The sequence below is a fragment of the Gracilinanus agilis genome, chromosome 2, assembly GCF_016433145.1.
Source record: "Gracilinanus agilis isolate LMUSP501 chromosome 2, AgileGrace, whole genome shotgun sequence".
Lineage (NCBI taxonomy): Eukaryota > Metazoa > Chordata > Mammalia > Didelphimorphia > Didelphidae > Gracilinanus > Gracilinanus agilis.
The window spans coordinates 317,757,398-317,901,576 of record NC_058131.1 but is presented as its reverse complement, the minus strand read 5'-3'; the positions used below and the strand labels follow the sequence as shown (position 1 = coordinate 317,901,576).

The following is a 144,179-nucleotide window of genomic DNA, read 5'->3' as shown; positions in this document are numbered from 1 at the left end:
GAAACAGAACCAGTAATAAATAAATATGTGTCTTAGATGTCTTTATCATACTGTAATTAACAGTGGAAATAAATCCATTAACCCACCACAGTTCTCTCTATTTCCTATACACTTACCATGTTTAGTTCTTCAAACTTGGCCCGAGTAAGTGTCTCAGAGAAGTCTTCACCTTCAAAGAAAGATTCAATTTCAATTCTAGCCTGATGTTGAGAGGACAATGCTCGCTTAGCCTTCTCAACCTCCCGTCGAAGTTTCTGCACAGCTCTGTTGTCTTTCCTCACATCTTTTCCAGTTTTCTTTTTGTACAACTTGATAAAGTGCTCCATGACTCGTTGATCAAAATCTTCTCCACCCAGATGAGTATCACCATTTGTGGCCACCACTTCAAACACTCCATTGTCAATAGTGAGCAAGGACACATCAAAAGTGCCTCCACCCAGATCAAACACAAGGATGTTCTTTTCTCCCTCCCTCTTGTCTAGACCGTAGGCAATGGCAGCTGCCGTACTGAAGGGAAAAGAACAGCGCTAAGTCAGATCAGGATTCCCCCAATTTCCAAAACATTTTACATCTCCCAGGTTATTAATACTTACGGTTCATTGATGATCCTCATAACATTAAGGCCAGCAATAGTCCCGGCATCTTTGGTTGCCTGACGCTGAGCATCATTGAAATAAGCAGGAACAGTAACAACTGCATGGGTAACCTAGAATGCAAAGTTGTCTCTTTTTAAATATTTTCTACATAACTCCACTGTAATTTTACCTATTCATAATTTAGTTACTAATAGGAATAAACATGAAGTCTCAACTTAGTCTAACCTATTTTGGTTCAGAAAGAAAATCATTCATTAAGATAGTAAGTCAATTGCCACTGCAGAATCATAGATTTTTAGAGATGAAAGGATTTTACAGACCTATTCTATTTTCTCATTTTACAGGTGAAATAATGCCAAGGAAACTGCCATTTTTCCAAAAGTCATGTTAATAAGTGATACACCTGAGATGTGTATTATGTCTCTCACCTTGCCTACACAGATTTCTATTACCAATCATACCAGTTTTAAGGTGTTACACCTTATAGGGATAGGGCCTATAATTTCATTGGCAAAGGAAACTCTTCCCCCTGCCCCATGTAAGTAAGCACCTGTTCTAGAGCTCAAGTCTGACAGAGTTGCTCAGAACACTGAGAGGTTAAGTTACTTGCCCTCAGGTTACATAGCCCATGTATATCAGAAACATCACAACATTCAGGCCTAGCCTTTTATGATGATGCTATTCTATGTTTCTTCATTGGGAATGTCAAATGTTAACACCAAGTCCTACATTTTCCCAATGGACTATCAGTTTTCTATAGTTATTACCTTTTTGCCTAGATATGCCTCAGCTGTTTCCTTCATCTTAGTCAGGACCATGGCAGAAATTTCTTCTGGGGCAAATGTCTTTGTCTGTCCACCACCAACATCCACCTGAATGTATGGTTTGGTCTTCTTTTCAACCACCTATTTTAAAAGAATAAGAAGTTCCAATTACTTATTTACCTACAAATTAATTGCATTAAATATTGATACAGATCTCTTTTGTTACTCAGGAACCTAACCCATTTGAAGACATTAAGCCTTAAATTTTCTTCCAAAAAGTTATTTCTGTATTTGTGTCTTTAAAATGCCTACTGGATACCATGGACTATCTTAACTTGCTTCTTAGTACTATGCTGTCCAAAGTAGTCATATGGATTTTTGTTGAGTTAAATATGCTTTCTAAGTTTTGGTTATTTTACTCAAGCAAAGTCATTATCAATCACATTCTAAAAAGAGCTCCTTTGTAGTATGGTTAGAATATTTTTGCCTCACAAAGAACTTGTGTTCTTTCCAGGGTTAATTTTATAAGATGATTATTTGTTCAAGTACCCTTATAAAAGTGTTCCACTAGTTAATAAGTTAGAAGCTATTTTAAAGATCTTAGTGAAAAAAAAAGACACCAAAAATTTTGAGATCTTTAAAATAAGAGGCTCACATCAAACAAAAATCAAGTGATGTTCAGAAAAAAGCCACTTGCTTAAATCATTTTCAAAAAGTCAAAGTTAAGTAACAGAGCTGGGGTTCAAAACTACATCCTAGGGTGCAGCTGGGTAGCTCAGTGGATTGAGAGTCAGGCCTAGAAATGGGAGGTCCTAGGTTCAAATCTGGCCTCAGACACTTCCCAGCTGTGTGACCCTGGGCAAGTTACTTGACCCCCATTGCCCACCCTTACCACTCTTCCACCTAGGAGCCAATACACAGAAGTTAAGGGTTTTAAAAAAAAAAAAAGAAAAAAACTACATCCTAGTTTTCCTAATCAGACGAGGTTTAGCCTCATTCTATCAATATATTATTAACTTGAAGTAGAGAAAAACAAACCTTGAAAGGCAAGTATTTAATATCCTGCTGCACTGATGGGTCATTCCATGTTCGGCCAATTAGCCGCTTAGCATCAAAGACTGTATTCTCAGGGTTTGAAGTAAGCTGGTTTTTGGCAGCATCACCAATAAGTCGCTCTCCCTCTGGGGTGAAGGCCACATAAGAAGGTGTAATTCGATTGCCCTGGTCATTGGCAATAATCTCCACACGGCCATTCTTGAATACTCCAACACTGGAGAAGAGAACAGGTCAGAGAAAACAAATAAGCCTGGATAACAATTGTTGATAAAGAGGGCACTACTAGAGTGAAAAGGAAAAAAAGCTAAAAAAACTTCCTTCCCATTGACCCTCCTCCTGCCCGACCTTGATAAATCAGGTTTCTGCATAGAGACCTGGCCCGATCTAATGAATACTTCCATCTCAACTCTGGAAGGAGACCTAGGATGGGCCTGGGACCCCTAACGGCTGCCTCTCCCAAGGCTTTACCGCCCCACATCCTCAGTCCCGAGTAAAAGAATCTTCCAAGACAGAAAAAAGCCCTAACAAAGGCTCGCGGGAAATTATCCACCCAACCCCAAGCTCTAGGCCTAGACATGGCTGTCAGATGCCGGGCTGGACCAGAGATGATCTTCTCCCACCCCACAAACTCCAAAAACTCAGGGAAGATTTCGATAGGGACGGCTGCTGCTCTTACCACGAATAGGTGGTGCCCAGATCGATGCCCACCACAGTGCCCACGTCCTCCTTCTTGTCGTCCTCTTCGGCCCGCGCCCCCGCGGCTGCCAGGAGCAGCAGAGCGGCCGCCACCGCCACGAGCGAGCGCCTCATCCTGTCCGTAGGTCCGCCCGCCCGCCTCTCTGCACGTCTGTCCGTCTGTCCCTCTGCTCACCCGAGATTATTCTCTCAATGGAAAATGCTGGGAGGTGAAGTGTGGGCAACCTGCGGGAACATGGGCCGCGTTAGCTGAGGGGACTTCGGAGACGACCGGGGCCCATCGCGACAGCCTATGGGCGGAAGCTCCCCCAGGGCCGATTAGGCCGAGAAAAGGCGGTGGCGGCGGGTCTAGATAAGGCCTACTTGGTTTAGTATACTTTTCCTACTTCCTTTCCCCAGCTTAGGAATTAAGGTCGCGGAGCTTACCTCGAACGGCAGGTTTGGAAACGATATCGGGGGTCTCGCTGGTTCACACTAGGTCCGTTGGTCAAGTCTGGGCCCGAGCCGGCGCCGACTTCTCTTATATATCCACCCCCCAGCCCCGTCGTGGAGGCCTTCGATTGGTGGAGCCTCCGCGCGTTGGACGCTGCTCATTGGCTTCAAACACCAAGCTGGCCACCGCCGATTCGAGGCGGCCGCAGCCGCAGCTAACGTCACCTCCTCGACCCACCCCCCAGAGCCTAATTGGTCCCGTTTTGCGTCCAGGAAGACCAATAGGAGAGGCATTTGGGCCCTGCGGAAGCATTCCATTGGTCGAGCCACTGTCAATCGTTTGAGTGTGGCGCGCACCGGCTTCTCTATCCTCCGGCAGTTTCCGCTGGTTGCCGCCCTGGTCCCACCTTCTCTCTGGAGTTTCAGAGCAACCAGTGTGGGTGTCGACTGGGATCTCGGTTACCTGTGTGGGATGAGGGAAGCTCGGGGCCCCGCCCCTTCAGGCATTCCCTATCTTCCGTCCCTCACTTCTGTGTGATTAATTTCTCGTTACTCTAGCTGCCTATTGGTGCTGCAGTCCCAGAACATTAATACTCTTGCCCCGAAGTATTAATCCGCCTAGTGTCCCCCTACTACGGCGAGTATCAATACCCAGCATCTATAGAAAAATCATGTCATGTTTAGAGCTGGAAATCACCGTAGAGGACTTTTAGCCCTTCATTTTACAGATGGGGAAACTGAGTCCCAGGACGGGCAAGGATCTGGTATTGACACGTTAAATTATGTTATATCAGGGGAGTAGAATTCAGGTGTCCCGAGTGTTAAATCACTCACCAGCTGTGGAATTAAGGACAAATTTTGCCTCTCTGGCCTACTGTTTCCTCTTCTGTGAAATGGGCTCCATTTCAACTATGAATCTAAATCCTGTGATCTTTCCACTTGCACCCTGTTTCCTAAAATCTCACAATTAGGAAGTACTATAAAGGACAGTCCAATACCCACCTGAACAGGAATCCTCTTTGCACATTGCTGACAAGTGATGAGACAACTTTTACTCTAGTAACATAGAACCTAAATCTGAAGCTGCCAAATTCCAGTTAGCAGCACTAATTATTAGGAATTTGTCTACCTTTGAAATCTTATCTACTCTAATTTCTACCTAGTCTCTGCACTGGGGTCAATTCTTCCAAATGAGAATCCTTCAAATATTTGAAGACAGCAATACTATAAAAGCAGGGATCTTAGAGAACATCTTGTTCAACCTTCTTATTTTATAGGGGAGTACATAGAGCCAGAGAAGCAAAGTTACTTCCTTAAGGTGACATGGTTGGTACCAATGTTAGGTCTTAAACCTTATTATTTTTGCTATACCACAGAACTTCCTCTCTTCTCAAAGCAAAAACACCACTTCCTTACCCCTTTCCTTCAAATGACAGTATTTTTATTCTTATTTTCTCTCTAGGCAAGGTAAGTTTCTCAGGATTCTCCCTCTTCTAATATTCTCTGTCTGTGCTATGCTCCTACCCAACAGCTGTCTTTCTTTATAATGGGTCTTACCCATTGCCCCAATAGTAAGTCATCATTTCACCTGTCTCTTGTAGCTGCAACTTGGCCCTTGCTGCTTTTATCACTGTAGCCCTTTTTTTAACTGCCACTGTAATGATTTGAATTTCCAAAGAAAGCTGTTCTGACTTGGAAATGGGTCTTTTATCTTCCCACATATTTCTTCCACCATAACATAAATATTGTGTTTATATTATGGTACTCTAGGAATATCAGTTATTCAATACCTTTATTTGTGTTTCTTGCCCTTTCCTCCATGACCCACATTAAAAAAAAAATCTCATTTCTACTGTACATTAAGATTTACAAAGCTCTTTTCTTCCAACAATTCTCTGAGGTAGTTAGTGAGAGATCTCTATAAAATATCCATTTTAAAGATGAGGCTATGAGTTAGTTTTCTGCTTTAAAGATTGAGAGGCTTTAGATTGGCTGCTCTTTAACATCCCTTTAAGTTCTAAAATGCTATTCTTTATCTACTGTCACCCTGTTCATAAATGTCAGATCCAGGATTTGATCCTAGTATTCCAATTACAGTTCATCCCATCCCACTACCCTTTTACACTTTTAGGTTTTGTTTATTATTCATATACATTTCAGCATATTTGTCTTAGCACTCATGAGAAGAATGCACTTTTAGTAAACCCATTTCACAGATTAGAAAAACAGTTTTAATTGGATATGCAAACTTTAATGACCAATGCACCAGGTTACAGAGGATAGTATGATGTGGTGTACTTGCAGTTGAACTAAAGTTTAGACACATGGTTTTGAATCCTAGTTCTTCCCCTTGTTAGCTTTTGGGCAAGTAATTTCACTTCCTTTGACCTCAGTTTTCTCCTGTGACTCAAAAGGGTTGGACTAACAATCTCTAAGATCTTTTTCAACTTTAAGAGTCTTTGGTTCTCTACATAGGCTGATCACATTACACTTAAAACCTTTCCTACAGTGTTCTTTTTGAGATCTTGATCTGGTCATATGTCGGCATAAAAATTATTTCTCCTATAAAGTTCCCCGAAATCATACTCCCTTCCCCTCTCCAGGTTTGACTCCTAAATTATTTTGGTGATTGCATCATCTAGCTTCTTCATTATGCTGGTCCTGCAATACTTCTGCAACACTGACCCCTCTTCATGATGCATCAGGGGACTTTAGAATGACAGAGCTGGAAAGCATTTTATAATCAGGAATATTAAGGCTATAAAATTGGAAGCCTGGATGAGACTATGGAATGTTAGGACAAAGAACAACAACAAAAGTTAAAGTTAAAAGTTAAAACTCTAGAGATTATCTAGCCCAATTCTCTCATTTCAGTTGTAGATACTTAAATCAATATTACCAATTGGTGGCATGACTTGATAAAATTTATAAGAAAATTTCATTCGAAAATCTCAGATGACTTTCTCATATTAAATAAGGGCAAAAATGAAAAGAGAAAGCTGGTAGTCCCAGACTTTCTTTTGAATAATGTATTGGTTTTTAATGACTCACCTACATTAGTCATACTTTTAGTAAAATTCACAATGCTGATTCTGATGGTTGTAGAGATCTTGAAAACATGATGTATCATACATGTTAATTTGTAATATCTAATGCAATTTTCAGGCAATATTTTGAAGATCCTATGGGAAATATGTAGCCAACTAAACAATCCTAGGATAATAGACTCATAAAACTTCGGAACCAGAAAATACTTTAGAACGTAGAATATTAAATGTCAGAGTTGGAAGGGACCTTAGAAAACAAAATATTCGTGTTAGTACCTTAGAACTTTTAAATTTTTGAATGTAAATGTAGAATATAAAAGTTAGATGGGACTTTAGAGATCATCTACTCCTCCTTTTACAAATGAGCAAACTGAGGCCCAGAAAAAGACAAAGCAAGATTCAAATATGAGTCCTCAGCTTTTCTCACTTCCTATTCTGCTCTGTTTTTACCTCCCTTCTTTGCCTATGGGAGAATGCTTAGCAATCTATAAAATGATATTAGGATGGAAAACTTAATAGTCAGTTCCTGAATAATTGAAAGTTGACTATGATAAGATAAAGAGTATCAGATTAATAATTAGAAGACCAATATTGTCATTTCAGTTCTTTTACTTAGTTTGTGTCCTTGAGAAAATTACTTATTGTCTTTAAGCCTCAATTTTCTCATCTGTTAACTAAGATAATAGCAATCCTGCCTATCAGTTCTTATGCTCAAAAATGTTTTACCTCTAAAGAGACAAAATTTGCATCCCTGTACTTTGTATTTATTGTATGGGGGTTGAGGGGGAGGAAGAGATTGGATTTAGAATCAGAAGACTGGAGTTTGACCCAGCCCTACCACTTATGTGACCATTTCTCAAGGGAGAAGATAACAGAGACAGTTTTCTCATTCTTTAAATGTGGTGAGTAGGTGGAGTGAGAAGCATTATGGAATAGTGGATTCAGACCAAACTCTAAGTTATTATGATCTAGGTTTAAGTCCTACCTCTGGCACACGCTGATTGAGTGACCCTAGGTAAGACTCTAGAAAGTTTCTAAGACTATAAATTGCAGAAGCAGTTGCTGATTTGTACTAGTAGACAGTGAGGTTCCTTAATGAGGAGCTAAAAAAGTAAATATAATCACAGAACTGGATCCAAAATTTTAAATGGCAAGGGATTGGGGTGGGGAGGAAAGAGATGGAACTGGACCAGATGATTTTTTATGGTCCCTTCTTGTTCCAAGTCCCAAGACCTACTTCACAGCATTGTTGAGATCAAATGAGATAAGATATGTATATAGAGAATTTGTCCCTCTCAGAATCTGAGGTCCCTCTCCCTCAGAGTCCTCTGGCCTCCAACATCTGGCTTTCACTTGCTCCACTCCTTTCCTCTCCCTTTTGAAGGTCTTTGAAGAAGCAGCCCAAGGTTATATGCAGCTTCATCAGAGGAAAATAGAACAAGAAAGACTATTGGAAAGAGAGCAGAAACAAACTCAGATGCTGCTGCTGTTTTCCAACTCCAAAACAGACAGTGAGAAGAATTGTCTTAAACCAGATAAACAACTTCCAGACACCTGAGAATGAAAAAAATACATAGCTGTGGACTCAAATGAACTAATATTTAGTCAAAACCGACTCATTTAAAAGAGAGAAAATAGTCTAGATCCTGCTACATGCCAGGAACTTTGTTACTAAGAGCTTTTTATAAATATCTCATTTGATCCTCTAAGAAAATCTATGAATTAGTTACTATTATTCCCCATTACAGCTGAGAAAGCTGAGGTTAAATGACTTCTTCAGGGTCACATGGCTAGCAAATGTTTGAGGCTAGATTTAAAGTTAGGGCTTCTTGAGTCCAGGGCTAGCATTTTATTCACTGTACCATCAACTTCCCCACAACTGAAGAAAAGCTGAGAAAGAGATTCCCACAGCCATTTGTAGAGGTCATTTGTTTGGAGGATGAAACAATAGAGGGTTTACATTGGCTGGTGAAGAATGGCTGTGGGAATCTCTTTCTCAGCTTTTCTTCAGTTGTGGGGAAGTTGCTTAAATGCTATAAGAAGTGACTTGTTTAGGGGGCAACTTCGTAGCTCAGTGGATTAAGAGTCAGGCCTAGAGATGGGAGGTCCTAGGTTCAAATCTGGTCTCAGACAATTCCTAGCTGTGTGACCCTGGGCAAGTCACTTAACCTCCATTGCCCACCCTTACCACTCTTCTGCCTTAGAACCAATACATAGTAGTGATTCTAGGGTGGAAGACACTGGAGTAAGGAAGACCTGAGTTTAAATCCAGCCTTAGATATTTATTAACTGTGTTACCATGGGCAAGTTATATAACCCCTATCCAGTTTCTGCAGCTGGAAAAAAGGGTAATGGCATTTACCTTAGAAAGTTGTGAAAATCAAATGAGATATTTGTAAAGTGCTTAGAATTATGCCTCATACTATTATTGTTGTGCAGTCCTGTTATTCTTTCTGACTCTATTTGGGTTTTTTGGGGCAAAGATATTAGAATGGTTTGCCAGTGAATCTTCCTGATTCCAGACCTGGCATTCTACTTTTCTACCTGGCTGCCCTAAATCTAGTACATAGTAGATTCTTATAAATACTTGTTCCAATTTTTATACAAATAAAGCAAAATTTAAATAATTGAAGAAATATAAATTTTTTTATGGGTAGGCAAAGCCAATATACTTAAAATGGCAATCCTACCTAAACTAATCTGCTTATTCAATGCCATCCCAATTAAATTGCCAAAACATTATTTTATTAAACTAGAAAAAAATAATAAAATTAATTTGGAAAAACAAAAGGTCAAGAAGATCACAGGAAATAATGAAAACATGTTAAGAAAGGAGTTCTAGCAGTAGCAAGATTTCAAACTATATTATAAAACAGTAATTATTAAAACTATCTGGTACTGGCTAAGAAATAGAAAAGGAAATAAGTAGAACAGAATAGACAAGCAATAAACAGTCATAAAGGATTATAGTGACCTGTAATAGAAATCTTGTGTTTGACTAAGGTAAAGCTACAAGTTTTGGGAATAAAAATTCACTATTTGTTAAAAATTATTGGGAAAACTGGAGAGTAGTTTGACAAAAACTAAATATAGACCAATATCTTTTACCATTTACAAAGAAGAGATCAAAATGGAGACATGACCTAGGTATAAAAGGAAATGTTATGAACAAATTAGAAGAATGGGGAACATATTACTTACCAGATTTATTTTAGGAGAATTTATGAATAAATAAGAGATAGAAAGCATTGCGAAATGTAAAATAGATAATTTTTAATGTATTAAATTGAAAAAGTTTTGTACAAACAAAACTAATGTAGCCAAGATTAAAAGGAAAGCAATGAGTTGGTGAAAAAATTTTACAAATAGTTTCTTGGAGAGAGAACTTGGAAAGAGAATTTTATCTAAAATATATAGAGAACTTTGTCATATATAAGAATATGAACCATTCCCCATTTGATAAATGGTCAAAAGATATGAACAGAGTTTTTGGATGAAGAAATCAAAATTATATGTTACTGTATGAAAAAAATATTTTATATCATTATCAACTAGAGAAATGTAAGTCAAAACAGTTATTTCACACCAATCATATTGGTTAAAATGATAAAAGGGCAAATGACAAATGTTGAAGGGGATGTGGAAAAATAGGGACACATACATTGTTGGTGGAATTGTGAACTGATCAAACTATTTTGGAGAGCAAACTGAAATTATACTCAAAAAGTTATAAAATTGTGTATACTTTTTTGACCCAGTAGTACCATTATTAGGTTTATTTCCAAAGGTGATCAAAGAAAAAAGGAAAAGAAACTATATGTTCTAAAATATTTATAGTTGCTCTTTTTGTGGTAGAAAAAACAAAAACAAAACAGAAACTGAAGGGATGTTTATCAATTGGGAATGACTGAGCAAATCATGGCATATTTGTAATTGTACTGGAATTACAATGGATGGTAATGGAATACTATTGTACCATAAGAAATGACAAACTAGATGATTACAAAAAATCTTGGAAAGACTTATAGGAAGATGCAAAGTGAAGTGAGCAGAAACAGAGGAATGTTGTATATAGTAACAACAATAATGTATGATGATTAACTGTGAAAGACTTAACTATTATCAATAAGGCAAGGATCCAAGACAACTCTAAGAGACTCATGATAAAAAAAGGATATCCACGGCCATAGAAGGAACAGATGGAATGCAGATTGAAACATACCATTGTGTTCGCTTTATTTTTCCCATGAATTTTTCTCTAATGTAAGCAATACACAAACACACACACACACACATCTTGATTAACAGCATGATGAACAAATATAATATGATAATATGTGTACAACCTACATCATATTTGCTGCCTTCTCAGGAAGGGGGTAGGTATAAAGAAAGGAAAAAAAAAATCCTTACCTTCCATCTTAGAATCAGTACTATATATTAGTTCCAAGGCAGAAGAGTGGTAAGGGCTAGGAAGTGGGGGTTAAGTAACTTGCCCAGGGTCACATAGTTATGTGTGAAGTGTCTGAGGTCATATTTGAACTCAAGACCTCCCATCTCTAGATCTGGCTCTTCTTCCACTGAACCAACAAGCTACCCCTGAGTCATAGATTTTTAGACATAGCTAATATGAGAATATGTTACAATTTATTACATATTTATAACAAATCATATGTATTACATAATTGCTATGTTACATATCATGTTATATATTTAAAAAATTAAAAATAAATGGTAACAAAAAATGCTTGTTCCTTTCTCCTTCCCCCTCCTTTTTCCCTTTCCTCTACCTGACTAGAAAATGTTTAGAGGTATTATGTTAAATCTACTGATTGTTCTAGGGTCATTACCACTTTTGTCTTCATATAAAGCCTGAGAGCTTGTGATTTTTTAAGAAGGAAGAAATTAAAATTAGATGATCTTTTCTATCTCAAATTTCTCATAGCTTGTAATTTGGCTCTCCTTTGGCTCTATCACGTTCTATTCTATATCATATTTGTTTAGGTAATCATCATATTTTGTTATTATATTATAAACTATTGGAGGGTAAAGACTCAGGTTTTTTTAATCTTTGTTATTCCTAGAACTGAGAAAAAGTTTCAAAATATATTTTTATTTAAATAAATATTTGGCATATAATTTTTTTTAATTTTAAAATTTTATTTTTATTGTCATGCAAAACATACTTCCATATTGGTCATCATTGTAAGAGCAAACTCATACATAACCAAACCCCCAAAATAAAACCATAAATACACAGATGTGAAAGATGACTCCAACAGTTCTTTCTCTGAGGTGGATAGCATTCCCTGCCATAAGTCTTTCAGGATTGTCCCAGATCATTGCATTGCTTAGAGCAGTGATGGGCAACCTTTTGAGCTAGGTGTGTCAAAAATTCACCAAAAAAACGAGCATAACTCGGGTGGTGTGTCACTTCAAGAAAAAAACCCATAATTTCATGATATTTATAGTTTAAATAACAAAAATGTATAACTGTAATATATAACTGTATTTAATAAACCAAAACAGGTAAATTAATATAGGTAGAATTGTCATCTATAGTGCATAGAGTGTCTACACTACACTACAGCAAATGTTTCATGCTTGGCATGGGGCCCCACATCTTTGAAAATGGCTATGCATGTCAGTGCTGACACACGTGTCATAGGTTTGCCATCATCAGCTTAGAGTATCCACGTTTTCACAGATAATCATTGTACAATATTGCTATTATTGTGTACAGTGTTCTCCCAGTTCAGCTTATTTCACTCTGCATTAGTTCCTGCAGATCTTTCCAGCTTTTTCTGAAATCATCTTGCTTGTCATTTTTCATAGCACAATAATATATTCCATCACCAACATGTACCACAAATTGTTCAGCCATTTCCCAATTGATGGATATCTCCTTAATTTCCAATTTACCACTACAAAAAGAGCTACTATATTTTTATACAAGTAGGTCCTTTCTCCTTTTTTATTATTTATTTGGGATACAGACACAGTAGTAGTATTACTGCATCAAAGGGTAGGCAAAGTTTTATAGCCCTTTGGGCATAGTTCCAAATTGTCCTTCAGAATGATTGGAATCTGTTCACAACTTCAATGATAATGCATTATTGTACCAATTTTGCCATGTCCCCTCCAACATTTACCATTTTCCTTTACTGGCACATAATTCTTTTTTTTTTTTTAAACCCTTAACTTCTGTGTATTAGTTCCTTGGTGGAAGAGTGGTAAGGGTAGGCAATGGGGGTCAAGTGACTTGCCCAAGGTCACACAGCTGGGAAGTGTCTGAGGCCAGATTTGAACCCAGGACCTCCCGTCTCCAGGCCTGGCTCTCAATCCACTGAGCTACCCAGCTGCCCCTCTGGCACATAATTCTTAATAAATATTTGTTAAATTGAATATAGGTTAAAAATTCCTTGAAATGATAAAATAATTAAATCTCATAGTTGGAAGGGATCCACCTCACTGGTCAACTAGTTCAACCTCTACATAAATAATAACTCTCTACAACATCTCTAACAAGTGGTCATTAAGCTTCCACTTAAATGCCTACAAGGATGGGGAATTCTTTGATTTACCTCCTCTACCAATTACACTTTGGGGTAGCTTTCATTGTTAGGACATCCACGGATTCTCTTTCATTTCTTCATTGTAGCATAAAAGGTAATCTTAAGGTCTCAAAGATTCATTATTGAATCACAAACTATATCAAACTGTAAAGCTAAAAAAGGCTTGGAGGGCAGGTCAAGCAACAAATTGTTGACCCAAACACATGTGATATAACTGCATTTGTGATGCCAGAAACTCAGAAAGCAGATGGTTAATTTTGGGGGCCATAGCAACCCACAAATTCATGTACTTTAATATATGGTGGAAGAATGAAAAATTATGTTAGTAGAGTAAGCACTAATACTGATGAAATTCCATGTCTTTCCCTTATGAGGAGACTAAATCTGCTTCACTAGAACTTTTAATCCACTGATCAGCACACAAGGACCAAGCAGAACTATTGTATTTCTTCTCTCATAGGTCAATCTAATGTATATTTGAAGAAAGTCCCCATTAAATAACTCCTAGACTAAACACTCCGGTTCCTTCATTTAATTCTCATTTTGGCATAAGTACCACTGCCATTAACATCCCGATCATTTTACTCAGGGTATGTTCTAACTTGTCAACTTTTCTCCCAACTCAGTGTCTAGACCTGTACACAATATTCTAGTTGGTTCTAACCAGTGTAGAAGACAGTAGGACTATTACCTCTGTAGCTCCTTCTACTTCTAGGTTTAGACTTTGGTACTAGAGAATTTGAGTAAGTCCCTTCTCTCCTCTGGGTTTCACTTTACTTCATTATAAAATGAGGATCTGCTTGGGCTAGGTAATACCTGAGTTCTGATATTATTTTGAATCTTACCATTCAATGAAATTCAAAATATATTTTTAAAATGTATCAAATTAAAGTAAGTCATCTAAAATCCCATAATTGGGGCAGCTAGGTGGCTCAATGGATAGAGAGCCAGACCTGGAGATGAGAGGTCCTGGGTTCAAATTTGACCTCAGTCACTTCCTGGTTATGTGATCCTGGGCAAGTCACTTAACCCCAATTACCAATCCTTATCACTTTTCTGCCTTGGAACTGGTACTTAGTATTGATTCTAAGATGAATGTTAAGGGTTGTTTTGTTTTGTTTTTTATTATAACTGTTCTTGGGTTCAATTGATGTGTAAGTGAAGTCTAAGGTAATATAACAAATATTTATTGGCCATTAATTGAATTCAACAATTATTTATTAAGCATCTACTTTGTGCTTGACACTGCGGTAGGTAATGGGGATTCAAAAGCTAAAATGAAATAGTTTAGGTTCTCTTTCAAGGAACATATATTTTTATGGGGTAGCATGATATATACAAAGGGCACTCCTTCTCTGGGCATTTTCACTGGGCGTCCCCTGGGTCTCCAATTCTCTTCTTCCTGATCCCCTTCTCCCCGCTTCCTTTGCTTCCATCAAGTGTCAGGTAAAACCCCACCCTGTACAAGAAATCTTTCCAGATCTCTTAGTGCCTTTTCTCTGTTAATTATCTCCAAATTATCCTATCTAGATCTTATTCATACATAGTTGTTTGCAAGCTGTCTTCTCTACTAGACTATGAGCTCCTTAAGAACAGGTATTTTTTGGTTGTTCTGAAGTTTTTGTTGTGTTTTGATTTTGCTTTTTTTTGCATCCCCAGCACTTAATATGGTGTCTAGTACATAGCTGATGCTTAATAAATGCTTGTTAACTGACTGACAGACTAAGGGATGAAGTTTTGGAACATATATAAGATCAAATGGTGCCTTAGGAATATTTAAAGAGGGAAAGAATACTTTCATTGTGGGAGGATGTATTTCTATTAGAAATATTAGAAGGCTTTCTATTAGAGAAGTTGAACCTTGAAGATAAGGACTTTGAAAAGCTTTAAGGGGAAATAAGTTCACTCATGGGGGCCAACTTCAAAGAATTTACAAAGGTGGGAGGTGGTGTGCCAAGATGAAAGAATAGTGAAGGGTCCAGTTTTGGTAAAAGGAAGACTATGTAAAGGGGAATTATATAAAATACAGTTGGAAGGATGGGCTAGAGTCAGAATGTAGAAAATCTTAAATGCCAGGCCTTTGCCAGGAGTTTGTATTTTATCCTAGAGCTAATAATAGAAAACTACTGAATGTTTTTGAGTAGAAGAGTGAAACAATCAGACCTGTGGGCCTTAAAATTATTTAAACAGATGGATTGTAGAGAGTAATGAGTGGAAAGAGAAATATACCATTTTCGGCAGAAATTAAACTCTGCTCATTCTACTTTGCTTCTGCTGCCTTCCCTAGTTTCAACTAACAAAATACCTGTTTCTGGATAAGCTTGCCTTTTCTAATCTTATCACCATTCTACTAATTCAAACTTTGATACCACTTCTCTCAACCTCCTTTCCCCTCTGAATAATGAAGAGTAAGAGGACAGAACACCAAACTTCTGGCAATACCTTCTTTTATGGAGGGCAGAAACTGGACTAAGCTCATTCCACTTTACATCTACTACCCTGCCTGGTTTCAACTACATGAACAAGATGCCTCTAAACCACATACTCCCTTATCTCCCCACCTCTCCATTTTTTGCCTCCTTTTATGTGTCATTTCTCCTCATTAGATTATAAGCTCCTTGAGGACAGGGGTTATCTTTCTTTTTATCACTGTAACCCCAGTACTCAGCACTATACCTGCCACATAGTAGACACTTAATAAATATAGGGACAGGGGTAGCTAGGTAGGTGGCTCAGTAAATGGAGAGCCAGGTCTGGAGTCAGGAAAATTCATCTTCCTAAGTTCAAATCTGACCCTGACTTTTTTTGGGGGGGTGGAGGGGAAGTAATGGGGGGAAAGGTCAGTGCAATGATCTAGGGAAGGAAGCAGTAGTGTAGTAGAAATAGTGTTGAATTGGAGTCAGAGAATCAGGGTGTGAATTCTATCTCTCCCATTCACTTTGTCAGTCACCTTGGCAAGTAATTGTCACTCACTGGGCATCAGTTTTATTATCTGTAAAATGAGAGGGGTGGACTAAATGATCTCTGAGGTCGCTTCCAGCTCTCAATTTAAGATTTTATGAATCTTATTCCCTTATACATGTTATTTTCTAGCCTAATTGCTTTATTTCACATACATAGGACATTTCAGCTTCTGTCCCTATGCCTGGAATGTAACCTGTCTTCTCCTCTACTTTTAAGAATTCCAAGGCTCACTCTGAGGTATCACCTCACACCTAGCAGATTGGCTAAAATGAAAGAAGGGGAGAGTAATGAATGCTGGAGGGGATGTGGCAAAACTGGGACATTAATGCATTGTTGGTGGAATTGTGAACTGATCCAACCATTCTGGCTGGCAATTTGGAACTATGCTCAAAGGGCTATAAAAGAATGCCTGCCCTTTGATCCAGCCATACCATTGTTGGGTTTGTACCCCAAAGAGATCATAGATAAACAGACTTGTATGAAAATATTTATAGCTGCGCTTTTTGTGGTGGCAAAAAACTGGAAAATGAGGGCATGCCCTTCAATTGGGGAATGGCTGAACAAGCTGTGGTATATGCTGGTGATGGAATACTATTGTGCTCAAAGGAATAATAAACTGGAGGAATTCCATGTGAACTGGAAAGACCTCCAGGAATTGATGCAGAGCAAAAGGAGCAGAGCCAGAAGAACATTGTACACAGAGACCAATACACTGTGGTAAAATAGCATGTAATGGACTTCTGTACTAGCAGCAATGCAATGACCCAGGACAATTCTGAGGGATTTATGGAAAAGAACGCTACCTACATTCAGAGGAAGAACTACAGGAGTGGAAACAGAAAAACAACAACTGCTTGAACACATGGGTTGAGGCAGACATGATTGGGGATGTAGACTTGAAACTACCACACAAATGCAACTATCAACAATTTGGAAATAGGTCTTGATCAATGACACATGTTAAAACCAGTGGAAAGACACATCTGCCATGGGGGGAGGGGGAAGTCGGGTGTGTGTGTGAAGGGGAAAGTAAGAGCATGAATTATGTAACCATGTTAACTTTTCAAAAAAATAAATATTAATAAATGTTTAAAAAAAAAGAATTCCAAGGCTCAGCTCCAGCTGTGTCTTCTACATAAGGCCTTCTTGAATCCTTCTATCGTTAGCATCCTCCTTTCATATTACTGAAATGAAGGTTTTCATACTTATGTAAAATGATTGATAGGTATACTCTGTCTGTTAGGTAGGGAGGTGCCAAAATGGGAGCCATTTCCCTGGGTTATTGTTCAGTCATTTCTTAGTCATGTCCATCTCTTCAAGACCCGATTTGGGTTTTTTTTGGTCAATGAAGTGGTTTGCCATTTCCTTCTCCAGCTCATTTGACAGCTGAGGAAACCAAGCCAAAGAAGGGTAATTGATTTGCCTAGGGTCACATATCTGAGGTCAGATTTGAACTCCTGTCTTCCTGACTCCAGTCCCAGCGGTACTCTCTATCCACTGTGCCACCTAGTTGCCCCTTTCCCTTAGTAAGGGCAGATTTTATGGATGCAGTTAGTTTAGGAAGTTGTCCAAAGCATCTCTTCTCCAATTTTAGTTCCAGATTCCTCTAGACTCCATAACTTGCGAATAATATTTTGGAAATTCATAAATATTTGAGACTATACTATGAGAAAATCTCAAAATATAGCTTATGTGCTAATTAATAATCAGTCAGCAAGTATTTATCAAGTACCCTCCTATATACCAGACACTGTGCTAGGTGCTGGGGAAATAAGTACAAAGAACGGTATAATTCATATTTCATTTGCCATTTAGATTCTTATCTCTTGGGGCAGCTGGGTAGCTAAGTGGATTGAGAGCCAGGCCTAGAGACGGGAGGTCCTAGGTTCAAATCTGGCCTCAGACACTTCCCAGCTGTGTGACCCTGGGCAAGTCACTTGCCCCCCATTGCCCACCCTTGCCACTCTTCCACCTAGGAGCCAATACACAGAAGTTAAGGGTTTAAAAAAAATTTAAAAAAAAGATTTTTATCTCTTCCACCACTGGAATGGCCTACAAGGAAACATTTATAGTTACAAATTATGGGATATTCAAAATTTGAAATATAAAGATAAAAAAGCAAAATGTTGAGACCTTACCGTGACCAGTTCTCTACTAATACTAGGTAAGTCTGTATACCAAACGCATTTTGTAATTTTCACTTTTCTCAAAGGCAATGAAAACTTCCCCCAGACAGATAGAGAGGACAGCTTTCATTCATTCTCACCCCCATATATCACAGTCATAGTGGAAAAATCTATGCTCTCACCCTGTGACAAGAACAGTGACCTTTTCTGATTCTAGTAGATGCAAGTGTTGATCTTTAGATAATCTCCAAGTGAATTCTGGCCCCCAAAGATGCATAGTGTCATTTCAGAGATTTCCCTCATTACCCAGCTCAGCCACTCGACCTAGAATTCTATAAACTCATGCTGCAAGCTCACCATGCATGCTACATTTCAGATGGGGTTTTCTTCATTTCCTGGGGCAGAAGTTTCTAGCATCTCCAACACTGATGAAAGAGCCCAGGTCGAGGCAGGGGTGTGGACAGGGAGAGATACTTATGCTTTAAGAATTAGGAAATGGATGAAGAGTGAGAAAAGGAAACTGAGATGGAAAAATCAACAAATAAAAAGAGAACCAGGAGAGAACTGTGCCACAGAAGCCATGCTTCTGGGAGGAGAGAATGAACTGTTAAAAGTTGTGAAAAGATCAAAGGAGGAAGACTTAGAATACAAGTCAGAATTCCATTTAGCCAATTTCAACTTGACTGAAAAAGGTACTGGAACTGGTCCTGGGCCAGAAGGGGGCAGCTAGGTGGCGCAGTGGAGCCAGTGATGGGTTTTCTCTTTCTGAGTTCAACTATAACCTCAGCCATTTAGTTGTATGACCCTAGGCAAGTCACATCACCTTGCTTAGTTCCACATCTGTAAAAATGAACTGGAGGAGGAAATGGCAAGTCACTCCAGTATCTTTGCCAAGAAAACTCCAAATTGGGTTACAATGAATTGGATATGACGGCAATAAAAAAACTTGGACCAGAGCAAGGCAGTTAGTAGACTTTCATTAATTCTGACCTTTGTTTTTTAAGATGCTATCCTATGAGATTCAACTCAATTCAATTCAATAAATATTTATTAAGTGTCTGCTGTGTGCCAGGTACTGTGTCAGGTCATGGGAATACAAAGAAAAGATGAAATAATCTCTTCCTTCAAGAGCTAAATTCTAGTGGGGGCAAACAACAGAAACATAGAGAAATAAATTCAAAATACATAAAATACAACTCCAGACCCTCTCAGTCACAATTTATTTCTATGTGGAAATTTCCTCCTTGTTTCATCTTTTTAATATTTAGAATCGTAAAAGATATCAGATTAATTCAGTAGTTTTAGACTTACGTTTTTGATTCAGGAAATTCCCACATTTAATTAATTTTTTGAGCTGGCCAACAGGGGAGAGTCAAGGACAGAATAAATGCCAACAGTATTTAGAAATTGACCATGAATTTGTAGAACAAAGCAGTACTTTATTGAGACTTCACCAGGTTGATCTAGAAAGTAGACTTTTACTCATTACCATTTTTTCATTTAATATAATATTAAAATACTATATAAAAATATTTAAAAAATATAACTAATATAGAGAGGGGGCAAATTAGAGGAAATCTCAGGAGAAAAGAAATAGTATTAACAGAGACTGGGGGGCAGGTAGATGGCTCAGTGGATTGAGAGCCAGGCCTGGAGATGGGAGGTCTTAGGTTCAAATATGGCTTCAGTCATTTCCTAACTATGTGACCCTTGGGTAAGTCACTTTTTTTTAAATTAAAAAAAATTTTTTTTTTTAAAAACCCTTACCTCCCTTCTTAGAGTCAATACTGTGTATTGGCTCCAAGTCAGAAGTGGGGTAAGGGTAGGCAATGGGGGTCAAGTGACTTGCCCAGGGTCACACAGCTGGGAAGTATCTGAGGTCAGATTTGAACCTAGGACCTCCCATCTCTAGGCCTGGCTCTCAATCTACTGAGCTACCCAGCTCCCCCCAGCAAGTCACTTTTTAAAAAAGCATTACTTATGCTATTTTGTTTCTATAATTACACTTATTCTATCTTTTTATGAATATATAGTTTATTTTTATTTTTTAAAACCCTTCCCTTCCATTTTAGAATTAATACTGTATAATGATTTTAAGGCAGAAGAGCAGTAAGAGTTAGAGAGTGGGGATTAAGTGACTTGCCCAGAGTCACATAGCTAGGAAGTGTCTAAAGCCAGATTTGAAGCTAGGACCTCTTATCTCTATGCCTAGCTCTCAATCCCTTGAGCCATATAGCTACCTTCCAACACATAGCTAATTTTTAAATTTTTATTTGTATTTTTTTTAACATTATAATCATTTTCCATCATGCCCTTTCTCAGTCCAGGCTCTCATGAGTGAACATATAACCTATCGAAGTCACACATTCATTCATATTATTTAAATAAAACTAAGGTTTGAATATAATCAACAGATCTTTTAAAAGATTATTTTTATTATTACCAACATTAACAAATATGAACATTTTCCTGTACAAAGAACATGAAAATAGGACTGCATCTAAAATTATGGTTCTCTATTATGCACAGCCAGGCTATTTTTCTAGTTATATTTTAAACTTAACATGGAAGCTCTAGTACTGTGGCCTGCACAACTCAAGGCCTTCTGAAATTCCTTCTGGGTATCTAAATGGTTCATTGATACTTTCTTCAAGAGAAAGATTTTAGTATCATTGTGGTAAAAGGAGAGGGGACTGGTCAATTAAAGCCTAGTTCTGGAAGCATGTGCAAACATTGAGGTTTTGTGAGCTTGTTGCTAGAAGAGTGTGAGGAAAATAAACGGAAAGATCTCCCTTCCTGAGCAAGTCACTTAACCTCCATTGCCTAGACTAGGGGCCTTAGCCCATACCTTTCTTCTGCCTTAGAACTTATTCTAAGACAGAAAGTAAGGGTTAAGAAAGAAAGAAAGAATAAAAGAATAAAAGAAAGAAAGATGAGTTCTGTTTTGGACCCTGTTGAGTTTTTATCTTGTTTTGTTTTTAAGTCCTTGCCTTCTGTCTTCGTATCAATTCTGAGGTAGAAGAGCAGCAAGAGCTAGGCAATTGCAATTGAAATTCAATAACTTGCCCAGGGTCTCACAACTAGGAAATAGATATACTGAGTTTTAGATACCTATAAAACATTCATTTCCAAATGTTCAATGGGCAGTTGGTGAGATGAGATTGTAGTAGATGGGATAGATTAGGTTTAGGTAAATAGATCTAGGAATCATGTGCCCAAGTAAATTCATGAGAGCTAATGAGAAAAAAAAAGCAAAATAAAAAGTACATAGAAAAAAGAAAAGCAAACTTAAGAGATCCTTGGGAGATAACCCCTATTTGTAACTGTGAAGTAAATAGAATTTCTGCTAAAGAAACTGAGGAGTAAGTCAATTAACAAGCATTTACTAGGTTCTTACTAAGAGTAAAGTACAATGCAGTCTGGGGAATAGGAAGAAAGGTAAAAAAGTCTGCCCTCAAGAAGTTTACATTCTTTTTTTAAAGTATATTTTATTTTACCAATTATCTGTAATAACAATTTTCCACATAATTTTTCTAAAGTTATAAGATTCAAATTGTTTCCTTCCTTCCCTTCTCTCCCTCTTCTGGAGATGTAAGCAATTTGAGCTGGATTATACATGTATTATCATGTAAAACCTATTTATATATTGATCATTTTTATAAGATAATAATCAGATAATCCAAACTCCCAAATAAACTAAAGTGAAAATAGCATGCTTCGATCTTCATTCTGACTCCAACAGTTCTTTCTCTAGATGTGGATAGTATTTGTTGTCACAGGTCCCTCAGAATTGTCCTGATTCACTGTATTGCTGAGAGTAGCTAAGTCTTTCACAGTTGATCATTCCACAGTATTGCCATCACTGTGTACAATGTTCTCCTGGTTCTGCTTTTTTTCACTCGGCATCAGTTCATGCAGCTCTTTCCAGCTCTTTCTGAAATCATCCTATTTATCATTTCTTATAGCACAGCAGTATTCCATCACCAACATATAACACAATTTGTTCAGTCATTCCCCAACTGATGGTTATCACCTCAATTTCCAATTCTTTGCCATCACAAAAAAAACTACTTTAAATATTTTTGTACAAGTAGATCCTTTCCACCTTTTTTTTTTAATCTCTTTAGGATACAGACCTAGTAGTATTCTGGATCAACAGGACAGGTATGCATTGTTTTATAGCCTTCTGGGTATAGTGAGGAGTTTATATTCTAACAGGAGACAGCACGCAAACTACTAGGCACCTACTGTATATATATATATATATACATACATACATACATACATATATATATATGAATATGAAAAATTGGAGGTAATCTCAGAGAGAAGTCACTCAAATTAAGAGGGACTGGGGAAAGCTTCTTACAGATGTGAGATTTTAGCTGAGACCTGAAGAAAACAAGAAGAAGAGTTAAGAGAATTCCAAGCATGGAGACAAGCAGAGTAAATATTGGGAGCCTAGAAACAGAATATAGAGTTCAAGGAATGGCAAGAATACTGGCAAATAGAAAAATGAAGAGTAACTACAGAAAAGTAAGGTTTAAAAGGATGGGAAACACGAGAAGCCGGTTATGAAAGACTTTAAAAACAAGAGGATTTTATCTTTAATCCTGAAGTTAATAGGGAACCACTGTGGCTGCACTGTGGGAAGACCACTTTGGTAGCTGAGTGAAGGGTATACTGGAGAGACTTGAGGCATGAAGATGAATCAAAAGGCTTTTACAGTAGCGATCAAATAGATAAGAAAGAGAAGAAAATAGCCAAGAAAGAGAAGAGTATTAAAAACCCAGGGAAATAAAAGTATCCAAGAGAAGAAAGTGGGAAACAGTGTCAGCTGTTCCAAAGAGGTCAAGAGTCAGTCAACCAGTCAATACACATTTCTCAGTGTGCCAATCACTGCTTTAAGTGCTGGGAATAACAAAGAAAGGCAAAAGATAGTCACTTGCCCTGGAAGATCTCGCTATCTAATGGGGAGGAAAAATACAAATATATATATATATATATATATATATATATTTGCATTTTATATATACACACACATTTTATATACACACACATATATATGTGTGTATATATAGATACACACAAACAAGCCATATGAATGGATAAATAGGCAATAATCAATGAAAGTACTCGAATTAAAGGGATTGGGAAAGGCTTTTAGTAAAAGATAGATTTTAGCCAGGTTGGGCTTGAAGAAAGCCAAGGAAGTCAGTAAGTGAAGATAAGAAGAGAATACATTCTAGACATCCATTAGTTTGGGGAACTACTGGAAGCCAGTATCATTGAATCAAAGAGTAAGAGGAGGACAGGTGGGGATGTAAGGTATAAAAAGACTGGAAGAGAAGAGACCCTTTGAAATAGGATTCTTGGCAATGAAGATATTTTTGTTAACTTTGGGCAGTTTGGATTGAATGATAGAGTCAAAAGTCACATTACCAAAGGCTTTTAAGAGATGAGAGGAGAGGGAGTTTAGTAAACAATTGCGGATAACTTGTTAGAAGTTTAATAAAAAAGATGAAGAATGGTTCAGGATAATAGTTGGCAAAGAAGTGAGAATTAAAAAAAATTTTTATTTAGAATATTTTTCCATAATTACATGATTCATGATCCCTGCCCCTCCCCACTCCCCACTCTCTCCTTCCCCCTCCCAAAGCTGGCAAGCAGTTTCACTGGGTTATACATGTATCATTGTTCAAAACCCATTTCCATTTATTCATATTTTCAGTAGAGTGATCTTTTAAGATCCAAACCCTAATCACATCCCTATCACACTATATGGTCAATCATATATTTTTCTAATGCATTTCTGGTTCCACAGTTCTTTCTCTGGATGTGGTTTGCATTTTTTCTCCCACGTTCCTCTAGATTGTCCTGGGTTGTCCATTGCTGCTAGTAGAAAAGTCCTTTACATTCGATTGTGCCATGATGTATCCATCTCTGTGTACAACAGTCTCCTGGTTCTGCTCCTTTCACTCTGCATCAATTCCTGGAGGTCATTCCAGTATGAAGTGAGGATTTCTTAAGGATTGAGGAGACATGAATGTATTATAGTCCAGTAGACATCTTAAACTCAATATGTTCAAAATGGAACTCTTTATCTTTCCTTCTAAATTCTACTGCTCTCTTCTCATATTTTCCCTAGGACTATAAAGGGCAACACCATGCTTCAAGTTCTTCAGGCTCAAAAGCTAGGGATCATCTTGATTCCTCACTATTACTCACCTCCCATATTTAATCTTTTGCCAAAGTCTAGAGATTTCACTTTTGCAACATCTTTTAAGACCCTTTCTCTCCTCGGACACTACCACCATTCTGGTACAGCCCTCATAACCTCATTATTATTATTATTATATATGAATATATATATAATTGTTATAATAACCTCATTGATTATAATAATAGCTTACAGATGGGTCAGCCTACCCTAAGTCTTTCCCCACTCCAGTTGTTGTTTGGCTTTCTATTTCAGAGGACCATTGACTTTACCGTGTTGGGGTCAGGGTACACTGTGTTCAACTGTGGCTGATCAGTCCAATTAGAGCTGGGAAAGGTTCTACCACAGTCAGGCACAAATAATCCATCAGAACATTTGGGATGGAGATGTCTTAAGATTTTCACATCTTGTGTTCCCTTTGTGCTACTGTGATTCTGCTTTGCTCATGATGTACCTTCTTTGATGCTGGCATGCCATGCTGGATAGCCCCATGCCAGCATCACTCATGTTTCACAACGTATACTAAAGTTCTTCAGAGAGACCTTCAGAGTGCCTTTGTACTGTATCTTCAGATCTCTGTGTAAGCACTTGCCTTGTATGAGTTCTTTATAAAATAGTCTTTTAGGTAAACATGTGTTTGGCACTCAAACTACTTGGTCAGCCCATCAGAGTTGCATTCTCTTCAGTAAAGTTTAAATGTTTGGCAATTGAACTCAAGAGAGTACTCACTGTCTGGTACCTTATCTTGCCAGGTAGGTGATACTTAGAATCTTCCTTTGACGATTCATATGAAAGCAGCTAAAATTTCTGGTATAGCACTGGTAGACTGTTCAGATTTCAGGAGCACACAGCAATGGCACTGTAGTCCTTCAGTTTGGGATGCAGCCTAATACATCTTCTCTCCCACACTTTCTTTTGGAGTCTCCCAAGTGCTGAGTTAGCTCTGGCAGTGCATGCATGCATCATTTTTATCATCTATATGGACATTACTGGAAAGTATACTTCCAAGTTTAGTGAACTTATCCACAGCATTCAAATTTGGAGAGAAAGCTGAATCAGCACACAGTTAAGAATAGTGGAACAGAAAAAGAGTGGGCAGTTTTCAGATTTGGTGCACAGCACATCATTTACCCCATTCCAGTGCATCCTCCATTCAGCCACTAAAATGATTTTCTTAAAGCACAGGCCCAATTATTTCAACTCTCTTCTTCCACTCCAATAAACTCTAGTGACTTCTTATTTCTTACAGGATTAAATACAAAATTCTCTGGCATTCAAAACCCTTCATACCTTACCCTTCTTCTGCCTTTCTAGTCTTCTTACACTTTGTTCCATGACATGTATTCTTTGATCCAGTGGCAGTGGCCTCCTGGGTTGTTCCACAAAGAAGATACTCTATTTCTCTGCTCCTTGCATTTTCTCTGTTCCCCATACCTAGAATGCTTTCCTTCCTCCGGTTCAAATACTGTCCTCCTTTAAGTCCTAATTAAAATCCTCCCATTTATACAAGAAGCCTTTCCCAACCCTTCTTAATTCCAATGCCTTCCCTTCATGAATTATTTCTGATTTATCCTATATATACTTTGATTTGTGCGTTTTGCATGTTATCTTCCCCATTAGCTTGTAAGCTTCTTGAGAGCAGGAACTGTCTTTTATCTCTTTTTGTATCTCCTGAGCTTGGCACAATGACCAGTAGGTACTTTAATAAATGTTGATTTATTTATTGATATATAGGCAGATAAAAGGAGAAGATACAAATTGAAGATCAGAAAGGGACATGGTGATAGCAGGGGTGTTATGATAGAAGAGATAGGTGGAAATGGAATGGAAAATACATGTAATAAATAGCATTGGTCTTAGCAAGTAGAAGAGACACATAATCAGAGATTGGAGTGAAGGAGGAGATAGTAGGAGATAATGTCAGAGGGATCTGAGATAAGGAGAGAAGAATAAAATCTTGGAAAATGGCTTCAAATTTTTCGGTCAAGCATGATGTAAGGTCTTTGGCAGAGATGACAGGGCAGGAAATAGTTTGAGAGGTTTGAAAGGAGAAGAAAATGTTTGGAATAGCTGCTTTGATAAATGGTATAGGAAATCATCTAATGAGGAAGAATAGTGTTTCCTTTCTACAGTGAAGGCTCAGATGAGATTAGCTAACATAAATTTAGAGTAGATTCAGTCCAGTTTTGTGATTTCTTCCAGCTCCATTGATCAGTACAAGAATAGGAATGGAGCCAGATGGAGTATGATCTAGGGTTGTGATGTGGTAAATTATAATTTGCAATAAGATAAAAGAAGAAAGTATTCTGGAAAAGAGTATATAGTATAGTATAAGCTCTGGGCCCATTCTCCCAACTCAATTTGGAATAGCAGGCCAGGTCTCAAGAATTCAGCTGACTATTTCTCCCCTGAAAGGGTAGGAGTGATTCTTTAAGATTGCTGCTCACAAGCCCAACTATTGTGCTTCTCCCATTATTTATGAGTTGATTTCAATTAGCCAGATAGACTTAATTGACTTTTTTTTACTAAGATATCATAGTAAGAACAGTCGTTACAGATATCCTCCTCTCCAATCAAAAACATGGGACCATCGCCCATAAATACATACTGAATACAAGGGAAAGTTTAAAGAGCATATGTTGCAAAGGGATAATTCATAGTTTCTGGTTGCTGGGAGTCCATCTTCCCTTTTCAAGGTCCTCTTGAAATTTCCCTTAGGCCTAGGCTAGCTTTTTTTTTGGATTCTTTGTAGAATTAGAAGAAGCTACTCATTTTCATTATGTCTAATTTGTCCTGGCTTCTTGATGCTGATGCTAGTATCAGTAATACTAAGGATACTGCTAGGACACCTAGGGGAAGACGAAAATCTTTACATGCTTCGAAGTTCAGAAGGACATCCTCTAGTCAAGGGTAAGGGGAGAAGACAGTAGCTCCTCTCTTTCCACAAAATGAGTCCCTCTCAGGGGCTTAGCAAGTGTTTCCACTACTAGACTGTCCCAGCAACCAAAAGCCTGGGTTCTGAGCTGGCTTGCTGTTTTGCACAAGCCTCAGAGGCATAGCTGAGCCTTCTCAATCAAAGCCTGTATCCTTCCTTGTCTAGAGCTATTTCATTTCATATAATGGTTTTTCCTTCTTCCTAACTTACTAAAGAGTTTGTGTATCAAGTTATGTTTTATTAATTTATGTTAGTTAACTAATTAAGTACTTTATTTAATGACTTTTATTGCTTCAACATCATATATTTGCACTGGGTCAGCTATATGGCACAGTGGCAAGAGTGTTGGACTTGGAATCAAGAAGCTGCATTTTCAAATCTGGCCTGAGACACTTACTAGCTGTGTGATCCAGGGCAAGTCACTTAACCCTTTTTGCCTCAGTTTACTCATTTGTAAAATGAACTAAAGAAAGAAATGGCAAGCCATTCTAGTCTCTTTGCCAAGAAAACCCCAAATGGGGTCACAAAGAGTCAGACATGACCTAATAACAACTTTTTCACATCAGATATTTTTACCTGATGAGAGTATATCAGAGAAGGAAAGAGAGTATTGCTAGAGAAGAAGTGATAACTTATGAGAGTAATGAATCCTATACCTAGAAAAGGTCCTATTTGTAAAAAAAATATAGCAGGTCTTTTTGTGGTGAGAAAAAAAAGAAAAGGAAACTAAGGAGTATCCCATCAACTATGGAGTAGCTGAACAAATTTGTCAAATTTTAATATATGATTGTGATAGAATACTATTGAACTATTAGAAACTAGTAGACAAATTTGAAAGAGACATGGAAAGACTTGCATGAATTGATGCAGAGCACAAAATGAGCAGTCACAAGAACAATTTATACTGAAACAACAATATAAAAATGAATTATTTTGAAGATGTATAGATTGATGAAGAATGAAATGAGTAGAATCAGGAGAACAATGGATATAATCAAAACACTGTAAAAATTAACAATTTTGAAAGCTGTAAGAATGGGCAATAAAGGATTTTGTTTTGTTGGATTATGCATATTTGTTACAATTAAATTGATTTTCTTTTTAAATGGGGTTAGAGATAGGAAAGAAAACAGATTTCTATTAGTTAAAAAATAAAACTTAAAAAAAAGTCATCATAGGATCATGAAAAAATAGGCCCAACATTACATTGATGGAGTAGCTAGGAATTGTATTTTTTTAGAAAACAAAATGGAAATATATATTAAGAGCTGTAAAGCTATTCCTCTTCATTGACCTAGGGATCCCATTATTTGGATTAGACCTTAAGGCCATTATTGAGAGGGTTAAAAGCTGAGTATATATGAAAATATTTGTAGAAGCTTTGTAATGGCGAAATGACTGGAAATAACACAAATGCTATGAATGGGAGAAATGGCTGAATAGATTGTGATATTTGAATGTAATGGATTATATTATGTTATTAGAAAGGACAAATATAGGAAATGTAAAGAGAAAGGAAAATATATTAGGAGAAAAAAGAATAATATATACTATGATTACATTTTGAAAAATGACAGCCACAAAAATCAAGAGAAAAAGTATCCAAATAAAACAAATCCAAAGGAAACTCAAAAAGCAGAGGATGTTTATATAAGCATACATATATTTTTAAATAAATTACAAACTGTGAAGTTTGTGGTCTTACACATAATTTTTTATGCACTTGTTTCATTAAATGTTTTTTTGTTGGAGGTGGTGGCTATTAAGTATATAATTTAAAAAAGAGACATTGGGGCAGAGAGATTGGAGGTCATTGGTAGGACAAAAGTTTAGGAGAAAGAGTGAAGCATAATGAGAGGTGAAATGATAAATTATGATCACATAAAGGAAATTCAGAGTTCTTGAACATGGGAAACAAAATATTTGTGGGTATTGGCAAGATCAAGGATATGATTATCTCTGTGTGTAGCTGAAATGGAATGGAAGAGAAAATTATGAGAGTTAGTAGATAGAGGAATTGAGAAATCAGGGCATCTGAGGGAACATTAACATGTATATTAAAGTCCCCTAGAATTATGATAGGATTTGGGATAAGCTCTAAGGTGCCGTTTAGCTCTAAATTTTACTCTCAACATTTGAGACCCTATACTAATGTTATCCTGGAAGGTAATTTAATTTTGTCTAGCTTTTGTTTACTTTTTCATCAAGTGAAAATATTAATAACACTTCGTTCATTATTCATCCCATAGAATTATGAAAATTAAACATTTTAACTGTGAAATTACTTTGAAAAGTTAAAAAGGGACAATGATTTGTATGGTGAAAATTCTATTGAATGAGGATGGATTGAAAAAAACGAAGTATTTCTAACCTGTAAAATAGATTATGTAGGAATAATGTGTTATTTATCTTTGAATACTTATTTAAAGGGTTTTATATGAAATAAAGAGTATATATATTCTGAGTAATCATAGAGGGCAGAACTAGCACCATTGGATGCAAGTTACAATGAGAAAGATTTTAGTATAACTTAAAGAAAATTTTCTCTTTTTTTAATAATATTTTCCTCCATTACATGTAAAAAAAATTTTAACTTTTTTTGTTGTTTTGAATTCCAAATCCTCTCCTTTCTTCTGACTCTTTTTTTCTATTTCCTTTCTTCCCCCTCCTTGAGATGGCAAGCAATTTGATGTATATTTTATAAGTGTAAGTAAGCATGTAAAAATTTTCCATGTTAATCATTTTGTGGAAGAATTATCAAATAGAAAAAAGGAGGAAAATGAAATATAACATATTTTAGTCGATATTCAGACTTCACTTCTTTCTTGGAAGGCAGATGGCATTTTTCATTATGAATCTCTGGGATTATCTTTGATCATTGTATTATTGAGAATAATTAGATCATTTCTCAGTTGTACATCAAGAAATATTGCCGTACAATTTTCTTCAGGTTCTGTTTACTTTACTTTGCATTAGTTCATGTAAGTCTTTCCAAAGTTTTCTGAAATAATTCTGCTTGTCATTTCTTAAAGCACAATAGTGTTCCATAACTTTCATATACTATAGCCTGTTCAGTCATTCCCCAATTGATAGACATCCCCTTAATTTCCAATTCTTTGTTACCACAAAAAGAGTCACAAACTTTTATAAATAGGTCCTTTCCCTTTTTTCAATCTCTTTGAGATGCAGACCTAATAATGGTATAGATAGATCAAAGAGTATGCACAATTTTAGATTCCTTTGAGCATAGTTCCAAATTGCTCTCCAGAATGGTTGAATCAGATCACAACTCCACCAATGATGTATTAGTGTTCCAAATTTCCTGCATCCCTTCCTACATTTATCATCTTCTTTTTCTGTAATATTAGTTAATCTGATAGGTGTGAAGTGGTACCTCAAAATTGTTCTAATTTGCCTTTTTCCAATTGAAAGTGATTTAGAGCATTTTTCATAGATAGCTGCCGGAAGCCATCGAGGCTGTGAGGCTAGCACGGCTACTCACAAGCTCTGACAATCCAGCACGGCAGGTTGTCAGGAGGATGGAGATTCCACACACAGTTTACCCTATATGATTCTTTTTACAATGACATTCACTTGCATTGAAATTATTGCAACCAATATCCTTATCCAGCTCAAAGGAGACACAGAAAAACAGTACAGGTTCATGGCAAGAACAATCACAGCCAAAGACTACCCACTATCCAAAAATAAACCCCTGTACAACCCCTTAGAGTATAGAAATTTCCCCTAGAAACAGCCCAGCAGAAAACCAGCAGTTAGTGAGTTAATGCAAGTTTCTAAAGTTCCCAGCAAGAAAATACCTGGCCTGAGTTTGTTCCCAAACTCCTACAGACCATAGAAACAGTGAAACACAAGGAAATTATGGCAATGACAAACTAGCACAGAATCACCCTACCAGAACTGTATTCTTAGTGATCCTATAACAGAAAAAACACCATGGGAACAAAACATTGGACCAGACTGATATTATTGTATCTTATTGGATGTAATCAACTACCATAACTATCTCCTTGATTGATGATGGGAATGAATAGTATAACATAACTATATACATAATATAATTAGTTAAAATATAATTAACTATTATGTTTAGCTAGGAACTGATGTACTTGTACCTTACGCATGGCTGAAAAGAATAAGTTCAAACTAAGCCAGCCCATAATGAATAATTTTTGACAAGCTTGCTTCTTTGTTTAACCACAGTAAGATAATTAGTAAATGTCAATCTTGTGATGTTTCAAAAGTCAATATGTGATTTTGAATGTATGGGAAGAAAAAAACCTGTATGAGATCATAAAGAAAAGAGGGTATAAAAATTAAAATCAGCAGATGACACTTCAGATCAGCTACTCCAAACCTACTTGGTCTCTGGCTCTTCTCACTCCATTTTCACTCAATTGTCCCACCCCCAAGGGGAACTGGACTGCTGCTAACCCCCCAGCAGATAGCTTTGATTTCTTCATCTTAAAACTGCTTGTTTAAATCCTTTGACCGTTTATCAACTTGAGAATGATTTTTATTTTTATAAATTTGACTTAGTTCTCTATATATCTGAAAAATTAATCCTTTATCAGAGATACTTGTTGCAAAATTTTTTTCTGCTTTCCCTCTAATCCTGGTTGCAATTATTTTGTTTGACCAGAACTTTTTAAATTTAATGTAATCAAAATTATCCATTTTACATTTTATAATGATTTCTTTTGCTTGATCCTAAATTCTATCCTTATCCATAGATCTGACAAGTAGACTATTCTCTGCTCCTCTAATTTGTTTATTGTATCATTATATTTAGATTATGTACCCATTTTGGTGTACAGTGTAAAATGTTGATTTAATCCTAGTCTTTACCATATTATTTTCTAATTTTTTTAAACCCTTACCTTCCATCTTGGAGTCAATACTGTGTATTGGCTCCAAGGCAGAAGAGTGGTAAGGGGGTCAAGTGACTTGCCCAGGGTCACACAGCTGGGAAGTGTCTGAGATTAGATTTGAACCTAGGACCTACTGTCTCTAGGCATGACTCAATCCACTGAGCTACCCAGCTGCCCCCATTTTCTAATTTTCCCAACAATTTTTGTCCCAAAAGATTGGCTCTTTTGATTTGTCAAATACTAAATTACTATGGTCATTATAAAGGAATATTTTCTAACAATTAGAGCTATTTAAAAATGGAATGATTTGCCTTGCAAAAGAATGAACTTCTTGTGACCAGAAAAAAATAGAGGTCAGAGAGTCACATGTCAGGAAAGTTATTAGGACTGTACTGGCAAATGTTTAATAATTGGCTCCCTTCCCCCAAAGTATACATGACACACTTTTAAGTTTAAGCGACATTATTAACATTCTCATCATTTCTTCCCTTAGTCTAGACAATCAACAAAATAATAAATCAATCCTGATTTGTAGGAGTTGCCAATTTCTGAGGTATAAATGCTTACAATGAAAAATGAAAAATTGGCTCTGGATAGCTGTTTCAAGCTGATGTCAGCACATCCCTGGATGTTATGGAAGAGATTCCTGTATTGAATGGGAAGTTAAACTAAGTCCCTTCCAACTCTATGATTTTATGAAAGGTAAGGTATTATTGTGATAGCTATGCAACTGAAAAATGAGAATAACAACAAAATAGACTATGGATAGAGAGCTAGCCTTTGAGCCAGGAAAACCTGAATTCAAGTTCAACCCCTTACACATATTGACTGTGTGACTTTAAGCAAATCACTTAACCTTTCAATGATATAGGCCAATGGTGTTAAATTTAAAGAGAAATGAAGAGTCACTAAACCGTATGTAAGGATATCTGTGGGCAGTGTATGGACTTTGAAAAAAATATATTAATTGATAATCCTTAAAAACCAGAGAGGAATAGTTATTCTCTTCCCCAGAAAACCAGACTCATAGACATGTCTATTAGCCCTGAAAAACCAGTCACAGTGTGTAGCAAATTTGTTTATTTCTTTTAAGGGAGAGAAAACAATAACATAGTGCAGAGGTTGGGATAGAGCCAAACTTGGGAAGGAAGAGAAGTTACAGGTTTTGTAATATTCTAAGAAAGAAGGGAGAGGGTCTCTAAGATGGGGCAACAAGGGTAGAAACTTCTGCCTGGCTACAGGAGATGTTTGTCAACATCTGGAAATGTAGACCAGGACATAACTTTGAAAACAATGGAAGAAGACCATCTTGAAGTTATCTACAGGAACTCAAGGTCCACTCAGGGCTGGTCTGAACCATTCTTGTACTGGAATATTTGCAGGGTTACTTCCAAGGTATGAGTCATTGTTTTATCAGGTTAATTCTGATGTTCTTCACTGAGATCTAGAAACCAAGGCAATTCTAACAACATAGAACCATCAGAAACATTATCACCTTGACATAATTTTACCTATATTTTATTGTACTTTTATTTATTTTGTTAACTATTTCCTGATTATATTTTAGTCTAGTTTTCACCACACTTGGGAATGCCTTGGGTCAATATAACCTGCTGGCAGAGTGTTTGATACTTTTGCTCTAGGCAACTCTCTAAGAGGTAGAGAAAATGACAATATATTAGGAGAGAGAATTTCTTCATCTGGGAGTTCTCTATACTAACAAAATCACATGTCCAGTGCCTGTCTTCTATCTCTGTCATCGTTGTATGCTATTGTGACCACGTAATAGAGCTGATTTTAAAAAGGCTATTTGGATATAATTAAAATTAGTGTATGGTAGAATTTATAGTAAGAAATTTAGTCTAGATACAAATAGGAAATCTTGGAACTGGATTAATGTTGGAATTGAAATATTTAATAGCATCCAAATTAGTTCCATGGAACAAAAAGTCCCTCCCAAGATAAGCTCATCTCTTCCAATGTCATCACCATGCTGCTAACTCAAGCCTTGATACTACCTCCCTCAATTTCCTTTCTCCTCTTATTGGAGGACTGGATAGGTGGCACAGTGGATAGGGTGCCTGAAGTCCAGAAGATTCATCTTCCTGAGTTCAAATCTAAGTAACTGAACCCCTGTTTGCCCTAGTTTCCTCATCTGGAAAATGAACTAGAGAAGGAAAAGGCAAATCAAACTACTCTAATATCTTTGCCAAGAAAACCTCCAAATGGGGTCACGAAGAGACTGTTGGGATTGGACAACAAGAGAAGGGTGGAGAGCTCAATTCCTCCCCAAAATCTTCCTTTATACCTGGCAGAAATGAGATCACTTCATTTTGCATCTGCATCTCTGCCTGGTTTCAGCTTCATGGAAAAGATGTGTGTGGTGCTCCACTTCCCCATTCCAGATTCCTTTTGTGTATGGTCTTCCATCATTAAATTTATGATTAAAATCCTTTGGAGACTGTATATTAATTCTTAGGCATTTATTAAATAATTTAAAAAAGTGAGTCAGAGAAAGAAAAGGCACCAGCCACATATGGCTAGCTATTCCCTCCACAAGCCTTCTCCCCTAACCAACACTTGCTTACTGGCACTCTCCTAACCATCTTTCCTGAGCTAGACGTGCAGCCACACTATGCATGCACCAATGCTTCCCTAACCACCTCTTCTCACAGGGATTCTAGGGCAAAAAGAGCCCTACTTCCTTACCTTGGTCCTAGTTAAGCTACTTTAGACATCACTTTTATGAATCCCTCCGATTTGGCAGAATCCAACCTCAGTCTGCATGAGAGACTGGCCTTCCAGATGTCAGGAGTCACATGGGACAAGAGGCAAGCATCTTTTGGGCACCAGAAACCCTTCTCCCAGAGTGCAGCATGCTCCCCACTGATCCTCCTTATTTTACTTAGTTTGTTGACAGATCTTAATTCAATCTAAGGGCAGGGTTGAATTGCAATCTAATTCAGTTGGAGAATGGGCTATTTTCAAACTCAGTATAAAACTTCCCTTTTTAAACTTTTAAGTCAATCTTAGGGTACCAAGAAAAAGAAAAGAAGTGCAGGCTAGTGTTAAATTCTCATAGACTGTAAACTCCTTAAAGTCAGAGATTGTCATTATTTGAATCCACAAAGTTTAGCATAGTGCCTGGCACATAGTAGAAACAATAAATGTTTATTGAATTTAATAGCTTATAAGAATCATTAAGAAAAATGTGAAGAGTCATGAAAAAAATGCCTGTGTATAACCCCAACTTTTAAGCATTAAAAAAAAACCCAACAATCTTTACTTTCTATCCTAATAACAACTTTAAGACAGAATAAGGGCTAGGCAATTGGGATTAAGTGACTTGCCCAGAGTCACACAGCTAAGAAATGTTTGAGATCAGATTTGAATCCAGATGCTTCTGACTCCAGGCCTGGCTTCTATCCACTGTGCCACTTAGCTGCCCCAAACGTTTAAGTATTTTAAGTGTTTAAGATTGTTCTACTTAATATTTTTGTCTATACTTTGCATTTGTATGCTGAAGATAAATATATTCTTTAGCAAGGAAGAAACAATTTCTTTGGAAACAAAAAATCCCTAAATCAGATTAAATTAAATTAAAAAAAAATTTTTTTGAATGCCTGCTGTATTCAAGGCAATATATTGGACTATAGCAATATAATATAGACCCTGATTTCAAGGACCTTTAAGTCTTAAACATTTTTTTTAACCAACCACATGCTATAACAACTTTCTACATCAGTTTTCCAAAGTTATATGATTCAAATTATCTCCCTCTCTCCTTCCCTCCCCACCTCCTGGAGCTGGCAAGCAATTACATCTGGGTTCTATATGTATTATCATGTAAAATATATTTCCATATTGCTCATTTTTGTAAGTGAATAATTTTATAAAACCAAAACCCCAAAACATATACCCAAATAAACAAGTGAAAAATCATGCTTTCATCTGCATTCCTACTCCAACAGTTCTTTCTCTGGAGATGGATAGCATTCAAGTCTGATGATGCTAGTGGCAATGGAATCTGATGAAGAGTGTAAACCTTAAAACCGAACAAACATATAGCTCTGTAGCAAAGATGCTTATTTCCATTGAGAGAATTAAAAAAAAACCACAACATGTGGGGAGGTATTAGATAGACCCAATGTTCCCTCCAAGAGACCAAGGAGGTACAGGTTTATGTGATTTTTTTAAGACCAAGGGGAGGGGTGGTGTCTTAGGATTAGGTAATGTGGAAAATTTTTACCCAACACAAGAAATAAACTGTCAATCTTTTGTACCTTGGGATGGGATTCAGGTCTACGACAGGAAAATATGGTCACTCTTCATGGCATACTGACCTTTTGGAGTTAGAACATTGCAACGTAGGCATATACCTACATACACAATTACATATTCCTGATGTTCTAAAGTAATTATTAATATCACAAAAGCCATTACAAACTTGTTAACCCTTAATTGGAGACATATCCACAAAACTATCTCATCTATAAATGAGGAAATTAGGAGTAGATGATCTCTAAACTTTTTCAGTTCTGACATTGTATGATCCTCTGAACTGTCAGAAAAGTGCAAATTCAATATGTAGGCAAAGTACTATGGGAAATTTGAGGAAAGAAAGATAATTTCCAATGGCAAAATTTAGGGCTCTTGATCAAAGAGGGAATGTACCTAATGTGAGTCAATCAAATATATGTTTGGAATTTCACGAATTTAATTTAAAAAAAGAAACCTTTACTGTGAAAATAAAAAGAAAGGAGAAAACTCCCTACATCATTTAAAAAAAACCCCTTACCTTCTGTTTTAGAATCAATAAGCATCAGTTCCAAAGCAGAAAAGCAGTTAGGGCTAGGCAGTTGTGGCTAAGTGACCTGCCCAGGGTCACACAAATAGGAAGTGAGTTACCTAGCCTCCCCTACATCATGAGTTCTTAAGTCTAAGGGATTTATCTATTGATTTCAAGAGGTCCAGGAGAATTGGATAGGAGAAAAAAATTGCATCTTTATTGTCACTAATCTCTTACTGAAATTTTCCTCACTTTTTAACTAAACATTACTTTGAGCAGGGATCCATAGGCTTCACCAGATTTCCAAAGAGATCCTTGAGGCAAAAAATGGTTAAAAAGACCAAAGTACATCTATCAAGATAGGTACAGTAAGAAATAGCAGCAACAAAACAGGAAAAAGAAAATTAGTAGGTAGGATCAGCACATTTTGCAGACAGCAGTATCTGAGAAGAGAATTATCAGTAAGAAACCAAACCAAACTAAAACAAACAAAAAATTCCATAGCTTCTGGAAAGATCTACACGAACTGACGTAACAGTGAAATAAGCAGAACCAGGGGATCAGTTTACACAGTAAGAGCAATATTGGACCATGATCAACTGTGGAAGATGTGGCTGTTCTCAGCAATGCATTGATCTGGGATAATTCTAAAGAACTTAGGACAAAGAATGCTATACATCTCTTTGAGAAAGAACTGTTGGAATCAGATGCAGATCAAGGCATACTATGTTTCACATTAGGTTATTTATGGTTTGATTTTGGGGGTTTTGTTTTATATGAGTATTCTCTTACATAAGTGACCAATATGGAAGTATGTTTTATGTGATAATACATGTATAATGCAGATCAAATTGCTTGCCATCTCTGAGAAGGAGGAGAGGAAGGAGGGAGGAAGACAATTTGGATCTTATGATTTTGGAAAATGTATGTTGAAAATTGTTTTTTACATTAAATTAGGAAAATAAAGTGCCTTGGAATAAAAACATAGCTTCATATATCTGTGCAAAAAGGTAATAAGGACTATCTGAATATGGGGAGGCAGGTTGGAGCTCATAGATATCACTATGACTTAGTGGGAGGGGACCGAAGACTGTTATATGGCTCCAAAAGGATATCCATTATCAAAAATAACAGAAGAGATAAAAAAAGGCAGTTGTAGCACACTATATCTTTTTAAAGCTACAAAAAAGAATGTATTATCTTGAATAGCCTATCGTACAGAAACTTTGGCTACTTGTTGAGAAAGGAGAGAAAGCTTATGGAAAAAAAGTTTTTAATAAAGTAGAATGGAGCCCTTGAGAGCTAATTAATTAATTAGTTAATTAATTACATAGTTTTTGTGTTTATATTGTAATGGTGGGCATCCCCTAAAGTTAGACTTTGGGCTTTCACCAGTTCTAGTAACAATTGTCCTGACTGGGATACTTCCTAGGGAATCCTGAACCTGTGTCCTGGCCATGACTAGAAAAATATACACTAAGCTCTGAAGAACTCTTCACTTTGGAATGAAAAAATACAAAAAGGCCAAATATATTTATATATATATTCTCTGTTGGTCCACTGGCCTTATGACAGAGACTGAAGCTGGGTCTGTCTCAGTTTAAAAGGAGAGAGCTTCTGGCTCCAGCTTTTTCTTAGATTCTCCCTGGACTTCTTGTGATCTGTGTCGATTGTGAGACCATCCTACCAGAAGCAACTCTTGCTTACACCTTGGGTTCCCAGGATGCCTTCTCTACTTAGTGTTTCCTTACTGTTAACAGCGCTGGTTACCAAAATAGATATTCATGTCCATCTTTGTAGGCATCCTTGTGAATTCCATAAGTTCAGAGATCCTACATCCATTGATTAGAACTGACTAGGAATAGGAAGTGTTTATACTATAAATAATATAGACAGCTAGGTAGTATAGTAGATAGAGCTCTCGACTTGAAGTCAGGAATATCTGAGTTCAAATCCAGGCTTGGACACATTAACTCTGTAACTCTGGGCAAGTTTGTTTCAGTTTCTTCCCTTCTAAAATGTAACATTAGTGGGTAGCTAAGTGACTCAGTGGATCGTCAGCCACATCTAGAGACAGGAAATCCTCTTTTCAAATGTGGCTTCAGCTTCCTAGCTGTGTGACATTGAACAAGTCACTGAATCCCAACTGCTGAGCTCTTACCTCTCTTCTTTCTTGGAACCAATACTTAGTATTGATTCTAAGAAAGGAAGTAAGGGTTTAAAAAAATGTCATAACAGTACTTCCATGGGTTTTAGAATCATATGAGATAATATCCCTAAAGTGCTTTGCAAACTTTAATGCTATATAAATACTAGCTATTATGCATTAGAGAAGAAACCCTGGGTCAAGGGGAGGAGCTAGATTCCTAAGGCATCTTGCCAGAAGACATGGACCTGGAGGAAATTGTTTGGATGGTGCAGAGCCAAGACAAGATGTAAAATACTTCTTCATCAGTCTGGCAAACTATATCATGTCTTGATGTTTGATATATTTATCTCTTGGGAGAGTATGACAGTCATTATATCACTGCTGCTTGTTTAAGTTTTCTGTCTTTGCATATGTCCGGGGTCTTATATGTGTTAAGCATTTCTTTTGTGTAAAGCAGCAGTTCTTTTTTTTAAATTATTTTTATTTTTTTATTTTTTATTTTTTAAATTTTTATTTTGAATATTTTCCCCTAGTTACATGTTTCATGTTCTTTCCCTCTCCCCCAATTCCTAACCCTAACCCACCCACCCCCTTAGCCAATGCACAATTTCACTGGGTTTTACATGTATCATTGATTAAGACCTAATTCCATATTATTGAAAGTTGGACTAGAGTTATCGTTTAGCGTCTACATCCCCAATAATATCCCCATCAGCCCATGTGTTCAAGCAGTTGGTTTTTCTTCTGTGTTTCTCCTCCCACAGTTCTTCCTCTGAATGTGGCTAGTTTTTTTTCTCATAAGTCCCTGAGGCTTGTAGAGCAGCAGTTCTTAAAGAGTAGTTCTTTGACTCCTGAGGGTCCCCAGGACTCCTTGTGTGTGTGTGGGGCTTCCTTGAAATCAAAACAATTTTAATGACAACACTACTAAGATATTATTTGACTACTGAAATATTCTTTCCTTTTCCACCTATAAGTCTATTTGAGGCTGGATTTTCTTTATAGACTTTAATCAAAGCGACATATTGTGATAGATTAAATATAGAAAGCAGATATGAGAATCCAGCTGTCTTCTATGAAGTCAGACATGAAAATGATTTGCAAAAAATTTTAAAACAATAACATTCTCAAATGAAATATATTTTAAATAAAATTATGTTTTTATATCAGCATATAATGACTTTATTATTATTTTATTTAAAAATTTTTTAATCTTTGCTTTCTATCTTAGAATCAATATTAAATTTTGTTCCAGGGAAGAAGTGCTGAAAGGGCTAAGCAATTGGGGTTGAGTGACTTCTCCAGGGCTACATATCTAGGAAGTGTCCAAAAAGAGATTTTAACCAGAAACCTGACTCTCTAACCACGGAGTCACTTAGCTACCCATATTATTGTTATTCTTAAATGAATTAGTAAATAAATGTTTTAAATTTATTTCAGCATCTAGTTGGTAAAGTGGATTAAGTGTTAGACCTGGCATAAAGAAGATTGAAGTTCAAATCTGGCCTCAGACACTTACTAGCTGGGTGACCTTGGGCAAATCTCTTAACTTCAATTTGCCCGAGTTTCCTCATTTGTGAAATGGGGATAATAACAGTTCCTACCTAGCTTGTTTATTGTGAGAATCAAATGAGGAAATATCTATAAAGCACTTAGCATAGTATCTGGCACATAGTAGGTACTATGTAAATGCTTTCCCCCTTCCCTTCCTTATCAGTTCTAATTCCTAGTAGGTGAATATCAGTTGATATAACCTATATAAATAAAAGTTCTTTGAAGGATCTTCAATAATTTTTAAGAAAAGAGACCTGAGACCAAAAAGTTTGAAAAATGCTGAAGTGTAGGAAATAAATAACAATTCTATGCCTGCTTTTCTATTTATTCTCTGGGGAAGTCATAAGGCTTTTAACACTAGAAGGACCAGAAACATCAATTGTTACAATAATTTTTCATAATTAAAATTTTTTTTAATACTTTACTACAACTTCATATAATTTTTTACTATCATACAGAACAACTGAGGTAGTAATTAAAAATTTTTTTTTACCATAATTTCTCCTGTGTAAATGCACTTTAAATATAAATAATACAAGTAGATATTATAATTTTAATTTGAAACAAACTTTTTTATCCTAGTTTGTGCAGGTGGTCCTTTAAGCTATTATTAAATTCTAAGAGTTAAAAAAAAGCCTAACTTTTCTCATTAGAGGCCAGGCTCCCTCAGGTTTGAATCTCTTCCTAGTACATGGATCCAAAACAGAAGATCCCCTTAATAGAGTCAAAAAGGGTCTGGTATTCCAGCCTCCTTGAGCCCAGCAGCACTTCATATTGTTATTATAGTGTAATTTTAAAGGAAATATTTGAAAGTATTGATTGTCTATGAACCTGATGAATTACTGTCAAGATTAATTTTTTTTTGTCAGAGATCTTGGTGTATTAGGTTGTCATGCTTATCAAATATGCAGCTTTGGGTAAGCTAACTGAGTGGGCTAGTTATTATGTTGGATGACAGAGTTGGGATTGAAAGAGATCTTGACAGGCTATATAGTATGATGTGCTAAGTGTAAAACTCTTAAATCTGATAAAAATAACTGGGAAACCTTATATTTGGTTTCAAAATAATCTACTTCATGAACAGGGCTTGGGTTAGGCATGACTAGATAATAGAATCTGTGAAAAAGATTTGAGATTTTTTTTGTTAAATCCTTATCTTCTGTCTTAGAATCAATACTGTATATTAGTTCCAAGGCAGAAGCATGGTAAGGACTAGGCAATGGGGGTCAAGTGACTTGCCCAGGGTCACACAGCTAGGAAGTATCTGAGGCCAGGTTTGAACCCAGGACCCCTGTCTCTGGGCCTGGCTCTCAATCCACTGAGCCACCCAGCTGCCCCTTGGGATTTTTAATGGATTGCAAGCTGAGGATGAGTAAATAGTGGCAACTCCATTGCTCTGAAGGGCAGAAATTGTATTCCCCAAAGCCTTTATGATCCCAAGATGCACTAAAAAAACTCAGGTTCAAATGGAGGGAGGTTGTGTACTTCATTCTGTCCTTGTCAAAACTTGGAATATTGAGCTCAGTTCTAGGTGTTCCCCTTTAGGAAGGATATTGACAATCTGGGACTCTACAATCCATCTCTGGGAGTGGGTTCATGGTTCATGTGGATGGTGAATCTTTAGTAGATAAAGACTGTGTCCAGAGGTTAGCCCTGGTGAACTTTCACAGGTTTTCAAGAACTGATTGTTGAAATTTAAATGTGACCATTTATAACAGAAAATTGCCAGTACAAATCAAGGATCACCTTACTGTTTTGTTGATTGTCTAGACTTAAGTATTAATAATTTAGATTAAACTTAAAAGTATTTATGTGTCTGTCTGTCTCTTCCTCAAGGGAGCCTAGTTGTTCTATAAATTCTATAAACTCCTCTATAAACTCCCTTCCACTCATCAGGAATTAAGTTGAAGGATAAGGGAGGCCTGGTGAATGTTGGCAAATAATAATAATAATTGGCTTTTATATAGTGCTTTAAGGTTTACAAAGTGCTTTAATCCATTATCTCATTTGAGCCTCACAACATCCTTGGTTATATTCAATTAAATTATAGGCAGATGGTGGGAGAAAACACTCTGAAATGGGAAAAAGCAGGATGAGAATAAGGGATAGAGAATAGTGGATGTTGCCTGAAAGCTGTAATAAATGAATGAGAGTATTGTGAGATGAGATAACTCAAACATTAACTTTCTTTTTTATTAAAAAATTCATTTTATTTTATTTTCATAAAGATCTACATTCTTACTTCCCACCTTTGGGAAGAAAAGGCTAGAAAGAAAAAAACCCTGGGATAAACAAAATATTGACTTTAAAAAAACTCTTCTTACCTTCCATTTTTAGAATCAATACTATATATTGGTTCCAAGGTAGAAGAGCAGTAAGGGCAAGGCAATGGGGTTAAATAACTTGCTCAGAATCACAAAGGTAGGAAGTGTCTGAGGTCATATTTGAATACAGGACTTCCCATCTCTACATCTCTAGTTCTGGCTTCCAATCCATTGAGCTGCCTAGATGCCCCCAGTTCTGCTATTTTCTATTGGTATTAACTAAAAGAAGTTGGTTCTCTTTTCTGGGCCTCAGTTTCCTTACCTGTAACCCAAGGTGTTGGTCTCAATGATTTATAAGATTATCTTCCCAAACTAAATTTATAATAGTATGACCTGCTCAAAGTCATGGAGCTAGGATTTAAAGATTTTTGTAGGTGGAAAGGTTGTTACACTTTTTTTTTTTGTTTTGTTTTGTTTTTTTAAACCCTTGTACTTCGGTGTATTGTCTCATAGGTGGAAGATTGGTAAGGGTGGGCAATGGGGGTCAAGTGACTTGCCCAGGGTCACACAGCTGAGAAGTGGCTGAGGCCAGGTTTGAACCTAGGACCTCCTGTCTCTAGGCCTGACTCTCACTCCACTGAGCTACCCAGCTGCCCCCAGGTTGTTACACTTTTGAGGATTATTATGCTGGAGAGGTAGGGGGGGAATTGTGATGAGAGTCGGCATCAATCAAAGTCAGAAAAAGTCTGGTCAGGTCCACCTCTGACACTTACTTGCTCCGAATAATTCAGGTAATTCTCTGAGACTTTAAGATGCTGCACAGGGTTTACCACAGTGCCTGCCACATAGAGGGCGCCTAATAGATGATTTTTTACTTTCCTAGATTTAATGTTTACCTATCTGCATTGGTAGAGAAAATGTCTTCATCAGAAGATTCCAGTATCATTGAAAACACAGTTAGAAACAAAGAGAAAATTCTGTTTTACAGGTGGAGTAACTGAGTTACAAAGCAGGAAACAGTGAAAAGTCCAAGGTCCTACAATTGTGATCCAATTACTAAGAAGCAAGAGACCTAGAGGGAAAAAAAAAAAAAAAAAGACAGTCCAGAAACTACAAGTTCCGGCGGCCACGCGGGCTGTCCCACTCTGCGCATGCGCATCGGTGCGGAGGCTGGTAACCCGGCTGAGTGAGGGGAGGCAGCCCCTGGACGCAGCGAAGGCAGCAGGGAGCGGCGACGGCGGCAGCTGTAGGAGCAGAGACCGGCGACGCCTCAGTCCTAGGTCCAGCCCCTGCTAGGAGATTGCCTCCGCTCACCCACCCTAATCTCCCCGGGTGAGTGTGGGTGCTCAAGGCCCTCTCCATCCGCAGCTCCCTCCGCCCTTCCCAGGCTCGGTCCGGGTCGCCTGGGCCTAGGCCCATAGCCGGCGCCTCACAGCCGGTCCAGAGCCCGGAATGCGGGGCTTTGGTCCTGATGCCAGGCCCCGCAAGGCCAGGCCCAGCCCTCTGCGGCTGTGGGGGCGGGGGAAACGCTGGAGGGGGAGGGGAAGAAGAAGGGGGAGGGCGATGGGGGAGGGGGCGGAAAGAGGAACCCGGGACGCGGCGGCCAGGTGGGAGAGCCATCCGCTACGGAGCGAGGAGGTCGGTCTGCGTGGCGAGGAGGCCGTGGCCGAGCCTAGGGAAGAGATTGGGGGCGGGGGGTGGTGAGCCGGAGAAGGAGGGGTCAGGGCCTGAGGAAGGGAAGGCGGTGGGGAGGAAGCCTTTGGAGAAGATAAACAAGACTGAGCAGGTGGAGACCGTAAGAGATTGGGGGGTGCGGGGGCGGAGACAGGGGGTCTTGAAGTTTCCATCTCTAACCGGTAATTAGAGAAATATAAATCGACCCCGACAGGGAGCCCTTCCCGACCTCTCTTAATTCTAGGGCCTTCTCTCCGTAGATCGTCTCCGATTTATCCTTAATTCGTCTTATTGGTACATGGTTGATTACTTGTTGTACCCTCCGTTCATCCCCCCGCCCCCTCCTCGGTAGCGCCGACCTCCCTAGGCTGTTGTGAAGATTGACTGAGATAATATTTGTAAAACGCTCAGTACCAGGCGCTATATAATGTTTATTAACTGCCTGTCTGACTGCTTTGTGCAGTGGGTTTACAAGGTTGAAATTTGACAGAGGGATACGATCTAGACACGTGAGCATGCTGTAAGGGAGGTGAAAGAGGTAAAGGAGAGATATAGGTAGACAGCTATAGGGAATTTTATAGGGAATGGGAGGCAGAGAAAGGTTTATGTGAAGGAAGTTGAACCCAAGCCGGTTTCAAGGAAGGAAGGATAGAGTTTCAGCAGGCCTACATGCAAAGAGGGATTTCTGAGCTTGGTGCATGAATGTACAGAGGCAAGAAAGGGCTGGATGGAAAAGAGGGGATGTAGTATATTTTGTCTGAAAAGAGTGTATAAAGAGAAATAGTATGAAATAAGGTTAAAAAGATACATTGGAACTAATTTCTTGAAGGCCTTTAATGCCAATCAGGGGAGTTAGTGTTTTATATTGTAAAGAAGAGCTAGGATCTGTAATAGGTGGGAGGAGAAAAAAAAATCGTAGATTTGAAGATCAGGACAGAAAAGGTCCAGCTTTTTTTTTTTTTTTTTTTTTTTCTATTTAGTACAATCATTGTTGTGGGTGAGATTTGATTCTACAAGTTTCATAGAGTTGGAAGAGACCTTAATGATTATTTGTCTAATGCTCTATAATTTTATAGAGGAAAAATCTGAGGCCCAAGAGAAAGAAACCAATTTGGCTAAAGTCATTATGGCTGGTAAGTGTGAGCAAGGATTTGAACCCAGATATCCTGTGATGACTTTGGAGTCATCTTTTCTTTTCACCCTAGTAGAAAGCTTAGCACTTGTAGTCAGGAAATTCTGGGTTCCTACCTTAGACAGGGACACTTAATAGCTAGTGGACCATGAGCATGTTAAAGTTAATTTTCTTTGAGACTCAGTTTACTTATCTGTATAAGGGTGATAATACTTAAAGTACCTGCCTCACCAGTGTTGTAAATTCAAATGAGTGTAAAATGTTTTAGAAACTTAATCTTTTAAGTTACTAGAATACTAGGACTTGTTCTTTCAACTGTTTCTAGGAACAGTCAACTGCTCATTCTATTATTCTATTATACCTGGCATACATACAGTCATCAGTGTCAGAGAAAGAACTCCATAAGAAAGTTTCTCTTTGAAATGGCCTAGGCCCTAGAGAAATTTTGGAAGGCTTCTGGGAAGAAGTGAGTTCTGAGTGGAAAGCTCTTTTGAGATATTTGGTATATGTGAGATCTGCTATGTCACTGTGGAACTCTTTAACTCTTATCAAGGTAGATGGCAACCTGTATATAACTTAGTAAATAAGAATATACTGTACAAATCATAAAGTGACTAAAAAGAAGGAGGGCAGGTAGAATTCCTGGTGGTTTGCTAATTAGAAGAAAGGAAAATATTTAGTAGCCCAGTTTTGAAGCCTAATGTAAAACATATATATTGAATGTACTAGGTTATAGTGGTGAACCAGAGTAAATAATTTGAGAAGGATAATAAAATGGCTTTGTGACATTTTATACTGAGGCCCACTCTGGTTCTGAGATTTGGGAGGCCTATAAAGCCCTCTTGGGAATTGGCAGAAAATTTGTGTGTTAGTCTTAATTTAAATATTCTGATTGATAGACAGATGTGCTCCCATTTTCAAAGATAGAATGCTTTTTCTTTATTGAAAACAAAAGGTTTGTGATCTGTCTTGCTATTATCCTTCCTTTCAATAAGCCATGGGAGGTAAATTTGAAGGTAAATATGTTTGGTGAGTCATTCTCTTAAAATTCCCTTCTAGTTTCTCTGCAGTTTTATTGTTTTTCAGCTTCATGTTGGCATCAAACTTCTCACCAGCAATGAACTCTTAATATTTTCTCAGTATCTAGATGATAGTTGCAACTGTTAGTAGAATGATTGTTAATACCTCATTTGAGAATTTTTTTGTCTCTCCAAAATAATGTCCCTCCAAAAAACAGTGATGCTAATTCATTGAAGAAAAGTGAGAAAGGTGATAGAATAGAATGTTACTGTATGTGATTAAGTTGATTGAAAAGAGGGACTACATCTTGCCTCTAGTTTACATAATGGGGATTATAATAATTGAACTACCTACTTGACAGACAGGGCCCTTTAAATAATTGCTTAATTATTGAAATGAATAGAGTAAAATGGTTTTCTAAGACTTAATGTTTTATTTATGTAAACAAAATATATCACTGTTCCTTCTCTTTCATAAAACTTTTATTTAAATAGGTTGAAATTTGAATCTTTTAAATTAATTTTGTATATTTATTGACACCTAATTCTTTTAATTGCGATTTGATTTGGAGAGGCAAATCTTATATATCACTATTAGAAGAAAGGCTTGCCCCATTGTGGGCTTAGATGATTGTTATTTCCCAGTTATGGCATGACAGAATTAAAGTCTTAGAAATGAAGAGGTGGGTGAGGAGGTATAAGGGGAAGAACATTGGATTTAAGAGGACCTGAATTCTATGCCTGGCTCTGATAACTTACATGCTGTGTTATTTATTTAGGGTAAAATGCTTTTGCCTTTTTTAGCCTCCATTTTCTTCTTTGTATGGAGTTTTTTAACTATATCAGAAATTTTGACAATCTGGTGAAAATTGTGGACCTCTTCTCAGAGTATGTTTTATTATCTATATGCATAATGGAAGGAAATACTAAATACTAAAGGAAATACTTTTTGGTTAAATATTAGTTAAAATTATGATATATATTTTTTTCTATCCAAGTTTATGGATGATACTTCCTCCTTGGACCCACTGGAAGTTCATGGATTCTAGGTTAAAAATCCTTGGACTCGGTGAGCTCAAAGGTCACTTTCAGCTCAAAGTTCTATCATGTGTGAGCTGAGATCATAGGATCATAGACTTAGAGCTGGAAGGAACCTTAGAGGTCCCCTAATCTAACTACTTCATTTTCTAAGATGAGGAATTGAGATCCAAAGAGGTTAAAAGTAACTTAGTACATGCTAAATAAGTAAAGAGATGAACCCAGGACCTCATTGTCCAAATCAAACACTCTTTCCACTGTTATTTAATTTGTGCACGTATATTATGCCTGCCCTAAAACATTTTGGCTACTAGATCATAGACTGTTCAGCTGGCCCACAGGTGATTTTAATTAAAAAAATTTTTTTAACCTTTACCTTTTGTCTTAGAATTTATAATTAATGTCAGAAGAGTGACATTTGGGGTTAAGTGACTTGCCGAGGGTCACACAGCTAGGAAGTATGTATGAGGTCATATATGAATTCAAGACCTCCCTCTAGCTGTCCTTGGTTCTCTAATTTTTAGAAAAGATGATGAGTGCCAGAGATGTAAAGCTACTTGGCCAAAGTCGCAATGCAAGGAATGACAGTTCTGGTGCTTAGATGGAAACTGCTTGGTCTTAGATTGATTCTCACTTAAGACATTTTTTATTTCCCTACATACTTGTTGATGTTATGAAGAAAAACATTAAGATATGGAATAAAATTATATGTAAAACCATAAAAAACCATTTTCAGCTTTTCAAAAGGAAAATGGAATCATAGAGTGTTTGAACTGTTTCTGGGAGCAACTGTCATCATTTTATAGATGACAGGGAGGCTCAAAGAGGTTAATTTACTATACAAGATCACCTACTAGTATTAGAGTCAAAGGTCAAATCCTGATGTCTTCTGATTCCAAATTCATTATTCTTTTTCACCTTACAAAGCTATGTTACCTTTCCCAAGACAAAAACTGTACCTTCTTTCCATTGTTTTCTTTTCTTGAGATCATAGGTTTAGGGCTAAATGAGTCCATTGGAGGTCATCTAGTACCAGGACCATACTAAGCAAAACCATAGAAGGTTATTGATGCTAACATGTAGCAATTATAGTTTAGCTTTAAAAAATATATTTTTGGAGCTTTTTTAAAAACTTTAAGGAACTATTTTAAATCATTTGCTAATTTACTGAGTAACTATTCTAAATCATGAATTTACAAAAATTATTTTTTAGGTGGGGCAGCTGGGTAGCTCAGCGAATTGAGAGCCAGGCCTAGAGGCTGGAGGTCCTAGATTCAAAATTCAGACACTTCCTAGCTGTGTGACCCTGGATAAGTCACTTAATCCCCATTGCCTAGCCCTTACCACTCTTCTGCCTTAGAACCCATAGTATTGGGTCTAAGACAGAAGGTAAGGGTTTTTAAAAAAAACAACCTGTTTTTTGCACATTATAGTAAGATTTTTGATCTTAGTATAAATGCTATGTAAAGGTATGCTTATATTAGGGGAAAGGGTGCATTGTGATTTTACAACGAAAAGTCTGCCCATTTATCCTCTTTCACAGAACTAGGCATAGATTTTTTTTGCCTTGAACTAAAAAATATCAGCATTGACAAAAATTGAAATTTTTTAACAGGTGACATTTTTATTTGGTCAGAGCAAATTCTCAGTCTAGAATGGTAGATTTTATAATTGGAAGGGACTTTACAATTAATTTAGTCTGGCCCCTTATTGAGAGAGGTAGAAATTGCATTCCATAGAAGTTGTCTTTAAAATATGACTTTCTTAGACAAGTTTTATTCTGTTTGTATAAGAATGCCCATTTAACTTTTTTTTTTTTTTAAGGGCCATTAATGAGGAAAAGTAGGACTTTCCTAGTTGTCCTTTTTTTCAAGGATTTCTCCTCTGGAAGGCAGTGGTGATGACTTCCATAATTTGTTTTTGCTTTCCTCAAGAAGTGTGTGTGTATGCAGTTTTCTTTTTCTTTTCTTTTTTTTTTTTTTTTTTAACCCTTGTACTTCGAGTGTATTGTCTCATAGGTGGAAGATTGGTAAGGGTGGGCAACGGGGGTCAAGTGACTTGCCCAGGGTCACACAGCTGGGAAGTGGCTGAGGCCGGGTTTGAATTCTTTTTCTTTTTTAAAAAACCCTTACCTTCTTTCTTAGAATCAATACAATTTTCTTTTAAACTTCAAAGGATTGAAGGGAAATTCTCTTTTCCCTTGTCCTTTCAGAAAGACAACTACTTAATTTTAAAAAGATTTAATTAAAACCAACTTAATTGGTTGATAGTTATTCCTTTCTTGCTTGTGGAAACCTGGATTGATTTAATATCTGTTGAATGTAGAGTAGGACAAAATTTAGGGGAGACATAGCCACAGTTCTTGCTCTCATGGATCTTAAAGTATGGACAGGGAATGAGATATATACAGAGATAACTATAATATCTATAACAAGAAATACTAAGTAGGTTAGGTTCAAGCAAAGCATTGCATGGAAAACATTGGTATTTATGGATGAGGAAGGAAAGATAACTATAGGATATCTGAGAGGCTTCATGTGGAGGTGGCATTTTGCATTTAAATTTGGGCTATATCTTTAGATTTTTTTTCTTAAATACAAATTCTTGGAAATATTTTTTTATTGGGAAACTAAAAAAAATGTAATGGTTCCAGTTCCTCCTTGCATACTTCCCATTGGATTAAAACTGGGAGGGCTTTAGAGACTAATACATCATCTTCATTTTATAGATGAGGAAACCAAGGAGGCCACAGATAAGAATATTTAGCAGGGTCAAAATGAAAACTTGGGTCCTTTGACTCTAAATCTAGTTCTCTTAACAACAATTCCAGTGATTGCCTCTCTGAACTTCCCAAACTTGCATGTGAAGTTGGATTTATTTATAAAGTTCAACTCTGAGAAATCACTTAGTTATGGAAGTCCTGATGTGTTTATTAGGAGAGAATATTAATGAAATGATCTGTATTTTATATACCTCTCAGAAGGATGCTTAGACATCAGGGCTAATAGACTCAAACTGTATTTTGAACTCTTAACCATAAATCATGATTTCCTTAGTATGTTTGAATGAGTTGGAATAACTTAAAGTGTATTATGTTTAGATGGAGAGCCAGTTTCTTTCCTTTTTTTTTGCTTTTTTTTTAAAAATAAATTTTTATTAATTTCTATTTCTTACATCATCATAGTTACCCCCAGTATCTTTACCCTTTCCTACCTCTTTCCCCAAAAAGCCATCTTTTATAACAAACAGTATAATTTTTTAAACCCTTACCTTCCAACTTGGATTCAATACTGTGTATTGGTTCCAAGGCAGAAGAGCAGTGGGGGTTAAGTGACTTGCCCAGGGTCACACAGCTGGGAAGTGTCTGAGGCCAGATTTGAATCTAGGACCTCCCTCCTGTCCCTAGGCCTGGCTCTCAATCCACTGAGTTACCCAGCTGCCTCCCAAACAGTATTTTTTAAAAAGGAAGACCATTTGATATGTTGAAAAAATTGAAAACATTTGCAATACGTAACAGTTTGTGACTTTCTGATTTTTGTCTTAGTCTACATTTGAGTTATACTGAATTTTTTCTTTTCATAATTTCCTTTGATATTCTGGGTGTTTTGTTTTTCCAAAAGAATTTTAAAATTGTTTTATCAAGTTCCATAAAGTATCCCCTTGGTAATTTGTTTGGCATAGCATTAAAAATGTTATTTAACTTGGATAGTATTGTCATTTTGTTATATTTTTATGACCTACCCATGACCACTGAATATTCTTCCAGCTATTTAAGTTGTTATTTAAAGACTATCTTGCAATTAAATATGTCTTTTGTCTGCCGTGGTAGGTCGAGATTTGGAATTGATTTTCCCTTTGTATTTTTGCTTTTTGTGTTATTAAATTTTTAAAAAAACTTTAAGTTTTATTTTTTTCCAATTATATCTAATGAATAAATTTCCACACAAATTTTCCTAAGTTATATGATAGAACTTATCTCCTCCCCCTCCCTTCTTTCCTGGTGCTGGCAGGCTATTTGATCTGGGTAATACATGTATAATGAATAACATATTTCTATATTGTTCATTTTTATAAGTGAGTAATCTTATAAAACCAAAACACTCAAACATAAACCCAAATAAACAACTTAAAAATCATATGTTTGGGGGCAGCTGGGTAGCTCAGTGTTTTGAGAGCCGGGCCTAGAGACGGGAGGTCCTAGGTTCAAATTTGGCCTCAGACACTTCCCAGCTGTGTGACCTTGGGCAAGTCACTTGACCCCTATTGCCTACCCTTATCACCCATCTGCCTTGGAGCCAATACACAGTATTGGCTCCAAGACGTAAGGTAAGGGTTTAAAAATATATATATATATATATATGCCTTTTCTGCATTCTGACTCCAAAAGTTTTTTTTCTGGAGGTGGATAACATTCTTTGTCATAAGTCCCTCAGTTGTCCTGGATCATTATATTGCTGATAATAGCTAAGTCAGTTATAGCTGATCATTCCACAATATTGCTGTTACTGTGTACAATATTTTTCTCCTTCCGCTTATTTCACTTTGCTTCAGTCTATGAAGGTCTTTCTAGCTCTTTCTGAAATCATCCTGTTCCATCATTTCTTATAGCACAATAATATTCCATCACCGTCATATACCACAATTTATTTAGCCATTCTTTAATTTATGAACACCCCTTTAATTTCCAATTTCTTGCCACCATAAAAAAGAGCAGCTATAAATATTTTTGTACAAGTAGGTTCTCCCCACCCTCTCTTTTTTTTTTTTTAAATCTCTCCAGGATACAGACCTAGTTTAGGATCAGATCATGTTCTATAGCCATTTGGGCATAGTTCCAAATTGCCTTCCAGAATGGTTGGATAAATTCACAACTCCACCAGCATTGCATTAGTGTCCCAATTTTGCCACGTCTACGCCAACATTTATCATTTTCCTTTACTGTCATATTGGTTAATCTTATGGGTGTGAGTTGTTTTAATTTGCATTTCTCTAATCAAGAGGGATTTAGAACATTTTTTTCATGCGATTATTGATAGCTTTGATCTGAAAACTGCCTATTCATTCTTTGACCACTTGTCAATTGAGGAATGAATTGTATTCTTTTAAATTTGATTTAGTTCTTTGTATTATTGAGAAATGAGATCTTTATCAGAGAAATTTGTTGTAAGATTTTTTTCCCAGTTCTTTCCCTTCTAATCTTGGTTGCATTGATTTTGTTTATATAAAACCTTTTAAATTTAATATAATCAAAATAATTAATTTTACATCTTGTAATATTCTCTGTCTTGTTTGGTCATACGTTCTTCCCTTCTCCATCGATCTGACAGGTAAACTGTTTTATGTTCCCCTAATTTATTTATAATATCACATATGTTTAATGTTTAAATCATATATGACTTTATCTTGGTATAGGGCGTGAGATAGAGTTCTATATCTGATTTTTGCCATAGTTGTTTTCCAATTTTCCCAATATGTTTTGTCAAATGATGAATTTTTATCCCCCAAACTGAGATGTGTTTATCAACTAGATTACGGAGGTCATTTACCCCTAATTTATTCCATTGATCCACCATTCTATTTCTTAGTCAGTGCCAGATTGTTTTGATAATTACGGCTTTATAGTACAGTTTAAGATCTGGTCACCATTCTTCACATTTTTTTCTTTTAGTTCCCTTGATATTCTTGATCTTTTGTTCTTCTAGGTGAATTTTGTTATATTTTTTTCTAGTTCTATAAAATAGTTTTTTGGTCGTTTGATTGGTATGGCACTGAATATTATGTTAATATTGTTAAGAAAAACTATTGTTTTTAAAGTTTTATTTTGTAGCCTACAGCTTTACTAAAGCTATTATCTCTTAATTTCTTTGCCAATTCCCTAAGCTATTTCAAGTACATCATATTATCAGCATACAGGGATAATTTTATCTCTTCTTTATCATGTTTATGCCTTAATTTTTTTTTGTCTTACTGCTTTTGCCAGCATTTCCAAAACTATATTAAATAATAGTTGGGAGAGAGGATATCCTTATTTCATTCCAGTATTTATTGGAAAAGGTGCTAGTACATGATGCTTACTTTTGGTTTTAGATAGATGCTTTTTATATTAAAAAAAAGTTTCTCTATGCTTATATTTGGTAAAGTTTTTAGTGTAAAAGAATGCTATATTTTATTAAAGGCTTGTTTGTTTTGTGCATCTGTTGAGATGCTAATGTGGTTTTAGATATTTTAGTTGTTTTTTTTTCCCATTTTTTTTTAAACCCTTAACTTCTGTGTATTGGCTCCTCGGTGGAAGAGTGGTAAGGGTGGGCAATGGGGGTCAAGTGACTTGCCCAGGGTCACACAGCTAGGAAGTGTCTGAGGCCAGATTTGAATCTAGGACCTCCCGTCTCTAGGGCTGACTCTCAATCCAGTGAGCTACCCAGCTGCCCCTAGATGTTTTAGTTTTTAATAAAATTAATTGTGTTGGTTGTTTTCCTAATGTTGAACCATCTTTGCATCACTGATGTAAATGCCACGTGGTTATAATTAATAATTTCTTCATTTAATCACCGTGACCCATTTCACAGGATTTTGTTTGAAATTTTTGTCAATTCATTAATGATATTGGTACATAGTTTTCTTTTTTCTTAGTTTAGGAATTAGTAGTCTGTCTCATAAAAGGATTCCTTTTTTCTCAGTTTTGACAATAATTTTTGAAGTATGGGTACTAACTCTTTAAAAGTTTGATAGAATTCTTCTGTAAATTGAAGGGAGCCAGAAGTTTTTTCCTTTATTATTCCTTTACAGCTAGGTCTATTTCATTTTCTGAAATTAGATTATTTAAGATCTCCTAAGATAATTTTGTGTTCTCAGTTTTGTTAGCATATAACTGTACAATATGTTCTGATTATACTTTTAATTCTGGTTTTATTAGTTGAACCTGGTTATTTACTACTGATTAGGGAAAAAAAACAACAAAAAACATTACCTTCCATCTTAGAATCAATACTGTGTATTGGTTCCAAGGCAGAACAGTAAGGAGTAGGCAAAGGTGATTTGCTCAGGGTCACACAGCTAGGAAGTATCTAAGACCAGATTTGAACTTAGGACCTCTTGTCTCTCCATCCACTGAGCCACCTAGCTGCCCCCAATTTGCTATTGATTTGACTTTTTTTCTGACCTCTTTTTTTTAATCAAAGTAAAGATTTATCAATTATATCAGTCTTTTCAAAGAACTAGTTTTTAGTATTATTTATTATTTCTATTTTTTGTTAATGATTTATCTATTTTCTTTCTAATTTTTTTTTTTTAATTTTAAACCCTTAACTTCTGTGTATTGACTTATAGGTGGAAGATTGGTAAAGGTAGGCAATGGGGGTCAAGTGACTTGCCCAGGGTCACACAGCTGGGAAGTGTCTGAGGCCGGATTTGAACCTAGGACCTCCTGTCTCTAGGCCTGGCTCTCAATCCACTGAGCTACCCAGCTGCCCCTCTTTCTAATTTTTAACATTTATTTTCTGCTTTTTTTTAGGTTTTTTATTTGTTGGCTTTATAATTTAAAAAATGCATATTTAGTTCATTTATACTCTCTTTTTCTAATTTGTTAATATATTTATAAGGATAAGATTCCCCCCCCCCCCCCGGACTGCTTTAACTGTAGCCCAGAAATTTTGGTATGTTGGTTCATCATTATTGTATTTTACATAATTGTTGTTTCTGTGAGTTGTTCTTTGACCTACTCGTTATTAAGATTTCATTGTTTTTTTAATCTCCATTTGGGTCTGTGGTCCATTTGCTTATGGTTCCTGAAGCACTGAATATGTGTTATGGTCTATAAAGGCTATATTAACTATTTCTATTTACCCTTTTACATTTAAAAAAAAAAACAAACCTCTTACCTTCTGCCTTAGAATATCAATACTAGATATTGATTCTTAGGCAGAAGAGTGGTAAGGGTGAGGCAATAGGGGTTGAGTGACTTGCCCAGAGTCACATAACTAGGCAGTATCTGAGTCCAGATTTAAATCCAAGACCTCTTATTTCTGGGCCTGGCTCTCAAACTATTGAGCCACCTATGTCCTTCCTATCTTTGTTTGTGATATTTTTGTGCCTTAATATATGATGTTATGTTTCATGTGGTGTTGAGTAATACACATACTCTTTCGCTGTTCCATTTAGAAGACACTATGAGTCTTTTAACTCTAGTTGTTCTAGCAATTTGTTCAGTTCCATTATTTCCCATGTTGTTAGACTTATCTTTTTGATAGTCTTATCCAAAACTGAGAGAGGGATATTGAAGTCTTCTGTCACTGTTACTATCTGATTTATAACTCATTTAATAGTTCCTTTATGAATTTTGATACTATGATTTGGAGAATGTAAGCTTATTATTGATATTGACTTCTTGTTTATGGTTCCTTTCTGCATGATGTAGTTTTCCTTTTAATCCTGTTTTGTTTTTAAAATATTTACTTTTGGGGGCAGCTGGGTAGCTCAGTGGATTGAGAGCCAAGCCTAGAGACGGGAGGTCCTAGGTTCAAATCCGGCCTCAGACACTTCCCAGCTGTGTGACCCTGGGCAAGTCACTTGACCCCCATTGCCTACCCTTACCACTCTTCCACCTATAAGTTAATACACAGAAGTTAAGGGTTTAAAATAAAAAAAAAAAAGTAAAATGTTTACTTTTGTTTTGTCACCATAATGGCAACCCCTGCCTTTTGGGGTTTATTTGATGATTAGTAAATTTTTTCCATCCCTATAGTTTTATTTTGTGTATGTCTTTCATTTTTAAGCATATTCTTTGTAAGTAACCAATTGTAGGATTTTCTTTTCTTATCTAATCTATCTTTTTCATTTTTTTACTTTAATCAATTTACATTTAAAGTTACAAGAATTAGATTTATATTTCCTCCATTTGTCTCTTGTTTTTTTCCCCCAAATCCCCCCAACCCTTTTTCACTATAAACATGATACTATGTTACTTTAGTTACTTTAGCTTATTCTTTTTTCAAAGTGGCTCTTTTCTCACTTGCTCTGTTTCCCTTTCCCATCATCATATCTCTCATTTGTTACCCCCCCAACTCCTTTTTTAAAGCCTTTACCTTCAATCTTAGTATCATTTCTAAGACTGAGGAATGGCAAGGGCTAGGGGGTGACTTGCCAGAGGTCATTCTGTTAGGAAGTATCTGAGGCCAGATTTGGCCACAGGACTTCTCTGTCCACTGTGCTTCCTAGCTGCCCCGCCTGTTGTGTTTTGAGATTTTGCTGATTTAGTTTCTTTTCTTTCCTGCTTTTATCCGGTTATTTATCTTTCAGTTAGTCAAATAGATTCTCCCTTCCACTTCTTCCCTTCAAATAGCCTTATTCATTAATTTTTAAAATTTTACATATGCTTTCCTGGTTTATGACCACTGTAATTGTCTAGTCTCTTTCTTTTCCCTCTATTCCTCATAGAATCAAAACTTCTGAGATAACCATTCAGGATACTCTTCTAGACAGTTTCCACCACTACCTTTTTTTTAGACTCTGGCAGTCTCCATTTCCACTGTGCCCAGCACAGTGTCTGTTCTTGCAGTGCAAACACATCCCTGATTATGTAGCTCATCACTGTTCTATACTTTTCATTGGTTACCTTCTTTTCCACAGTTGCCTCAAAATAGTCTCCTTTTCATGTCTTCCCACTATCTCAGGTGCCATTTGCCCTAATTAGTTTCAACTCTCCCTTCTGAGGTAGAATGAGTGGTTTTTTTTTTAAAACATCAGTTTTCTTAGACACACCTACCAGAAGGTTCTCCCCCCATTTTACCCCCATTTTCTTTGTAATGGCATATTGTTGTACATTAAAAACATTTTTTTCCGGTTATATATAAGATTTTTTAACATTAATTAAAAAAATTCGATATTCAGGGCCAGCTGGGTAGCTCAGTGGATTGAGAGCCAAGCCTAGAGACGGGAGGTCCTAGGTTCAAATCCGGCCTCAGACACTTCCCAGCTGTGTGACTCTGGGCAAGACACTTGACCCCCATTGCCTACCCTTACCACTCTTCCACCTATAAGTCAAAACACAGAAGTTAAGGGTTTAAAATTTAAAAAAAAAAAAAAAAGAAAAGAAAAAGAAAAAAATTCGATATTCAAATTCTCACCCTCCTACTCCTCTCTCTTCATTGAGAAGGAAACCATTTGACATAGATTATACATGTGTAATCATGCAAAATACATTACCATATTAGTCGTATTTTAAAAGAAAACAAAGATCCCACCCCCACCAAAAAAAAAAAGCCTTCTAAGAAAAATAAAGTTAAAAAAATATGTTTTAATCTTCGTTCAAACTCTATCTGAATGATGGCTAGCATTTTTCATGATGAGTTTTGGAGTTGTCTTAGATCATTGTATTGTTGAGAATAATTTAAGTCATTCACAGACGATCTTCAAATAGTACTTAGTTTTCTGGTTTTGCTTATTTCACTTTGCATCAGCTCATGTAAGTCTTTCCAGGTTTTTCTGAAAGTACCCTGCTCATCATTTCTTAGAGAGCACAGTAGTATTTTATCACAATTGTATACTAAAAGTTGTTTAGCCTTTTCTCAATTGATGGACATCCTTTCAATTTCTAATTATTTGTCACCATAAAAAAGGGTTGCTATAAATATTTTTGTACCTATAGGTCCTTTTCCTTTTTTTGGGGGGGGGTATTTGGGATACAGACCTAGTAGTGATAGTGCTGGATCAAAGGGTATGTACAATTTGCTCTCCAGAATGATTGGATCAATTCACAGCAGATTAATATCCCGATTTTCTCGTATCTCCTCCAACATTTGTAATTTTTTCCTTTAGGTATGAGATGGTACCTCAGGATTGTTTTAATTAGCATTTCTCTAATAGTGACTCAGAGAATTTTTTCCTGACTACAGATAGCTTTGATTTCTTCCTCTGAAAACTTCCTGTTCATATCCTTTGATTATTTATCAAGAGGGGAATAATTTGTATTCTTACAAATTTGATTTTTTTCTATATATTTGAGAAATGAAGTTTTTATTAGAGAAACTCATAAATTTTTTCTCTGCTTTCCTTTTAATCTTGGCTGCATGTTTTGTTTGTGTGAAACTTTAAAAATCTAATGTAATCAAAATTATCCATTTAAAATCCCTAATGCTCTCTATCTCTTGATTGGTCATTAATTCTTCCCTTATCTATAGAGCTGACAGGTAAACTATTCCATGTTTCTCTAATTTACTTAAGATATCATCTTTTATGTCTAAATCATGGATTTATTTTGACCATATAACTTGGTATATGGTTGCTGGTCTATGCTGAATTTTGGGCAAACTCCTTTCCAATTTTCCTAGCACTTTTTGTTAAATACTGAGTTTGTGTTCCAAAAGCTCGATCTTCCACTTTATCAAACACTAGATTACTATAGTCATTTAGTACTCTGTATTGTGTAACTAATCTATCTATCTTTTTTTACTGAACATCTCTCTATCCAAAGGAACCCTCGGAACCCCCTCCCACTTCCAGAGTAACGCCTCCTTTTCCTTTTTTTCTGTCCTCCTTTGCTTCTCATCCATTCTCTTGAGACCATGGGGATCACCTTTCCCCTCATTTAACTTGGGCACATCTCATATTCTTCTCTATTACCCTTTTTCTTTCTCTCCCTTTTATTCACCTTTCCGTTTTGAAAAATGGTCCCATAAAAAAAACAAAAACAAAAACATTGATTAATCTGTAGTTAGAGTGTTAGCCAGATGCTGTCCATAATGTCCTAGGCCTTTCTCTTCACTGTTTTCCATCTCACTTCCACCTTTCCCTCTTTTTTCCTTACATACATTTGGAAAGAAATCTTTTATTGTTCTTCTAGTTGTCACTGTTCCTCTTACTGCTGTAAGCTACTGCATTTATTCACCTCTCTTGTATTCTGTTGTCTTTGTTGTTTAAGAAGCAAATTATTTCTTCTGTCTAGTTTTCTTTCTAAGACTGCTTCAGATATCTCTTTATTATTGAATATTCATCTAGTTTCCTTTAATGCAGTGGTTCCCAAACTTTTTTGGCCTACTGCCCCCTTTCCAGAAGAAATATTACTTAGCCCCATGGAAATTAATTTTTAAAAAATTTTAATAGCAATTAATAGGAAAGATAAATGCACCTGTGGCCATCACCGCTCCCTGGATCGTTGCAGCACCCATTAGGGAGCGATGGCGCCCACTTTGGGAATCACTGCTTTAATGCTTAAGCTCATATTTGCCATGGAGGCCACCTTGAGCTCCATCTTGAGCTTCATTACTCATTGGAACGGATAAGAGTCTTTCTGTGAATACTGAATAGTCTTGTGTTATTTAAATTTCTTTTCCTTTGCATTTGAATCTTTCTCCTGATCACTTGAAAAGTTTTTTTCTGAATTGAATTTTTAATGTAACCACTATGTATCTTTCAGTTTGCAGCTTTTGCCTCCCTCCCCTTCCCCCCCTCCTCCCACGCAATGTTTTACTGCATTTATTTATAGATTTCTGACAAGGTCTTTGAGTTTTTTTCCTATAATCTTTGGTAATTTCAGTCTTTCCCCTTTATTTATTTTCTCCTTTTGTTCACTTTCTGACTCTCTCCTCTCCGCTGATGGTTTCTCTAGGGCAGGGGTCAGCAACCTTTTTGGCCATGAAAGCCATAAACGCCACATTTTTTAAAATGTAATTTCGTGAGAGCCGTACAGTGCTCACAGTGTGCGCTCCTCTAACAGCGCCTGAAAAAAAATTGACTTTATGACTCCTGCAGAAAGAGCCATACGTTGCCGACCCCTGCTGTAGGGGCTGGATCTTTGAAGTGTCTTAGGTTCCTCTCAAGTTGGGCAGTTTATAATTCACCAGCCTAGGGTGGGTCTCTATCCCAAATGACTTTCATGTGGACAGAATTGGCTCCATTTCAATGTTGAACTCTATTTTTTTTTTTGTGTATGTGTGTGTGAAGGAATGTTGTACAGCAGCACTCCTCCTCCTCTCCTCCTGCCTAGTGGTGTCCTGCCTTGCTCTCTCTGTTCCTCAGTTCTCTGGCACAGCACCACTTCTTCTATGGCCCTGATTTTTGTAGTTTGGATCTTTATGGTTCTAGGAGGAAGATGTTGTTATAGGATATAGGTTTGAGCTCTATTTCAAGTCCAGATATGTGTCTTGCCCCATTCCTCTTGTTCCTCTTTTCTCCTGTAGAGACCTTTAGCTGCACAAAATGCTGTGTCTGTTATGATCCCAGCAAACTTATGCAGCTTGGAGCCCTGCCATGTTATTGGCTATCTGTCAGACTGGTGCTGACATCTCTATGGCCCTGTAAAGGAGGAGTTGTAACTAGCATATAGGGTTGAATTTTGTGTCAAGCCTATGTATCAAGTCCTTGGGTTTCATTGCAAGCCTGTGTGTTGGGTCCTTGAGTTGGCTAGTGCCTACTTGCTGTTGGTAGTGGGGTGGTAGGGAGTGAGGGAGGGGTGCTATGTGAGCTCAGGTTAGTCATCAGTTCATTTTTTTAACCTTCTTTGGTTTTCCCAGTGTCCTAGACTGGTGATGGAAAAACTGACATACGTGTCATTACTGACACACGTAGCCATTTTTGGTGACATGTAGCCATATACAGAGAAGTATGGGACCACATGCCAAGAATGAAATATTTGCTGTAGTGTAGTATAGACACTCTGCACTATAGATGACAATTCTACCTATGTTAATTTACTTGTTTTGGTTTATTAAACACTGTTATATATTATAATTATACCTTTTTGTTATTTAAACTATAAATATCATGAATTATGGTTTTTTTTCTCGAAGTGACACACCACCTGAGTTATGCTCATTTTTTTGGCGAATTTTGACACACCAAGCTCAAAAGGTTGCCCATCACTGTCCTAGATTATGGAGACAAATCATGGCACATAATTTCTATTTTGGAGAGAATGGTTTCAAAAGTTGAAAGTTCAAAAAAAATGTGTATTCCTTCCTCTTGTTGGTCATATGATTTGGTTGCCTAGTCATTTTTGCAGAAATATTTGTTTGGATTCATTATTATATAGGAAGTTGAAAAATGTCCAATGAACACTTCCACCTGCAAGCTAGGTTTGGCAAAACCAAGAAGACCATTGGCTATATAATTGTGACACGTTTTTTCCTTTAAATAATATCCTTTAAGGTTTCTCATATTTGAGTTGGAAAGTAAGGCAAATGTAGACTGTTTGTTAAGTTTATTCTGACAAATGCTGGCTTGTCCTTAAATCCTGCACAATGTTAATATATCCACTCTGAATATAATTAAAGGAGTTAGGATTTTCAATTTAGCACTCTAAAATCTCAATGTTTTTCTCCTGACCTAAGAAGCATAGCATATTTTTCTGTTTTGCACTTCAAAATTATTCATAGTCAGGATATTTCATTTTTGTTTTCTATTTGCAGAAACAGCATGAAATAGTACCTTCCCAAATGCTGACTAGAAAGGCACTTCCCCTTTCTGAATTGCACAAACTAAGAATTGAAAGTGATCTCAGAGGCCATCTTGTCCAACCCTCTTATCTAAAGATGAGGAAACTGAGGCCAAGAGAGGTTAATTGATTTTTCATGATTTCACAGGTATTCAGTTTCTGTGATTGTACAGTAACAGAACTGGTTTTCAAACTTCTCATTCCAAATTCAGCGTTCTTCTTACTGCATGTTTTTTTTTTTTTTTTTTTTTGTTCAGTCATTTCAGTTGTGTTGGACTCTTTATGATGACCCCATTTGGAATTTTCTTGACAAAGATACTGGAGTGGTTTGCCATTTCCTTCTCCAGCTCATTTTACAGATGAGGAAACTGAGGCAAACAGAATTAAATGACTTGCCCAGAATAATGGCTAGAAAGGTTCTGAGGCTGGGATTTGAACTCAAGTCTTCCTGACTCTAGGCCTAATGTTGTATAGACTGAGTCACCTGTTTAAGTCTTGGCCATTCCCTTTCTGTCATTCATTATACTTGTAGGTTATAGTTGGCACTTATTCAGGGAATTACAGTGAGTAATTTTAAATTGACCTTGTGTAGGTAAAAGAATTTGGACCAATAGTCCTTGCTACTCTGTAGGAAAAACTAGCCATAAAATATTATCTAACAGTTAGACAGCACTTTTCTCAAAATATTATCCCATAAATACTTTTGTTTTCTAACTTGTATAGGACACCATTTTAGCACATGATTTAGGTCGGGCAGATTCCATGAAGTTCATTTACAAAAGAGGAAACAAGCCTAGGGAGATTATGATTTTTCCCCAAAGATACATAGGAAGTTAATAATAGGACCAGAATTAGAAACCTCTACTCCTAATACCTAGTTAGGTATTTTGTTTCCATTAGACTATACAGACATAGGTCTACCATTTTGCTATTTGTATAGCCTCTAAGATGCCTTTTATCTTTTGTAAGAAGGTGGTGGGTAGCAGATAGTTGGGGTGTGTTCTGGTAACCCCCTGACCGAATGGTTATGGGCCAAAACTACTCACACTACCCTTCCTCACTAGAGAGACACTTGGGGTTGCTACATGAGTGGAGGTTCCTCAATATGGACCAATTAGGGATGAGAAGTTAGGAGGAGATGTTGTCTAATGAATGAGCCCCAAAAGAACCCTGACAATTGCTCAGAGCCAGGTTAAATTTACTCAAGCCCTCCCCACTCCCTTGTAGCAGAAAGCAGTTCAAAATGGAGACTGGTCCACCTTCCACCCACAAGTTTGATTAGCCCCCAGGGGCCGACTCCCCCAGAAGTCCAGGCCTCCTGGCCCAAAAGTAAGAAAATGGCTGTTTAGGTTTTCCACTGGGTAAAGGAATAAAAGTAGAACAAATGACTGGTTTAGTCTTCTCAAAAGTCTCAAGGAAACCCTCTGGATTAGCCTGAAAGGTCTGCAGCCCCAGAAATTCACTCCTCCCTCCTTGGCTGTGCCCCAAGCTTGAGAGAGATCCGTTGATCCTCCCAGAATTCCTGGCCCCCCAGGCCAACTGTCATTCTCTCTCTGGGTCAACTTCTGTGTTTCATTTGCCAGCGTGTGCACCTGTAGGCTTGCTTAAACTCTTGCAATGTCTTGTCTGGTCCATTACACTTTAAATCATGTGGTCTGACCAGATGTTTTTCTAATCCCAGTCATAAAATGTTTGATGTGAAAAAGACATGGAAGACCATAATAGATCCTTCTTTATAACATTCTCAAGTAGTGATCCAAACTTCTAATTCTGAGGCATCACATTCTACTTTTCAGTAGATGTACTAATTAATAATTAAAACTTTTCCTTATATTTGTTTCTAGTTCTGACCTCTGGAACCACCAAAAATTGTCTTTCAAATGGTTAAAGGCATCTTTCACATCTTCCTTCTGGGTAAACATGTCTGCTTATTTCAACTGGTCTTTGATCTTTTTATGACATGATCTTGAGGCTTCACCATTATGATTGCCCATCCTTGTACACTCTCCAGCTTACCACTGTCTTGCCTAAAATATGATGCTCAGAATTGATCACAATACTACATGTATGGTCTGATCATATGTGTGAAGAGTACTCTGCAACTCTCATCTCCCTGCCCTCCACATTGTACCTTTAAATACTTTTTCAAATACATTTTTGAAATGTCACAAAGTAGTTCAATTGTTTTTATAACATTATGGTAGTATTATGATAATGTAACTGCTAGATAGTGAACATCTTTGGATTCAAATATTTTAAGCACATATTTGTACTGATTGACTGACTTTATTTTTGCAATCGTGTTAGATTTTAATTTAATAATTATATATCAATTGGATATTTTTTCTGTGAGTACTGGTAATAACTCAATTACATACCATTTTATAGCTTACAAAAAGCTTTCTGCACAGTAACTATGTGAAGTAATACCAACCAAGGATTATAACAGATGAGGAAACTGAAGTTCATATAACTGAAGGGACTTACCCACATTGATGAAGCTAGCAAGTGGACAGCTAGTATAGCCAGCCCTGGAACCCAAATCTTACATTTAAATTCACTTCTTTTGTCATTATACCATTACCTCTAGATAATTTTTAATGTATATTGGGAATTTCTCTGTGGGTAGAACCACTACTACCTAGAGGAAATGTTAGCAATGTTACAGTGACATTTTTTGAGCTTAAGAGAAAAAAAATATATTTTGTTTTTTCCTGAATTATCAAGTATTCATTTTCCCCTTCCCACTTCTCTTGACTTACTGAAAAGAAGAAATTTTAAACTTCATTATCCCATAAGCACAATAAAACATATTCCCATATTGTCCTTGTGGAACATTTTCATTTTTTATTCTGCTTATTGGTTTGTCTTTAAGGTGGCAGTGCATCTTCTTTATCAGTACTGATATTTAGGCTAAATTGATAAATACTTATTTTATTAACATTATTGTTAAAATTTGGTGAATACAAGAAAGCTATTTTATGGGCATACTTTGTCCCCTGTAGGAATTAGTTTATTTGAACTTAACCATGGACTCAATTAATTAAATAGATAGAAGCCTGTAAAACTGCAAAAGTTGCTGATTCCCACTTTTTGTCTTGTATGCATAAAGTAAATGCTCCTCTATCATTTTAATAGTCTAAAAGTGTAGGTATTCTTACTTTAATGATAGTCTTTATTGTTGAGCTGAGTCACCAGTGAGAGGTATTAAGGTAGGTTGAAAAGAGTGATGGAGTGGAAGCCAAAGGCCCTGACTTCCAGTTTTGTCTCTGCCATACATTTCCTGTCTGGTATTGGCAAGTCACTTAACCTACCTAGCCCTCAGTTTCCTCTTGCTTAAAATGAGGGGATTTGCCTATGTCAGAGATACCAAACTGGAAGCCTAGATTTCCCAGAGATATAACTGGGAAGTATTAGCAAAACAAATAAAAATGCAATGCTATGATGCTAATTTGTAATTTTCTAAGTCAGTATAACAATATGAACATAACTTCAAGACCCATTTTCTTTCTCTTTTTTTTTTTTTAAACCCTTACCTTCCATCTTACAATCAATACTGTATATTGGTTCCAAGGCAGACGAGTGGTAAGGGCTAGGCAATAAGGGTTAAGTGACTTGCCTAGGGTCACACAGCTGGGAAGTGTCTGAGGCCAGATCTGAACCTAGTACCTCCTGTCTCTAGTCCTGGCTCTCAATCTAAGGATCCATTTCCTATTTGATTTTGATACTACGAGATAGAAGACCTATAAATTTCTTTCTAGTTTTATATCAATTTGTATGTATGATCATTGTATCTTAAAACAAATCCTTATCTTTTGTCTTAGAATAGATACTAAGTATTGATTCCAAGCCTGAAGAGTAGTAAGGGCTAGGTAATTGAAGTTAAATGACTTGCCCAGGGTCACAGAGCTCAGAAGTGGCAGATTTGAACCCAGGTCTCGCTCTCTATCCACTGAGCCACCTAGAATCCCCTGATCATTTTATCTGAAAAGTTGGGAGATATCTTAGAAATTCAACTCCTTTTCATTCAATTCATCTAATTTGTAAGAGATGGAATTATAGCTATTTAAGAGTTAGAAGGGACCTCATCTAGTTGGAGCTCTTACTAAGATCACGAATACTATTTACAGCATCCCAAACAAGTGGTGATCTTGTTGAAGACTGCCAATGATAGTTTATTTCAACAAATAAAGAAGCACAATTTAAATGTGAATTATCTTAGTTTTGGCATATTTTCTGTTCTTTTGGAATAGAGGTATTTTCCCATATTTTTTCTTTCACTGATATTTAGCCACATCTTTATCTTTTATATGTGAAATTTATTTTTTAGAACAGATGCAGAATTTTACAGATATCCTACTGGCATAACCTGTCATTTTCCTTTGATTCTTGAGTCTGTTGACTGTTCTCGTATCTTCCTAGTTTTTGTCAGCTGAAAATTCCATAATCTCCCACTTGCCTAATTGAGTTGTCTAAGATGAAAAAGATATATTCATACATACATAAATATTTGTATCTACTAAAACTTTTGGGACATTCTGCATATGTTCATACATATGACAAATTACGTATTGTTTTAATTAACCAGTCATTTCTAGGGAAATCTGTGTGACTGTAGAAGATTTGAGTTAGCTTTTTTATTAGGATGAAAGTTGGCGTGTTTAATTTCTGACAATTTATGTTGAACGAAAAGAGGGCATTCTTTGATTTAGACTATGATATGTTACTAGATGGGTTAGCAGAGCAGAACCTCTGATGATGGATGAGAATTACATTTCTATGTGATTATTTTTAGAAAACTAAATTACAATGTCTGAGAGAGATCCTTTCTTTGATTTTTTATGTCATATTTCTGAAGCAAATTCTGAGTAGTTTGGATGCTAATTTTGGATGGAACAATATAAAACATTTCCCTTAATCCCATCAGATGAAAATCGGCTTATTTGCATGTTGCATACTTCATTAAGATGTCAGAAGCAAACTCATGTTTGTATTTAGATGTCCAGGTAGCTATTTCTTCCACGTCTTGACTTTATCACTATTTCAAGCTATTGTGGTTTGGCATAAGAAATTAAATGGGAATTTTGTGGAAGCTGTAGATGACATGCAAAAAGGCTACCAAGTGACAGAAAAAGTTTAGAAACTATATAGCCTATGATCAAATTTATTTTTTGCAAAATTTCATACTTTATAATAAGGTACTATATAAATACACCATAAAAGAAAAAGAAAAAAATTCAGACTATTTCTCTGGTAAGAAGGGAAGGCCAAAAATTTTTACATGGATTTTCCAAATCTCAGGGATGCCACACCCCTAAGATGTGGAAAGAATACCTGCACATAATTATGTTAGGCTCTTAATGTTCCTGACAAATTGAGATTGGATGACTTTAGTTTTCATTTTTGAGATGTTCCTTACTAGAGCAGAAACTCCTTGGAAATAATGTGTCATATTTAAATTGCTGGGAATGAAATAGAGGAGATTCCTATACTGGTACTAATTTGTATTAGGTGACTTCTAAAGTGTCTTCTCACTTAGATCCTAGAAATATTGTTTTTCTGTCAATATTTAGCACGGTGCTCTGTAAACAGTAGACACTAAGGTTTCTTGCTGATGTCGATGTTAGCAAAGAGGAAAATTACTTGCTTTTTATCTTTTAATTTTAGATTTGTCTCCTGGTTTGTCAAGGTCTTTGGAAAAGATTGTAATAACTTCTGTGAGTGACTTACAGTTTACAAAGCTCTTTTAACAATTCTATAAAGTTTAGGTATATGCATTTTGTTATTTCTATTTTATAGATGGAGTAACTGAGTCTCAGGAAGGTTTTTAAATGATACACTTACATGACCAGAAAGTTCCAGAGCCATGGCTCCAGATGTGGTCCCTTGATGTTAATAATTATAGTAATTGCTATTTTTGTGGCATTATATAATTAACAATTCAACAAACATTTATTATATCCCTGTTGTGTTTATAGCTCTTATGGTATGGTTCTGATGACAAATGACAAAACCTGTATGCAAGTTTATTTTCTGTTTTAGTGGATGACAATAATATATGTAATTGGCAAAGAAGATAACTGATCTGGATCAGTAGAAGGAATTTCATAATCGAGAGAATTATTTAATAAAATCACAGGTCCATCTCCTATCTCTATAATAGTTTTTCATCCTTCGTGTGTGTTTGTTTGTTTTTATTTTTTTTTAAACCCTTACCTTCTGTCTTAGATTCAATACTGTGTATTGATTCTAAGGCAGAAGAGTGGTAAGGGCTAATCAGTGGGGGTTAAGTGACTTGCCCAGGGTCACACAGCTAGGAAGTGTCTGAGGCCAAATTGGAACCCAGGACCTCCTGTCTCAATCCACTGAGCAATCCAGCTGCCCCCTTATCTTTTGTTTTTGAAGGTAATTGATGACTTGTGAGTGAACTGGATTTAAATAAGGTTCTACACAAAGGTTTTGGCATCACATTTGCCTACTCAGATGGTTTTACCAAGGTAGTCTGCTATGACTGCTATAGTTTCTTGAGGGACCAAGTGAGAGTTGAAAGGTGGACACACCAGAGGTGGATGAGTAGCCCAGAAAAGGACTTGGCAAGTCTTCACACCAGAGATGCAAAGTCCTCTCTGAATATCCTATATACCCCTTGAGGAATAAATGTATCTGACTTGGATCTGAGAATGTGGGACACAGGATACTTACTAGAGAGGCTATATAGGTGGACAGGTCGCAGGATTGGTAGAATTGTGATTTGGTTCAATCATTATAAAAAGCAATTTGAAATTGTGCAAAAAAAAGTGACCTAAATGTCACTGAATCACAGAATTTTAGAGTTGGAAGGCATTTCATTAACCCAGTCCAAATAGTATTGTGCTCAAAGGAATAATGAACTGGAGTGACTTCCAGGAATTGATGCAGAGTGAAAGGAGCAGAACCAGGAGAGCCTTACACGCAGAGACTAATACACTGTGGTACAATCTAATGTAATGGACTTCTCTACTAGAAGCAATGCAATGATCCAGGACGATTCTGGGGGACTTATGAGAAAGAACACCATCTACATTCAGAGGAAGAACTGTGGGAGCAGAAACACAGAAGAAAAACAACTGCTTGACTACATGGGTTGATGGGGATATGATTGGGGATATAGACTCTAAATGATCATCTCAGTGCAAATATCAATAATATGGAAATAGGTCTGGATCAATGACACATATAAAACCCAGTAGAATTGTGTGTTGGTTATGGGTTGGGGTGGGAAGAGGGGAGGGAAAGAACATGAATCTTGTAACCGTGGACAAATACTCTAAATTAATTAATAAAATAAAAATTTCCAAAAAAAAAAATTAACCCAATCCAATATAAATTTAAAAACAATAACTCAGTAATAGAAATAGCTTTCATAGTATTTTTAGGTTTGCCAAAACAAAACCAAAAGTATGTTATTTCACTTGATCTTCACAACAACCTTATGAGGTAGGTGTTATTATTACTGTATTTTTCAGAGGAGGAAACAAAGGTGGGTAGATGAAGTGATTTACTCAGAATCAATAGGTAGTAATTGTTGGATGAAGGATTTGAACCCCAGTCTTCCTATACTTTATCAACCATGCATTTGTGCTTCTTTTGTGTTATGTCTGATTTTTTGACCCTATTTGGATATTTCTTGTTAGATAGTAAAGTGGTTTGCATTTCCTTCTCCAGCTTATTTTATAGATGAGGAAATGGAGGCAAATAGCTTAAGTGATTTGCCCAGCATCACAGACATATTGAGTGTCTAAGGCCAGATTGAACTCAGGAAGATGAGTCTTCCTGACTCTAGGCCCAGCAGCACTCTATCCACTGTTGCCATCTAACTGCCCCTATGCAGCTCATAAATTGTTGGTTTAAAAAAAAAAATCACCCTCCAAAGAACTTTTTTTCTTAAAAAAGTTCAGTAAATTTTTCAGTTGATTGTTGTTTATAAGTTTAAAGTCCTTGATGGATATTTTTGTTTTTATATCACTCTCATTCCTGAATTCATCCCTTTTCTATCCCCTACCCAGTGAGCCATACCTTATAAGAATAAAAAAGAGAAAACAAGCTTAGCAAAAGTAACCAATTCACCACCTAAATTTAATTGTATATGTCATGTCCCATAGTCCCCCATTGCTACTAAGGAGAAAAAGAGATGTACATTTTCTCATTTCTTTTTTGGGGCCACGCTTGGTCATTATAATTATACAGTATTCATTTTTGTTCTATATATTGTTACATTCACATATCTTGTTTTTTACACCTGCTTTCTCTGGTTTCTCTCAGTTCACATAGCGTTCCATGCTTCTTTAAATTCATAATCATCATTTCTCATGATACAGGAATAGTGTCTTCCATTCCGTATATCATAGTTTGTTTAGATCTTCTTTAATTGATAGACATTTTCTTTTCTAGTTCTTTGCTACCACAAGAATTGCTGCTAGAAATATTTTTATGTCTATGGGATCTTTCTGCTTTTACAGCTAGGAAAAAGAAGGAAAATTGTTAATTGGGGGGTAAAAATCTAATAATACCTGTCTCTAATAGCCAAGATATATAGGGAACAAACAAATATATAAGAACAAGAGTCATTTTCAAAAGGATACGAGCCACAATTCTCAAAAGAATTGTTAACTGGAACATCTAGTTGGCTTAGGGGAATCGAGAGCTAGGCCTGGAGATGGGAGGTTCTGGGTTTAAGTTAGGCCTTAGATACTTCTAGCTGTATGATCATGGGTAAGTCACTTAACCTCAATTGCATAGCTCTTATCACTCTTCTCTTTTGGACTGATACTTGGTATGAATTCTAAAACAGAAGGTAAGGGCTTAAAAAATTGCAAACTATTATCAATTAAATGAAAGGTTGCTTAAAATTATTATATTAAGAGAAAATCAAAATAACTGTGGTTTTATCTTACATTCAGAAATTTGGCAAAGATGACAAAGGGTAGGAATAGGCAGTGTTTGAGGGTAGTTAAAAAAAAAAGCACTGTTGGTGGAGCTGTTAATTATTCTAACTATTGAAAACAATTTAGAATAATGCTAAAAAAGGTGACTAAAATGTCTGCTGTTTTGACACAGATTTCACTTATTGGGAGGCATATAACTCAAGGAAATAAAATCAGTCAGTTAGCAAGCATTTATTAAATACTGTGTGCCCTGTATTATGAACTGAGTGCAGATTGAAGCATACTTTTTTATTTTATTTTTCTTGTCTTTTTTTTAACATGACTAATATGGAAATGTGTTTTGTATGACTTTACATAGATAATTGATATTAAATTGCTTGCCTTCTCACTGGATGGAGGGAGAGAATTTTGAAAATTTAATAAAAATTTTTAAACAGAATTTTACTTGTGTGAGTCTAAAGCTAGTAGATTAACATTTTTTTAAATGTAAAAATAATTTAAATGTCTGTAGTACTTTGCTTATGTATTCATAAGGGGATCCCTGATCTCAACAATGTGTATATTTCCTTCAGTGATGAATACCGCAGCCCATCCATACCTATCCATGACTCTTGCCATGTCCTCCTATCAGTTTACCACAGAGCATCTATGGCCTCAGATCTAACTACCTCGCCAAGCTAGTAAAAACTGCTAAGAGATCATAGAGTTTAGAGCTGAAAGGGTTCTTCAACTCACTCACTTTATGAAGGAAAAAAAGTCCTAAGAAGTTATCACTTAACGAAGTTGAAGAGGTAGTAAATAGCAGGGCTAGGAAGACTGAGGCCATGTGGTGTAAGCTCCTCCAACTTCTCTTCACTGTTCTCAAAACTTTTTAGCATGATTGTCCCTATGTTTCTTTTCTTTAGTTCAAGAACTACTTTACACTTCAGTACTCTTTCTTTCATTATACTACCTCTTCACATAATTCATATTTTAAGATATATGACCTGGCTAATAGTTGCAAATGGTGCTTTAACTTAAAAAATGTTTGTTTTCTCTTTAGTGTTCACCTGTGTACTACTTTCACATTTGAAGATGGTGAAGCTGGATATACACACATTAGCTCATCACCTTAAGCAAGAACGACTCTATGTGAATTCAGAGAAACAACTCATCCAGAGGCTAAATGCAGATGTGCTTAAGACTGCTGAAAAATTGTACCGCACAGCATGGATTGCCAAGCAGCAGAGAATTAATTTGGACAGGCTTATCATAACAAGGTATAAATGTATTAGAGCTCTTAACATTTATGACACACAATAATTCTCTTCTTTTTCTATGTATGATATACCCAATTAATATGCTATAATGAGATCACCAATGTTCTCTTTTTGTACTCAAGATGATTCTGGCAGAGCTGGTTTAAGGCCAGCCTAGAATTTGTGCCTTTCAATTTTTCTCTCTCCTGGAGATCTTTGTCTTTGTTATAATACAGATGCTTGACTTTTTATACAATAAATGTTGACAGGTCATGGAGAGTAGAATTTTTAGATATTATAAGTTTTGGCATTTACACACATTTAAAAAACACGTTTACACATTTTAAAAAATTTCTTTTTGTGCCTCCATGAGATTGCTTACTCCTCTCCCTTACTACTGGTTTTGTGGGATTTTGGCTCATTGGTGAGTTTATATGTCCTGCTTTGTATGTAGTGTTAAAAGAATAAAGAAGAGGAGATATATCTGTTCTTTCTTTGTATCTCCTCCTATTACTACTATGCTATCTCCCTATAGATCTTCCTTCTAGATGTATTAGAGGATGGCTGGTATGTAGATCTTAGAGATACTATGGATGAAGGAGGGATTAGATGCCTAAGGCCTAAGCCAACTATAGTTGGTGAAGGACACTCACTCCTCTCACAATAGCTATTGATATAATCTATCTCTCTTCTCTCTCTGACATGCTTGCTTGGTTAAGCCTGTCAGTTGCTTCCTTCTAACAGTTGCCCAGGTTAGGACCACTTGAGAGGTTAGGTAGATGGTTAACCTCACTAGGCCCACCATGAAGTTGGATTAATTGTTAATAGGCTATTGATTGGCTTTGGAAACGTTGGTATCTGACTGCGTATTGATTCTTCCTTTCCAAGGGCTATGATAGAATAATCATTTAGGTAGGTACTTGTTAAATCATTGTATTAACTATTAATGGGGAAAGGATAACAAGGTAATAGGTTTGGGGAAAATATAAGTAATGGGGTCACCAGGGATATTAAAAATCAACTATGGGATTTGTGGGAACACTCTCTGGGATGTAAGAGAGACTAAAACTGAACACTGAAGTCTTGTACAGCTACACCACTCCCAACTGAAAAAATAACAGCCAACTGTCACTCTGGCCAGAGGCCTTGAATTAACTGACAAGGTAACAAGGTGAAATTTGGTTTTAATTAGAAACAACTAAAAGGAGGGATAGGAATGACTACTCTAAAATCTTAACACCTAATAACAAAACCCAAAGGGACAGGGAAGGACTTATTCAACTACACTAATCTAAGCTATCTAACTAACAGGGCCCAAGGAGCTATACTGGAGTCTTTGGGTTTCTGCCTCACCCCTGGAACCTGCCAGGCTTGAGTGCAGCTAGGGTTTGTGGCTTTGGGATTTCTCACTGCAATCCACTGATGATCTCTGGATGCCAGGAGCTACAGTTGTCTCAGGAACCAAGTAAAAAGGGGTTTGCTTGAAGCACTGTCCGCCAGAACTCAAACTACACCTCTTCTATTGGCTCTGTAGATCTTGTCCTTTACTTGATGCCACACCACACAGGATCCCAGGGGAAAACAGGAAATAGGGTGTCCTTTGATCTGAGGTCTCCCAGGCTGGCAACAGTTTTTGCCTACCACTAATGGAGTCCACACACAGAACACAGATAGACTTCCTCCTCCTTCATTCCAACCTGGAATTCCCAGCTCCAGCTCCTTCCTGCTAGGTACTTCCTAATCAATATATAATCAATACCTAATAACTAGCTAATCTAATCTTACTCATAACAAAACCCTATTGCTGTTGTTTGGCTACTAAGCTAATCGTTGATCAGGACTGGAGACTGCTAGACTGGTATAGACTTGAGGTCTTCACCTTCTCACTAACTCTGACCTGGCCTGGCCACAGCCTAGTCAGAGAATAGGGAAGGCTATTGATGTAGATGTTGATTGATGATCTGTATATTCTCTCAGCTCTACTACCAATAATATTGATGGATCACTAGCTCTCTTTCTTTCTCAGTAAAGCACAGGTTACAGGTTCAGGTTCAGGCCTACCTCTTCTTCTTCTTCCACCCTTCACCTCCCTCTGTCCCAGTTCTTGCTCCAAGAGAAGTTTGCTCAAGTCTTAGCTCTTGAGTTCTGAGACCCCAACTGTAGTTTCTAGATGGTATTTATAGGATGGGGCCAACTGACTCTTGCCCCTGGCTCATGACATCTGGAACATTCCAAATTCTCAACTGCCATCCCTGTCAGTCAAAGTGGCATCCATCTTATCCCAGATAATGATATTAACAGTAGAAGTGTTCCTTTTTTTGGTGTTCAATAAATTCAGAATTAAAATACAAACAAAAGTTCACATGAACTTGGTTTTAGTTGTCTCTTTCAATTCTTAAGTACACCTTTCAGAATGAATAATCTTATTTTTCATAAATGGCCAATGTTATTTTAGGTATTTCATAAATGCTTGTTGATTGACTAATGATTGATTTAAATTCAACTAAATCAGAGAGACCAGTTGTATGCAGTAGCAGGCATTATTCCATATTCCTTTTTTTTTTAAACCCATATCTTCTGTTTCAGAATCAATACTAAGTATCACTTATTAGGCGAAAGAGAGGTAAGGGCTAGGCATTTGAAGTTAGTGACTTTCCCAGGGTTACACAGCAAAAATTTCAAATTTGTATCCAGGACTTCCTGTCTCTAGGGTTAGCTCTCTATACACTGAGCCACCTAGCTGTTCCTCCATATTCTTTTTTTTAAAAATTTAAACATTTATTAATATTCATTTTTAACATGGTTACATGATTCATGCTCCTACTTTCCCCTTCACCCCCCGCACTCCCCCCACCCATGGCCGACGCACATGTTCCTTCATATTCTTAAAAAAAAAACCCATACCTGATAACATGCACATTCCTTTGTGCCCTTTGGGTGTATGGTTTTATTAATTCAAATACTAAATGGTTTTAGCAACTTTAGGTGATATATGATAGATTGATAAAGTATTATTCACCTATTTCAATGGCATTTAATATATAATTTATGTTTATCTTCTAGTGCTGAAGCTTCCCCTGCTGAATGTTGCCAACATGCCAAGATCCTGGAAGACACACAGTTTGTTGACGGATATAAGCAGCTGGGATTTCAAGAGACTTATTATGGAGAGTTCTTAAATAGGTTGAGAGAAAACCCTCGACTCATTGCCTCCTCTTTGGTTGCTGGAGAAAGATTGAACCAGGATAACACTCAGAGTGTTATCCATACAGTTTTTACTTCTCTTTATGGCAACTGTATCATGCAAGAAGATGAGAGCTACCTCCTTCAGGTTTTGCGGTACCTGATTGAATTTGAACTCAAAGAAAGTGACAACCCTAGGCGTCTTTTGAGGAGAGGTACTTGCGCATTCAGCATTTTATTCAAGCTTTTTTCTGAAGGACTTTTTTCTGCCAAACTCTTCCTCACAGCAACATTACATGAGCCAATCATGCAATTGCTGGTTGAAGATGAAGACCATCTAGAAACAGATCCAAACAAGTTGATTGAGAGGTTCTCTCCATCCCAGCAGGAAAAGCTTTTTGGAGAGAGAGGTTCAGATAGATTCAGACAAAAGGTTCAAGAGATGGTGGACTTGAATGAATCCAAACTGGTGGCCTTGGTGAACAAATTTATTGGCTATCTCAAACAGAACACGTACTGCTTTCCTCATAGTTTGCGGTGGATTGTATCACAAATGTATAAGACACTTTCCTGTGTAGATAGACTAGATGTAGGGGAAGTGAGGGCAATGTGTACTGATCTCCTCTTGGCCTGCTTCATTTGCCCTGCAATTGTCAACCCAGAACAGTATGGAATAATTTCTGATGCTCCCATAAATGAGGTGGCAAGATTTAATTTGATGCAGGTATGCATTTTCTTGTAACTTTACCATCATATGCAGTCTTTTCATGGATTGGTTTTTTACATGATTGTTTCTAAGAATTTTGAAAAAAGTTATGATGACAACTATTGACATTTCTGTAGTGCTTTTATATGTATTATCATTTACTCTGTACCCTCTTCCTATAAGGTAGGTAGTGGGCTAGTTATTTATATAGCATTTTGAGGTTTTCAAAGAACTTGTACAAATATTTTATCATTTTATCCTCACTACAACCATGGGAAGTAAGTGCTATTATTCTCCTTATTTTATAGATTAGGAAACCGAGGCATACAGGTTAAGTGAACTTGTCCAGAGTCACAAAGCTGCTATAAGTCTCTGGCTGGATTTGAACAATGTGTCTTCTTGACTTCAGGTCTATATTTAATCAACTACTTATAATAGCCATTATTTATATATGGTGTTTTAAGGTTTATAAAACTCTGTATGTAAATTATTTCATTTGATTCTCATAGCAGCCTTTTGAATTAGATGCTGTTATTATCTTCATTTTAGAGATAAAGAAACTGAGGTCAAGAGAGATTGACCACATGCTATTATAAATGTGTGAGATGGTCACATAAGTGAAGAACTCAGAATTTGAGCCCTGGCCTTCTGACTTCAATTTTGGTGGTGTTTGTCTTTTTTTTTTTAAACTTTTACCTTTTTGTGTTAATATTTCTAAGACGGAAGAATGGCAGGGGCTAGGCTAAGAAGTGACTGAGGCCTCCTAGACTTGGCCCTCTATCCACTATGCTACCTAGCTGTTCATGTCTAATTGTTGTTCCTTTTTCTATAATACTATGTTATAGAAAGTCAGTAAAATCTACTTGGCAATATTTTAAGGTAAAATTTATAATATCTGCCATCTTTTTTCCTTGAATTTTATCACAGTTGATTATTATACTTAAGAAGTGCTGTGATTTCATTAGTTATAGCTATCACTACAGATCTTGATCTGGCTTCAAATCCCGACTCTGACACTTAGTAAATATTAACCTCTCTGAGTTTAGGCAAGTCATTTAACTTCTCTGGACCTCATTTTGCTCATCTATAAAATGAGAGGTTGGAGTAGATGAGGCTCTGAGGTCCTTCTAGCTCTAAACTTTATGATCCTGTGTTATTACATCTTGTGTAATAATTTCCAGATGTCGTATTCTTTGTTCTCCTTGTGGTTTTCTCTAAGATATATTTCAACTCTAAAATGTTGTGACTCAGATCATGAGAGTGATATAGACCATCCTCTTTCTTGGATATTGACAAAAGCAATCCTGGTTATTTCCTGGATACTCTGTTCATTGTTCTTACTATGACACTCAGACCTGGACATAGTACTTCAAATGTTGGTCTAATCAATGATTTGTTTATAAAAGAACAATCAAAAGAGTTATGCTTCTGCAAGCAGCCAGAGTGTCTCAGTGGATTGAGAGCCAGGTCTAGAGACAGGAGGTCCTGGGTTCAAATCTGGCCTTAGATACTTCCTAGCTTTGTAGTCCTGGGCAAGTCGCTTAACCTCCATTGCCTAGACCTTATCACTCTTCTGCCTTGGAACCAACACACAGTATTATTGATTCTAAGACAGAAAGTGAGGGTTTAAAAAAAAAAGGAGTTATTCTTCTATTAATGTACTCTAAGGATATATTAATTTTTTGTTGCTGTTTCCATATCATACCACTGGCTAAGTTTGTAGTAGATTTTTTTCAAGTAAATTGCCATCTAATCATTTCTTATCATGTTCTTGTAAAATTGGTTTAAAAAATCTTTCAAATTTATTTTTAGCATTCTTTAAAAATTTTGAATTCTACTTCTCTCCCTTCTTCCTACCCCCTTCCCCAACCACTGAGAAGGCAAGCAATATGATGTCAATTATATATGTGACATTATGAGAAGCATTTTCATATTAGTTACATTTTAAAAAGAAGCAAGAAAAATGAAGTGAGAAAATTATACTTCAGTTTGTATTCAGAGTTCATCAGTCCTCTCCCTGGAGGTGAATAGCATTTTTCATCATGAGTTTTTTAGAATTGCCTTGGATCATTGTATCCATTAGAGTAGCCAAGTCTTCCACAATTGATCATCATTACAGCATTGCTGTTACTGTGCACAATGAACTCCCCATTTTTTCTCACTTCACTTTTCATCAGTTCATGTAAGTCTTGCTATATGAAACCATCCTCTTTCTCATTTCCTATAGCATAATAATATTCTATCACGATCATATGCCACAGCTTGTTCAGCTATTCCCCTAACTAATGAGCATCCTCTCAATTTCTAATTCTTTGCCACCACAAGAAAAGTTGCTATAAATATATTTGTTACATATAAGCCCTTTTCCCTTTTCTTTGATATCCTTGGGATACAGACCTGGTAGAAGTATTGCTGGGTCAAAGGGTATGCAATTTTATAGTCCTTTGGGCCTAGTTTGAAATTGATCTCTAGAATGGTTGGATCACTTCCTTCAACAATTCAATAGAATGCCTATTTCCCTCTCATCCCCTGTAGCATTTGTTATTTCTCATAGGTATGAAGTGGTACTTCAGAATTTTTTTAATTTGCATTTCTCTAATCAGAAGTAATTTGGAGCATTTATTTCTATGACCATAGATACCTTTTTTTTTTTCTTCTGAAAACTGCTTGTTTATATCCTTTGACCATTTATCTATTGGGGAGTGATTCTTATTTTTGTAAATGTGACTCAGTTCTACATTTAGTCATTATTTGAAATGAGGCCTTTTCTAATTAAAGAAACTTGTGGAAAGTTTTTTGTTATTACTTAATTGTTTATGGTGACTTTTAGCAAAATGTAGTTTCCCCAATAATCCCTTTTAATTAGGCCTATTTTTGCTTTTGATTTTTCTGAGTTCAAGATTGATACCTGCCTTTTTTTGTTTTGTTGTTGTTGTTCCACTGAAGCATATTAGATTCTTTTCTAGCCCTTTATTGATTGATATTTAATAGGTAAGTTTCTCTTTGAATCAATTTTGATGAGAGCAAGGTTCAAACATTGCCCTTCTACCTCCCTTCTATTTCCCCCTCTATAGTAAAATAAAATTGTGCCACCTGTACCCCAGATCTCCTGTAATCTCTGGCCAGTTGTCTGACTCTTACTCTCTCTGAGATAGGAGCTCCCAAAGCTACTGATGCTCCATGTGTGGGTTTCAAACAAGTTTTTATTCTGGTGTTACAAACTTCTGGCGTTGTTGTAAGTTTTTTTAGGCCAGAAAGATGTTTCATCCTGACCTTTTGTTGCCTCTGCTACTCTAAAATTTGATTTAAATTGTTATTTTAAAAATGTTTGGAGGATAACGTTGAGAGTTCAGCTGGGTTACTTCCTAATGCACCATCTTGGATCTAAGATGTTTTCTCTGAAATGGGTAGTTTTGAACCTCAGTCTAAGATTTCAATTGAATTTCATTTTAATAGATTCAGACTTGATTCTCCTGTTTGTCAAGATCTTCTATGCTTCATCATACAGTTTGTTAGCCATTCTTCCTTTCTTTTTGTCATCTGTCTACTTCATGAGCATGTTACCTATGCTTTTACTAGTGTCATAGATAAACATATTCAAAAGCATAGGCTAAGCACAGCTCCTTGGGCCATTCCATTAAAGACTTGTCAAATTGACTTCATCATGCAGTCAATGAATATGCTTTTCGAATTTTTTTTTCTTACCTTTGAATAGGTTTGAATTTCTTTATCTTATTTGTCATAAGATCAAAGTTCATAAGATTTAGATCTGGAAGATGTCTTAGAGATCATCTAATTCAACCTCCTTATTTTATACATGAGGAAACTAAGGTTAAGACATAAGTAGCTTGTCTGAGGTTATACCACAAAACCATAAGTGGAAAATGTTTTCTTATAAAGGTACTATCCCTAATATTTTAAAATTTTTTATTTAATAATTAAAAAAATTTTAATGACAAATTTGCTAGCAGTTTAATCTGGGCTATACATGTATTATCATGCAAAACATTAACATATTATTCATTTTTATAAGCAAATAATCTTATAGAACCAAAACCCTAAAACATATACTCAAATAAAGTGATAAAATCATATAGTTTCATCTACATTTCTACTTCACCTTCTCTGGAGGTGGATAGCATTCTTTTTTATAAGTCTTAAGAATTGTCCTGGATCATTGCATTGCTGTTAGTAGCAAAGTTTATCACATTTGATCATTTCACAATATTGTAGTTACTGTGTATGATGATCTCCTGGTTCTGCTTGTTTCACTCTGCATTAGTTTATGTGGGTCTTTCCAACTCTTTCTGAAATAATCCTATTCATTATTCCTTATAGCACAATAATATTCCATCACCATCATATACCACAATTTGTTCAGCCATTCTCCAGCTGAGGGACATCTTCAGTTTCCAATTCTTTGCCACACAAAAAGCGTAGCTATAAATATTTTTGTACAAACAGGTCCTTTCCCATTTTTAAAAATCTCTTTGGGATACAGGCCTAACAGTGGTATTACTAGATCAAAAGGTATGCATTCTTTTGTAGCCCATTAGGTATATTTCCTAATTGCCCTCCAGAATGGTTGGATCAGTTCACAACTCCACCAGCAATGCATTAGTGTCCCAATTTTGTCACAGTCCCCTCCAACATTTATCATTTTCCTTTACTGTCATATTTATTTATCTGATAGGTATGAGGTGGTACCTCAGAGTTGTTTTAATTTGCATTTATCTAATCAAGAGGAATTTTAGAATGTTTTTTCACATGATTATTGTTAGCTTTGATTTCTTCATCTGAAAACTGCTTATTCATATCCTTTGACCATTTATCAATTGGGGAATGACTTGGTTTCCTTTTTTTTTTTTTAAACCCTTAACTTCTGTGTACTGGCTCCTTGGTGGAAGAGTGGTAAGGGTGGGCAATGGGGGTCAAGTGACTTGCCCAGGGTCACACAGCTGGGAAGTGTCTGAGGCTGGATTTGAACCTAGGACTTCCCATCTCGAGGCCTGACACTCAATCCACTGAGCTAACCAGCTGCCCCCAACTTGGTTTCTTATAAATTTGACTTCTTTATATATTTGAGAAATGAGATTTTTATTAGAGAAATTTGCTATAAATTTTTTTCCTCAGTTTGTTGTTTCCCTTCTAATCTTGTTCGCATTGGTTTTGTTTGTACAAAACCTTTTTAATGTAATATAATCAAAATTATTAATTTTACATCTTGTAATGTTCTCTATTTCTTGTTCGGTTATAAATTTTTCCCTTCTCCATAGATCTGTCAGGTAAACTATTCTATGTTCCTCTAATTTACTTATACTGCAATCTTTATATTTAAATCATATATCCATTTTCACTATATCTTGGTATAGGGTGTCTAATACTATTTCTGATTGCAGGTTGGTCGCCTTTTGCAGCAGCTGGCAATGACTGGCTTGGAGGAGGGAGATCCTCGAGCAAAGAGCAGCCTTGGTAAATTTGACAAAGTAAGAACAAATAAGCATATGTATTATTTTTAGGAAATCTAAAAAGTCATGTGATATTTAGTCCTTTGAATTTGTTATTTGTATAGTAAATGATCCTCTTATTTGTATCTGATTTAAGTTATATGTATATATTAGTACTACTGTTCAATTATATTTAATAGAAAAATCATTTAAAAAAGTTTCTAGCTCTGTTATATAAAAAGAGTTAAATTTATGCAACTTAATGAGGATAACGGAATCCTAAAAGTGCTTTTATAAAACAAAGAACTTGATTTATAAAAAGGAAATTGCCTTTTTTTATCATGTATAGAGTTAAGCACAAAAAAAGGCATAACTTCCATATATTTCATATGTTGATATAAATTTTTTAGTTTTTCATAAAACATTTGAAGATGTATACTCTTTTCTTACTTCTGGATATTGTCTTATAATTCTAATGTCAGTATTTAATTAATCTCTTTTCCTCTGCCAACAGGGTTGTGTTGCTGCATTTCTTGATGTTGTAATTGGTGGCCGAGCTGTGGAGACTCCCCCAATGTCTTCAGTTAACCTGTTAGAAGGGTTGAGTAGAACTGTGGTATATATGACCTACAGCCAGCTCATCACTCTGGTATTAGCTTTATTCTTTCTTTGAACTTCTTGTGGTATTTGTAAAATACTCTAGAAATCTGAACCTGTGTGATATTTAGCTTAATTCATCAAACATTTATTAAATATCTCTCTTATGCCAGGCACTGGTGGTGAGGCAAAGATAAATACAGACAAATCATTGCCCTCAAGAATATTACCTTCTCTTGAGGGAAGGGATCAACAGATACACAATAAAGTAAATACAAAAATCAGCACAATTTATTTCAACATGGATAACATGCTGATAACTGAGTCAGGACAGGGAGGAATCAGAGAAACCTTAAAGTAGAAAATGGCTTTAAAGCTGTGCTTTGAAGGAGGTGAGACAGATAACAGAGGTGAGGAAAGGTACATTTCCTTAAATATGAAGGAACCCTTGTGTAAAGACACAAGAGGGAATGTGGTGTCCATGGAACAATGAGCAGGTCATTTTGAATGGAACAGAGAGTATATAAAAGGAAATAATAAGAAGATTGGAAAGGTAGGCAGGAGTCAGATTGTGGAGTGTTTTAAATTCCAGACTGAGGAATTGGTATTTTATATTTGAAGCAATAGGAAACTATTGAAAATTGTTGAGTGGAGGGAATAGGGTACCTCTTCTTATGAATATTAATACTCATACTATAACATAATTTTTTCTATTAAATTTTTTTAAAAGCTTTTTTTCCCATGATTAATGATTTTTCCCTCCCCTTATCCTTGCCCATTTCCAGAATTGACAAGCAATTCCACTAGGTTATACATATATATATATATACATATACATATACATATACATATACATATACATATATATGTATATACATATACATATATATGTATAATCACTCAAACCTATTTCCATATTATTCATATTTATAATAGAGTACAATGATCCCTCACCTATTTGCAGGAGTTATGTTCCAATTACCCCCCACAACAGGTGAAAATCTGCAAAGTAGCAGGAGAGCAAATAGATCATTGCTACAGTCACTGAGCCTGTCAGTGTTCAGGATACAGATTATAGTGCTGTGGTTGGTCGCTTTTCATTCCATAAGCCAATAATGTGCCTTGTACAAGCTCACATAGGCAAACTTGTGCAAGCGATAGTGGCATATTGAACTTCCATTGTTACAGTATGGTATTCATCTACAAAATCCCACAATATAGTGAAAACTGTGTGATACAGAATTAGATATATTTTTCAAAAGCCTGTGATATAGTGAAGCCACAGTAAGTGAACCGTGATAAGTGAACCATGATATAGTGAGGGACGAACGTAATCCTTTAAACCCCAAATCACATACCCATATAAACAAGCGATGTCATATGTTTTCTTCTGAATTTCTACTCCCACAGTTCTTTCTCTAGATGTGGATAGCGTTCTTCCTCATAAGTCCCACAGAATTGTCCTGGATCATTGCATTGCTATTAGTAGCAAAGCCAGTTACCTTTGATCGACCCACAATGTATAACAAAAATTTTGTATAAATGAATAGAGAGTAGGCTTTGTAGTTAGGAAGACCTAGGTTCAAGTTATGCTTCTGACACTTATTGAATATGTGCTCCTGGACAAGTCACTTAAGCTTTTGTTGTCTTAGGCAACTCTGAGACTATAAGTTGCAGAGTGGGTGCCATTCTTCATTACTAAAGATAATTTTTGCCTAGGATTTTCCTATACCAATTAGGTCATAAGTCCAGGCCAAAAAAAATTCATTTAAAAAAAGTATTAGGCATAGTTAATAATAGGAATTATTCAGTCAATTTCCTTTATTGATTCTGTGAAAGGACAATTTAAGGTAAACATCCTCATCTGATCTAGCAGTTTGGGAACTTCTGTGAAAGAGGAAGCTATTACAGAAAGTCAGAGGGGGTCAGTAATATATAATGTAATAGGACTTTTAATTATGATGTGCTTTTACTTATCAAGGGAAGTCCTAGATAATAAATGAAACATTTGAGACATGGAGAAATACAGATTTAGGGTATACGATGTCAAATCTTCATTTCCAGAGAGGAGAGATGTCAGATACAACTGTGTTTTAGTTGTTACAGACCGATGTCTATGTGTTTGTGGAGGGAGTGTCATGTCAGGTGAATGGTCTTCAGATCAGGTCCATAAGTTTTATAAGGAAGTGGGGAATTTATCAGTCAAGTGTGTCTGATTAATTTCTCCACTTCTGATTTCACAAGCATGGGAGACTAACCAAAGAATTAGAAGTTGACAGAAAAGATGAGAAGTAGTTGGGGATATTAGACATCAGAAAAGGACTATTCCAGATTAAAGACAGCTTTCTAAAAGTGAGCTTTAATGAGTTGTAAAGAGAATTTTTTGTATTATCAAGGAAGTGTCCCTAGCTGTTATTTTTTTTATCTCAGGTTCTTAGCAGAAAGATATTATATAGCAGGATTTTGAGACATTGTAGTATGATTTAGTTATAATGTATCTATGATTTTATTGCAAAATGATCTTGGTGTGGAAGAAGAGTTATATAGTTTATATGGGTATGATTATGAAAAATAGGCTAGGTATTAGAACACTAACTAAAGACTTATTCTCTTTGCAGGTTAATTTTATGAAGAACGTTATGTTAGGTGACCAACTAAGAGAAGATCGAATGGCTCTTGAAAACTTGTTGGCAAACCTACCCCAGGCCAAGCCAGGAAAAAGTAACAGTTTGGAAATGACTTCGTATAATACTCCTCAGTTATCTCCTGCAGCTACTCCAGCTAACAAAAAAAATCGTTTGCCCTTGGGTAAGTATAGGTTAGTGAGGAACTGCATGCATATATAGCCTGACTTTGTTCTGAATTCACACTAATTTATTGAGCATATTCTCTGTGGAAGGCACTCTGCTAGGTGTTTGTAGCATTGTACATACAAGATGGTTACAGTCTATTGGGTGGCATGTAACAAACTAGTTTTTGTAGTCAGAAGAGAGTAGTTTTTCATAAGGTCTGACTAATATAGTTAAGTTGAAAAGTCTTTAAGTATAGTACTCCTGAGATTTACATATTTGCAGTCTAAGGCTCACTTAGCTAAGGGATGGAAGATGAGTATCTCTCTGAATTTCAGAGTTGGTCTCTAGATGATGAATTTTTTATTTGCTTTCTTTTGATCTCCACCACAGTGTAGAGGGGTGTTATTTCTTGGTAAAGGGAAAATACACTTTGATGAGATCAGATTTTCTGAGTATGAAAGTAAAATGACAGTTTATTCTAAAGTAGCTTATTTATTGAATAATGTCTTAGTATCTTATCTACTTTTGCATTCTGATTCTGGCCAATTCCGCAGGGAATTGCTGTCTTGTGTCTCAGGAATATTAGTGTTTTAATTCTTATTAGCAATCAGTATCATTATATATTAGCTTTCAAATTAAACAATATATTAGTAATAATAATGCTTCAAAGAACCATGATTTCGTTGGTGTGAATCTTCCTTTTACTGATGTAGATCCCTCTATAGGTTTTAGTAGACCATTTTCTGGAGTCACTGTGGTTGTGAGAAAAAAAACCTCCTGATGGCCAATTTTCTGAAGCCAATCTAGGCCTCAAGATGATAGATACAAATTTATCATTGGTCCCATGCTTGGACTCCTTCCATGTTGTTTGGCCTTGCTGGAGCTTGTGTTGACATCAATCTTATAAGTCACAAGGAAGCACCAGAAGATAACTGAAGTAGAATAATAATGATAATAATAATGATTGCTTACAGGTATGTAGTAGTTATCATTTGTGTAGTTCAAGTGTTATATATTATAGATGAAGAAAATGAATCTTTGATTTGCTTAATATCATGCAAATAATAGTGAAACCAAGTAGTGGGACCCAACTACTTTTTCAGCTATATTGTGTTGCATTTGTACTTTCTGTGAGATTAGAATATCAGGGGCTCTTATTCTTTAAAAAAGAAGAAAGAAATTATGTGTATTAATTTTTTAGTTATTCATTTCTGTAGTTTATTTCAGTATACCAGCTCTTTCACTTGTTATCATCTGGAACTATTTTAGGGTTAGAACTAATGGAGAATAATTTTTAAATGTTTCCCCACTACTCATACGAAATTGTGACCAGGTCGTTGCATTTTATTTCACATTTCTAAAAATGTTTCTGTTGTTCAAAGGGTTGATTTTCTTTCTGTTTAATGCTGTCGAACCCCAGGACAACAGTTAGCAGCCATCACTGCATGGGATCCCTCAACCACCAATCTCACAGCTCACATTACTCTAGTAACCCCATTTGGTGGGTAATAGGCTCTCTTTCTTCTACTTTAAGAAATTTCACAAAATTATGCTTCATGTGCATGTCTTACTTGTTTTATGTAAATGACTGTCTGAGATTTAGATATTTTAAGGTCCATGTGTTCCTTAAAATTCACACATGTGATTTAAGGAATGTGTTTAAGTTGAATTCATTTTTCTCTGTCGTATTTATTTTGTACCTTTGTGAAATAAGTAACTAAAGGATAAGTTGAATTCTTTTGTAGTATGAATTTTTAATAATAAGGTTTATCTTTTACCTACAAAGGGATATGGTACTACCACATGATATTTATATATAGTGACACAGGACATATAAGAGAAATAGTTTACTTAGATAACTGTCAGTTTTTTAACATTCTTGTACCTGACATAGGCTATATATTATATTTTATCTTGAATTGAAATTCAATTAGGGTTTGCTTGGTTAATTAGGACTTCTGAATTTTGAAATAAAAAGTGTTTCAGTTTATTTTCAGAGAAAACTTACTCAAATTTTGGACAGCTCTCTTTGTTAGGATAAGGTTCTTTAAATGGAGCCAAAATCTACTTCTCTGAAGCTTTCTTTTTAGAGCTGAGATGAGCAAGTAGATCCCCTTTTCACATGGCAAAAAGTCTTTATTTAATTTTGTCAGTGTATAATTTTGAAAGATGGTAATTTAGTAACTTGATTTGTTTTATTTCTATTCCCTTCCATTTTATCCTGTCAGTAAAGTGGCTTTTGATCAAAAGAATATTGGAAAACCTTTGTTTTTCCAATTGTTTATACTTCATTGTATTAGACATTGGAAGAATTTTTTGCTTGTTTATAGTTTACTTATGTTTAATTTTATAGTTCAGTGAAAGAAAGTTGATGTTATCTTGTGAAGAGTAGTTCGTAAGTTTGGCATCTATTGTCCTCTAAAACTCTTTTGAGATCAGTGAGTTTCACATCATCAAAGATATTCAAGATGAAGATGAGTAACATTTTGTCAGTAATGTGATAGAGATAATTTCTACTATAAGTAAAGATTGGACTAGATGACCTCTGAGGACCCTTGTAATGCTAACAATCCTATGATTTACATTATAATATTGGTCAATAATTTTTGAAAGAACTAGTGGACTCCTCAACTTGAAAAAGCAGAATACCTAGTGGTTTGAATTCTGGGAACATATTTGTTGGGCTGTTGATCAATTCTTGACTTATAGGAGGGAAAAAGGAAAAGGAATAGTTGCCAGATCTTTCTTAAAGGCTTGGATTTGAGAAGAAGGCACAATCCTTAAATTCACACATAGGAAAATTTTTCTGCTTATGTTTTTGTATATTAGGGTATTAGAGTAGATTATCTTTGAGAGAGCAAGTATGAAGACAGAGGAGCAGAGGAGAATAATCTCTTGGCCCTTCTGTTCTCTTTTTAAATTTTTACTTCTTGGTTGCTAATTTCCCATGAATTCAACTATATTTTTGTGTAAATTACATTTAAATATACACATTCGGGCTTCATTTGAACTCTGGCCCCTCTGTCACTATGTGTATATTGGACATTTTTACTGGATGTCCTTGTGGGCATCTTAAAATTCAACATGTCCAGAGTAGTTCTTGTTTTCTTTTAATCTCCTTAACTCATTCATCCTCCTGACCTTATTTTAGTACCACCTTGGTTATATGAGTTTGCAACTCTGGAGTCATACATAACTCTTCATGCCCTTTTACCCCCTATACCCATCCTCTTTACAGCTGCCAAAATTGTGTTACTAAAGCACATGTCTAATTATGTCAGTGATTTGCTCAAGAAACTTCAATGCTTCCCTATTGCCTCTAGGATAAAAAATACAGATGTATCTGATATTAAAATTCCTTTACCATCTGGCTCTAGCTTCTCCTTATACATATGAGATATTTCTGTCAAATTGGTCTTGTTTCTGGTTTCCTTATAAAATATTTAATCTTCTCCCTTCATATTCTTTCTCACCTCCACCTTTGAAATCTCTATCTTCCTTCAAGATTCAGCTTATGTATCATCTCCTGTAAGAGGTTGTCCTAATTCCCTCAGTTGTTAGGATGCTTCCTAGCCCTTCTGACAATACTTTGTATTGATTCCGTTTATATTTTATATTTACTTATCTGTGTACATGCTATTTCTCTTCAGCAGAGTATGTATTTGTTGCTGAGGACAAGGACTGTGTTTGTTTTGTCTTTTGGTGGCTCTGATAGTGGCTGGCACAGAGTAGTCACTTAACAAATTCTTGTTGAATTTGATTTTGAAAAAATAGTTTGAATAGCTTCTGTTTCTACAGTTTACAGTGTGAACTTCTCACAATAGCACTTGGGGGTAGTACATGTATAATTATTTCTATTTTACCAATAAGAACACTGAATTTTAAAGAAATAAAGTTACTAGCCCCTGGTCACAGGGCTAATAACCAGAGATAGAACTAGGACATAAACCTTTCTTTCTCTATAATACTATTTAACTTATTTGTATAATAGAGCCTAGCTAAATGATCTCCTCCTTCATATCCTCAATAGCACTCTGTTTTGTACCTCTCTAAGTCAATTAACATGTTGTATTGTGTATTATTATATTTGTGTCTTATCCTTCTATTAAAGTCTGAGTTTCAAGACTGCATCTCATTTTTCCTCTCTCCCCCAACCTCTACCATATAGTGCTCGGTACAACCTAAAAACTTAATATTTATTCATCAGTTTCTATAAAAAGATAATTTTAGGAAATTGGATTTGATGAGAGTATGTTATTACCACTCCATGTTCACATTGGCTGTGAAACAGATCTACTCATTTCAAGTTAACGGATGTTTATTCGTCACCTACTACGTTCAGAATATTGTGCTTGATGTAGGGAAAATTCAGAGTTTAGATAAGATATGGTGATAGTTTAGAACTGCAGTCTAACTGAGAGATCATCTAGTCTACCTACTTTGTTTTGTAGATAACAGAAACTGAGGCTCAAAGAGGGGAAGGAGTTTACCTAGGCCATTTAAAAAGGAGTAGGCAAGGCATCTTAATCTAGGTTCTTTGAATTCAAGTCCAATTCTCTTTATCATACTGTATTTCTAAGTGTTATTTTGGACCTTGCTGGTATGCAGCTTGTGGGCTCATAGAAGCCTAAGACATATGTAGGGATAACTGCACTATGCAATAACATTTGACTGAGTACTCTGTGAAGGATACAGGGGAAAGAGCATATTTTATGTTTTTGGCATGCAACTTACTTAACATAGTCTTTCCTGTCTTTTGTATTGGGTTTTTGAATTCCATTTTATATGATTACAAATTTATAGTTGAACTCTTGAAAAATTAACCAGAAATGTTATGGTAGAATAGTGGAGTAGTACTCCTTTATGTCGTCTATAGACTGTATTCTGTATTTTGTCCACTTTTTTTTTTTGTGCATGTGCAAGCATTCTATATTGTTTATTTTGACCTTTTATTTGTGAGCCTTTTATGTTATTTTAACATTTCTGTGAGCCATTTATGTCATTTAAAATTTTTCCTCAAAAGTTGTATTTGAAATTTTTTATTAGCAACTCGGAGCAGAAGCCGTACCAATATGCTAATTGACCAGCACCCAGACCATGATGGATTATCCCAAGAGACGATTCAGGAAGTACAGCCAGAAGAAGTGTTGGTCATTTCTTTGGGGACAGGTCCCCAGCTAACCCCAGGCATGATGTCAGAAAATGAGGTATGGCTATTTTGCTGAATATTATGTATAGCCCTAAGTTTTATAATAATAAGAACTCCCATTTCTGTAATTCTTTCAGGTTTACAAAATGCTTTTATTTCAATCATACTGTGAAGTGCCCTTTTTACGGAAGAAATTGAAGCTCTTAGATAAAATGGATTTGCCCATGATCATATGTTTGAACTTGAAACAAGTTTTCTGACTCCAAATCCATTGTTCTTTTCACTCTACCATAGCGTTGTTTTATATCCTTTTTCTCCATAACTATTTTCCTTAGAAAGAACATGCTTTGTGAGGAGTTGTTTATATTATAAGTTTAGAATGCTTTGTAAATATAGGAGGTAAAAGTACTGATATTAGCAATGGAAGACCCAAGTTTGAGTTTGAGTCAGAACTCTGAGACTTACTAGCTGTATAGCCTGGGGTCATGTTGGTGAACCCACTGGCACCCTTGGCTCCACATGTGGGCTACTCCGTTCCCCCTCTCCATAGTGCCTGAGGACATTTTTCACATGCCCCACTCCTACCCAGCAGCACAGTGTGAGCACTTCCTCCCTCCCCTATCTGAGGTATGGGGGGGAGGAGAGGAGGCAACTCACAGGTGGCTTGAGGGTACAGTTGGGCATGCTATCTCTAAAAGGTTCGCCATCATTGGCCCAAGGCGAGTTTCTCTAATTTTAAGTCTAGGGTTCTTTCTACTATACCAGCTGCATCTTCTGAAATCACTCTTGAGTGTGTCTAGTGTCCTTTTCAAGCTTCTATGTGCACTTGAACAAATAGGTAAGAAGTATACTTTTTGCAGACACAGCATATCCATGAATTTTAATTAAGAATTTATTATTCTTAAAAAAGACTGGTGATTTTTGTAGGTGTGAGTGACCATTGCTATAACTGACTAGGTTGTCTTTGGACAGACACATGGTTTATCTCTTGGCTTCTATTTGAAACTGTTACAATGTTGTATACGTCCTGCCTGAGCTTATTGTCCACTAGTATGACCTTCTAGAACAGGGGTTGGCAACCTTTTTGGCCGTGAGAGCCATAAACGCCACATTTTTAAAAATGCAATTTCGTGAGAGCCATACAGTGCTCACAGTGTGCACTCCTGTAACAGTGCCTGAAAAAAAATTGACTTTATGGCTCCTGCAGAAAGAGCCATATGTTGCTGACCCCTGTTCTAGAATCTAGGAATCTAGAATCTAGGATAAATTGAGGCTTACCTTATGTTTTGACTTTCTTTGGAATGGAATTTCTTATTTTCTTGGGGCCAAAGGGTGTTCTTCCTCATTCGTGTTTCCAGGATTTGCCCAGAAAATAAGATAGTTAAACTTCAGATTCTAGCTATGCTCCTAATGTGCTGATTGACTTTGAATAAGTCATTTAATCTTTTAAAAAGTTGGGCATTTAATTAGTTAGTGGAAAAAACTTTTAAATAGTCAAGAGAGCAGTGTAGTATGGAATAGGGTCCCTTTGAAAGCATTAGCAGCTTTTCATAACTGAGTTTTTAAGCAGGGCCTTTCGGATGTTGAAATCTTTCCCATTCCATGGTTCTCTCAGAGCCCCATTTCCCCAATTTCTAAAAGGTAGCCAATGACTTATACATTGCTGAGTAGGATTGTTGTATAGAAAGCACTTTGTAATCCTTAAGGTATTGTAGTAATGTTTTAATTGCAAAACTTGGTTTGTTTAATTTAAAGAAAATGGAAAAATATATTTTAAAAGACTTTATTAGAAAATTATACAATGCAATTATTTATATGAGATTTGACATAATTATGTTGGTGCTTAAACTATTGACAATTGATTATTTAAACATAGATGCCAAAAGAGCCTTTCTTTGGAATGGAATTTCTTATTTTCTTGGGGCCAAAGGGTGTTCTTCCTCATTCATGTTTCCAGGATTTGCCCAGAAAATAAGATAGTTAAACTTCAGATTCTAGCTATGCTCCTGATGTGCTGATTGACTTTGAATAAGTCATTTAATCTTTTAAAAAGTTGGGCATTTAGTTAAAGAATGAGTCAGGAGGATTGTGATAAGAATAAAGTTATTTTGAAAGTGCTTTACAAATAAAAGACATACATCTTGATTAATATAAAGAGAGACATTGGGAAGTTGGAGTTAACAGTAATAGTGAGTCTTCATGTGTGATTAGGTTCTCTAGCAAGCTCAACTCAGACTAACTAAATCCCACTGCTGTATTTTTTCCAAAGAAACATTTTATGGCTTCTCAATTAATTTTTTTTAAAAAAAGAGAACCACAAGAAAATCATTGCTCAAATTCAAACCTTCCTCTTGACTTTTTAATTTTACAAAAAGTTCTTGCTATACGTATTTTCCAGACCTCTACGTAAAGTGATTTTTATGTAATGTGTGTTTAGTCCTGCCCATCCATTTCATTGGCATATACAGAATAATGCCTTTATGTAAGTCGTAAAATGTACTAAAAAGAGGACACATTATTGTACCATGTTAATAGCAGGATTATGAAATGAAAGGCAAAGTTAATGATAAAAGTATGCATAGAACTGTACAGTAAAGTTAACTTAGATGTACAGTATGTTGCCTCTTCACCACCAGTACCTGTCCTTTATCACTGGTGGGTGGCTGGGCTTTTTTATGAAGTTATCAAGAGATGTTTGGACAATGACTTTCTTTTTTTCTTGTATATCTGATAATAGAAAGCAATATTATTCTCATTATTAGCCTTTGAACTTTTAATTCTTCAAGTATATGGATCCATCTTTTCAGCACAAGAAAAAAATTCACTCAAATGATGAAACGCTTCTCTCAGCTGTTTTGTTGAGAAATTTTTTTGTTTGACCTCAGATTCTGAAGCTTCTCTTTTGTTTTCTGTAATCTTTGCAGTTAGCAGTTCAGTTAGGTCCTCATTTAAGAGTTCTTTTTCATAAGACTTAACCCCTCTATGTAATTTTCATCCATTCCTAACTCCAATTCTTGTGCCAATTTTATAATCTTGTTACTCACTTCTTGGAGTGTTTCATCTTTGTCAAATTCATGAAACTTAAGAACAAACTGCTGGCACATTTTTTCCCAAACTCTTCACACATGTTTGTTACATCTTCCCATGCCATTCAGAATTCTTTACATAAAGTTGAATTTGCATAATGTGAATTTATGTAAAGGAAGAATCTTTACTTACTTATTTTGAGACTGGTTCTCCTTAGCTCTGGCAGCTAGGAAACACAGTGGGTAGAGTGCTGGGCCTGTCCTCAGGAAGTTTCCTATTTTCAGATCTGCCCTCAGACACTTATTAGCTATGTGACCCTAAGCAAATCACTTGACCCCATTTGCTTCAGTTTCTTCATCTGTAAAATAAGCTGGAGAGGGAAATGGCAAACCACTCCAGTATTTTTGCCAAGAAAACTCCAAATGTGGTCATGAAGAGTCAGATGTGACACAAATGATTAAACGGCAACTTCTTAGCTTACTCAGATTGGCCACTTCTGGACCTGATTCCAGTACTGACCAGTGCAAAGGCTTTAGTTAACTGTACCCATTTTTTCTGATGGGAGCCATATTGCCCCTTCTTAGACATGCCTTGGTGACCATCTGCTCCTAAGGTCTTGATATGCCAGGCTTAGTGAGGACACCCTATAGACTTTATCTCTTTAGCAGTTCAGACTCCCTGGAGTCAAGCCTCAGCCTTTCTAGAAACAAGGACTTTAGGAATGTGTCGCTAAGCCCAACTTTCCTTTTGATGTTAATATCTAAAGAAAATTATTAGGGATATTAATTTCTAAAGAAAATTATAAGGGGGGAGAGTGTTCATTTCTTGCTTTAGAGATCCTAGTTGCTGAAAGTGGTAATAAAATAATTAGCAGGGGGCAGCTGGGTAGCTCAGTGGATTGAGAGCCAGGCCTAGAGACGGGAGGTCCTAGGTTCAAATCTGACCTCAGACACTTCCCAGCTGTGTGACCCTGGGCAAGTCACTTGACCCCCATTGCCTACCCTTACCACTCTTCTGCCTTGGAGCCAATACACAGTATTGACTTCAAGACGGAAGGTAAGGGTTTAAAAAAAAATTAAAATAAAATAATTAGTAAAGTTTATTTTTATATGTAGAAAATAGTAGTAAAATATTCTTAAATTTTTGAAAATTGATTTGGCTGATTGAGAACAAAAACCTTAAAAAAGTATCTCCAATGAAGTAGAAAGAGAGCTAAAATTGAAGTTAAGAGAAATTGAGCTGCATTGAAATAGAGAAAACACAGGATTGTGAGTTGGAAGATTTGTATTTGAATCTTGGTTTCACTATCTCCTATCCATGTGACCACAGGAAAGTTTCACAAGATGATTTCTCCCATCAGTCTTCTGGTCTATTAAAAGAAGGGGTTGTATTAGATAGTCTTTTCAGCCATCCTCGATGATACTAGAAATCTTGGCTCTGATGCTTATTAGCTGTGTGACTCTTAACTTTCGTTTTTACTCTGTGAATTTAGTTTCTTCATCTTTAGTGAAGGTAGAAGAATTTTTATGCTATCTACTTTTCAGAGTTGATTAGAGGAAAGTGTTTATAAACCTTAAAGTACTATAGAAATGTGAGGGGTATTTTGGTTATTATTTGTTTAAAATTTCATCTCCTTTTCAGTTGTTTTAATTTCATTACCAGAATGACTGATTTTATTTCTTTAGGTCTTAAACATGCAGCTTTCAGATGGAGGACAAGGAGATGTCCCTGTTGATGAAACCAAACTCCACGGTAAACCTGATAAAACCTTGCGCTTTTCCCTCTGCAGTGATAATCTGGAAGGAATATCTGAAGGTGAAGGGTTACTTTATTCCAGGAATTGTGATTCAAGTAGATTTTGTAGTTTTCTTTAAAGGAGCTTTGTTAAGTATGTTTATGCCATCTTTGCTTTTTTTGTAAGTGTGCTCCAGTTGGCTATACATATAGCTACTTGAAATTTTATGTGTAAGAGATTGGTAAAAAGTAGAATTGAAGAAAAGAGAACTCATTTGCTTTATTAAAATCTGAATATTTTTCTCGCCAGTCTTTGGCAAGTTTGTCCATCTCATTAATGGCCATCAAAGTATTTGCTTTTTAGACTCTTGAGCTCCTTTAGAGGTGTATAAACAATGCATGTATTACTAGGAAAACAAACAAACCATCATTTTGTCTCAGTAGTATTTATAGTTGTAAATTTTCTTTTATTTTTTTTTTAATTCACTCTAGGTGATAAACTGTTAACGGTTTTTTTTGGTAGACTTGTGCTGTTGACCACCTTCGGTATATAAGTGATTAAAGAATTATAGGTTGCATTGCACCATTCACATACTTCATTGATCTGGGAGCACACAACAGAAATATGAATGAAAAAATTTAATGGTCAGTTTCCAGAGTGGGAGTTTGTTTATTCTATGAATCGGAAAAAAAGCTGCTATCAGAAGTTTTGAGATGGCCAATTCAGTATTTCAGTTTAATTTTCAGAGCATTATCTTAACAGTTTTTAATCACTTACCAAAGCATGGCGATTTGCATGTAGCTCAGCAATGTGTCTTGCTTAAGGATAGTCACTAATAGAAAAAAAATTTTGTAGGGCCTTCAAATCGTTCCAATTCAGTTTCTTCTCTGGACCTGGAAGGAGAATCTGTATCAGAACTTGGAGCAGGGCCTTCTGGGAGTAATGGAGTTGAAGCTCTGCAGCTTTTGGAACATGAACAAGGTAAGAAATAGATAAAAACAGCTGCAAATTACAAAAACAACTATTAGCCCTTAGAGTCTAGGGACAGTATTATTGCATATTTGTTTTGTATCCCTCAATAACCTCCTACAATATAGGTTAATTGATAAATGTTTATAAAATTAAACTGTATTTTTTATTTGCTGTGTGCCAGCCTGACTCTGCTAAGAGAGAACTCCTTTTAGCAGTCATTTAATAAATACATTTTGATTTTAATTTTAAAAAATTTCTATATGTTGTAATCTATTAAACTCAGTTTCCCCTTTTTCCTTCTTTTTCAAGCGCTCAGTTTAGTCAGTAAGTAAAATTTGTAGATTCATCTTACTGAGGATAGTTTCTTCATGAATTAAAAATATTCAAGGTGAATGAAAAAAATGTCTAACTTGTAACTCAGAGAAAGATTCTTTTAAGTTGGCTGTAGCCAAATAGATAATTGTTTTTTGTGTTGTTTGTTTTTTTAATAAAGGAGGGTGTCTTATTTTTTTGACAGCTACAACACAAGATAATCTTGATGATAAACTACGGAAATTTGAAATCCGTGACATGATGGGGCTAACAGATGATCGAGATATTTCTGAAACAGTGAGTGAGACCTGGAGCACAGATGTCTTGGGCAGTGATTTTGATCCCAACATTGATGAAGATCGATTACAGGAGATTGCAGGTAACTGATGAGGGTGTATGGTAAGCGCTCTATTGATATTTGTGTAGCTGTTCCCTTGTTTTTATGCTCTGATAGATATCTTTTAGAGTAAAGTAATATTGTTTTCTTGTAAGCAAATCTAATTTTGAAATGAATCATTTTATTTTACATTTTGATTTGTTTAAATACAGGCAAGGTTCTTCCTTTCTGCACTTCATTCTGAAAGAGAATAACCAGTCTCCTAAATTACTTTAGTTTCCTCTTATTTTTAGGAACTAGCATCTGTCCTTAAGTTTGTTTTTAGCAAATTCTTAAACTCTAGATCATTGAGATGTGAATTAACTCTTTCCGAGGATGGAAATTACATTTGTAAATTCTAATTCAACAGACAACATGGAGGATCTCAGAAAGAATTAATTCACCTCTGAAAGTGTTATTCAGCTTGAAAAGGTGAATTATCTATTCTTAGAAAATTATTTATTTATCTTTGGATCAGTCTCTTATGTACTAAAAATGGTAAGCAGTTTTTCTTCCCGCATGAAACCGAATTAGAACGGTTCTTTTATCATATTAAGTTGAAAATCATGGAACTTCCTTTAGTTGTATGTTTTAATACAGCCCTGCAGTGTAATGTTGAGTCTTTTTACATGTATTCTTAAATAGTGTAAATAGATTTCTTAATTAGTCTTGCATTACTTTGTTCTAGATGCCAAAGGAGTATTATTCCTGGCATTGGAATATATGAAGCAATAAACTCTATTTGCAGTTGAATGACTGCTGTAGAGGAGTGTATTCTACTGCAAATAGATTTTATTGTTCTCTGTACTCCATCGTTCACTAAGGTGCCAGAAGAAAGCTTATTTGGCCAATGTGTTCCTCTGAGGTTGAGTCTCTTAGTTTGAACTTTTGGAGTCTCTGCAGTGCTTTTGTTACCTGTGGAGGAGTGTATGTGGAGAGAGATGTTGTAAGCTGGAGCATCATAGCTGAATCAATAATATTGGCAGCTGGCCACAATGACTTGAATGATGTGTGTTCACTTTAAGAGGAGAGGAAAGTATGGAAAAACAGGAAACCAGTCCATGGAATTTGAGTGTTGCCATGATTTACAGTAGCAAACCCTTGCTGTTGGTGGTGATTATGGTTGAAAGCATTCTTCCTTTTCTCTTAGTCCCTTGCATATAGGCTCAAGAATTTTGTAAGGCTCGTGTTGGGTCTTTCTCCTTTTGTCACTGCTTTTTCCATCCAGACCTTTGTTAATCCTTTGCTCCCCACTGGTTGTACAGGTGCGGCAGCAGAGAACATGTTAGGCAGTTTGCTGTGTCTGCCAGGTTCAGGGTCAGTGCTTCTTGACCCCTGCACTGGTTCTACCATATCAGAAACAACCAGCGAAGCTTGGAGTGTAGAGGTATTACCAAGTGACTCAGGTTAGTATCCTGTCCTCATTTCCTTTTTTTCCTTTGCACAGAAGCAATTTAAGGTACTTAAATACATGGGTTGAGTGTACATTTATTTAACAATCATTTATCAGTCAACCACTGTGTGCAGTGTACTCTGTTTAGCACTGGGTAGATATAAAAGTTAGATAAGACACGGTCCCTTTCTTCATGGAACTCACTGGTTGTTTGTAGGGGATAAAGCTAGTAACTCTTAATATACAACATTGTTCCCTTCCAGACTCAACTTGAATACCCCCTTCTACATGAGGCCTTTCCTTATTTGTCCAATCATTAGTGCTCTTTCTCTCATTGTATTTCCTCTGTATTGATGGATCTTTATACAAATTGTTTCCTCCCAGGAGAGTGTAAATTTCTTGAGGGAGGGGTTATTTTATTTTTGCCTTTGTATCCCTAGCACCTAGCATATCATTTCTTGCACACATAAGATCCTTAATGTGCTTTGAATTATTTTAAGTTATATTTTAAGTGTATTGGAGAGAGGTACAAAACAAAATGTTACGTGAGATCCCAGGGGAGAGAAGTTTACTAGAAAGGAAGAATCTTCATGTCAGAGGTGGCATTCTATTCAAGTTTTAAAGTATGATTGGGATGAGGCAAAGAGGGAAAGGAAGGCATGCCCAGCCTAGAGAGAAGGGTGTAAACAAAGGTGCAGAGGAGGGAAAGCACTGTGCATCTTTAGGGTAAAGGAACTTCATGCATGTGTACCTGTGACTGCACATGTGTACTTGTACAGACTTAGGTGTGGAACAACATGTGATAAGGCTGGATAGGTTGGGTGGTATTAGATTGTGGATTGCCTTGAATATGAAGCAAAGTAGGAAGAAGGGATAGACCACTAGGTATCCTCTTATGTCACTATAGCAAAATATTTTCATTTGTGGCATTATTTGTCCATTAATATGAAATAGAGAACACTGGACTTGGAGTTATAAGGCCTAGAGTTTAAGTCCCAGTTTTGCAATTTATTAGTTGTATGATTTTGGACAATTCCTTCTACCTCTCTGGATTTAGTTTTCTTTAACATAAATGGAGAGGTTTGGATCCCCAGCTCTTAATTTGTGATTTTAAAATCTTTGGGTAATCATGGGAACTTTTGGGTAATCATGGGCTGTTCTTTTTTGACTGATTAATTTCTGGATTTTAAAAAAGCAGTTACTATTATTAGGATCACTCAAAATGAGAGAATTACTTTCATATCTTTCTATCTAGCATCATAGATATATGTAGCAAAGGACTAATAGTACCTTTCAGATGCTGAGTAGGTGGGTGTCCTGAAGTTATGTTTAGATTTGTGCCAATGGAAGAGTTAACCTTCTATAGAATATTTTATAAAAAACTTTGAAATTGAATAATAGGCCTCCAGGATTTATTTTGTGCAGGATTATTGTAAATACATATGTAGTACTTTAGTTTACATATCGAGTGATATTTTTTCTTTTTAGGCTTACAAAATTTTCCTGTGTCTCTTATTAGAGGACAGTTATCACAATACTAAGAAAACAGCATTCACCTCAAGTTTGGTTTGGTTCCTTTAATTAAGGGACAATTGACTTATTTTGAAATGTGAATGTTTTGGAATACTTTACAGAAATTCAGATGTACCAGTGTCATTTTTATAAGTAGATGATGCTGACTATGGTGACATATGCTTGAGTTGTTTTTCTTAAGACAATGCTATAGTGGAGAGAGCCCTGGATTTGGAGTCAGAAGACCTGAGTTCAGATCTTGACTCTAAAGTTTATGAGGTGTGTGACTATTGGCTAGTCACTTATAACTTCTCTGGGCCGGTTTCCTTATCTGTGTAATGGAGATAAAAGTATTTGTACTGCCTCTCTTGTAGAGTGATTGTGAGGAAAGCACTTTGTAGACTTTAAATACTATTGAAGTGTGATTCATTATTGTTTACTAGTGATGATGTTTTGTGCCCTGTTATCCACACACCCTTGTTCAAACCTCCATGGGCATGTACCAGTACATGGTTTTTATATGACTGGCTGGAACTGGGGACATAGTCTGTTGCTTTGAAGCAGAGTTTTCATCTGAGCACAATTAACTGACCTATAGAAGAATGGAATCCATATCCTTGACTTCATTAACACAATGGTCTAAACCAATTGAGATAACTGGCCCAGATACAGAAATCTATTTACACTGGTTTCATTAATCCCAAGGTGGGCTTTTTTATAGATGGGCTATAGAAATTGAAGCTATAAAGAACTGACAGAAGCACTAACATGAACACATGCTGTTTTCCACCCAGAGGCCCCAGACCTCAAGCAGGAAGAGAGATTACAAGAGCTAGAGAGCTGTTCTGGCCTGGGCAGCACATCTGATGATACAGATGTCCGGGAAGTCAGTTCCCGCCCCAGCACTCCAGGCCTCAGTGTTGTCTCAGGTATTTCTATCTTGATTAATAGAAGAAGTATTTAAAGTTTTTTTCCTTTTTTCTTTTCATTTCAATAAATTTTTGTGTTGATATCAGCATGATAAATTTAACTTAAGGGTTGCATCAGGAAAATTTCCCTTTTTCAATTAAAACTAATTTTTTAAGGGGTCTTTTATCTTTTGACCTGGTTTCAGTATTTAAACAAGTTAAAATTTTAATTTAATTTGTAACTTGATATTTGTGTTTTCCTTGTAATTTTGTGGTCAATGAGTAACTGCAATGCAATGAAAAGACTACTACTTTAGGAGTCAGAAGACTTAAATCCAAATTCAGGCTCTCTTGCTTGCTGACTGTAAACTCAAACAGACCACTTAATTTTTCTATGCCTCAGTATTTTCATCAGTCAAATAGAAATGATGGCAGTTGCACTATTTACTCATGGGGTTATTGTGTGGAAATGATTTTGTAATGTGAATAGTGATCAAATGAAATAATTCAGGTACATGTAAGGCACATTGTGGATGAGGATCAATGTAAAGGGCTTTATAATGGTTAAGAGAAACAAATGTCAACTATTATATTATTATTTTCATTATTATGGCATTCTAAATACTTATTAGCTTATTATTAGATTCTATTGTGAGTTAATTCTGTTTGAATTTTGTAAATCATTTTCACTATGCACAGTAGCGTAAATATAAAAGCTATAGTACTAATCAGCTTATCTAGATAGCACATGAACAATCTGTTAATGTTTAATGGATTTTCTAATAATTTTCTTGTGTTTTGGGTGTGTATATTTTCTTTTCTATAAGGCATCAGTGCAACTTCTGAGGATATTCCTAATAAGATTGAAGACCTTAGATCTGAATGTAGTTCTGATTTTGGTGGCAAAGATTCAGTCACTAGTCCAGATATGGATGAAGTAATTCATGGTAAGAAAGGCAAATGTATATGATTTGGGAAATACATTTACCTCTTGTCCCAAGTGCCCCCAGTATGTCATTATTTAATTTTATTCTCACCATCATTCATGACTTTGTTACCTAGAGATACTTGATTCTCTGAAAGAGACAACTTCATGTGTGTGTCTTTTTATTTCTGTCCATACAGCTTCTCTCTACTTTTTGTTTCTTTTTGCCTCTTATTTGTATTTTCCCAAAAATATTCCATAGGGGATCTGCCCTTGTGTTCTAGAGGTTTTTTACTTTGCCTTTTTTAGTTTAGCTGTGTCAAATTTTTTTTCAGTAGGGGGCTAATTGATTTGAAAACCATACATGTGTGGACCTCAAGAATTTTATATTGATGACAGTGGTGATGTGTGGTATCTCTTAATGCTTTGTTGATATGTACATTATAATATAGAACTAGCCCTTGAAACACTGGTCAGTTTTATCCATACAAAAATTCAGTTTATAAGTTTTGGGCTAATCAATCATAAATTTTTGATTATGTCAGTGAGAATAATATTGAAATTTTTTTTCAGCTAATAAAAAATTATTTTTCTCTCTTGCCCCTTTGGGAGGAAAAAAGGAAAAAATGAAGCCTTTGGAACATGTGCATGGTTATAGTTAAGCAAAATAGATCTTTGCATTGGCCATGTTAAAGGAGAATGTGTGTATGTGAATATGAACACCTCTGCATAATATATGTCTTTGTGTGTGTGTGTGTGTATAGGCATATATATATATGTATCTATATCCCAAGTCCATCCTCCCTCTCATGGGAGATGTATATGCTTTATCATTAGTCTTCTGGAATTGTGGATATTGTGTTGAACAGAGTTTTTTAGTCGTTCAAAGTTGTTTGTCTTTATAGTTTATTGTTCTGATTCTGATTCAATTCATTTCATTCTGCATCAGAGTATTTTTTCTTGTCAAGTTTCTCTGAAATAATCCCTTTCATCATGTTTTATGATACAGTAATTCATTACCTTTCTCCCATTGATGAGTACCATCTTAGTTTCCAATTCTTTCCCACCACAAAAAGAGCTATTAAATATATTTTTGTTCACGTTTCTTTTCCTTTTTTAAAAAAATTGGAGTATGTATCTTGTGGCCAAAGTAATATTTTTTTTGAACCTGTTTTTTTTTTTCTTTCATTATGTGTTCAACTTTGCTATTTTTACCTTCAGTTCTGCCTAATCTGATGACAAACTAGCTATAATAGAACTTGATTTTGCCTGGTCTATCTTCCTTTAGTTTTCAAAGTTCGTTGACATTAATAGTAAAAGACATATTAACTGGTAGCCTTAAAACTATGTCACTATATCTTCTTAGAACCTTTCTAACATTTTCCTGTTGATATTGTGAAAGTAGGTAGGGGAAAAGGAATGCACTGGGAAATGGGTATAGTTCTCTATTTTTTATCTTCTTCAGTATCTAATAATCTTCAGATGGGCTCTTCTAGTTTAACTAGAAGCAAGTTCTCACCCAATATCTACTTGAACCTTCATAGCTTGACAGAATTTACTGAAGTTTATTTACCTGCTTTTGAGAATGCAGGGATATATATGTAAGTATATATGTATAAATGCCTATAAAGTAAAATGTCAAAACACACAAGTATTTGAATTTTCATATAAGACTATGCTGTTGAGAGCATATTACCAGAAGTGGCGTTATGAATTTTTGCTGGATCTTTTAAATGTACTCAGAAAGTAAATACTTGTCTGAGCAGATAGGAGAACTGAAAGTGCTCACATATGTTTGCTTTTGATTCAGTTTTATCTTGTGTTTTAGGAGCCCATCAACTGACTTCTCCTCCCTCTCAGTCAGAGTCTTTGCTTGCAATGTTTGACCCATTGGCTTCACATGAAGGTAAGTTATTGTTCACTGATGTGAGTACTTCTTTATTCATACAGATTATAATCCTCTTTCTCCTAGTAGATAGTTTTCATTCATTCATTCATTTATTTATTTATTCATTCATCTATTTATTTGTTTATTTGTTTATTTATTTATTCATTCATTCATTTATTCATTCATTCATTCATTTATTTATTTATTTATTCATGCATTCATCTATTCATTCATTTATTTATTTATTTGTTTATTCATTCATTCATTCATTCATTCATTCATTCATTCATTCATTCATTTATTTATTTATTTTAAGCCCTTACCTTCTGTGTATTGACTTATAGGTGGAAGAGTGGTAAGGGTAGACAATGGGGGTCAAGTGACTTGCCCAGGGTCACACAGCTGGGAAGTGTCTGAGGCCGGATTTGAACCTAGGACCTCCCGTCTCTAGGCCTGGCTCTCAATCCACTGAGCTGCCCAGCTGCCCCCTAGTAGATAGTTTTTGTGTGTAGCAGCCACTGAAAAAATATTAAATACTTGGTGTCTAATTTTCTAGTGTTGAGAACTTAGCTCAGGTGGTCCTTAGACAATAAATACATAGTACAGTGTTAGGCCTACACTTGAACCATTTTTGATTGAGTAAGTCCTATGAGGGAGCTTATGTTCTGTGGGAAGAGCCCAAGGTATTATATATTCATTATCATGAAGTGAATGCTTCAGGAGAACTTTAGTGGAATATTGAAATAATTATAAGGAAGGATATAAATATGGCTCTTTGTTTTGAAATTTTTTTTTATCGTTTGTTTTTATATCACCTACATTTCCTAATATATCCTTATACCACCATCCTTTTCCCAGTGATCCATCTCCTATGATAGAAGGAAAGGTAGAAGAGAAAAAATTTTAGTAAATCTAATCAGTGTTTTGAAAAATAGTCTTAAAATAATATCACATCTTTAATTCCATTTTGCAGAGAAGTTAGAGGAAATACTTTGCCATATCTTCTTTGGGGTTAAATTTGATTATAATTTTGTTGGACTCCTTGACTTTTTTTTTTTTTAAGCCCTTGTCTTCTCTCTTAGAACTGATACAAAGTATTGGTTCCAAGACAGAAAAGAGGTAAGGGCCAGGCAGGCAATTGGGGTTAAGCGACTCATCTAGGGTCCCACAGCTAGGAAGTGTCTGAGGCCAGATCTGAACCCAGGACCTCCCATTTCTAGGCCTGATTCTCTATCCACTGAGCCACCTAGCTGGGCTCCTTGACTCTTATAGGTTATTTGTGAACCAAAGAAAAAAAATCATCATTTAATCGAAAACCTTTGTTGTATTACTTACTTGTATATCAGTTGGGAAATTTTTCTTTATCTAAGGGGCTTCTGCTGTAGTACGGCCAAAAGTTCACTATGCTAGACCATCACACCCACCACCAGATCCTCCAATCCTAGAAGGAGCAGTGGGAGGAAATGAAGCCAGGCTACCAGGTTTTGGCTCTCATGTGTTGATTCCAACGGATGCAGAGGCATTCAAACAAAGACATTCCTATCCTGAGAGATTAGTCCGCAGCAGGAGTTCTGATATTGTATCTTCGGCCCGGAGACCCATGAGTGATCCTAGTTGGAACCGGCGTCCAGGAAATGAAGAGAGAGACCTGCTTCCGTCAGCTGCTATTGGATCTCCTCTAGTAGCTGCACCTCCATCATCATCCTCATCGCCTAGCAAAGATTCCTTGAGAGGAGAGGTGAGGAGGCTCAGATTTAGAAAAGCAATATCTTGGTAATGATTTGAATGACCTCAGCTAGTGCTGTTGACATTACAAATTAAATCTGTTGACCAATTTGATGGGAATACCTGTCATTAAGTATAATTCGATGATCTAGAGCAGTAGTTCTCAAAGTTTTTGGTTTAATGACCCCTTTAGAATCTTAAAAATTATTAATGACTCCAAAGAGCTGGTTAGTAGAGGATTATCTATTAATATTTGCTGTATTTGAAATGAAAACTGATAAATTAAAAACATTTTTATTTAAACAAAGTTTAAATAATAAATGTTTTGCATGTTAACAAATAATATTTTGGTCACTATTATATTACTATTATTTTATTACAAATTATATTAACTATTTTCCTAGGTAAAAATGGAGAAGAGTGGCATTGTTTTACATATTTTTGCAAATCCCTTTACTCTAGCTTAATAGGAGGCAACCAGATTTTTTTATTTGCTTCATTCAGTTTGTTGTGTTCTATAGTTTTGTTTAAAGCATATGAAGAAAATCTGTCTTCATGAAGGTATATAGTTGGAATAGTAGAGAGGATAAAGAGTGTTTTAACAGGCCCAAAACATCCTATTATTATGAAAATAGATTTGACCTCAGAGAAGCCTGAGGGTAGGTGGATCACACTTTGAGAACCATTGACCTAGTGACACTGTGGCTTATGCTAAATCACCCAGGATCCCTAGGCAGTTTGGTTATATTGAAGTGGTAGTAATTCCACAACTCATTTCAGTAACTATGAAATAATATTCTAAGGGCTAACGTATAGAGATGAAATAAGAAACTATCTTGCTCCTCAAGAAGGAAAAAATCTAGTAGGGGATATAAGATGCACACAAATTAAAAAGGGTCATGATTTTATCAGTGTGAAATCTTCTGCTGCTGCTGCAGACTGTAGCTCCTCTGTGCTTCAGCTGACATTCTCCGTGAGTTTTTGTGGACAAAACCCTCACTACAACTTATTTGGCTGTAGTCCTTTTCAAAATCTGGTCCTCACACTGTGGAGACACAATTCAGCATGTATTAATGATAGTATTTTAAATCTATATGGCCTTTTAAACTTTTCTCAAAACACTTTTACATGTTTTTCTTAAATCTCATGACATTTCTATGAGGTATGCAGAGGAATTAATTTTGTCTAGTTTTTCAGATAAGGAATCTGAGGCTTAAATGGAGGCAAAGTAAGTCTCCCAAGATTATACTATGAGTTAGTGATAGAGGAGACTGGAAGTCATGTCTCCTTACTCCTACCCGGCTGCTTTTCCCATCACATCTACTTCCCCCAAATATGTACAAAACTTGAAAAACTTTGTGCCTTGGTAGTAAATATAATTTCTTATATATAGGGTAGTCTCTATAGTGATTTTTCTAGTGAACTCTTATCCCAGGGATTTTCTAATATTTCATAGATGTTTTGGAAAAAATTATACTTGTCTGACTGCAAATAAAATGCTAAAATCTTTCTGCAGCCTGAAGAACGAAAAGATAGTGATGATGAGAAGTCAGACAGAAACAAACCTTGGTGGAGAAAACGTTTTGTTTCAGCTATGCCTAAAGGTAATTTCACAAAATTACTAGAATGCTATGGTTTAGGATCGGAGACATAGAGTTCATTGATTCCATTAAGTCAATATTCCAGGTCTTGTGAGAATTTGGTTCTGACTCAACTTCTGATGTGTTTTAAGTGGCTTATCTTAGATGGATGTGAAGACAAAGCTTTAGAGTCTTAAGGATACTGCTCTATGATCTATGGTGTGTTGGTTTCTCATAAACCCAGGAGAATCATTTAGGCCTAGGATATGCAAATATGAAATACTGCTAAAATTCATTTGAAGATCCTTGGACAAGAACATCACTTTTCAGTAATGAATAAAAAATAGTTTTTTCCCACTATGGGATTGATTTTTAGAATTCACAACACTATTTGGACACCTGGAGATTAATTTAAACTCTTCATCTTGATAAAAGTTTTATTCCCTACGTTTTAGTGTGCTGGTACTAAAATTAGTTGTATGAGACCATGTGCTTTTTCTGTGAACAGCTTGGCATTTTAGTGATATTGATATTAGAGTGTGCACATGTGTTGATACCTGAAAAGGAGAAACACCAGGAGTAGAAACAAGTACCAGTTCTACAGGCTTCCCCTTGGTAACCTGGGACTCCGGAGCTATGGACGACCCCTTTCATTCATAACTGGGGCCACTTGCTGAGGAGAGAATGGTGTTCCGAGCTTTGAATGTGGTGTTTTTTGTTTTTTGTTTTTCCTGGCAGGTTTCAGAGTGCAATGGATTCAACTTAATCTCTGTGGATTACCTTTTAATTGATCCTTTCTTAAAAAAGAAAATCCCCAAACACTCTGAAAATTCAAGTCCAGTTATTTTTAAGAACATTTATTTGTAGAAAGGATTTACACAGAGAATTTCTTAGGTTTTCAATGTTTAAAACCTCCTTTCATTTAGAACTGTTGGCACACCAGTAACTCCAAAATGACTGACTACTGTCTTCCGAGTGCAGTGCAGTATGTTATATGTCACACTACTGACTTTATTTAATTTCCAGCTCCTATACCATTTAGAAAGAAAGAAAAACAAGAAAAAGACAAAGATGATCTGGGGCCTGACAGATTCTCAACACTTACAGGTTTGTAGACCCATGGACTTCCTGGCTCCTTCATTCCCAGAGCACATATTCCATAACACTTTTTCTTGGGTGCCATAAACGTTACCTCAGTAGAAAAGTGTGGTTGCGTGTGTGTGTGTTTTATGTGTGTGAAATGATGGGGAATATTTCCTTCATAGCTCCGTAGCTTCTAATAGAATATTGTAGTGTATTATTATTAGTATTGCTCTTGCTGCAGACCACCACCACCATCATCATCGTCATCGTCATCAATTTCAATTTATTATGAAATTTCTAAAAGTGAACCTCTAGGCGCATTTATACAAATTATTACTTCTCAAAAAAGAAAGGGAAAACCCCTAGCAGATCTCAAGAATAAGGTCCACACCACGTCTTTAGCCCCAAAGATTTGATTGACTTTTTTAGATTTTAGAATCCTAAATTTGTTTTATCAATACCTTGCCCTTAGATTATTCAAACAGTGTAATATTACTATGCTACTTGTCTTTTTGTAGTGAAATAAACCAAAGTGGAATTTTCATAATGAAATTTCGTCCTTAAAAACAGATAACACACTAGTAAAATGTGCTTATGTTTCACCTAGTTTTCAATGTGTAGTAGTTTAGTGTTTTTATCTTTCTTAAAACTCATTATTTCCCTCTTTTCAGCAGTACTTGATGAGTGATTATCATGAAACGTAGAGATAAGGGAGACTAACTTTTAAGTGAGTCCATGAATAGGCACACCTCTGGCCAGTGTTGCCCTGACCATGTCACCTAGCATTGATGTCATTAATACTACACTAGATTCAAACTCCACCATAATAGTGAAATCCCTTCTTGCCAGGTCAAGCAGCCAATCATCTGAGAAGCTGTGTTCCTATGGAACTAATCTTTACTCTCTCCCCATAGGATCCTCTTCCCCCTGCAAAGTTTTTTCCCCAGTCTTTTTTAAGCATTATTTAGTGATGTTAGGTAGGCTGTATTTATATAATTAACCTGGAGTTTGAAAATTTTTAACTTATTCTGTTGGCTATAGGGAATTAGGGTAAATTTATATCTATTCTTACCCCATTCTTGATTTTTTAAAATTGTACTGAGTTAGAATGAAGATAATTGAAAAATGAATAGTGTAAATTGGAGGAAATCTACCCTGGATACAAGTAGAATCCTATTTTAATTATTTTCATCTTAATTATTTTAGTCATCCTGTTAGGTGGCTTATATCAATAGTTGCTTTGCTGATCAGAATACAATGAATTCTCTTAAAAGAGAATTCTTGTAAAACCTTTTTTTCTAGTTTTTTTTCTATTCAACAATCTATTTAAATTTGTCCTTGTCATGAAGTATGTGTATAATACCTAATTTTAAAGACCTATGTAATTATATACAGCTAAAAATACTAAGTGATTAAAAAATTGTGTTGATGGCCTTTGAGTATTTGTATTTAATTTTATTAATTTCAGATTTGAATTGGGTGGGAAGGATAAAGAATATTCTCTGGCTCTTGGTGCCTAGGCCAATAGGAAAATGATGTGCTGTTGTGAGTAATAAATATCCAAGGTTATATTATAGTCAGGTAATTCACAAAGTAATGCCAGGAAGCATAGAGTAGTGGAAATAGCATTTGGCTTGGGGTGAGAAATGGACTTAAGTCCTATATTTGTCATTTAGTAGCTCTGACTTTGGACAAGTCATTTTCTTCTCTGGACCTTAATTTTAACATGTATTAAATAAAGTAAGTTTGACTAGATGATTTCTATGGTCCTTTTTAGCTCTAACCTTCTGTGATTCAGAAAAATATACTAAAAGAGGAGAGAGAGGAAGGGAATAAGCATTTAAATAGTACCTACTCTGTGCCAGGCAACTGTGCTAAGCACTTAAAAAAAACACCTTATCTTCTGCTTTGGAATGATACCAAGTATCGTTCTAGGGCAGAAGAACAATAAGGACTAAGCAGTGGGAGATAATTGACTTGCCAAGAGTCACACAGCTAAGAAGTATCTGAGGTCAGATTTGAACTCGGGTCCTCCTGCTTCCAGGCCTGGCTCTCTGTAAACACTTTTTTTAATAGATATTATTTCATTTGATCCTCACAACAACCCTGGGAAGTAGGTGCTATTTTCCTTATTTTATAGTTGAGGAAACTGAGGCAAATTGAGATAAAGTGATTTGCCCAGGCCTGGTACTCAGTATTCATTGCATCATCAAGTGGTCTTAATGAACTCCATGTTTGAATGACTCTTACGCAGGCTTATACTGCTAGTAAGGCAGAATTGGGGTTTAACAATTTTCTTCGGATTCCAAATCCCATTTTTAAAATATCTATTCCTCTTGAAGTGTCTAACTTGAACTGACTTGTGCCTCATTTTTATAATCTTTATTATTATCACATGAACCAAAAGCCAAGGAGTATTCTTTTTTCAAAAGGAAAGCATTTTATCATCAAAAAATCATCAACACATTTTGGAAAATGTCCAGTTTTATTAAGAAATCCATTTTACTGCAGTATTTCAAAAGGGCTGTAATTTGATGAATATAGGTACTTCCTCTACCCCTGCATATTGTGGCTCTTCCTTGCTTTAGTAGATGATCTTCATGAATTACTCTGGCCAAAAATCTTGCTCACCTGGTGACTAATCCTGAGCCTCTTTGCGTTATTAGTGGGCTAGTCTTGTTATTAGTGGGCTAGTCTCTTAATGAACAGACAGAATTTTATCCCTGGGCTTGTTCTTAAAGATTTTCCAGTTTCTCTGCTGGCTTTTTCTTTCTCTAACAGATATGTGGTTTCTTACTTGGCTTTGCAGCTTGAATGTAAGACCTGAAAGAGATTACCCTTCTTTGGCATAGACTTCTAGAACTGGAGAATCGATAAATAAAAAGAACAGCCTTTAAAAAACAACAACAACAAACAAAAACCCTTACCTTTTCTCTTAGTATCAGTTCTAAGAAGAACAAGCATCAAGGGCTAGACAATTAAGGTTAAATGACTTGACCACACAGCTAGTAAGTGTTTGAGGCCAGATTTGAACCTAGGACCTCCTAACTCCAGACCTGGCTCTCTACCCACTGTGTTCTCTAGCTGCTTCAGAGGAACAGCTTCTTAACTGTTGGGAACTGTTTTGAAGTGAAATGGAATGCTTCAGTAGGTAGTGACTTTGTCAGCCCTGGAAGACTTTATAGAGCAGGTTTGAGGGCCATTTGTCAAGGATGTTTTGGAAGTGATTCATGTTTAGGTACAGGATGAACCAGTTGATCTTTGAACTCTTGAGTTATAGGTCCCTTCCAACTCAGATTCTGTGGAATAAACAGAACTTTGTCTTTCCCACCTTCCTCCCTTCCATTTAGTTGTTTTGTATATATAGTGATAGTGCCTGTAAATGTGTTTATTTTCTTAAAATCTAAAAATTCCCAACTCTGTGCCATGGGGTTACTTTTTTTTTTTTTTTTTTTTTTTTTTTTTTGTTCTGAGTATAATGCCTTTCTCTTAACTCCTCCAGTGTTTTACTCAGTAGCCACTTTGAGTTCTCAAAAATTATGCCAGCAAGCACACAAGCTTTGGCAAGTTTTACCAAACTAGAAAGCCTTCAAGTAGGTGTGGCGAGACTTGCTCCAAGTTTGACATACTAGAGATTTTAAAATTTGTTTTGGCTGCAACAATATAGAAAACCATCTACTAAGACATGGAAAGGCTGTAATCAAACTGGTTAAAGAAAATATCCACGCAAGTAAAACTGCAGATCCTTTCAAATATTGAATGTAATAACAATTCTGATGTCTCTTTGAATTTGTTAAAATGAGATCCTACTTGTAAATTGATCTTCAAAGCTAACTGTATTTCCCAGATTCCCAGGATATGGTATTTGTGACCATTGGAGGTGTACTGTGACCCATGGACTTCAAGTGTTTATTTCTGAATTAGTTATTAGTTAATGAGTCATTTTGAATATGAGCCCTTTTTGGAATGACTTATTTTGTTTTTTAAACCCTTAGCTTCTGTCTTAGATTTATTCTTACGCTACTGAGTTATTGGTTCCAAGACAAAGTGTGGTAAGAGCTAGGCAGTGGGGGTAAGTGACTTGCTCAGGGTCACACAGCTAGGAAATGTTCTGAGGCCAGGACATCCCATCTCCAGGCCTGACACTCTCTCCATAAAGCTGCCTGCCCAGCTGCCCCTGGAAAGGGGGCTGGATAAGTGACTGTACCCCTTAGTAAGTAGAACTGCAGTTTGATGATGATAAGATTTATACCAGATACCTTGAACATCTGTGGCTGATCTTGGGATGCCTCAGGTAGCTTAAATACACAATTATGCTGTACCCCAACAGACACATGGTCTCAGTTTGTTGGAATCGAGTCAGCCTTGTTCAGAAGTGGTGTGGAAGAGTAATTTTTGAATAAAGGATGGAGGAAGTATTTTCTTTTCCTTAAAAAGAACTTAATTCTGAGGTCTGAATGGTTTGCCTTTTTCCCCTTTCAGCCTGGAGATGTCTCTGAATAGATGGAGTCTGCATATAGAATTGCATTTGTTGAAAGTCTTGCTCATTATGCACCTGCTAATCTAGTTGATTTGGGTGTAACTACTTAGGAACACATCTCACCCTCTAAGTCTTCACTGAACTTTCATGTGTGGAATGTTGGCGATGATGAGATGTGGAGCTGCTCATCCCAATTTTCTGCTTGAGCAAGGCTCTGATTATTAGAAATGGGGATGAGTAGGCAGCTGCATGGTGCCTCTTAACATTGAGATATGTGCTCTTTTTAAGATTTGCCTCCTAATTCGCCCTTGGGATTTTCTTGTTACTGGTATCATACTAACTTCAAAGGTAGTGCATATGTAAGTGAACCAATCCTTGTGTGTGTTCTCCTTGGTTCCTCAGATGATCCTGCCCCCAGGCTCAGTGCACAGGCCCAGGTTGCTGAGGATATCTTGGACAAGTATAGGAATGCCATTAAACGGACTAGTCCTGGTGAAGGAGCTGTGGGGAACTATGAAGGTGCAGGTAAGAACTATGGGCAAGTCATTTAATTTCTCAGGGTTCCTTCATTATCCCACACTTCCTTAGGTTAAAATGAGGTGTTTAGACTAAATGATTTCTGAGGTCTTTGCAATTTGAATAGTGTATATTTTGAGATGTTGTCTTTGTCTTCTGTGTTTTATTATTTTGTAAGATTCCTTAAGATCTTTTTTGAGTCTTAAAATTTAATGGTTGTGATTCTAAGCTTGATAGCAATTTTAGACGGACTTTTACATTGATGGGGTGGTATGGGAAATGATGTATTTGAGTTTTTAACAGCAGTGGTTTCCCAAATTATGGCCTGTATGCCTTGTAGAGCTGTAGAGGTATTACATGAATCCATGTACACCTCAAGTATTGTCAGTTTTTATTTTAGCTCGAACAAAATGTTGTTATAAAGTAAAATAAGAGCTTTGTAGATTGAATGTTTTGAATGTGTAATCAGTTTTAAAATATGTGTAGATGCTATTATGAATTATAAAATGCAAATTATATGGCTTTGCATCCATAGTAGACTTTCATCATGATGTATTTTCTCAGTAAATGTGTAAATAAATAGAGCAACTATTTTAATGGGTTATTATGAAATTTTTTGACATTAAAAATGGTACTTGGCAAAGCTTAGAAAACCACTGTTCTAGAGTAAAGAAGAAAGCAGAAAATTATGCCTTCATTTTTAAAAATAGGAATTAACTATTAACTTTTAATTGAAAATTGAATTGTTGCTACCCAGATTGCCTCAATCTGGTTATTTATGTGTCCAAAGTCCTCAATGTTGGCTTTTTATTTTTTTTAAATACCCATACTTTCTGTTTTAGAACCAGTACACGTTCTACGGCAGAAGAGCAGTAAGGGCTAGGCCAGTGGTTCCCAAACTTTTTTGGCCTACCACCCCCTTTCCAGAAAAAAAATATTACTTAGCGCCCCCTGGAAATTATGAAACTATTTATTGAACTCAGAATAGAATGTAATACAAAAAAAGTGTGGCCATCACTGCTCCCCTGGATCACTACAGCACCCACCAGGGGACGGTAGAACCCACTTTGGGAATCACTGGGCTAGGCAATGGGGGTCAAGTGACTTGTCTAGGGTCACACAGCTAGAAGTGTCTGAGGCAAGATTTGAACCCAGGACCTCCCATCTCTAGGCCTGGCTCTCAGTCCACTGAGCCACCTAGCTTCCCCCTTATTGTTGGCTCTTGTGGAAGTATTTGATTGATTTTTTTTTGTATCTTTCTTTAGTGGCGATCTTAAGATCTTATAGAATTAGAGCTTTAGAAGTATATAAAATCTTAGAGAGCATTTGGTCCATCCCACTTGGCTAGAATGGGCTTTGTGCCATGACAAAGGATAACTTTGCTATACGTCTTATAGAAGCCCTATTAAAACAATTTACTTGACTTAGATTGAAATGTGTCAGTTGAATCATAGGAAAAGTGAAAGAAATATGTCTTTATGACATCTGTGAATTTCTCCTCCTGACACATGTTAAGAGGAGTGTGGTATAGTGAAGAGGACTGTAGAAGTTAGAGTTAGGAGGTCCAGGCTTTGGTCTGTGACAATAATCTTTGTGGCATTAGGCAAATAAGTCACTTCACCTCCACAGAATTTTCCTTTCCTCATCTCTGGATTTAAGGGGCTGAATTTGATGAATCATGAGGCCACAGGTGGTTTTGGGTTTGTGGGTCACTGACTTAATAAGATCATCTTGTGCTTTGTCAGTAGCTCTTTCTAATAATATTTCTTTTACCTACCTATAGGGCATTTAGGGCAATAAGATGAGAGACATAACATCTATAAAGCATTTTTATAACTTTAAAGTTCCAGGAAATATCAGTAAGTAGTATAGAATTTCAAAACTTCATACTGTTAGTTATCTTTCAGACAGTCATCCAGCAAGCTTGCATTAAGCACTTGTGTTTAGAACATCGTGCTTTGTCAGGGTTAGATTCAAAATTTTGATAGGATATAGACTGTTCTTATGGAGCTTAGTCAAGTAGAACTGAACTCATTTGTAGTCTCCAGCTCTAACATATAAATGAGTTTTAATGTTTGAAGATTTCTTTTGTAACAGAGAAGTACAATTGCCATATTGGTTTTCACAAAGAAATGTATTCATTTAAAATTCAGTTACATTTTTAGCTGCTCTAAGACTAACAGAGTTCTGCTTTATGGGGAATGGGTTTTGTTTAGAAGTTATGGGGGACGGTGAAAGTGTACATGACTCTCCTCGTGATGAAGCTCTTCAGAATATCTCTGCTGATGATCTCCCTGACTCGGCCAGCCAGGCAGCCCCTCCTCAGGACTCTCCTTTCTCCTACAGGTACATTGGGGTCTTGGGGACTACATCTGGCCTTTCTACTGTCCTTGCAGTCACTGCTCATTTATTTATTTATTTATTTATTCATGTATATCAGCTCAGTTGCTAAATTCATTGGTGCTAGGAGAGAAACAAAGTTTCTATAACACAAATTCAGGTCTTTTGACTTGATATTCTAATGACAGAGATGAGTTATTTATATCAATAACTAAAATGCAAAAATAGGAGAATGGTGAATGTAACAAATTAAAATAAAATCTTAGGTGATTCATTTGCTAAGGATAAGGAAAGAATTGGAGGAAGAATTGTTATAAGGCCACTATGTGGTGGTGCAGTGTGTAGAGCTTCAGGCCTAGACTCAGGAAGAGCTGAGTTCAAATGCAGCCTCAGATAGTTACTAGCTCTATGATCCTGGAGGAGTCACTTAAAAAAACCAAAACACAACCTTCTATTTGCCTCAGTTTCCTCATCTGTAAAAGAGAGATAATAACATCTGCCTCCCAGGATTGTTGAGGATCAGATGAGATAATAATTGTAAAGTGCTTATTATCACAATACCTAACATGTAATAAGTGCTATATATTTTTGTTATATTATTATCTCAGTGAGATAAAGTGATTTGTCTTGCATAACTAGTAAATGGATGAAATAAAAAGCATTTATTAAGGACCTACTATCTCCCAAACATTGTGTTAAGTCCTGGGGACAAAGAAATAGTCGGTGCTTAATAAATGTTTGTTGATCGATTGAAATAGCAAATTTGAGGCAGTCCTTGCTCTTGAGACCACACTCTTTGTTGTAGGAGACAATACATAAAAGAGTTCAACTCCACAGCTTACAGAAAGACCTAGAAATCCTAATAGTAGATTAGCATAGCAATAAGGTAAATGGCAAGGTCCAGGGAGGTTCTTAGGGTATATCAGCAAGTCAGGTGGCAGGGCCCTAGAAGGTAGAGTGACAGGGCAGATGGGAAGGCTTGTTACTCTCCCTATCCCTGGCAGGGTTGTAGTTGGTGACTTCCAGCGTATCCAACTTGTGTGAGCATGCATGTTTCTGTAATTTGGTGCTAGAACTTAAATGCAGATCTTATGACTCCAAATCTGGTGTTTTTTCTGGTGGTAGTACTTTGTACTTGAAGAGGTCTACAATTACATCATGGATAATGTCTTTTGATTCATACATAAATTTGATTTGAATGAGGCAGAGTTGCACAGAATCGTTGGCTTCACTCTCTCTTTCAGAGACATTGAAGTTCAGTGGCAAATTAAAAGTAAAAATGATTGGTGATGGCTGGGGATCCAGTGGATGACATTAGTTTTTTTGATGGGTAATCAAATTCTAAACACTCCATAGCACCTTCTTCCATCGCTTTCATGGCCATTGGAACAGAATTGTTCTCCTTATCCACTCCTTCCACCATGGGAAGTCTGTGCATGCCTGTGCTACACAATTCCCTAACTCAGTGATGGCTTTTGTAGCCTGCCAGTTACCCTTAACCTATCTTAGCCCAGCTGCTGAGATGGTTTTACTAGGGTGTGACTGTTGAGCATGTTTACAGCTTCTTGGAGCCATAGAGCTGTAAACATGCTCAACAGTCACACCCTTCGTGGTCGCCAAAAATGTAAGAAGGAAAATTTAGGTATTTTTATATATATATATATATATATATATATATATATATATAAATATGTGGCCGCCAGGAATCAACAATTTAGGTTGATTCCGTAATTAAATCAGACCCAAGTCAGCATCGGGTTGAAGAGTTTATTTACAGTCTGGTAGGTAAAAAGTAGGAATAAAGAGAAAAAGGGAGAGGCTAGTCCAGGCCAAAGGCCTGGACAGAGAGAGAAGAAGATTATAAAGCTTAATAAATGAAGCTGTAAGCCACAAGGCCCAACAGCCAGATAGGCAGAGTTTAGAATTGGCCCAGCTAGGCCAAGGAAGTCAGCCTAACTTACCCACGTGACAATATAGAGTGTAAGCTGTCTGTGGTTTCAGGAGATGCTTCTGCTCCCAGTTCGAGACGGCAACTGCCCCTACAGGAAGTTCACTAACTGACTTAAAGAGATAGTGTCTTTCATCACTTCCTGTGGTCCACCTCTAATTCAAATGGACAAATGGCAGTTTCTACATTGATTTGGACTGCCGAAAGGGCAGTCCCTTATTCTTGATTTGTTACTTATTGTCACGTGTGGATAACTCGTCTCCCCTCCCCACTAAGGGAGGTTAGGGTGACATCATTAGCACGCCTAGGTTGAATAGAATTTTGACTATTAATGGGCTCAAGCTAATTCTATTTACACAGAACTGAGTGGCAGATAGACATCAAAAGAGGAAAGCAGCCCTGAAAAGGACTTTGTAAGCCTTTTACCAGAGATACTCATCTCAGTCTCCCTTGAATACCCTATATTCCACAGTAGTTTTTCTATTATTTTCATGATATCCTCATATTACAAAATATGAAGTTCTTAGTTCCAAAGGTTGACTGATGAGAGATTCTTTTCATTGCACTTAGGTTAGACTTATTTGAAGAATACTTTAGAGTACTATGGATTTAGTCATCTTTATGTCTGAGATGACAAAATGACAAGTAATTGAGTATGCATTCAAGATCTGCCAAGACTTCTCAATCTACCAATTATTACCCAATTCTGCTGATTAACATGAAAAACAGTGATGAAATCAGAAGAAATTCGGAATAAATTTCCAGAAATTCTGGAAGACTTGAGGGCACAAATGGAATTTTTTTTCTCCTAATGATCATAATTTTGAAAGAAAAAAACTTTGAAAAATAAATGGATAGTTGTACAGATGTTGGGAAAAAATTTTGGTTTATCCTATCAACACATCAGAACATTCTTTTCTCCCAATTATATCAATTAACTGAGGTGTTCCTTTACTCAGAACTATCTTACATGTTTTCACAGTTATATTTCACAGAATCACAGAAATTGAGATTGGAAGAAACCACAACAGTCATCTTGTCCAATTAAGAAGAAATCCTTACTACAAGTCTTTATCTAGCCTCTGCTTGAAGACCTCTAAGGAGGTCCCAGCACCTTTCAAGGAGCTCCTCCCTGACATCTAGCCTAAATCTGCCTCTTTGCAACTACCACCCATTGCTCCTACTTCTGTGTTTTGGGGTCAAACAGAACAAGTCTAATCCCCTTTCCACAGAACAGGCCTTCAGAAGCTTGAAAACAGCTATCAAATACTCAAACATAGCTATCATGCCCCACCTAAGTCTTTTCTTTTTAAGACTGACTGTCTAATTCCTTTGGTCTTTTCTCTTATGACATGGAGTCAAGACCCTTTACTATATTGGTTACCTTCTCTGGATACTTACTCCCTAGCTTAACAATGCCCTTCTTAAACCTATTGTACCAAGAACAGAGTATGGTACTTCGGATACCATCTGATGAGGGTAGGGGTTTGCTATTTCTATTATTATTATCTATTGTTCCTGGAAGCTGCCTTCCTTAGTGCAGCCCTCATTTGCATTAGTTTTTTTTGTCTGCCTTATTACATATAGAGCTTGCATTCCACTAAAACGCCTAGATCTTATTCATAACAACTCTTTTCTTGTTTTACCTCTCTAATCTTGTTTTTATCAAGCTGATTTTTTGTATCTATGTGCAAAATTTTACATTTGTCCCTAAGGAATTGCCTCGCCTTTAATTTCAGCCTGAGCTTTGACCTCTCTGGTTCTTTTTGTATCCCTCCAACATTACCCAGTGTGTTTACTTTATTTCATCTCCAAATTAATCAAGCAGGCCATTTTTGCCTTTATCTATTATTGATAAAAATGTTCAGCAGGAAAGGTCTAAGCAGGTTCTTCATTGGAGAAGGCCTCCTGTCATGTTGACATTGAATTTAATGTGTGTCCAGTTTGGAATTTGGAAGGCATCATCTCAGCTCTTAATTGTTGGGGTGAATTATAATAGAAGGCTCATATTCTTGAGTAATAAAACCAGTTTCTTGTATTTTTCCTCCTTTTCAGGGATGCCAAAAAGAAACTGAGGCTTGCACTTTGCTCAGCAGATTCTGTTGCCTTCCCAGTACTGACTCATTCAACGAGAAATGGTTTGCCAGACCATACAGACCCAGAAGGTAAGTTGCTGCTTGATCAGTGAGTAAACATAATTTTTTTTACCCTGTATTAATAGTTATAACAATGTGATTTATGAAAATTCCCTCCATAAAGGGCCTATTTTGATATCATGTGCTGGTGCAGAAATGGCCCTTAATTCCTAAAGGCTAGTCAGTAAGCTTTGGAAAGCTTTGAGTATGGTTCCAGTAATAGTCACTATTTTAGCTAAGGAACAGTGTAAGTTCAGAAGGTTCACCAGAAAATGGATTACTGGGGTAGCTAGATGTTGCAGTAGATAGGGTGCTGGACCTAAAGTCATGAAGACCTGAGCTCATATTGGCCTTAGACCTTTCTTAGCTTGTGATCCTGTAACCTCTGTTTGCCTCAGTTTCCTCATTTATAAAATTAGGATAATAATAATTATAAAGTTCTTAGCATAGTGCCTGGGACATAAGTATGATATAAAAGTTACTGTTATTGTTATTACTGGAAGGCAATTTTTTGAGGTGTAGTTAACTGAAAAAAGTGAAAGGATTATTATCTGTGTTTAAAGTGGAGAGAGTTCCCGTGCTGATGGAATAAAAATTCTTTTGTCTTCAAAGCATGGGTAATTCACATCAGCATTTATTAAATGTGTAAAATGTTGAAGAATGCAAAGATGAAATAAGATGTGATTTCCAGTTTTCTCAATTCTGATAAGTCATCATGGTTTGTAAGTGATTTTAGCTTCTGTTAAAGCTTTGGCAAGAGAAACAAGCTAGTATTTATATAATGCTTTATAATTTGCAAAGTACTTTATAAATATTATATTATTTTAACCTCACTATATTCCTGGGTTGTAGGCACTGCTATTATTCCTATTTTGTAGTTGAGGAAACTGAGGTAGGAAGGTGCTTGCTCAGGTACACAAAGCTGGCAAGCCTTTGGGGCTAGATTTGAATTCAAGTTTTCCTGACTCCATTTTCAGCACTACATTTGAAAAGACTTTGAATATGGTCTTGGCAATGGATTCACTGTTCATTCTTGCCTCTGCTAAGTGCTTAAAGGTTTACTAATAGAGAGTTGTACTATAATGAAATTTTTTTGGCCACTGCAACTCAGTATGACTGCCTACTAAGGCATGGAGAGAGGGTAGTTTGGGAGGCACTTGTGTACATTAAGCTAGAGCAGATTCATTATAGATCTGGAATTCCAAATGCAGCAGATTAGTTGGCTATCCTTGTCTTATGCAAGCTCATGGAAATATATGACACTAATGTAAATTACTTTTTTTTCTTGTTAGACAATGAAATTGTGTGCTTCCTAAAAGTTCAGATAGCTGAAGCAATTAATTTACAAGACAAAAACTTAATGGCTCAACTTCAAGAAACAATTCGTTGTGTGGGACGCTTTGATAATAGAACGTGTCGGAAACTACTGGCTTCTATTGCAGAGGACTACCGGTACTTTTTCTGTTCATTCAGTTTTTAAATTAAATTTTCAACTCCTCGTGTTGTTTTTCTTTTGATTTTTATAGAAACGACTAAGGATTGAAGGATTTAGCTTTAATTTAGAAGGAATTGGTAATCTCAATTTCTGGAGAATGCTTTTAGTAGTATTGTAGTCAGGTCATTATGAAGAAATGGGCTTGCAGCAGATGTCCTAGGACATATTTTCGTTTAAGGAGATCTTTGAGGGATGGCAGCATTTCAAGAATAGATGTAGCAATTTTATTTTAAAAAATTTGCTGTTCATATTTGAGTCTACTTCTGTTCAAAACAAACATTGTGTTGTTACATAAATCACAGGCTTTGGAGTCAGGAGGCCCGAGTTTAAATCCTGGTTCCTAAATGATAGATATGAAACTAGGCGAGTCACTTTAATGATTGAATGCCAAGTTTCTCTTTTTAAAATAGGTGTGGATTTTGTAGAAATGCTTTGTTGACGTGAAAATGCTAAAGAAAGGCGAATTATCATTGCAAACAGTAATGAGAAAGGATGTGAAGGCTTTGGTGAAAAAGAGTATGTCATAGGGAGGGTGGTGGAACAGATTTACTTCACTTTGGCCAAAGGAACCCAGAGTTGCATTAGCACTCCTACTGTGGTGTAATCACTCTGGGCTTGTATAGATTGGTTTTCTACTGTCTCCTTTTTGCAGGTCACGAGTCCAATGTATAGAGAAGACTATTAAGAGGGATTTGATATTTAATGAGTTAGTCTCAAAGTTCTAGGTTGTTTGTGATATTCTTTGCATATGCTTATGCAAAACAGCCAGGCTTGAGTCAGGGCCATGTAACCTGCTATTGTTTGACTTTGGGCAAGGCACTTCACCTTCTGGTTTTATTTTAATTATCTCACAGAATAACAGAATTTTAGAATTCTAAAGATCATCTAGTCTAACCCCTCCATTTTACAAATGAAGAAACCAAGGCTCAGAAGAGAAGTAATTTGCTCAGTTACCCAAGTAGTTGATGGCAGAGCTGCCTTGAATTCAGGTCTTGTGATTGTTTTCTGATTCTACAAAACAGAAAAAAGAATCTCAGTTGGAAGGGACTTTGGATATCATAATCTAGTTCAACTTTTGCTCAAAGTAGGAATCTTCTCTGTATTGGAAATTTCTTATCATTAGAAACTTATTACCTTCTGGTGGGATTTATTTTGCTTTTGGTCTATTCTAATTGATAGGAAGTTTGTTCCCTGTGAAAGCCCATCAGAAGGTAGAAACCATCTCTCCTCTCCATATTACTTCATCTTCTTTGGCTCTGAGAACCTTCTTCCAACTTTGATGATCTCTGTGAATTGTTTAAGGAGAATGGTTGTACTGGAGCATATTGTTTTATGAATAAATACCTAGAAAACAATGTCTTTGTGAAGAGATAATCTTGGTCCTAAAAGAGATTTTATATGTCATGCTATATATCTGGTAGTTTTCAAAGCATTTCTTCTTTTAGGAAAAGGGCCCCATATATTGCTTACCTCACCCGTTGTCGCCAAGGGTTACAGACCACACAAGCCCATCTAGAACGGCTGTTGCAGAGAGTTTTAAGAGACAAAGAAGTGGCCAACCGATACTTTACCACAGTTTGCGTAAGATTATTGCTGGAGAGCAAAGAGAAGAAGATTCGGGAATTCATTCAAGGTAACAACTGACTTTGGATTGGAATTTAAGATTTTTGGTTCTACTTGTTGATAGATTGCATGGAACCTGTGATTAGAGACAAGAGACCTAGGATTCTTATCTCAGTTTTGATGCTTCTGGTTCCTAGGGCACATGCAAATTTTAGATCAGAAAAGAATATCTTAAGCACCCATGTGCTACTAGAAATATAAATATTATTTGCATTGTCCCTGCCCTCAAAGAACTTATTATCTTAATAGGAGATATAGATATATGCAAATAAATATGAAAAAAGGTAGAATATTATAATGACTAAGTAGTGTGAAGTGCTCTAGGAAAATTTGAGGGTGAAATGATCATTTTTAGTTGGAATAGGGGGCACATATTAGTTTTTATGATAGTTTTGGCTCTTGAGCTATGTCTTTGAAAAAAGGAAAAATATTGTAATGAAAATGAAGAGGTGGGAATATGTGTCAGGCATGGGAAATGTTGAGACTAAAATCTAGGCAAGCAGGAGAGGATAGAGGAGGAGCTAGGTGAATAGGTAGTCCAGTTTCGCCAAAATCTAGATCCAGAGAAATCCGGCAAGTTCATTTAGAGTCAGAATTTAGGGGACTAAGAATAGAAATGCAAGGAGTTGATATTTTTTTTATCTTTTAGATATAAAGGGCTATTGAAGATTTCTGAGTAAGAGAATCTGTGCCCTAGCATCCTTATGTTTTCATATACTTATCTTTGCTCCTTACCACCTTAATTGTAATTGTAATCATTCTTAAAAATCAGAAAAGCACAGAGAACTGAGACTATCAGAGTTTGATAGCTTTTTTTTAGCTGGGAGCTAGGATAGTGGCCAGAGTTGGTTTTTTTCCCTCCCTAATTTCTATTTTCTGGGTTGTTTTGTATTGAAGACTTTCAGAAGCTCACAGCAGCTGACGATAAGACAGCTCAAGTGGAAGATTTCTTGCAGTTTTTATATGGTGCCATGGCTCAGGATGTCATTTGGCAGAATGCTAGTGAGGAGCAGCTCCAGGATGCTCAGATGGCAATTGAACGAAGTGTGATGAACCGGATTTTCAAGCTTGCCTTCTACCCTAACCAAGATGGAGACATTCTTCGTGATCAGTGAGTGATACATTGTTCCGTGCTTATGTCTGTTGGGCTATCTAAAAATCAGGTAGTTATCTCTATGGAAAGTTGGTATGGAAACAATGGAATGGTCATTGAACTCCAAATCAAAACCTCTGGGTTTGAGCCTCAGCTCTACTTTTTATTTGACAAATAATTTTATCCTCTGAGCCTCATGTTCTTCATCTATTAAGTGGGGATAATCATTTCTACCCTACCTGCCCCATAAGCCTGTTAAGTGCAATGCAAATTCTGACTTGCTGAAAGAGTGAGAGTAGTTATTATTGTATTATCTTATGTGAGACTCAAAACCATTATATATGGAATTTATAAAAGGAAAAGAGTTCTTTTGGAGAAAAACAACGTATTATTAATGCTTCCAAAGATTGCATTACCAGTGTCACAAAGTTGATCAAATGATATAATTTCTATAGAATACCTTGTAACCATATAGCATTTTATAGATGTGATATGAACCATCATTGCTTATTTATTTTTAGAGTGCTTTAAGACTTTAAATAATTATCTTTTAGTTTTCCATTACATTTATTCTGAATATATTCCTTCCTTCTTACCTACCTAGTGAGTCATTCTTTATAACAGAGATTAAACTAGAGGAGGGAAAAACAGGTCAGCAAAATTAATCAACATAGCAACCATGGATGACAATACAAACTACACTCTACATCCATAGTCTGTTACTTCTAGAGGGAAAAAAAGAGCTATACTTCTTCCATTTCTTTGCCGGGGCCAAGCTTGTTCATCATTTCTACAAACTCTTTAGTTTGGTGGTTTTCTTCATTTTATTTATATTGTTTTCCTAGTTCTGCTTACTTCACTATTCATCATTGTATATGTCTTCTCATGTTTTTCTGTATTCTTCATATTTGTCATTTCTTAGAGCACAGAAATATTCTTTTACATTTATATGCCTCAATTTGTTCCCTTCTCCAGTCAATAGGAAACCTACTTTATTTTCAGTTTTTGCCGGCACAAGAGTGAATATTTTGCTGGCACAAGAATGAATATTTGGTGTATGTAAAACCTTTCTTTCTGTCTCACTTCCTGAGAGGGAGTTATATGTCTAGTAGTGAATAAAATCTCTTGGTCAAAGCAGATAGACATTTTAGTGACTTTTTAGCAAAATTTCAAATTACTTTCCAGAATAGTTGAGTCATTACCATCAACTCTACATCATGTTATTGTCCAAGCAATTTGTATACTTGACTTTTATCCTGTATTTTCAATATCTTTTGAGAGATACAATATAAAAGCAATTTGTATTATCGTTCTAAATCATATCTACAAACAGGGCATATATAAACCTGCAGAAATGAGTTACAACTATTAAAATTTTGTTTTTGTTTTTAGGGTTCTTCATGAGCATATCCAGAGATTGTCTAAAGTGGTGACTGCAAATCATAAAGCACTTCAGATACCTGAGGTAATATAATACAACACACTCTTAATTTATCCACAGTAGGTCAGGAGTTAGTAAAGGTTACTTACCAATTTTAGATGACTAATTTTCAAATAACTAATAGCCTAAAATCTATAGCACTATTATTATTTAATTTTCTAAAGTTGCTCATTAGGTTTCAAGAATCTATTGTACCTTAGTTTGGTTGTTCTGAGAACTAATTACCCATAAGATAATACCTTGTATATAAAAAAGACCTGATGTGGTCTGGTGGAAAGAGTTGCTGTCAAAAAACACAGTTTGAGGGGGCAGCTGGGTAGCTCAGTGGAGTGAGAGTCAGGCCTAGAGACAGGAGGTCCTAGGTTCAAACCCGGCCTCAGCCACTTCCCAGCTGTGTGACCCTGGGCAAGTCACTTGACCCCCATTGCCCACCCTTACCAATCTTCCACCTATGGGACAATACACCGAAGTACAAGGGTTTAAAAAAAAAAAAAACACACACACACAGTTTGAGTCCTGGCATTGATCAGTTAATTTGAGCAAATCACTTAACCTTTTAGAATCCATTTCTTCATCTATAAAATGGGGATAAGATAGCTTATATACGTGCTTAAGTATATAAGGTAGTTCTGGAGTTGCTGTTATATAGGAGAATGGATTAAATTGGTGACTTAACTTCAATGTCGTTTTTTACTTTTGTTAATTCCCTGACACAAATTGTTTGTCATTTTATCTTATAAAAAGAAGATACAGGGGGCAGCTGGCAGGCTCAGTGGATTGAGAGCCAGACCCAGAGATGGTAGCTGTGTGACCCTGGGCAAGTCACTTGACTCCCATTGCCTACCCCTTACCACTCTTCTGCCTTAGAACCAATACATAGTATTGATTCTAATATGGAAGGTGAGGGTTTAAAGGGGAAAAAAGGATACAGGAAATATTTCCAGATATTTATGTGTTCTGGTTTTATAAAATCATGGACCATTAGAGCTAGATGGGACATTAGAATAATGAATCAAAATGTCCTGACTGAAGAAGACATTAGAACATAAAACATTGGATATTAAAACTAAAAGGAACTTTAGAACTTAGAATTTCAGAATTGGAAAGCCCTTGGGATAATACAGTATAAGAGAGATGAAAAGGATATTTGAATGAAGAGCTTGAATTAAGAAATTAGATCTCCCCTGTTTGAGAGATAGCACTTACGTTCCCATGATTTAGTAACTTATGCTTATAGCTTGTTTAAATACATTTTTAATTCTTCCTCCACAATGGGATAAATTCCAATCTGATTGCATAAGGAAGCTAGTTCCTTGGAGCAATCAGTTTCCCAGTCTCAGAGCCATCTATTCTCTAATTATTTATGGACAGATGTTTCTACTGAAGTTTTCCTTGGATACCTCACTTTGGCTTGTGGATAACCTCAGGCTCAAATTCTATGCCATTAGTAGGCCTTGCTGGCTGGAAAGGCTTCAAGGATTAGACTATCTGAGGGTTGTTTGAGGATCAAAGTGTGGAGAGCCATCAGAATTTGGCCACGAGATGATTTTCTTTCTTTGTTTTTCTTTTGTGTCAATAGCATCTCTTAAAACTATCTACTAAGATGTGGAGGAATTATAAGCAGTGTTGTTCTCACTGGCAAATTCATGAATCTTGCCATGATGAATTAGAGCTCCATGAACATTTAAAAATATAGCACATTCTGCAGACAAATTCATTGCATGATAGAATTAAAAGACTGGGAAAGTGGACCAGATTTAAAAATATGCAATTAAAAGTGAATGACTATAAAGGTCACTTAAATTTAAAAAAAAACATCATTTGAGCAGGTATAGAATGAGGAAAATAGTCAACAGTTCACTTGAAAAAGAATTATGGTTTTTAAGTGAGCATCTAGCTCAGTATAAGTCAAAGATGTGATGCAGTGCCCACAATAGTCAGGGTGATCATAGATTGTGCTCCTAGGAGCCTGGGGTTTAGAAAGTGACATGTTCTTCCATATAAGCTCTAGGGAGTTCCTCTCACCTACAATAATAAATACAAACTCTTTTTCTTGGCCTGTTCTAGTTTCCTGCAGATTACTCCCTTTTATGCCCTCATTCTATAGTCCTCATGTATGCTGGCCCTCTCATCTGTTCCTCACACATCACAGTTCATTTTGCCATTTTGTGCCTTAGTCCTCACTCTCCTTCAGGCCTGGAATTCATTCTTTTTTTCACTTTAACTTCCTGAAAATCCCAGGTTCCTTTAAAATTCTACTGAGGCACTGTCTTCTAAATGAGGCCTTTCCTGACCCACTCAGTTGCCAGCCTGTCTTCTGTAATTACACTGTAACACACACTCTCTCTGTCTCTGTCTCCATATCCCTCCCTCTCTCCCTCCCCACCTCCCTGTCTGCTTTCCCTCCTCCCTCTCCCCCTTCAATTTATGTTTGTAGTCCTAGTACATATGACAGTGCCTAGCACATAGTAGGGACTTATATATTATTAATTGGCTAAAAAAAAGAAGCTTTTCTTGAATGGTATTCTAGGCTCCACATTTTAGGAAGGGGAGAGAAAACTTAAACGTATACAAAAGAGTTTGGTAAATATGCTGAGAAGTCTGAAAACTGTCCCATATGGGGACTAGTTGAAGGAGCTAGGGATGTTCAACCTGGAGAAGAAAGGACTTAGCTAGTATTTAAAGATTTGGTTCACTTGAAGAAGGAAAAGTTTATGAATATAATAGCTATATTTATGGGTTTTTATGTGGAAGAAGGATTAAATTTGTTTTGCTTGATCAACTCATGGGGCATAAACAGGAACAATCATAAGAAGGCAGATTTTAGTTTAATGTAATGAAAACTTAACCTGAATTGGAGCTAGATATCCTTTAGTGTAATGGACTGCTATGGAAGAGAACAAATTCCATATTATTAGAAGTCTTTAAGCAAAGGCTAGCTAACCACCAGTGGTGGATGTCATAGAAAAGATTCCTACTTCAGGAAAGATGCACTTTACTCTAGGTCAGTTTTGAGCTTTCTTTCTAATCTGAAATTCTGTCACTTGGTTTTATTTAAGTGTTAATTTTTATAGAAACTCCTTTACAACAAAAGCAAGTCTATTTTGTTCTGGCAGTGGAAATTTTAATCTTCAGTTTTTCTTAAGAGTTACTGATGTGAAAATAGCACATTTGTAACTTTTAGTCTTCTATTGTATATTGTTGGTGCTGGTCTATTTAGGCTGACTTATTAGAATATGAATCTTCTTCTCTTTAGGTCTATCTTCGGGAAGCCCCGTGGCCATCTGCACAATCTGAAATACGCACAATAAGTGCTTACAAGACCCCCCGGGACAAAGTGCAGTGCATCTTGAGGATGTGCTCCACAATTATGAACCTGCTGAGTCTGGCGAATGAGGATTCAGTCCCTGGAGCAGATGATTTTGTTCCGGTTCTGGTGTTTGTTTTAATAAAGGTGAGCCAGTCCCTTGTATGCTTTTATAAATTTGTGGTATCATTGGTGAGATTAATGGTGCAAATCAAAGCCTCTCCATGCCTTTCTTTTCAATCTGATTTTTCTAAGTCCTCCTTAAGAAGCCGTCTAATGCCCTCTGGACCTTCTTCTAGTACTTTTAGTATCTTGAGGATACTTGTGCATTAAGCTGTCTGTTTTCTTTCACTCTCAATATAAGATTAGTGTACAGCCTTTTCTGGTCTGATGTAGACCATTCAATTTTCACTGTTAAATATAATATTAACCTAATGAGTATCTTAAGCAGCAGATTGGATAATGTGAAGGCTATAAATGAAGACAAAATCTGATTGATATTTACAAAGCACTGTCTGTATTATCTCATTGGATCATCATTTGATCTAAAGAATAACCCATGTTCCCAAGTTTCAACATCAAATTTACTTGTATAGAAATCTTGCTTGTTGTTCACTTGGGACTGTGTCCTAGAGGTCAAATTATTAAACAGAAGTTAGATCATAAGTTTTTTCAGAAAAAAGGTGAGAAATCTAGACTCCTGACTAAACATTCTTTTTCCCTAAAACAGTGACAGAATCTATGATCCAGAGATGTAATGCTATTTCTCTTATTGTTGTGGTTTGTTCATTTATATGTGTATTATTTTATGCTACTTACCACACATACTGAATTTATTAGGTTTCTCACCTGTTAGTAATTTTGGGAATGTATATAACTATGTGTTACTTTAAATACTAGGGCATAGATAATTGTAATGTTTGCTGTCCCTTTGATTTTTACCTTTTCACATTTCAGAGCATTTATGCACTTTTTTTTTAGAAAGGATCATTCAGTATATAGATTTCCCAAGCAATGACACTGGTCTATGCTATGGTCATGTTTTACAGACTGTATGGCTTAGACTTTGTTCTGCTTCCTTGACACTAAGCCCAGAATTGAAGACTCCTTTAAAGCAGTGATGGGCAAACTTTTTAAAGAGGAGGCCAAAGGAAAGGAAATGCTCATCTGACAGTCTGTTTCTAAGGCAACTCTTTTGAAGTTTCATTGTATTGTATCCTACTTCATTGTATTTGTCAGATTAGGAATAATGTCGCAGGGGCCGGATAGAACATTTCTGGGAGCCGCATCTAGCCCATCACTGCTTTGAAGGACCAAACTGGGCCAATTGATGTTCTGCATTTTTTAATCTATAAGGCAATTAGGATGAAAATTTTTATTTTGAAATAAAATTCTATCTTTAGTATCATTTGATGCACCTGGACCTTTTAGTGTTAATTTCCCTCTAGATTTACAACTATTAGCTTTTTATACCTTATTTATTAAAAGTGTTATAAGTAGTTATAAGTATTAAAAGTTATAAGTAGAACTTTATAGAAGTAATCAAATATTTCAATGATATCTTAGGACAACTTCTAAATAAATGTTTAAGACACAACTTAGTACCTTTGTCATTAACTCCTTAAAAAAAAAAGAATACAACTTGAATGCTTAGCTTAGAGTCAGAAGCCATCTTTTCTCAGCATCTTATCAAATTTTTGTTTAGCCTAACTAGTGCCCCATAGCTTCTGTGGTGCCTAGACCCCATCCATATTTTTTTGGAGGTGATGGACAGGACAAAAGGCAGGTTTTATTATTATTTTTTTATGAAGCTGAACTACATGGGTGGGAAGACTTGGAGGATGACTTATTCATTGGTCTGAACACAGAGAGGTGAGTTTAGTTTGTTGGGCTTCAGAAAGGAACTGCCAATAAGCTAAAATGAAGCCACCTAATTTTGGACTGGATAGAAAGAACCCAGAATTTTAGAGTTAAGAGGAACCTCAGAGGTCACTCATTTGGGACCATACTTGAACAATAATTCCACGTACAATGTCTCCTATGATGACCCAGCTTTTGCTTCAGGACTTCGAATGGGGGTGGAAATCCTCTTGAGGTAGCCCACTTATAGTTAATAATTAAGAAACTTTTCCTCCAGCTAAATTTTCCTTTTTGCAGTTTCTACTGATTGCCCCCAAAAAAGAAATCTCTTCCTTCTTTCAAATTAGAACCCTTTGTATACTTAAAAACACCTGTTCTCAAATTTTTTTCTTCTCTCAGCTCAATATTATAACTTCCTTCAACAGATTCTCTTGTGGTGTGATGATGATCACTATTGTGATTGCCTTCCTCATGAAACTGTAATTTACCAGTGTTCTTCCAAAAATAGCCCCAACCTTAATTCAGAACTTCTTATTTGACCTGGCTGGGGCAAAACTGTCATGCCCCTAGTCCTGGGCTGGTCACTGTGCCTCTTTTAATGAAAGTTAAGACCCTATTAGCTTTCTTGGATTTTTGGCCAGCCACTTTAGCTTGATAGCTCATAGAACTTGTATTCCATTAAAACTCGTATATTGTCTTTGAAAAATAAGTTTTCCTACCTTTTGTCTTTGAACCATAGTACTTTTTTTTTTTTAAATCCCTACCTTCCATCTTGGAGTCAATACTGTGTATTTGGCTCCAGGGCAGAAGTGGTAAGGATAGGCAATGGGGGGGGGGGGGGGGGGCGGCGGTCAAGTGACTTGCCCAGGGTCACACATCTGGGAAGTGTCTGAGGCCAGATTTGAACCTAGGACCTTCCGTTGCTAGGCCTGGCTCTCAAACCACTGAGCTACCCAGCTGCCCCCTGAACCATAGTACTTTTTAAGGAGGGCAAAGAGCAGAAGCCCCTCAGATTAACACTCCTGTACACCATCAAAATACCTAGCTAAAATGCTTAGAGGGACATCTGTGTGTATTACAACCTTCATGTCTTTTCTAGCAAATCTTCTCTCCAAGCTGCACCTCTCTCATTTTGTGCTTCTGAAATAGATTTTTTTAAACAATGTGTAAGAGTTTATATTAACAGAGAGACAAAAAATTATCGAATTTTTTAACAACAATAATAGCAATATAATAATTATTATAATGGCTAACTATATAGTGCTTATTGTGTGCCCAACACTGTGCTAAGTACTTTACAAGTGTTATCTCATTTGGTCTTCACAACAACCCTAGAAGGTAGGTGCTATTATTATATCCATTTTCCAGAAGAAGAAATTAAAGCAGTCAAAGGTTAAGTGACTTCTTATCACAGAATCACACAGCTAGCAAGTGTTTGAATCCAGATTTCATCTCAGGTTTTCTTCACTCTGGGCTTTGCATTCTTTCTACTGCACTAGGCTACCTGAATAGAAAGGAAAAAAAAAAAACATCCATTTGGAATCCTTCACTATACTTAAATCTTCCTCTCTCACAAAGAGGTTCTGGGGGAAAGTATGTTATAATCCTTGAAGTGCTAAAGAAATATGAATTTTATTTTTAGATTAATTTGTATTTCTTTTTCTCCAGGCAAACCCACCCTGTTTACTGTCTACTGTTCAGTACATCAGTAGCTTTTATGCTAGCTGTCTGTCTGGAGAAGAATCGTATTGGTGGATGCAGTTCACAGCAGCAGTTGAATTCATTAAAACCATTGATGACCGGAAGTGACCTACTCAGAAGCCTGCTAGGGCAGGCAGACTGTTTAGGGGAACAGAATCTCTCAAATAATATCCACCAGCTGCTTAGCAGGCTGAAGATTGTCCTTGTAGATTGTACAGAGTTCAGGCATTTTCAACCAGATCTTTACTAAAGAGATTAATAAGTTAACTAGCAGGTTTTCTTTTCTTTGTTTTTTTCCCCCATTCCCATTTCTGGGTTTCATATTTTATTCTCCCCATTCTAAGTAGAGGCTAGAGCTGCAACAAGGGACCACGTTTTTCAGGTATTTTGAAATATAAAAACCTCTTGGGAAAATTCCTAGGTCATCATTCATTGGATAGACATCTTCTTTTCTTAAAAAAAAAAAAAAAAAAAAAAAAAAAAGACCAGGCACCTCTTTTAAAGCTATCTAGTCTAGTATTGGTAAGAGAATACCTGCTGAACCTGAAGGTTTATAATAGTTGAAACATTAGTGGCATTACCTCTAAATCACTAATACCTAAATTGAGAAGCTGAGAAGGAAATGTAAATAGAATATATATTTATATTTGTTGTACCATGGACATCTTCAGACTCTTTCATAAACAAGGAACTTCTGTGTCTTGACAATAGGTTGTGCCATAACCCTGTTGTGATATGGTTTCCTCATAAGAACTTAAGCTGAGCTTAAAACAAAAAACCATAAATATTTATTAAAATACAATGCAGTTTATTGAACTTTCCAAGAGTTTGATGTGTGCAGTGCTACAGTTAATGGCAAGTGTAAATTTTTGGATCTTTCCCCATTGAGGTTTGTAAGCTGCACATAAAAGAGATGGACTGTGTCTAGAGATAAGCACTGACTATAGAAAGGAATAGTAAATATCAGATATCTTATTGTAATATTTTTCTTCTGAAATATTGTGTATACTGTACAAACCCCAGACAGAGCTCCTTATGAACCTTAAATTGTAATATATGTTTTGATTGATTATTCACATTGAATGCACACGCCAGGGGATTCAGTGAATGGCGTTTTTTTTACTAAGTGTTCTTTGTATTGTCTGCTCTAGTGGTGCAGGTTTTACTAGTCATAAACTATTTTAACAAATCACACTGTTCTTATAAAAATATATATATATATTTTATATACTTATATAAAATATATATATATATACACACACACATATATTCATAAATAGGCACCATGTCAGGGTATTTGGGCAGATTTCTGTTATTTTCTCCTTTCATCTAACAAAATATGAATTTCTTTTCATTTAGATAACTAAACTGACAGTTTGTCCTTGGTGCCTGAGAAATTGACCAAGCAGGCGCTTGATAGCATTAAGCACATGTCTTGTATATAAATGATCATTGGCTGGTTTTATTTTGTACTTCTGTTATTTCTCAATATAGATAATAATTGGTTCTTTTACATAATGGAGAGCTGAGTCAGCTTCTTAATGCTAGTAGTACCACTCCTCCCCCAAAGAATTTTTATTGCTGGCAGTTGGGTAAGGGTGTACTTAGCTTCTTGTGGGTAAGGAAAGACACAAACTCTTCTCTTTCTTTAGGACATACTGTTTAGCATATGTATAAAATACTGAGGGAAAATTAGAGTTTATTTTACCTCTCACTCTTTTCCATTCATTTACTTGAAAATATCAAGTTATCTAGAAGTAGTTGTAGGGTTAGGTGTTTGTTTTCATGAGTGAACACTTTGAGCTAATACTGCTGAACTTTCATCCTTCATTTAAGTTTTTTTTAAAAAAAAAAGCAAAATACAAACTTGTGTACAGTATACTGTTTCCTAGGCTGTGCCTATCACAGTTGCCTTTGTTGTTGTAGGTCAAAGTCTGTTGCGTATTCCATTACCAAAAAAAAAAGCAAAAACAAAAAACAAACAAAAACAAACAAAAACCCAAGCATTTGTATAAGATTTCTAAGATTCAACTGGTCAACTTCTTTCCATTGGTATTTAACAATTTGGAGTCTGTTGTAATGTGGTTTGATTTTGATAATTTAACAAGAGATATTTGTTTCCTTGTGCACTGACTACTCCCCCCGCCCCCCAGTGATGTTAAAATCTATTCTGTGTCATCAGTGTGAAAATTATAAGATTCAGAAATGAACTTACATAGAGTTATTGTTTTGGAGATGGGGTGGAGGGTGGGGTAAGGGTTTCTAGAACCCTGACTGAGAGCATAGCATTAAAGTGCTGGTAGTAATAGAATTCGCCTTATTTAGTGCTGCCTACCTGTAGTAATGCAAATACTTAAGCCCAGAGTAAGAATACCATAGAAGTTCCATTTCTGTGGCTATACATTCTTTTTTCACTTGTGATAGAGATGATGACTGTACTCTTAGGCCTGATCTGATAGTGGAGGCTTTGGGTTAATTTACATAGTAGAGCTGGTTCAAGAGACAGTTAGCATGTTCATTCTGAGAAACTTCAAAGACAGGAATTATTCTAGGATCCACAATGACCCAGTTATGTTCTATGTCAGGATTTGTCATTTTACTGATAGTTAAGCATGGGAGAGGGAGAGAGAGAGCGAGAGAGCGAGAGAGCGAGAGAGAGAGAGAGCGAGAGAGAGAGAGAGCGAGTGTGTGTGAGTGAGTGAGTGTGTGTGAGTGAGTGTGTGTGTGTGTGTGTGTGTGTGTGTGTGTGTGTGTGTGTGTGTGTGTGTGTGTGTTGAGGGGGAGAAGAAGTGTGGGTTTGGCTTTATTTTTTCAAAGTAATGGAATACTCTTTAGGGATTTGTACTGAGCTTTCTCCTAGTTATTTAAAATGGAGTCTTAGTATGAAAGCATAGAACCTCTTACTTTTCATGCTGAATGAGTTCACAGTGAGTGTTAAGTTGGGGAACTGGTTCAGCACATTGCAGTCTTACAGAATTAACTGGAGGCAACATGGAAGAGTAGAGAGCTTTTGGATTTGGAATTAGGAAACTGATATTTGAATCCTGACTCTTCTGTTTAGCAGCTCTGGGCCTTTGGGCAAGTTATTTTGCCCTAGGCTTTAGTTTCTTCATCTGTAAAATGAAGGGGTTGGGCAATGTGATTTCTAGGCCCCTTTTATAGGCCTAATATTTTTCCATTTAAAAGGAAAAGAAAATGAATTTTCTGTTTATTTGCTGCTTCTGAGAATTGAGAAGAAAACATAGTTAAGGATTTTGAATTTTCCCCAACCCCACTGTGGCAAAATGAATTTACTGCCTCTGATTTACATCAGAATTTCAACAAGAGCTGTTAGTCCATTTCCTAATTTTTTTTTCCTTAAGGAAAAAAAACACCACTCTGCTCATTGAAAGCCATTTATATATTGTTCCATAGTCATAGTTAAATAATTGGGCTTTCTAAGGAATCATCAGACTCATAGATGTCTTTTCCTGATGTAACTTTTAAATATTCTTCATATTATATATCTTATAGGAAGATGATTTTGTCTTGTTTTTCCTCTTTGGTTGCACAACAGAAACACAAACAAAAAATAAACCAAAAAGAAAAGAACTAACCCAAATAAGCTAGAACCCTTCCCCCGACAACAATAGCAAAGACTGTATTGCCACAAGGAGTCTGTAGTTACAGAAGCAGAACTTTTGGAGCTGTAAACTTATTAGAATGCCATTAGATTTTATTTTTCGAAATAAAGGTTAGTGAAATGTATAAGATGGTTGGTTTTCTTCCAAGGTGGGAGTAAAGGCAGAAGGAGAAAAGGTAGGGAATTTGTTTACCTGATTACTTGATAAATAATGGTAGTGGCTCTCATTAGGAATAAGATTTCTGTATAGTAGGATAGCTAGGTATGAAAAAGACTAGATCCTGAGGTGTTCTTTTAAAAAATAGGAATTCATTGTGTTTCTGTAGACCAAAATTACTAGGAGAACTAACTAATATGATGTGAAAGCCAGGGTTGGGGTTAGGGTCCTTCATGAACCACTGTGGGTACCCCAAGAGATCTTGGGTTACTTGCATTTGCTAAGGTTGACCTACAGCCATAAATGATTTAGTGGATGTTTTCTTAGTTGTGGATATTTGTATTGGCCAGTAAACCTAAGGAGTTGACCCAGAGAACTGACCAGTCAGCCCACAGAGTTGGCTCAGGGAGATGTCTTTGTTGGTCTTTTTTGTGTTCTCCTGTCCTAAGCTTGAGTGGATGACCTCCCAGTATGTTCTTCTCTGCCTGAGAGCTGTTGGGTTATCAGAGATTGACAGGAGTCCCTTTGTTATAGCTGTTCCTCTTGATATGTATGCAGTATAATTTTTAAAATGGTGTTTAAATGTCTTTTTCTTTCTACTCCTACCTTTTTTTTTTGAGAGATTATCTCTGTCTGCCCTATTTTTAGTTTCTTTTATTCAAGCAAGATTATTCTGAAGAATTCTGAATGTACCTGCCATAATTTAAAAAGAATGGAGTTTCAAAAACAATCTTTTTTGCAATTTTTTTTGGTTATTGTTTGTTTGTTTTTTAAAGATTAACAGTAGGCGCTGTTTGGAAAAATTTTGAATGCCAAAATGCTTGGGAGCTCTTTGCCAGACTAATGATAACTGAATATATTGTAGAATGTAAACAATACCAGAAATGGGTCCTCAGTCAAGAATAGCTTTGCTCTGTTTTAGAAAGCTGCATGTACATGAAGTCAAAGAAGAATTGTGTGGTCAAATGGAGACCAGTAGTGTGGCCAATGATGCGACGAGGACGTTCCTGGTAGCAGCAAAATAGGAAATCAAACTTAAGAAAGAGGGTATTTTGTATCTAGCTAACAACAGTCAGTATAGATGAGCCTATGTGGCTTTAGACTTCATCTCTGCTGAATTATTATGTGTTGTGTATCTATCGTGTGCTTCTCCTGTATTGAAAAGCTTTGTACTGCCTCTCCTCTTTGAAACTGGTAAAGCCTTTCTATAAGTCTAAATTAATGAGCTTGCACAATCTTGTATACCTACAGGAAACTCGTCTTGTCTCTAATGTGATTATTAATGTATTATATCATTCTGTAAAACTGATTAAAAAAGGAGAGCAGTTTAACTCCCTGGATTTTGTTTCCATCATCATATGTAATTTGTCTTACAAGCATTGTTGAAAATTCCTTTTGAGTTTTGTAAATATTACTGCTTTTCTTCATGAATCCACACTTGTCTTTTCCATAAGAACACTTGAAAAATGTAAAAATGTATCTGAAGAAGGAATTAGAGAGAGAGGCTATATGAGTGTCACGGGGGAAAAAAAGTATACTGACCCAAGTTCTAGTTCTCGTTTTACCTCTTAAGTTTGCCTTGTGGATAATAATAATTTTAGATCATATTTTTGTAGTGGTTTAAAGCTTATAGTGCACAAGTATTATAGTCCTATGGTCTCTGTTTTTTATAAATGAGGAAACTGAACAAGGCTCAGGGAGGGTTTAGTGATCTGTCCTGTATCATATGGCTAACAAGTAAATCAAACACAGATTTCTTCTGACTTCAATTCCAGTGTCTTTTTCCACTATATTCTTATCTGTGGGGAAGGTGGCCTAAATAATTAATGCCTAAGCAAGCTTCCTTCTACCTTTGATATTTTAGGGTTCTAGATCAGGGAGCTGCCAAGGAGAAAGATCTCTGCTCTAGACTTGCTGTTAGAAACCTGGATTCAAATTCCAATTCTGCTTCCTCTTTGCCTTTGGTCATTTTGTCTCTGGGCCTCAGTTTCCCTCCTCTGTAAAATGAGGGAGTTAGGGTATTAGACTATATGATTTACATTCCTACAAGCTTAAAATTGTATATTTTTATATATGTATAACATATTATGCAATAATATACATAATATAGAGTATAAAGATGGATGTTTCACTTTTAGCAAAGTTTCTTTCTGCCCCTTGTTATGGAAGGCCTGAACCAATTCATTTTGTTAAAAATGTTATGTCTTAGTTCTAATTATCAAGATAAAACACCATTAGAGTCAGTTTGATTTAATGGAAAGAGCATTGGCTTATAGTATTAATAGAACTAGGTTTTAAGTATTTAAGCACTGCTGCTTAAGTAGTTCTGTAACTCTGAATACATCACTTCACCATGAGCAGCTTCAGTTTCCTCATCTATGAAAAGGAGAGAATAATGTTTATACTACTCTCTCTTACAGGTTGTGGGGCTGAAAACAATGCTTTATAAGTGGGGATTATTATCATAATTGCAATTTCTGAATCCACAGTTGGTCTTTTCAGCCGAGAATAACTACTGAAGATGAGGAGTCCAGGAATGCTTCCTTTCAGACATAAACCTCTGTCTTTCAGAAAAGGCATAAAGGGATGAGGGAAGGGGAGGGCAAACTGAAATGGGGTCAGATTTTTAAAGCCATGCCTTCCCAGATTTTCCCTTTTATGGAATACACATAGTTTTAGGAGGGAACTATTAAAAATTAGTCAAGTGGGGCAGCTGGGTGGCTCAGTAGATAGAGAACCAGGCCTTGAGTCCAAAGATCCTGCATTTAGATCTGGTCTCAAACACTTCCTGGCTTATGACCCTGGGCAAGTCACAACCCCCATTGCCTAACCCTTACTGCTCTTCTGTCTTGGAACTATTAAACAGAAAAAAGTACAGTACTAATTCTAAGACAGAAGGTAAGGGTTTAAAGAAAAAGTTAAGCTCCAGTATTTTAATGGATCTGGGATCTCATTGGTATGAATAGTCTCTCTAGCAAGACATTGCAGTCCATCTGTACCTTCCCGTCTTATTCCTTCACAGAAAAATATCACAAAACACTAGAAGCCTTTCTTCAATCCTTGAAACATTTGGTTGTGTAGAAATGCAACACTGGTATTTCCTATAGCTTTATCCCTTACTCATACTATATGACTGTCCCTCTTTTTCTGGGCATGCACGTATACCTTTTATACCATTTTGTTCATACGAGTAATAGTGACTGCTGCTTGATTGAGACCCACAGTGTATCTTTCCATTTTCTTTTGGGTCATGTGTAATTTTGATTCTATATACCATTATAGGGGGAATGGTATTAGAGATGGACTTTCATGGAAGTAATAAATTTGAGGTCATTTTGAAAGCATCATTTAATTTCCCATTTAACCCACTCCCCTATTTAGTTCTTGACCAGCTCATTGTCTTTTTGCCGTGATCATTCCAGATATGTGAGATAAAGTCAGTGAGCTTCCCCATTCAGTTACATGCTATAACTTGGACAGTATATATTTTTGCCCATATGATTTTTCCTGTGTGGATTACTTAGGCCAAAGATCTCATTGAGAAAGCCCCTTCTAGCATTGCTCAGCTTGGTAACAAACAACGCATAGTTATCCACACCAGGAACGTCTGAAAGAAGTTTCACTTGATAAGGTTCCTTATTGTCTTTTAAATTTTAAGATTAATGCTATATCATCCTTGGATGTGGCAATGCTTTACATTCGAAACTTGGAAATTATGTGTTGGACTCTGCCAATTTATTATCTCTAGGTCTTCTATAGCTTTCTTGTCTGGGGCATTTAATGTTTTGACCACAGAATGAATTTAGTCGATTGATAACAATAATCATTGCGTTTGCTAAGACTAAAGTTTGCAAAGGACTTGTTTGCTTCTCACAACAATCCTGAAAATTAGATGTTATTGTTATCCCCATTTTATAGCTGAAGAAATGGAGACTCAGGGTTATTAAATGACTTGCCTAAGATCACACAGCTAATAAGTATCTGAGGCGGGATATAAACCTAGTTTTTCCTGACTCCAGCTGGCATTGTTGCCTCATGACATTTAGCCAGACCTCTCAGTATTTCTACAAGTAAAAATATTTGTGTTATTAAGGGAAACATATGACAACTCTTTTTGGATCCACTTTTTTAAAAAAAGGCTTAGAATCCCAGCTTATAAATTCAGGTAACCATTTGTGAAGCACTCACTTGTGCCAGGCCATGTGTTCAGATCTGGGATTCCAAAAACACAGAGCTTGCATTCAGTATGCTTATAACTCAGTGGGAAAGGAAAAGTATATAGCGATACAAAGGAGAGAAAGAGAAATGTTTGGACTTTTCTTTGCCAAATGCCGCAAGAAGTTTGGAGGAGGATAGATAAGCGGTGGTGGTGGGGTTTAGTTAAAATTTCATAGGAGAGGTGATGTGACATTTAAACAGGGCCTTGAAAGAAGGGAAGTGATTTTGATTTGGAAAGGGGGGTCAAGGAGGTCCACAGTGCATAGAAAACACACTGATCAGAGGAACAGAGCCTGGAGTCTGCATTAGAGATGTATTATGAGCCAAGCTTTGACCGGTCAGAGCCAGATAGTGGGGTGATTTGAATATGAAACTGCCTATTTCCTAGAACCATAAATGTTCTTGTAATGTCTTCATTCAACCCAGAATTGTTTTGGAAATTGGCCACAAAGGTGGAAAGTTCTTAAAATATGAGGTCCAAAAGATATCTTTAATTCTTTGCTGTGATGGAAATGAAAGCTGCTATCATTTCTAAGACTAAAGGAGAGTGCTTTTTGGAAATTATGAAACATGGAAACGTTCTTGAAAGAGTCAAATTTGACTTTGTTACAGGTAACATGAGAATTAGATGAATTCATTCTGCTTGAGCTCCAAATGTGGAGGGTAGCTGTTCAATTGAATATGTATTGAGGACTAACTGTATTGTGAGACCCTGTGAGTCTAACCAGGGTGTGCTGGTAAATGTTTGTCAACCAACTCTTCTGGGAGAAAATGTGCTGCAGATACTTTAAAGTTTAATCTGCATTATTTACAAGTTCTCTATTAAGTCTAGACAATTAGCCCTAAACTAAAAACTAGTCAACCTAGTTTTAGTCAAAACTAAATCACTTGATTTATAGTGGCTGCTGATTTCTGAGGTGGAAATGCTGAAATAGCAAGCCTCTTGTCTGGGAGTGGGGCCTGAACCCGAGTCTTCTGACTAGTGCCCTTTCTATTAAACTACGATGCAGGGGAAATCACATTATAGTAGCACTCACTCATTTAATATTTTACGGTATGCAAAGTGCTATTCTCACAAAAGTTCCATGAATTATAAGAGGTGTAAGCGTGATCCTCATCTTGCAGATGAAGAAACAGGGTGAAGTAACTTGCCCATGGGCATGTAGTTGTTGAGTTGATGGGGCCAGAACTCTGGCCTGTAGGCAATGGCCTAAGTGGTTTAGGTGGGACTCTTGTTAAAATCTTCTAATTCCAACTCCAGTGTTCAACCTACCAGTGAACCTAATGACAGCCTAAAAGTTACAGTGAATAGATCTGTTTCATTTGAGACTCATTGATAAAAGGCACTAGAGAGAAGGTCAGTTTAATTTCTGGGACCACTTCTTGGTGGCACAAGTGGATAGAGTCCTGGGTCTGGAGTTGGGAAGATCGAAGTAAAAGTCTGCCCTTACCCTTTTACTGTGTGACCTTGGGCAAGTCATTTAGTCCCTGTTTGCCCCAGTTTCCTCAACTGTCAAATTGGGATAATACTAGCACCTACTTCCCAGAGTGGTTGTAAGGAGCTGATTAAATAATATTTTTAAAGCACTTCAAACAGTACCTGGCAATAGTAGGCACTATAATCATGCTAGCTATCCATTTGAAGCAGGTATGAGGAGAGGTGTCCTGCCTTTATACTGTTGCTTTTGCTCTTCAAAAACTCACTCCCTCTTTTTCGCTGGTTAACTGATGTTCACAACTGCTGGACATGAACTATTCATTTACCAGTCAAGAGAAAAACAGACTCTGATGGGCCCCAACCTTGGCTGGCAAAGCTTTCAAGAACCCAGATTCGCTTAGAAGCCAAAACGAGGACTTGATGAATTGGCTCATAGATGTGTGTCTGCAGTAAAACATTCTACCTGGAGCTTCTACTACTTCCTTCTATCTCTTACTTGCTTCAGATAGCAAGGAGTGTGGGAGATGAGAAAACAACTTGAGAACCAAGTAGAAAGTTCAGAATAAAAATCTTAAACCACCCCAAATCTTCAAATGGGTTTAATCCTATTTCATGGAGTCTGTAAGGCCATTGAATTCTCCTGGCATCACAGTAATGCTAGAGAGGGGGACAACAGGAGAATATATAATTTTAGAGCAGCACCACTTTTGTAAGGAAACATTTGAACCCAGGATCGCTGCAGCAATGGGGGAGAACTAGAGTAGGACCTCAATTGTATAGTGATAGGCAAAGTGGTATTCGGGGTGAAAGCTCAGCATTCTATTTCTACAAAGACAAGGGTTGGGGACATTTCAAGGGATTTAGAGATAAAAGGGTCCCTAGAGAATACCTAGACCAACCCCCTCATTTTCTATCTGAGGAAACTTTGGCCCAGGTTAGCAAAAGTTCTCGTATCCCAGATCCATTGCCCTTGAGTTAGGAAACAAGGGCTCAAATCCCATGTAGGACACTAGCTGTGTGACCATGGTGTTTTACTTGACTTATCAGTCAATAAGTATTAAGCATTTCCTACGTGCTCCTATGTGCCAGACGCTGTCTTAAGTGCTACAAAGGAGGACAAAAGACAGTTCCTGTTTTCAAAGAGCTCATCGTCATGTGGGAAGTCACCTGACTAAAGGGTCCATGTGAAGTGTTAGAAAGGTAAAATTGATAGGACAGGTGAAAGAGAGTCAAAGATAGCAGCTTGCTTCCTCTCCCTGGTGCCTAGGAGGCTTCAGCAGTAATAGGGAAGTTAAGAAGAGGAGAATGAGGAAGGATGATGAATTTAGTGTCAGCTATTAAATTTAAGATGTCGACAGGACATCCAGTTTGAGATGTCCCATATGCATTTGGAAGATGTTAGAGGAGTTCAGGAAAGAGGTTAGGGCTGGATAAGTAGATTTGAGATTTAAGAGCAAAGATGTTAATTAAATCCGTGGGAACTGATGAATCCTTGTAGCAAGACTATATAAGAAGGGAGAAGAGGGCCCAGGACAGCCCAGTTAAGACCCTCACCATTAATAGACATGACTTGCAGTGAAGATCCACCAAAGAAGACAGTACAAATGACATAGGTAGGGGAAGAATTTAAAAAGCAGTGCCATGAAATCCTGGAGAGGAAAAAGGAGGAAGCATGGCAAAGGCTGCAGAGAGGTCAGAGATGAAGATAAAGAAGAGATCTTTAAATTTGGCAATGAATAAATCACTGGTAACTTTGGAGAGAGTAATTTCATTTTAGTGATGGAGTCAGTAGCTTGCTTTTAGTTAAGAGGAGAATAAGAATAATGGGATTGGAGACACCTATTTTAGATGGCCTCAAGGAGTTTAGCTATAAAAGGCAGATGAGAAATGGGACAAAAGCTAGTAGAGATGGATAGATCAAGTGAGGGATTTTTGAACATGAGGGAAACATTACTTGTAAATTGTAGGGAAGCAGCCACTAACAAAGAAAGACAGAAGGTAAGTAAGAATGCGGATGACGGGGGACAATCTAATAAAGAAGACAAAATGGAATGAAATCATTCGTGCCATTGTGTAAAATGAGTAACAATTATACCCTCTCACAGGGTTGCTGGGAGGAAAGTGTTTTGCTAACCTTAAAAGTGCTATGCAAGGGGGCAGCTGGGTGGCTCAGTGGATTGAGAGCCACGCCTAGAGACAGGAGGTCCTAGGTTCAAATCTGGCCTCAGACACTTCCCAGCTGTGTGACCCTGGGCAAGTCACTTGACCCCCATTGCCTATCCTTACCAATCTTCCACCTATAAGTCAATACACAGAAGTTAAGGGTTTAAAATTAAAAAAAAAAAGTGCTATGCAAAGTTAAGGGTTTAAAATTTAAAAAAAAAAAAAGTGCTATGCAAATGTGAATTTTTGTTATTATGCCACATTGCCTCCCTTTGTAGGGAATTATTTGGCTGAGTTGGGTGACCAAAGTGGTACAGATCTGCCCTGAGGAAAATATTAACTCACAAATCAAGTCTACTTCCATAGTGAATTTATCAATTTATAATATCCAAATTCTAGGTTCTAATGAATTCACATGACAACAGTTGTTTGAAAAATCCAGCCCATGCTAATGAAAAGGGTAGGCCTTTAAGAAGATTACAGTCAAGTTAGTCCTCTTGCTGTCCAGCAGCCCACTGTCCAGTTCATCTGGGCATGCCAGGAGTAAATTTCCCACCTCTCAAGTTTTACTTAACTTCCTGACCTTGGGCAGCCTTCACTTCTTCAACAACTACCCTCCATCCCTCTATCTATCTTTGGTCTGGCATCTCCCACCCCAGCAACTCTAATAATATCTAAAGTCAGAGAATTGCCTAAGAGTACCAGGAGGTTAAATGACTTGCTAGATATCATACAACTGTTACGGAATGGATATAGGACTTGAACCAGGACTTTCTGACTTCCAGGGCGACCCTCTGTCACATTCATTGCCTCTGAATCCATATAT

General features: G+C 36.4%; 2 protein-coding genes across 7 annotated transcripts in view; one reads left to right on the top strand and one right to left on the bottom strand.

Annotated features, from left to right (window-relative positions):
* Nucleotides 1-3,595, bottom strand: part of HSPA5 (heat shock protein family A (Hsp70) member 5) — a 6,136-nt gene extending 2,541 nt beyond the window's left edge. Inside the window, exons 1-6 of the mRNA XM_044664240.1 lie at nucleotides 3,539-3,595; nucleotides 3,093-3,337; nucleotides 2,399-2,630; nucleotides 1,364-1,501; nucleotides 594-706; nucleotides 117-507 (exon numbers count right to left, since the gene is read on the bottom strand). Coding sequence (XP_044520175.1) covers nucleotides 117-507; nucleotides 594-706; nucleotides 1,364-1,501; nucleotides 2,399-2,630; nucleotides 3,093-3,226 — 1,008 coding nt within the window. The 5' untranslated portion in view covers nucleotides 3,227-3,337; nucleotides 3,539-3,595. The remainder of the gene's footprint in view (nucleotides 1-116; nucleotides 508-593; nucleotides 707-1,363; nucleotides 1,502-2,398; nucleotides 2,631-3,092; nucleotides 3,338-3,538) is intronic.
* Nucleotides 3,596-72,342: 68,747 nt separating this feature from the next.
* Nucleotides 72,343-134,404, top strand: GAPVD1 (GTPase activating protein and VPS9 domains 1). 6 transcript variants are annotated; one of them, XM_044664233.1, is made up of 26 exons: nucleotides 72,343-72,527; nucleotides 75,570-76,413; nucleotides 81,795-81,881; nucleotides 82,357-82,491; nucleotides 85,058-85,247; nucleotides 86,652-86,732; nucleotides 90,278-90,438; nucleotides 95,093-95,222; nucleotides 95,998-96,123; nucleotides 96,632-96,805; nucleotides 98,068-98,208; nucleotides 100,502-100,636; nucleotides 101,443-101,562; nucleotides 103,369-103,446; nucleotides 104,799-105,166; nucleotides 106,670-106,757; nucleotides 107,760-107,840; nucleotides 112,699-112,821; nucleotides 115,029-115,158; nucleotides 119,156-119,265; nucleotides 120,528-120,687; nucleotides 122,176-122,363; nucleotides 123,251-123,464; nucleotides 124,839-124,911; nucleotides 128,144-128,341; nucleotides 131,723-134,404. In XM_044664233.1, exons 1-26 carry the CDS (start codon nucleotides 72,343-72,345, stop codon nucleotides 131,861-131,863), a joined length of 4,461 nt encoding a protein of 1,486 aa, XP_044520168.1. In that variant the 3' UTR covers nucleotides 131,864-134,404. The 6 variants fall into 6 exon arrangements, with proteins under 6 accessions (XP_044520168.1, XP_044520170.1, XP_044520174.1 ...); XM_044664235.1 differs by lacking the exon at nucleotides 86,652-86,732 and having other exon boundaries at nucleotides 95,093-95,159; XM_044664239.1 differs by lacking the exons at nucleotides 86,652-86,732; nucleotides 107,760-107,840 and adding an exon at nucleotides 104,004-104,006 and having other exon boundaries at nucleotides 95,093-95,159.
* Nucleotides 134,405-144,179: the final 9,775 nt, after the last annotated feature.

What these genes read in the sequence shown, in the direction of transcription:
- GAPVD1 (XM_044664233.1), top strand. Translation starts at nt 72,343, where the DNA reads ATGGTGAAGCTGGATATACACACATTAGCTCATCACCTTAAGCAAGAA. An exon ending in GCCTTGGTAAATTTGACAAA is followed by an intron (nt 81,882 to 82,356) that starts GTAAGAACAAAT and finishes CTCTGCCAACAG; the next exon opens with GGTTGTGTTGCTGCATTTCT. An exon ending in GCATGATGTCAGAAAATGAG is followed by an intron (nt 90,439 to 95,092) that starts GTATGGCTATTT and finishes TTATTTCTTTAG; the next exon opens with GTCTTAAACATGCAGCTTTC.